We start from the raw sequence: 144,179 nt of genomic DNA on the forward strand, positions 1-144,179 counted from the left end.
CAAGATAGACGAAATAAATGCAGACATGAAAACAAGTGCATTTGTTTGAAGGAGGAGAGAATCAGATAAGGTGAGGCTGAAGGAAAGAAGGTTGTAGATGGAAAGCAGGAGGGCCAAGTAAGTAAAATAAGTTTTTTGACAGCAGTGACAGAGGGTTACTTAATTGGAATGTTAATACGAGAGCAGGTAGTTGAAAAGATAGGCAATAAGAAAGCCAGGCAGCAAAGGTGTCCAGGAATTGGGAAACTGTACCTGGGGACTGATAAATGACTGCAACATGAAAGTGGATAGAGAGAGAATAGATGAATGGTGTGTATTGCAGAGGAATATAAGAATAGGGAGGGTTCTGGGGGTAGGACTTGAAAGGTGTTGCTTGGATAAAGTAGGATGTCTACTCTACCACCATGTCTATTTCTTGGTCTGGTAGTGTAGCTGAGGAAGAGTTCCTTGTATGGCAGAGCTTCTGTCCTAGGTTTCTGTTATGAGAAGGGGGTTATTGGATTTTGAAAAGAATATTTCGTAATTGGATGCAAGTTTGTTACAAACAGTGTAACTTGTGTTCCAGATTTCATAACAAAAGGGGACAGATGTGGATAAGATTGTTAGGATTTGAATTATTATATGGATGGGAAGTTTAGGAGTGGAACAAGGAATGTGAGCAGATATTGGGGATTGCACCGGGACCCATGGTTGGATTAGATGTCGCCAGCAGCCATGAGATGGAGCAGGACAAGAAACAGTGCATGCTGTTATGAACCCCACAATCAACAAATGACAACACCTAAGCAGAACCTATGGTGTAGGATGTTTTTCACCACTCGCAGCCGCCCTTCCCAGAACCACATTGTTCACTGGTAGACTTGCAGCTTTGGAGCAACATGCAGACAAAACAAGACAAACAGGACACGAAAGAGAATTGTCAATTGGCAAGCCGGGTCAGAGGAAAGGAGAGGTGCACAAAGTCAATAAACAGAGTTCAAGGGCAAGCAGAGATCCACCATCATCATCAGCTATTTATATAGCGCTACTAATTCCGATGCGCTCTACAGAGAACTCACTAACATTAGTCTCTTACAGTCTAAATTCCCTAACACACACACACACACACACACACACACACAGAGACTTTGGCCAATTTGATAGCAACGAATTAACTTACTAGTATGTTTTTGGACTGTGGTAGAAAACCGGAGCACCCGAATGTAGCCCACACAAGCACGGGGAGAACATACGAACTAGAACATCTACACAAATAAGGCCGTGGTCAGGAATCAAACTCATGACCCCAGTGCTGTGAGGCAGAAGTGCTAAACACAAAGCTACTGTGCTGCCCATGCTGATCCAACAGAAAGATCCAGTAAACAAAGCCAAGGTCAAACACAGTAATCCAACAGCATAAGATATACCATGCTATACAGGATAAAGATACAGGAACTAGCCTAGGTAAACCAAACACTAGCAAGGCAATAATGACAATGAGTATATTTATGTAGGTCCTGACCATTCAGCTTCTGGGAAGAAATCATGTGAGCAGTGTGTTGACTGCTCAGCTGCTAGTTAATGAGCAGTGATGTGTCTAGCAAATAGTTGGTAATCAGCTGCAATGTGGAACCCTTATTAGCAGCTCAGGAAGCAGGGCAAGAAAGCTTGCTAAGTAACAGACGCACAAAACTCTGATAGTCAGCAAAATCTGAAATGGATTTGAGACAACGGAACAATAAAACAAAACGCAGAGAGACTAAACCATAAGATTACCCCCCTGCCCTTGAGGAATGATCATAGAACCCTCAATAGATTGGCTTCCTTAACCTCTCGGCTTAAAGATCCTTGCAAGGATGATTTGTGAGGTTTTTTTCTACATTTTTAGGTCTGTAAGTGAGGAGGTGGTGCTGGAAACAAAACAGTTTATGGGTGCAGACTAATGAACAAAGATGTCGTGAGGGGGAAATAATGAGGGAAAAGGGAAAAATTGGATGTTGGAAATCGAGAGGCAGTTTGGAGAGAAGTGTAAATGAAGAGAGTTGGATAATAAGAGAAGGTAGTTTATTGGTTCATGTGCATGGTGAGAGGATGTAATTTATGTGGATGAATATGGATTATGTGTGTAACATATAATAATTGAAAAGTGCTATTGATCCCGATAGGGCACTGAAGTGGAGGTTGCGGAGGCTCATTTGTCTTGGCTGGGATAATGCAGTAGATAGCTACTGCAGCCTGGACACAAGATCCAGGACATTGACAGCTGTGCTCAGTTGGTCCAGCAGCCAAACAGAGATGACAATGCAATCACAATTCAGGTTAGCTGGTCAAGCAGCTGGACAGAGAAAGCAGCAGCAGTGACAATTGAGCCTTATTTTGGTATAATGACACTTATCAGCACTTCTACTTCTACTTCTTCACTTTCCATATTTTTTTATGGTTTATATTTGTAAGAATAAGATAATGTGGGAGGTAGGGCATAGAGCTGAATTAATGTGCAGTTATATCTAACTGCCAACCAATGCATCACAACATAGTTTGTTCAGGTTCAAATATGCACCCTTTGGCTTCATTACCTTCTAACTTTAAACAAGGGCCTTAAAGTGCACACAATTTGTAGGTTGGGAGGTGGGATATTAGCGTGCATGACTTCCTCACCTGAAAACATAACCACAAACATGGTCTGCTAATAAATTTGGCCTGCCCTCAATTCATTTAAAAAAAAATGCATTAAAACATTGCTTGTTTCGTCCCCATTCATTTTTAAGTACAGAGCTGACTTTATTGATTTTAACAGTTCCATTTTTTTATTTAAAAATCATTGAGGCATTTATAACATATATATATATGGTGAATCTTACTTGTGGCTGTTAGGCTGACGGTCTGATCACCAACTTTGAGAACAAGATGGCGGAGGTCTTCCCCTATAGCAGCCGCCTTTCCCTTAGAGCTTTATATGCTCACCGGTACTCAGATGCCCCCAGGACTTAACTCCAGGCGTAGTGTGAGTTGGTAATACAGGCCCGCAGCGACAGGCCAGGGGGCTCAATAGGAGGCAGTGGATAGTCAGACAGTAGCCGAGGTCAAGGGTCACAAGCAAGCAGAGTGGTCAGTAAACACTCCAAGGGTCAGGGTCACAGGCAAAGTAGCGGAGTCCAAGGTACAGGCTAAAGGGTCTATATCTTGGACTCTGCTAAGGTACAGACCAAAGTCCAAGCAGAAGGTCACAGCAGGAAATCAAACAGGCAGAGTATCCATAGGATTGGATCCAACAAACAGACAGGAGCAGGTCAGCAAACTGGGTTGGTAAGCACTATAACCGGCAGGGAGACTAAGCCCTCCCTGCCTTAAATACTAATACTGCCCAATCAGGGCTTGCCCTGATAATAACAATCAGGAAGAGACTAACTAATAGTGCCAAACCTAATTAGCCCACAGGCTTGCAGAGGAGCGCCCGGCTGCTCTCACCTATAGCAGCCACCTTTTCCTTACAGCTTTATATGCTCACCAGTACTCAGATGCCCCCGGGACTTAACTCCAGGCATAGTGTGAGTTGGTAATACAGGCCCGCAGTGACAGGCCAGGGGCCTCAATAGGAGGCAGCGGATAGTCAGACAGTAGCCGAGGTCAAGGGTCACAAGCAACCAGAGTGGTCAGTAAACAATCCAAGGGTCAGGGTCACAGGCAAAGTAGCGGAGTCCAAGGTACAGGTCAAAGGGTCAGGGTCACGGGCAAACAGGCAGAGTCCAAAGTCCAGGCAGAAGGTCACAACAGAAAATCCAACAGGCAGAGTATCCACAGGAAAGGGTCCAACAGACAGACAGGAGCAGGTCAGCAAACTGGATCAGTAAGTGCTATAACTGGCAGGGAGGCTTGCCATGTTAAACACACTCAGGAGTGAACTAACTAATGGTGGCTAAATTAATCAGCCCATAGGCTTGCAGCCCATAGGCTTGCAGAGGCGCGCCCGGCTGCCCCATATAGCCAGGGTGCAAGCGCTGTTATTTAGGCGTCCGGCCGTTGCCCTGGCAACAGTCGGACCAACTACAGGAAGTGGCGTCTCGGTCATCAAGGAGACGGCCGGGACGCCAGGCGGAGTAAGAGAAGAGTCGCGACAGTGCCCGTGGCCGCCGCGGCTCCTAACAGTGGCCCACTTACTGCTTGATGCAAGTTACTTAATTCATTTCCCTAAAACAGATGAGATTCGGATAAAGTTTCAGACCATTGAGCACCTAGCCTCAATCAACAAATAATAAATACCCCCCCCACAATTTCTCACAACACCAAAACGCGTAAGTTTTTGTTTTTTTGGAACAGCCGCTATTGTATAAATGTATGAATGGACAGACCTTTATATTTAGGTGCACAGCCCTTAACTGATGAATCATGATGCCAAAACATATTTGCGGTCTAATGTGCTTTAATCTTGTAAATGACTTCCACATAGTCTGGAGTTATAAATGGATGGGTTACTTACTTGAAGCAAATGGAGCTGCAGCAACCGTATGTTCATTTCACCATGCCCTATACATTATTTCTCGGTGAAATGAGATTTAGACAACCATAGCCTGCCTAACAGTTTGTGTATGCCCTAGATGTAAATATAAAATTAAATATACTTTGGGGTTTATTTAATAACATGACTTAAAGTACACACATGGGGCTTGATTCATATTCTGATGTATGTCAGGTTGTGCATAATATCTCTGTGCATTTTAAGAAACAAACCTTACAGGAATGTATGCAATTGCATGCAGTTCATGTCTGAACACAAATAACACTTACTACTGCCTGCAACTGGACAGGGCAGAACAGAGGAGGAAAGGGGCGGATTAAAGTAGGCCATGTACAGCAAGAGGTACCGTGGGCATAAGCTGCAGATGTGACTGATTCAAATCTCGGGTTTCTCATAAGTACTCTTGGTTTCACCCATTTCATTTGCACCAAATACAGGGCTGGTGTAAGAGCTGACTAAGCATGATCAATGACGAGGTATAGTCTTTGTTTTAAGAGTTGTTCATTTATTTTATAATGTAATTTTTTATGCGTTCCGATGTGACGTTATATTGCACACATGCTTGTGTATATACTGCAGTCTATTCTTTCTGTCTAGGTAAAGCAAGTACAGTGTAGGCAGAATGTACTGACACCCAGATTCAAATGGAAATGTATCTTGAGATAAGTTTGGAATTTAGTAGGGTTGGAACTAGAGATGAGCGGGCTCGGATTCCGCTAATCCGAGCCCACCCGAACAGTGCGGATCCGAACGGGATCCGAGCACTGTTCGGATATTTCCGGCGAGCAAAAAATTGAAAACGAGGCTCTGTCGTCCAAGTCTCGCGTCGAATCTCGCGAGGGGTGGGAGGGAGGGCCCAGAACAATTCCATCTTGTACCTCTTTTTTTGGCATTATGTGCTCAAGCTACCTCGGTGCAACCTTTTGGCCTAAAAACAATATTGTGAGGTGTTCAGAATAGACTGGAAATTAGTGGAAATGATTGTTATTGAATGTTATTGAGGTTAATAATAGCGTAGGAGTGAAAAAAAAAACCACAAAACTGGTTTTTAGCACTTTTTATGTTTTTTTCAAAATAAATCCTAATCCAAAACCTTAAATCCGAACCAAAACCTTTCGTCAGGTGTTTTGCTAAACAAATCCGAACCCAAAACCTCAAGCAAAACCGAATCCAAAACACAAAACACGAGACACCAAAAGTGGCCTGTGCACATCCCTAGTTAGAACTATGCTCAAGTTCCGTCCTCTTTTTTAGAAACGAAACTTATGCGCAAGTTGCATTCAGACATAAATCAGGTCTATGAACTGTAAACCAATCAGGTATTAGATCTCTATTTCTAAATTGTGTTCCATCACATTTCAGCATGATATTCCAAATGATCAAACAACCCTCTTTGTGTATCATCAGCTGGATGAATTATACCCAAGTCTTACCTGTAGTATATGTGGCTTTTGTAGTACTGGCGCATCGGTAGAAAGTTTTAATGATGGTTTCATTTTCACGGCATATCAAAGTGAAGCAGTTTTCAAAATCATCTCTTTTATCCACAATAATTTGGTTGTATTTGTAAATCCGCCCTTCGTACAGGCATGTGCAGTCTATAATACAAATAAAAAAAACCAAATTTAGACACTAGAATAATGGGAGAACTCAAAAAAATTATTAAAAATATCCGATCATTTGTTGTAACATTTACAAATATTCGTGAACAGTCGTTCAAGACTATGAGATTTGAAGTAACAAATGTTAGTAATTGGGGCGAAGAATGCAGAAACAAATTCATGCATGTATCTTAAATACGGTATTTTCTACATTTTACAAACATAGTTGTGTGAGTTATACTATATCTTTTCATGTTAGATAACTGTGATTTTTTTTTTAAAGTGATATTGTGAACTCAAAATAAGACTACCGTTCTGTGGATTTAATATTTAGTCTACCCATTCACTAGGAACTAATGGCATCCCTTTGTACCTTATACCTTAGTGATATCACCAATTCCTATTGCAGGCACGCACGCAGAGAAGGGGGGGGGTTCCAGTTGCCTGGAAACACCCCCTCTGTGACCTGAATCCCATCTAACAGCAAGTGCTGCGGCAGACGCTGCAGTGATTCTTGGAGAAGCAGAGCAACTGGCTCCCTCCTCCTCACTGACAGACTTTCGGGCGTGACGTCATCATCACATCCCAACGCTGGAGGTGTGATAAGGGGGAACAGAGGTGTATTGAGGAGACAAAGGTGTGATGAGGGGGGACAGATGTGTGTTAAGGGGGACAGAAGTTTTTTGTGGGGGAACAGATGTGATAAGGAGGAACAGCGGTGTGATGAGGGGGTACAGAGGTGTGATGAGGGGGTACAGAGGTGTGATGAGGGGGTACAGAGGTGTAATGAGGGGGACAGAGGTGTAATGAGGGGGACAGAGGTGCAGTGAGGAGGATCAGAGGTGCAATGAGGGGGAACAGAGGTGTGAGGAGGTGATGAGGGGAATAGAGGTGTAATGAGGGTGGCAGAGGTGCAATGAGGAGGAACAGAGGTGCAATGAGGGGGAACAGAGGTGTGAGGAGGTGATGGAGGGGAACACAGGTGTCATTAGGGGGAAACAGAGGTGTGATGAGGAGGAACAGAGGTTTAATGAGGGTGGCAGAGATGCAATGAGGAGGAACAGAGGTGCAATGAGGGGGAACAGAGGTGTGAGGAGGTGATGAGGGGGAACACAGGTGTCATTAGGGGGGAACATAGGTGTGATGAAGGGGGGACAGAGGTGTGATAGAGGGAACAGAGGTGTGATTGGAGAAACAGAGATGTGATAGGGAGAACAGATGTGTAATGAGGGGAACAGAGGTTTGAAGAAGGGGGACTGAGGTGTGTTAATTTTGGACAGAGGTGTGATAAGGTGAAAGAGAGATGTGATAAGGGGGGATTTGATTTGTAACGAGGGGGAACAGAGGTGTAATAAGGGAGAACAGAGGTGTAATGATGGGGAACAGAGGTGTGATAAGGATGAACAGAGGTGTTATGAGGGCAAACAGGGGTGTGATGAAGGGGAAAAGAGGTGTGATGAAGGGGACATAGGTGCAATGAGGGAGAACAAAGGTGTGAGGAGGTAATGAGGGGGACAGAGGTGTGAAGGGGGAACAAAGGTGTAATGAGTGGGGACAGATGTGTGATAGGGGGAACAGAAGGGTAATGAGGTGTAATGAGGGGGGACAGATGTGTGTTGAGGGGGCAGAGGTGTGATGAGGAGGAACAGAAGTGTGATGAGGGGAGACAGAGATGTGATGATGGTGGACTGAGGTGTTTTTATGGGAACAGAGGTGTAATGAGGGAGACCAGAGGTGTGATAATGGGGAAAAGAGGTGTGATGAGGGGGGACAGAGTTGTGATGAGGGGGGACAGAGGTGTGATGAGGGGGGCAGAGATGCAATGAGGAGGAACAGAGGTGCAATGAGGGGGGACAGAGGTGTGAGGAGGTGATGAGGGGGAACAGGGGTGTAATGAGGGGGGCAGAGGTGCAATGAGGAGGAACAGAGATGCAATGAGGGAGCACAAAGGTGTGAGGAGGTGATGAGGGGAAAAGAGGTGTGATAATGAGGACAGAGGTGTGATGAAAGGAACAGAGGTGCAATGATGGGGAACAGAGGTGTATTGAGTGGGACAGAAGTGTGTTGAGGAGGAACAGAGGTGTGATAAGGGGGGACAGAGGTGTGATAAGGGGGAACAGGGGTGTGATAAGGGTGAACAGAGGTGTAATGATGGTGAATAGAGGTGTAATGTGGGGTACACAAGTGTGATAATGGTTACAGAGGTGTGATGAGGGGGATAGAGGTGTAATAAGGAGGAACAGTGGAGTATTAAGGAGCAACAGGGGTGTGATGAGGGGGACAGAGGTGTGATGAGAGGGACAGATGTGTGATGAGGGGGACAGAGGTGTGGTGAAGGGACCAGAAGTGCAATGAAGGGGAACAAAGGTGTGATAAGGGGGAACAAAGGTGTTACACACATGTGCAAAGTCAAAGTTACCTCATTTTTTTGGTAAAATTTTGAACCCCCCCTTTAAATTCCAGAGTTTGCCCCTGTAATGAATGTCAGTAATTCTTAATGAATTGATAGGCTGAATGTTGATTAACTCCATACAATGGCTGGTTTCAGAGGTGAATTTCATTTGCACTCCATTTATGTAAATTATTAAAACCAACACTTCTGGTTAAAAATGGCAGTGCTGTTTGATTTACTATTCTAAGATGCCTCTGAAAAGGGGCTTTCTATTGGCCTGCATTGTCACATATTCCTCTGCATCTTTCAGCCGAGAGTGTGAGACAAACACCGGAGAAGCATGGAGGAATGCATGAAATGAAGCCAATACGGCTCCTTTAATTAGAAAATAATAATAGTAATAACCTGTATAATCTATAAGATACTAACAGTATAACGTGAAACATACTAGGGCTCAGATGAAGGGGAGGAGAGTATGAAATGAAGCTTCACATTCTTTCATTGACATTTCCAAATGGGCTAAAGCAGGAAATTCGATTTAAATGTTAAATGGGTAAACAAACAGATGTATGTGTTTAAAAATATTTTATAATGAAAATGGGACTTTTCCATTTATAAATAAGTGTCAGAACACTGTCCTCTCTTGTGTATATAACACTTTATTACTTTTATGTATTGTGTACAAATTAGGTAAAGTGATTTTAGCATTACTACTATCTCTGTCAAGCCACATATTCACTCTATCCTTAGCAGTCACTATACACACTTATCTGACCGAATGTGTGAGGAGGGGGAACACAGGTGTAATGAGGGAGACAGAGGTGTCATTAGGGGGGAACAGAGGTGTCATTTGGTGGGGAAAGAGGTGTCATTAGGGGGTGGCAGAGGTGTCATTAGTGGGGAACAGAGGTGTGATAGGAGGAACATAGGTGTGATGAGGGGGAACACAGGTGTAATGAGGTGTAATCAGGGAGACAGATGTGTTATGAGGGGGGACAGAGGTGTCATTAGGGGGGAACAGAGATGTGTGATGAGGGGGAACAGAGGTATTATGAGGGGAAACAGAGGTGTGATAGGAGGAACAGAGGTGTAATGAGGGGAAACAAAGGTTTGAAGAAGGGGGACTGAGGTGTGTTAATTTGGGACAGAGGTGTGATAAGGGGGAAGAGAGATGTGATAAGGGGGAATTGAGTTGTAATGAGAGCAAACAGAGGTGTGATGAGGGAAAACAGAGGTGTGATGAAGGGGAAAATAGGTGTGATGATGATGAGGTGCAATGATGGAGAACAAATTTGTGAGGAGGTTATGAGGGGGACAGAGGTGTGATGGGTGGGAACAAATGTGTAATGAGGGAGACAGAGTTGTGATGAAGGGGACAGAGGTGTGACGAAGAGGAACAGAGATCTGAGGAGATGAGGGGGACGGTGGTGTAATAAGGGGAAACAGGTGTGATATATGTCTGGAGCAGCTTCTACTGTTTTTTAGATGGATGCATCTTCAGATACCTCCAACCCAAAATATCTATGTAAGTACTTACTTTTGCTTTAATTGTTTTCTGCACAAATGTGTCCAACTCTATATAGGCCCCATTATTTCCAGTAGAATTGGTAGTGGCAGCAATGTTGTTACTGCACTCGGACACTGCAGACACAGTAGGTCTGCATTGATTGTCTTGATATTGCAAAGTTTATCTTCTAATACTTTCTGCTACAATTACAAAACAGTTCAGGACTCATATGTGATAATAACCGGCTGGCACCCTCTGGACACAATGCCCCCACCCCTTCCCCCATTGCATCACTTCTATTTTCTGCTTCTAGTATGTCAAACTGTTCTTCATTGCAAAGTCACTAACACTGCAATCTTCAGGTAGAGAGAGATGCCTGGGGAATTTACAGAGGATATAGATGGTCTTAGTTAGACAGAAGAAATGATATGTCTAACAAAGCACGCAAATTCAATGTCTGTAAAGAAGTTGGATTTAACTGTACATGGAAGAAGTGGTGATGTTCTGGTGTCACATGTTCCTCTCCTTATGAGCATGATACAAAAATATTAAAAGAAAAAATATATTTGCTATAAATTATATTTCACCTTGTGTAATATATTCTACAAACTTACATTCAACTTTTTCCATGCACTGTATGCCATCCTTGGTACAATTACTGTGAAGAGAAATGAAAACAGGTTTTCACTATGCATATATAATAAACTTGTTCTATAAACTGAAAACTTAACAGAATATTGAAATAAATAAATAAGCACTAGACATGTGTTTAAAGAGCATATTTCATGTTCATATTTGCATTTTTATGTATAGAGGAACTGACAGCTTCATCTATATAAATTAAAGAGGCTTTTATAAGTGGCAGATAATTCAGGAGATTGTCCAGACACGTTGTTATCTTAAACATATTTTTATTACAGAACAAACACACTTGACAGCAGTTGTCCCTTACTTGTTTGCTGTCTCCTTTTTTAACCTTTGCTACGTCACAGACCACATACGGTAAAGCATTGTTCATGATTAGAATATATATAAACATTATTTGTACACCTCCACCTGATTGCTATTTATAATGTGAGTTCCATCTTCATTCTAATTTCCCAGGTTTAGAGATGGTTGACAGTTTTAATCTACTATTATTTTTTGTGGATATGCAGTTTTTGCAACTCTTTCCATGACTCTAGTTATGGTGTTGTTTGAACAATGGAGCATAGATTGTTGGCTGGAATGCTCTTCTATTTTGTGGATACTCAAACTGAAGGTAGAGATATTTTCGCTCTGTCTTTGATAGGTGGATCACCTAATTTGATACAGATTCAATGTTCTTTTTCCTATGTTTCTGATTGAGCTTCTTGCTCTGGCTAAACTGTTTGTGAAAAATTTAAAGAAGTTTGAAAGACACAAGATTTTTTGTCAACCACCAAACTTCTGCCAATTGCTACTGTTTTGGTATCTTGATGCAAAATGTCTTCCTTTGCATGAGCTTCCCATTTGGGAATGATTTCCATATGGCCTTTATTCCAAATAGAGCTTCTTAATAGAAACTCAGAGTTCTATCTGTTCCACTGTCGTATAGAAGGCTGTCATGATATCAAGTATCTAGTATAATTTACTGGTGTTACAACTTTTACAACAGATCAACGACTATGCATAAAGTGACGTTACAATTCTCTCTATCTCTTGCCCAAAATAATAAATTGGTTCTCTCAGAATCCCAAGCCATAACAAACCAATTTTGCAAAGCAGTGACAATGTACGCCATACAAGAATAAAATGGGTAAAGAGCATGTGATTTTCTGCAGTCATACAGAAATTTGACTCTAATTCTGTTGACCTTCTGTGGGAAAGCAATGTGGTCCAGGCTATTATGCTCGTAGCACCCTTTAGCCTTCCACACCAACATTTTTCTTTTAGACAGGGAGAAATGATCACTCAACTCCAAAAACTCAAGAAAGGATTACTGCGGAGCAAGATCTACCATAAATTTTAAGTTGTGCTTAGTCCAAAGTGGAAGTGGTAACATTAGGGAAGTCTTGCTAATAGTTTGAGCGTGTGTAAACACCGATTTCAAATTAATAATGAAAAAGCTGTCCAGCGAAGTTGCTTCACTACAGGCGCTCTCAGTTGAGATCTAACCCAGGGAAGTGTACGATAGAGTGCAGGTTAGCTAGACTGAATTCAACAGAAGTTCACACACCACTTTGCAAACTTGAAGTGTACCACAGAATACTCTGTCACAAAGAGGAAACATTCCAACTGCACCAAGTTTTCAACATTCCTAGGAAATACTATGTATCCACCCATAGTATTTATCATATATGTACCTGGAAGGTGCACCAATACATATTTTTATATCTATTAAACACAAAGAGAGAAAGACAGGGATATGTTTCTAGAGGGGCACTCTGAGATGTAAAACATTGATAAAAATAGCTCATATTTTTATTAACTCGTTAAAAATAGATTAATCTCCTGATTACTTGGATAGTAGCAAAATATTAAAAGTATCTAAAAGAGTAATTCTGTATTAACTGTGCAAACGTAAATTAAAAGTTGCAGCAAGAACTACTGTGCTCTATTTTCTGTATTAGTATTATTCCCCAATGAATAGTTCCCAATTACTTACAATAATAAAGTTCCAAATATTTCATCACATATAGAATGAATCAGAACTTCAGAAAGATAGAAATTGTCTCTCCAAACTATAATCTATGTATGAGATCTTATTGTTCACAACTCTTTTCCTACTCATCTATGGAGGGGGTGGGGGCAAATAAATGCTGTACTGGTACCCCAAATTCCTCTTGGAGGCCCTGATTATATTCTGGGAAATCTACCGGACCAGATGAACTTAGAAATCATTTGTTGAAGGTTACGAAGTACTGTCATGGGGACACATAGCCAAGATTTGAAACAGATACTGTAGAATAATCTTGGAAGATTAATTTTAATCAGCATTATTTGTCCTATCCATGAAATGCATCGGTTAATCCAATCCAATGTCATTGTACAACTTGACCACTGAGCCAAAATACAGATAATGACTGAAATTGTAAATTAGAAAATTTCAGAGCTCATGCAATCTGACTGGACTCATGACAGCTCAGGTTGCGCATCTCAAGAAGGAGATCCCAACAGAGGAGCTTAATATGGTTTTTAACAATATGTGTAAATCAGCAGCATGGAGGCAGATGGGTTCACAGCATTATATTATTAAAAAAAAAAGTTGCTACAGCACTCTCATCCAGCCTGTTAATTCTGTTGAATTCTATTTTTCAAGGTGCCAAGTTAGACATGGCCATCACCAGAGTGGAGATTGTGGTAATCCTGAAACCATGATAGGCTAGTAATGTATCCAGATCCCCTGTTTCAGGTACCTGTTTTATTCTTAGGTTATTGTGCAAACTTCTACTTTCAGTGTATTTTTACTAGTCTATCAGGTCCATAAGTTATTTCTCATAATTTCCTATAATTAAGCAAGTCTTTTATAGCTGCGGGGTAAATCTCCCACTATCACACCTGTTCTATCTTTTAGCTTTTAGACTCTAGTGCCAATTTGGGTGATGTCCACCCTGATTTCTCTTCTAACCTCTTTCAAAGTAGAATCAAATCGTATCTGCTATGGATAGCTTAAGGTATTATTTAACTTTCTTTTTAGTGTCCCAAATAGAGTCATATGAGTTTTCTGACTAGCATGGTCACTGAGCCTGAAACAACATTGATTGTATAGCCAGTATGAGCTCTGGGATAGTGGTAGAACTGCAGTACATTAGGGGTCTTCTTACTTTTCAACATCCTAAGTAAGAGTGCTTTCTCAGGTTTGCCCCAACAACTGGTAATATGGTTTCTGGTTATTATGTATAATTTAATGCAATCCAAGTAGTTTTTTTTTTTAAAGAAGTATAGCACAGCATACTGAAATTCAAGTGTTAATACAAAGGGAAGGACAGCAAAGTAAAGTAAAGACTTTTGTCTTGGATCAGTAGAACCCATACTTTTGGACAGCCCCCATTAATATAGTTGTGAGGAAAGTAGGATGCTAAGAACACAATATTGTAATCATAATGCAACTGCTATGAATATTATGCTGTGTAAGTTATGCATATTACCATCCACTCCCGACCTCTCTATCACTGTTGACAATACCCCTGTCTCCTCTTTTCTCCAACTCCACTGCCTGGGTGTCAGTCTTGACTGTTCCCTCTCCTTCGCCCCTCACAGTAAATCTCTTGCCCAATCCTGTTGTTTCCAGCTCTGCAAAAATGCTTGAGTGAGACCCTTCCTCTCCCAGGATGCCATTAAAACTTGAGAAGTCAACCATCTCAACTACTGCTACCTTATCTTTACTGGCCTCCCCCGCTCCCATCTCGCTCCTCTTCGATCCATACTTAATGCTGCAGCTAGACTTATCTTCCTCTCTCACCGCTCCACATCTGCTTCCCCTCTCTGCCAAACCGTACACTAGCTCCCTTTCCCCTACAGAATCCTCTTCAAAATCCTCACCCTCACAAACAAGGCCCTTTCCAATTATACTCCCTATATCTCCAACCTCATCATCATACATACTCCCTGTCGCACTCTCCGGATGTCCAAAGACTTTCCTCCCCTCTGGCAACCACATCTTACTCCCTTATCCAATATTTCTCCCATGATGCCCCCCCCCACCACTGGAATGATCTTCCTCATTCTATCACACTATCCCCTGGGCTGTATAGCTTCAAAGGGTCATTGAAAACTCACCTGTTTAGAAAAGTCTACCAGTCCTCCACTTAACCATTTCACCATGTAGTATATCTCCCCCTCTTTCATCCTCCATCTCTCCCATTTTTGCTTTTTGCCCTCAGATCCCCTTATAATGACTTGCTTACATGTGTCAACCATTTGTCTGCCCCATTTCCCTTTAGATTGTAAGCTCTAGTGAGCAGGACCCTCTTCCCTCCTGTTCTTATTACCTATAACTTTTGCTCACCAGCGGCACTGTGCACCTCCTCCTTGGGATCTTTGCCCATTGACTCCACTCTTTTATTGTCTTTGCCCCTCTTTCAGTGGCTCTAAACCTGTTAGTTTGGCCCATGCTAATGGGCGCCTGTTTCAACCTACGATGAATATACCCCTTGCAACCCAGCAGCAATGTTGAGAGTTGTAGTGTTATTTGTTTACTGTATTGTACTGTTATATCATGTATGACAGTACAATACAATTGTGCTTGCTCTCTGTACAGCGCATCAGGCCTTATGTGGTGCCCCTTTAAATAATAATAATACTAACCTAGCTACAATCCCTAGGTTAGTATGCAATTAGGTTAATACTCTGTGAGACTATTTGCAAGCAGCCTTATATGTTAATAAAATTATTCAGACGGGCTTTGGTCGACATTTTATTTTACAGTCTTAAGCCTGGTTATTGTTTGCACAGTAGACATAACAATTGGAGGTCCTACTAGTCCTGATAACAATTGAATGGCAAACTCTCTGGCTCAATGTGATTAATAACAAACTGTATTGAAAGCCAAGAGGGTACTATGTTGTGCTGTGTATAGAAGAGACATTAAATTGCATGACTGTAATGCCAGCATATCTAACAGAACTTTACTACCGGTAATTGAAAATTGAATAGGTTAAGTCAAAGCGTGAGTCCTTGACAGGGTAAAAGGAGTTTAATCCGTTTATCAATATACACATATTTATAGTAAAAGTAGGTCTAGAGCAGTGATGGGCAAACTACGGCCCGCGGGCCAGATGCGGCCCACTTAGAGGTTCTATCCGGCCCACCAATATTTTAAAAAATTTCATTAAAGTATGCATACAATTATTAGGGCCAACCCTGTGTGTCAGAACCTTCATTTTTATGCCTCCCCAGCTATTTCCTCCATTACACTTCATCCTCCTTCCTAAAAGGACACTTCGTATATCAATCACTAAAACACCTGCCTGCCCCCTAATGGCTGAAAGTCATGTGAGAAGAGATGGGCTGGGCCATATACTAAGGCGGATTTCGATTGGCTGCTGTGTTGTCAGTGAGTGGCTCACCAGAAAGACGGATCTGCAAAAACCTGCTGAAATAAGTTCTGTGTCTGTACGATCGCTGCACTTATAGAGGTAACACTGCTATATAACACCCTCCCGTCCCATTCAAAAAATTTGTATTATATATTTTGATATTTTAGTTTTTTAATAAATTATATTGGCCCGCCTAAAGTTTTTCTTTTTTATTTTATCCGCTCCTGAAAAAGTTTGCCCATCACTAGTCTAGAGTATAGAAGTGTTGCATTACTCAGATAAGAGAAGGCTATTTCTGGTCTTATAAAAATGTGCAGACCAGAACATGAGGGCTGTCAGTGTGTGTGATCTAGTGATGAGACTGGAAGTTTAAGGATTCACCTCCAAAGCCCCCAAATCCAGTGAGGTGCTAGTTTGGAGTGATGGATTGAAGAGGTCATAGTCTAGTCTCAACATCTGTCACTGTCACTGTAGTCTTTCCACGGCGCTCAGTAATCTCCTTACTGAGAAGATCTCGTGAGTCTCACTCTCACGAGATCTCCTCATAAGGAGCTTACAGCGCACTGCGGAAAGACTAGAGTGACAGGACAACAGAAATAGGTAAGCGCTTGGGGTGAGGGGCGGAGGGTGGCCCATGAAGGGGGGGGGTGGCTCACAGGGGAGGGGCCTCACGGGGGAATGGGGGCCCCATTAGTCCAGGGGCCTCCATTCCTTTAATCCGGCCCTGCTTGCTGGACTATTGTTACACACCTGGTACAGAGAACATTGCCTGTTAAAGACTGTTGCCATTTCATTGCCATACATTGCAACTAAATAAAATACAGTATCTTTATCTGTCATCAGCTTCAGAGATCCATGAAACACATATCCTCACAATAGTCTACTAACCAAAACCCTCTTATCTATAACCAGGATGCAGGATTGCTCGTAGCTCACAGCAATGGAGGACTCCATCCATCCAGCTCTCCAATAGGGAACTGTGCACTACTGTGGTGGTGCAGCAAATGAGATAATATAAATGTATTTATATACATAAAATAAATATATACATATTATATATACAAATTATATACATAAAAGAAAAGAAATTGGGGCGTGGCCAAGACGCCATCTCGTATGGACTGAAAGAACGGCAAGAGCAAGTATTTTCCCCTGCCCCCCCCCCCCCCCCCCCACTACCACTTACAACACCAGGGGTTTACTTGGGAGACACCTCTGCCGCACTCCTTTGTTGCAGCTATGGGAGTTTCGGGCAGAGTTCTCAGACTACCAACATTACAGCCCCCCTCCATCTTATCCTATCCATCTGCTGCCACCAGTGGACAGTGTGATTTCCCCCCTGTTAAGACAGGAGCACCAGCCAATACATTGGGATCTCCAACTGTTTGTGCACGCTGGCGAGGATTGAAAGCCTGCCGATCTGACCACCTCCCGTGGTTTGTTTTAAAGAGAGTCAAATCAAAACTCCTCTGAGGGCTGGGCAAGCTATCGCACTGAAGAGCCTCTCTCTGTTGGTCTTACTGGATACAGGTTGTTGTGCTTTCGTTGTACTGTGATACCTTGCTTCATTGAGCTCGCTGGTTGCAGCCTCACAGGGTGGTACCGAGAGGAGTTGAAGCATCTCTCTCAGCATTACGGGATACCTGAGCTGACAGTGGTGCGGATAGCACCCTCAGCAACAACAGCAATAGTTGACATTGATGCCGTTGAGACACCTAGATTATCTATCATGTTCAACTGCTGTCTTGCAACTGTAAGTTGTAAAGTAATGTCACGTTGACTTTTAACTTAGTGGGTGCGGGATATATCACATGCTTTTGATGTCGCATATTTTTCTACAATGATACTTGATCTTTCAAAAGACCTACTTAATCTAGACAAGGCACACAGAGCTCTACGCCTGAAACCAAGTCCAGAACAGCCACCCCGAGACATAATTATACAATTTCATTACTTCAAAACTAAAGTGAGAATAATGGCGTCCGCTAGAAACATACAATCAATCTCTTATGCTGGATCGCACCTGCATTTGTATCAGGACCTGGCTCCTTCTACTTTGAAAAAACGTAGAGACCTCATTAACGTAACAAAAGTTCTACGCAACCATTCGATAAAGTAGAAGTGGGGCTTCCCGCTCCAATTAATTTTCTCCAAAGATGGTCGGAACCATTCGGTGAAAACCCCGGATCAAGGTCTTGATTTGCTCAAGCGTTTTCATCTTATCCAGGACTCCAGCCTTCCACCTCAACTTCTTCATCACAGCAGAAAACTCTTGTTTCCGCACCATCTTGGCAACAAGCATGATACATGTATATAATTTAACTCCAGTCTCCTCTCTTTTCTGGCTGACTCATTTATGAGGTTTGAGTAATCATATTGTCTTAACTATGACTTTCATTGTTTATACGGTTCAATGTATCAAATAGGTTCTTTGTGTCTGCTTTCATACTCAAAACCTACGGAAAGCTAGGTTATAGGCCGTTGCCAATTTCTTAGATTATGTAACTTCTTGTTTTATTGCAATATCTAGTATTAAGTTCAATAGCTCTCCCCCACCCCCCCACCCCTTTTTTTTGTCTTTTTTTCTTTCCCTTTCCACCTAATAGGGCGTTGACCTATCCTAATCCAGAATACCTCAAAATAGACCTGGAGTTTCTTTTTGCTTGTTTGTTCTCTTTTCTGTTTTTTTTTCTGGAGCCCATATAGAATAGTTCCCAATTTTATTTCAAACTTTAAAATGTTTATGTTTCAATTGTTTGGGTTCTTATCTACTTGTAGTTTATATTGTGTTATTTATATCACTTTGATTTGTTATTTGCTCGTGCTGTTCCCTTACACTTGCGCTTTTCTCAACCGCACCTATGTGCTCTAAAAGTGCGCCAAGCGCAGACTTTGACAATTATTTTCTATATTCCTCCTACAATTGCCCCCACTAATTCTTCCACTACCAAAGAGATGGTGTTACGCAACTCGCCTCATCTCTTTTTTTCTAGGTACTGTAGCTCACACCGAGATCAGGACTGCTGTACCTTTCCTCCCCCTTATTCCTTAGGTGTCTTCCCTCCTCCACATCCAGTTACTATACTCATATAAAGGCTACAACCTCATTGATAGAGCTGAGCTCCATCCGCACTTTTACCCACCATGAATCTCAAAATAATATCTCTTAATGTCAACGGTCTTAACTCTCCAAACAAGCGCCCAATGGCTTTACAATATTTTAAGCGTAAAAACCCAGTCCTGATTTTTTTGCAAGAAACACATTTTAAAGATCCCCACCCCTCATTGGCTTCCAAATCATATCCACATGCCTTTTACTCTTCTGCAAATGCAAAGCCTAGAGGTACAGCCATATTGATACACAGTAGAGTTCCACTGACTATTGACTCACAGATATCTGACTCTCTTGGTAGATATATTATTCTTAGAGGCACCTTGAACCAGAATGCCTTAACTTTAGCTTTAATATATGCCCCAAACATGCAGCAAGGGAGCCTTTTACGCAAATTTCTTTCAGCAACTTTCATTATATGCAGGTGGTATGACTATTATAGGAGGGGACTTTAATACTATCCTAGACCCAATATTAGATAGATTTACCCAAACTCACATTTCTGTGGGACATTCCCAGGAGTCTAGTAAGTTGAGGGCCCAACTAAAGTCATTAAATTTATATGACGCCATTACGAGTGTTATATCCCTTTTCCAGAGCCTACACATTATACAACCCCTCATGACCTATACTCAAGAATAAATAGCTTTTTAGTTGACCACTTGACAACCCAGAGCTTGGATGATGTCCAGATCCTCCCAGTGTTCTGGTCTGACCATGATGCGGTTGAGCTGACTCTGCACTTATCCCAACTCCTTCAATCATGCCCTAGATGGCGACTTGACAAGACTTTACTCCTTAAGAAAGAGCATATATCCCAGACATATCAAGCTTTTACTGATTACATTTCCCAAAATGCATCCCAGAGATTTCCCAACCTATTCCCTGGGAGGCCCATAAGGCCACTATTCGGGTATTCTTATCAAAATGACAGCGCAGCAAAGAAGGAAAGAAAGAGAGCTTATACAGGAGCTTGAGCAACAGATACAGCAAGTTGCATCTCGCCACCAAACTAACCCTAAATATTGTTTGTATTTCAAACTTCTCTCTCTTTAAAGACAATTAAACCAAATATTATCAAAAGCAAGCAGCTAAGACCCTCTTATGGGTTCAGCAAAAGTATTATGAAAAAGGCGATAAAGCTGACACTATCTTGGAGCATAAACTCTCTGTCCTTCGTACTCGTAACAGAATAATGTCATTGAAAGATTCCACGGGTTCTCTTCTCTACGACCCTCAAAAGATTGTGCAACGGTTTCGAGACTACTACGCCTCACTTTACAACTTGCGTCCAACAATGGGCGACTCATCCCAGCTTAATGCAAGTATTAAGAACTACCTCCGTTCTTGCCAACTACCTAAACTTACTAGAGATCAATTAGCAACTCTCAATGCAGAGATCACTTCAGAAGAAATTATTGAAGCCATCAACACCCTGAAGCGCCAATCTGCCCCAGGCCCACATGAATTTCCCGCTATATATTACAAAAAATGTGCCCGCCAATTGGTCCCCATGCTCACAGGGTGTTTTAGCTCAGTTCTTGAAGGAGGCAAATTTGATGGAACCACCACCGGAGCAGGGATTGTAGTGAAATCTAAACCTGACAGAGATCTAACTGAAGTGAGTAGTTACAGACCCATTTGTCTTCTTTATGTTTATTTAAAGCTTATTTCTGGCTAATAGATTGGGAACTGTTCTCCCCTCGCTAGTGCACCCCGACCAAGTCGGATTTGTTCCAAGAAGGCAAGCTTCAGATAACACCAGAAGAATAATAGACTTAATTCAAGTAGCTAACAGCACATCTCTCCCTGGTTTGGTGGTTGCATTAGATGCTGAGAAAGCTTTGATAGAGTGGCCTGGCCCTTTATGCAGCAGACACTAGTGAGCATGGGGATCCAGGGAGCTTTTTGCAAAGGGATTTCTGCACTTTATCACAACCCAACAGCCTCAATTTTAGCTAATGGTCTTACATCCTCTCCCTTCAAAATAAATAATGGCACCCACCAGGGATACCCCTTATCTCCCCTACCTTTCACCCTTATTATGGAACCCTTAGCAGCTATGATTAGAAACAATCCGGACATCACGGGTATCCCCACGATTTTTAGAGATAATAAAATAGCTCTGTATGCTGATGATCTTATACTTACGTTATCTAGCCTGCATATTTCTCTATCCAATCTGTTTAAAGAAAATTCGACCTATAGTTCCCTTTCGAACTACAAAATTAATGCGGACAAATCTGAAATTTTAGACCTTATCCACTGTGGAACAATAAAATTTTTAATCCAGGCTAAGATTATAAAACGTTTCAACACTGAGCTTCTCACAACCTGCTCTTTCTTTGGGATCTGGTCCCAGCTACGGTTTCCCATACATTTTCGGACTTACAGAAAAGCTTAGATTTGCCCCACAATTTTTTTACCAATATCTTCAGCTTAGACACCTTTATCGATCACTAAAAGCTCCTCTCCCTTCAGATCAATGCTCCACCTTGGAATCTCTGTATATTCCCCACTACTAGAGGTTTGATATCCTCCTTGTACCAACTGATTAATGATTTTAACCAGCCAGACAAAGACCCACATGAGCTCACCTGGGAACGGGACACTGGGGAGACCCTGAATTCTAAAGAATGGTCAAAGATTAGAGTTCATATAACTAAGACATCAATTTCAGTTAGAATAAAAGAAAATTCTTGTAAGATTTACTACAGGTGGTATTGGGACCCCTCTCGTCTCCACACTATCTTTCCTACTTCTAGCGACCGATGTCTGAGGGGTTGCAGTTTGCGAGGTATCCTGTTGCACGTTTGGTGGAATTGCCCTAAACTACAACCTTACTGGCAGTAAATTCATGAACTCATTGACTTCATTACACAGGTTAAAATGCCTGACTCCCCTCTATATTCCCTTCTCCCTAGACGGCTCCATGATACTACTCGTCCCACACAAAAACTCATCAATCATATTTTCAATGCATCTAAATGTCTAATTGCTGCTCTCTGGGAAAAATACCTCTCCCCCCTCGCTCTCAGCCACTAATAATAAAGTCTGGTCAATTTATAGAATGGAAATCATCACTGCTTTCCTCAAAGACAAACCAGTGAATTTCTAAAACACGTGGTCTTCTTGGACAAATTACTACAATGCTGAACCTCCATTAACAACCTTTTGAAATCCTTCTGTTGTTTTGGCCCCTACAGGCTTTGAAGGTGTTTATATACTTAAATCATAGAATTGTATAATCTAGTTTCACCTCCTGACAACTATAAATGTTACCGCTTCTTCATTACCTGATTCATGGAACAATGAGTAGCAAACCCCTTTCTTCCTCCCTCCCCTCCCCTAATCCTTTATTTATCCCCTTCCCTCTCCTAGAAATGAAAATAAGGATAGCAACATTCTTGCTCCTTAGTCATAGCATACCTATTCTCCTTTCATTACTTTGTGTCCATTTCAATGTTTGTACACATTTTCTGTTTTATATGTATACTTTCTTTGGTATGTTTTACCCAAGTTGTTTTGTAAAAACCTTAATAAAAATTATTTTTTAAAAAAATAAATAAATAAATCCTTATTTCTCTTAATTTCATGAGGTCATAAAAGTGCAGGAAAACAGGGTAATAAAAGATGATATTGCTGTTTGGGTTGCTGCACATGAAAATGTCCATGTTCTGTTAACTAATCTTTTCTGGAGTTGTGCACAATTCAGCACATGAATACAGAAAGGTACTTGCACTTTTTTAAAATTAAGGCCCGGTTGTCCAAATGTAGACAGCTAGAGCACAATTGTTCGACAAGGAAATCAAACAGCCCCTTATGTATGACCATGTAAGTTTTAGGCTGAACTGATTAAATCGAATTCAACAATTTTTACACTTTGAAAGACACTATTCACATATTCTAGACTTAATTGCATTTTAACATGACCTAACCTGTAAAAGCAGTAATTTAATGTACAGAAATAAGAAAAAGTGATTTTACCAGACAGAGCAATTCTTATGACTGGGGACATTTGCCCCCAATTTGTAGTGCTTTCTGTCCTTATCATAGCAGCCACATACGGCAATACACTTCATTTCATCCTCATCAAAATAAGGCTCGTTCTTCGGGCACTTTGGGTAGCATCCTATTTAAAGGACATTAATAGATAATGTTTTATCTTTGGGAGCAAAGTAAAAAAGGTAACATGCATGGACACATGTGGATTATACTGTAGTTATATATAATTAGTAATATTGCATTTACCTTCTAAGCCTCTAATCTCATAATGACATTTCCCAGTTGGGTTCCTGCAGGTCTTCATACATGGAACACCACAAGCTCTGTAGTACCATTGACAGCCTATTTTCTTATTGTAGTAATCACAGAAGAGAGCTGGGGGCATAAAATAAACCCATATATATTTAAAAGAGACAAAAATAAAGAGAGACAGGGACAGTATTGTTGTAACGTGCTTAAAAATAGCAACCTTTGTATGTAGCTAAACTGTGAATTACTTTTTATGAATGAAAAAGTCTAATCAAAATATTGTTTTTATTCAGACAAGTGTGTACAGAGCATTTACTCATACCACATTCCAAATGGAATGCTATGCAAACCACAAAAATATTGTGCATTATCGTTCCTGTTGCCTGCACAACTATTCGGTGCTTTGCTCAGAGCCATGACTTAAACAGCTGCCCCATGTGAACAGCAGATGTATGCAAGCACTGGGATCGATGATCCCAATACCTCAAGTATTTTCAGAGAGGTTTGTTTGCGATTTGTTCCATTTGGAACTTGAATGAATTTAAACTCTGTAAATAGAAAAATCTATCTACTAAGTAAAATGTGTGAGTATATTAACTTAAACATTGCGGGTTATTTACCAGAGTCAAAAAATAAATAAAGAATTATGTATTGCCTTTGTGCTATTGCATCTATTTGTTAATAATGCACATACTTATGTACATCTTTGGAATATGGCAGATGGGATAATGTGTAAAAAATAGATACCGTATATACTCGAGTATAAGTTGACCCGAATATAAGCCGAGGCACCTAATTTTACCACAAAAAAATGGGAAAACGTATTGACTCAAGTATAAGCCTAGGGTGGGAAATGCAGCAGTTACTGGCTCTGACATACCGTGCTTTGACTTGTTACAGGTCCATTAGTTTATATAAAAATCCAGACACCAAACTTATTCTATAGGTGGAATAAATTCTAAGCAGATTATATCCCAGTTACTGATTCCAATCGTGACATGAATAACAATTTATGTTCTTAGACGTTCTGCCTCCATGGGGGAGACATTTGGCATTTGTGCAGTTATTTTATGTTCTATTCAAAGCTGTCATTTCACACTGCAAAGTACAGTATAGCGCACAGGACGAATCAATTGTAATGTGGCAATAGACACAAATTTGAGTTAAGTACCATAAAAGCCATGCAGTCGTAATTCACATGAATACCACTTTTTCCGGATTACTGTGATACGGGAACATTTTAAAGCATTCTACACAAGAGAAATAATTATTTCAGAGTCCAGTTACAATGTATAAGTTTGCCGCTGGCTGTAGCATATTATAACGGCCATTGTACACAAATCACACAGCCCGATTAAGGGAACCGTAGGTTAGGGAGAGAAAATTTCTACACCCAGAGGAAATAAAACCAAAAGACAACCGTTAAATTACATATCTGAGCACAATACTCACGTGCAATGAAATGCGGGCGCCGCTCACCCAGAAGCATACAGAGCAGAGCAGGTCACCAGCGCAGTGGAATCAGACAGGGCAGACAGGATATCTCACACTGCTTCCACCGGCCACCTTAAACAGGTACTTTTCATTGTGGTCCTGGAGCATCACTCGAGTATAAGCCGAGGGGGGGCTTTTCCAGCACAAAAAAATGTGCTGAAAAACTCGGCTTATACTCGAGTATATACGGCAATTATTATTTACATTTATGAAGTTATATTTCTCAGCAGCTATTAACTACTTGAACATTTTGGCACTTGTAGAACTACAGGCACCAGTTTGCCCAGGCAGTCAGGGCCATTGGAACATGTAGTTCCATAAACCTAACTAATAGTGCATACAGTGTATACACGCACAATTGTAAAAATCCTTTATTAGAAATACTCACCCAAATCTCTCATATTTACATATAATGTTGCACATTTTATTGCAGGTCAACTACCTTAGGGAACTCCACCCTATACTCACTCCCACTGTGCAGGTCTCTTTTACAGTGCGATAAGTCGTTCCTAGCATAGCCTGTTATTGGTTTCGCTTTTACAAGGGGACCCACACTTTTTGTTCCTCCTCCATTAGTGGTGCCCAACCCAGGTTTTAAGCACTAATACTGGTTACACTTTGGCGGAAACATCAATTTTTAACCACTACAACCGGCTTATGTTAAAAACACCTAATGCCTTACTTTGACCGAATTGAAACTGTGTTGTAATCTTAACAATGGTATATATGTTGTAATTTGAGTTTATTACTCACGACAGATGTCTGGACTTCTCCAGGAGATGCATATTGTAAATTCTCCACAGGCCTGGGCATAGGCAGCGACTGCTGAACAGAAACATTCACAGTCCCCTCCAGTGTTACAAGCACATGAATCCATAACACAAGCATCAAAATACTGGGTTGGATCAACCTACAGGAAAAAGACAACCTTATCAGAACTGCCCATACACCCCTGCTTCTTCTTGTGTACAGTATATAGAATATAGCAGAATATAAAGCAGTATATATATATATATATATATCTCTAATATATAAATGTCTAGTGGCGTGTGTTAGTCTGTCTGTCTGTGTGTGTGTGTGGAAAAAATAAAACCAAGCTGCAGCGCCACCTGCTGGGCGGAGTTATACACTGACCTACTAAATTCTTAGTGTGTGTGGAAAAAAAAATAATTCAGAAAGGGCTGAAATTTGGTATACTAAGATGTTTTTAATTTGTTAATTTAATTTGTTAATTGTTAAAAGTGTTTATAAAGATTTAAAAAATATATATATATATTTCTTGAAGGAGAAGTGACAGTTGGGAGTGGTTGGTGGTTGCCGGGGGTGACAGTGGGGAGTGGTTGGTGGTTGAGGCCTGGGCTATGGCCCAAATGCATGACAAGAACCTTTTTAACACCTTAAGTACCTTGATTTGACTAGAATGCATGAGTTTCATGCACGGGTTAACTTGTATATATATATATATATATATGTGTGTGTATTTATTTTATATTTTTTTTACACTTTCCGTATTTATCTACCCCACATTTACCTGTACTTCCTGCATTTAAAAATGTCTTGGTGTGTCTGATTATCTTTATCCTATGATTTAGACTCTTGAAAGTCTGATGAACTTATGTTGTTTGAAACAAGTTGGATGAGTTACCTTTGACACAGTTTTTCTGCACCAGTTTGACAGAAGTCTCACATGACCACTTTTGCTGTAGGAGGGCCCTGTTTCTTCCACTGTGAAATGTGGAATCTGTGTCTACCTGGTTGTCTCCATTTCCCTGCCAACATCACAACACTGCACCTACCATATGCAGCCCTGTTCTAACTTATATAACCTCATGAGTGGACAGGTCGCTACCTCCCACAAGATCAGCTCGTCTTGTAAAATAATCCATGTAATGTAAACATGTCATTGATCTGACTGGCTTTAGTTTGTTCTACCTATGCCCTCTTCAACAGTGGAGGAACACATGCAAAAGGGTCCCCCTCTTTTAAAATGGTGTTCCCATTGCACCATTTTGTATGTTTATTTGCATGTGTATCCGGTTTACTTATGTATATATTCGATGTCTGTATATCCCTGGTGATTCAGTTGGGTAAAATTGTTTGTATGAGTATCATGGCAAATAGAGTGACCTATAGATTGTAAACTTGCGAGCAGGGTTCTCTTACCTCTCTGTCTGTATGTATTATCCAGTATTGTCTTATTAATGTTTGTTCCCAATTGTTAAGTGCTACGGAATTTGCTGGCACTATATAAATGTTGATGATGATGATGACCATGACAGCCTAATCCCCTCTTAAATGCTGCATTTCAACTCTCTGCACTGCTTCTTCTCCAATCAAATCCGGGTATACTGCGAGGAGGAGGAATATATATAAAAGGGCATAATCGTTGGCAGCAGGGGGACTTTACTGTGTGTGGGGGTAGTATTAGTGCTAGGTAGCAAGGAGATGATGGGTTAGGTTACGCTCTATGGGAAGCTGCAAGGAAGAGACAGGTTAGAAATTCATTTTCTAACGCTTGTCCTCAATCTTGATGGTGAGCAACTGTTCTAGAACCATTAGGATGTGCATTACTCTGCACTCTGATGCAATATACTATACTGATTCTACGTACATGTGGGTGGCATGCAAGGAAGACTTTGCTGTTTATGATACTGCAATGCTTTTGAGCCCAGGATAATCTGTATGGGTTTAAAGAACAAGGATCCCTGTTAGCTTTGGCATCTGGACAAGTTGACGATAATTTCCAGCTGTTTCCAAATTCTTCAATGTTTCCAACAATCGCATTGCTATGGGTAGTGAAGTCATTATTCCTATTTCCATCGTAATTTCCGCACAATCCACAAAGCTTCCCCTATAGAAATAAAAAGGAGAAAAAAATGTGGATCCTTGGTGTGGCTGTTACACATACGCATTTAATATTCCTGTCTAGGTCAGTAACAATAATGCAATTCAATTAGTAGTACTCTGCCAGTAAGACATTCAACTGTTGCCTCCCCAAGCAAAGAACATGAATTTAATAACATGAAGCAAAGTCCATTCTACTGAAATAAAAGCAGTACTATAAGTCAGATTTGATGCCCATTTTTTTAAGAAATAGCGTTTGTTTTCTGAAGGATTTATAATTAATTGCTTTACAAGGATAATAATACAAAACATAATAATAAAAAAAACAAACATTCCATAGCACACTTTCCTGTGCCCAGAGGGCCTGTGGGTTCAAGAGAAGGGGGAATTTTCTTGGTACATAACATGCTATAAGATACAAATTTAATAGCATGTAATAATTAACCTGATCAAAATCACTTATATATTGAAAAAGCAATGTGTAAACAATAATAGTCTCTATTAAATGTGAAGGAAATTTGTATGTATTAACTTGATAATGGGGCTGAGTAGCGAAAATATGCATTTTTAATAAATGGTAATGATATTAATTTAATGTTGGGGGTGGTGAGAGGGGAGACAGGTCTACTTATTAAACGAGAATGCTTTTAGTTTAATGCTGGGTCTTGTTGGGGAAAAGCGGGTTATTTTCTAGATATAAACACTTAATATAATGTCAGACTAGTTGGGGAGAAGGAGGCTTAGTTATTAAACATGGGTACTATTAATTTAATGTTGTGGCTGAGTGGGATGGAATAGGCATTTATTAAACAAAAATGCTATTAACTTAATGTCAGGCTGGTTTGGGGTGCGGTGGGTTAGGTTGGCCTAGAGTGTTAAGTTATTGCTCTGCCTTCCAAGAGGTGAATAGTAACTATCTCTTTTCCAAACAGGGCCCCAACATTTCAGGACCCCGGTCAAGCAGCAACTGAGCGTAAGACATCAATAGCAGGCCCAGGTAGTCAAAGCTGCAAAAACAGGTAGGAAATCTAGTATTTGTAAAGGGCTAGGTGCTGTCACTGGTAGGCAGCATCTACTCACACTAAGATATAGTGTTTTTTTCCGGCCAAGGCATTAAAATGTCTAGTTACAGCTCTGTGTAATGGGAATGTAAAGAATACCTACTGTATATGAAGAATCAATAACATATAAAGAATAAACATTTTGAAAGCTGCCCCATTACATTTTGAAGCAAAAATTTAAAATGTTATCCCTACAATGCATAGATTACAAATATGTTGTAAGTTTTCACAGTAAGATTTAGACGCACCTTAAATGTGCTAGTGATTTTGATGAAGATGCTGGTCTTTTTATCCCATAAAAGTATCAAGCCATTTTCAGCCTCAACGACTAAGTAGATGCCGACCAATCGCACTCTGTATGGAACATTGCTACCAAGACCTCTTTGTGCTACATTGAGATGACTATCGCCAAGGATTAGTTCATAGCTCTGTGAAGAGAATTTAATAACTTTCAAGTAACATCAAAGCATAAATTTCGGTCTAGCAACACTATATAGCTTCTTTCTGGTTAAGAGTTTCTATGTTTTGCTCACCCCCAGAAAAACTTTGATAGATTTTGAGCAGGTCGTTCCTGTGGTACCACAAGGGATATTTTCTGTAATGACCCTAAAGGTGCTGTTATTGTCATGCAGCGAACAGTGGTCCTTGGTTATGGAAGTAAGAAATACATTTGTATAAGTTATATGATAAAGTTAAATTTTGCAACTTAAGAAATGAGAATACAAAAAAGAAAATATTCCTGAATTAATCTAAAAAAATATAATATGAAATTCATATATATTACCCTCCTGGAAAATATAGAACAAAGAAAAAAGAAAATTCATAGAAATGAGCACAACTATACATTAATATTTTAGAAATTTTAGAACAATATGTAAAAGGTTGTTAGAAAATATACACAGGAAAAACATTGGTGATAAAAACACGAGAAAAACATTGCTGATAAAAACACGTCTAAAGAACAAGTCACAGCAAAAAAGTTTGCCACCTGGAAAAGCGGTAAAACATATATGAATTAAATATATGTATGAAAACTTACATTTTGCCTCTATTATATTACAGTATAAACTACTTGTTTGCACAACTATTAGAACATATATGACACACAAGAGAATGTGATATTTATCTAGAGTCCAGTTTCAATATACACTCTACCTGTGCAAGAACATATTGGCATTCTCCATTAAAGTTATAGCGTTTTCCATCAAAGGTGATATAATGTCCATCTCCATAAACAGTACAAGTTGCCAGGCAGCTATTGGTAGTACATTCCCATTTTCTCTTCTTGCAAACACTGTAAATGGATATGAATGATGCATCATTAGTAACTACTAGTATGTACTCTATTCTTATCTTCCTACTCTACCACCTGTCCTCTTGATCCTATACCCTCACAAATAGGTAGATCCTTACATTCTGTGCCCATCCAACCCCTAGCTAAAATCTGTAATCTCTTTCTCTCCACTGGTATCTTTCCATCATTATTCAAACACAAAGGCGATTACTCCTACTCTGAATAAACAAAATTTTGACCCAATCCCTCTCACAAATTTTATGTCCCATATCTCATCTCTGCCACTTATCCAAGCTTTTCAAGAGAATTTCCTACACTTGCCTCATACGCTTTCTTTCCTCACACAACCTATAGGATCCTCTTCAGTCAGGCTTTCGCACTCAATACTTCACAGATACTCATTGAAATCATTGACTAAGGTCAATGATTTGATCACAGCTAAATCTAAAGGCCATTTCTCACTTCTAATTCTCCTGGATCTCTCTGCTGCATTTGACACTGCTGACAACTCTCTTCTCATACAAACACTACAATCCCTAAGACACTGTCCTATCCTAGTTCTCATCCTACCTATCTAATTGCTCTTTCAATTTTAGATTGTCTGGATCTACCTTTGCTCCACTTCCTTTACCAGTTGGCGTACCAGAAGCCTCAGTCCTTGGTCCTCTACTCTTATCTATCTATATCATTTCTCTTGGAAATCTATTAAACTCATTTGGATTTCAGTATCATCTCTATGCAGATGATATCTAAATTTATCTATCCTCTCCTGATCGCTCACCATCTGTGTTGGCCCGTGTTACTGAATCTCTGTCTGCTATTTCATCATGGATGTCGTCTTGGAAACTCAAACACAATGTTCAAAACACAGAGCTAATAATATTTCCACCCGCCAACAGAAATTACCCACCTTATATTTCTATTTCTGTTAACATGACAATAAATGATGCATCATTAGTAACTACTAGAATGTACTCTCTTCTTATCTTGCTACTCTACCACCTGTCCTCCTGATCCTATACACTCACAAATTGGTAAATCCTTACATTCTGTGCTCATCCAACCCCTAGTTAAAATCTGTAATCTCTTTCTCTCCACTGGTATCTTTCCATCATTATTCAAACATGAGGCGATTACTCCTACTCTGAATAAACAAAATCATAATCACAATAATCATAAATCCCACACCACAAGCTCATTGCTTAGGTGTAATCCTTGACTGAGAAGTGTCCTTTGTTCCCCCACATTAACCCTATTTCTAAATCATGTTATATATTTAAAAAACATTTTCAGCACATGTCTCACAAAGACACTGTAAAAACTTTAATTAATGCACTCATCATCTTCCTCATTGACTAGTGCAATTACCTCCTTTAAGTTATTTAAACTAAAGTAATCACACCACATAGATCAATGTTATTTGACCAGTAAGGTCTTCCCCAAATCAGATTCTCACAATCTATTTTGCATACAGCAGCTAGATTGATCCAATACAAGATACTTCTACTAAAATACAAGGCCAACAACTAAATTGCACTAACGTACATCTTCTGACTGTCTAAAAATATCTCCCAACTCAACACCTCCATTCTGCCCAAGATGTGCGACTCTCAACCACACTTATTACCTGCTCCCATTCCCGCTTACAGGACTTTATTCAGGCTGCACCCAGGTTGTGGAATTCCCTCCCTTGCACAATAAGTCATTCATCTAGTCTTCAAGCCTTCTTTGAATACCCACCTCTGCTGGCAAGCTTATAATATTCCTCAACCACCCTCTTAACCTTCTTAGGTTACATTATTACCACCCTCTACACAATTCACACAAGGCAACAACCCTTTGACCAACATTTCTGTTTGACTGGATCAAATAGCCAACTAAGTCGTTTTTACCTTCGAAATCTGTCTGGACCAATATGCAATATGTAGCACTTAACCTCATGTATAAAACTTGCATTTCCCATTGATTGTGAGCGTGTGGGCAGGGTCTTCTAACCTCTGTGCCTGTCTGTATTACCCTGTATTGTTTTATTACTGTATTTGTTACCTATTGCAAAGCACTATGGTATTTGCTGGTGCTATATAAATAAATGTTGATCATCAGTTAGATATCATTGTGAGATGATTGACAGGTGTAGATATACATACCAAGTGTTGCATCTGATTTGGATCACCTCTCCTGGCTCATACGTGGCTTCATTGTGGACACATGGGCATCTATTTTCAGGAATGCAGCTCCCTTGGTCATCAGACAACAGTCCAGGTGGACAGACACATCCTGGGACACATCTTTTGGAATACTAGAAGAATCAGAGGATAAATCTTAATTTGATCTGAAAATATGAATCTAAGAATAGATAAGAGAAGAGGGTGCATTTAACAGATGCACATGCAACAGAAGTAGTATTTAGAGGCGTATCACAACCATACGGCTGTACAGTATAAATATCCTTTTCGCTCCTCAGACTTGTAAAATTAGACACAGATCAGATATAATTTCAACCACTCGATTGAAGACACACCCCCAGCATATTTTGTTGTCCAATGAAAAGTTACATGAAAACCTCATTCCTTGGCCTCTGTAATACATTTATTCAAAATTTCAAGGTGTTTTTCAGACCATATATTTATGCAAATGCAGTTGCCTTGTATACCCTTGCTGGTCATAAAGATACTGAACGTCTGAAAAAGCTTACTGTCCTTAAAAGTCAGTTGTACATTGTCCTGGATACTCAAATTGTATTCATATTTTACAAATAGTTGGATGGTAGCTTTTCAGTAAATTTAGACATATCCTTGATGGAATAGAAGGTTTTCCCACAGTGGCACATAGTAAAAAAAAAAGTATTTAGTTACAGGAAAACTACAAAAAAATCTGTGACTCAACTTCTCACATAACGGCATAAAGAATTATCTTAACCCACCACTGAGTTTCACTGATCTGAAAATATATAATGAACCAGAGGCGAAGTTCTGAGCCTTTTTAAAGGTAATCACATAATAAACATTAATGTTGACTTCTTGCAAGTACCATTTACATGGTAGCCCTTTGAATCAGGGCTAACAGTTCCAGCCTTATTTGGACTCATAAATGAAAGACATGACTATGTGAAGCAATATAGAAACAGTCTCACTATAACATTGAAAAGAGTTAAGGAAATTTAGGATCTAATACTTAGGGGCAAACAATTTTATTGAGTTTATTTGGGTAGATCATGAAATCAGGTTGATCCAATAAACCTCAAACTATCTCCCATCTGGAAGTAGGATTTGGCCCTTTGCAATCCAGTAATTTGATACTACACTTCAATTACTTGATCTGTGCAATTTGTTACCGCAAATATTTAGTAAACCCACTTACAGATTTGCCCTAATTGAGTTATCTGAGGACACCATTAGAAATAGCATTCCTGCAGGTTAAAGCCAAACATATTATTCTGTATCCTTTTGCCCTAAAAAGCTTCTTATCCAGATAATCCATAGCTGTTAGAAGTCAAACACATGCCAATTTTGCTTTGTAAATACAAAAGTGTTATTTATTTGATATTGAGAAAAAAGACTACCTATTGTTACTGGCGTTTAATCATGTATAAAAAGTAACTATTATTATTTTTATCTTATATTTATAAGGCGCCACAAAATGTATGCCGCACCGTACATGACATAAACAGAGAGCAATGATGCATAACACATTACATAATAATTATATAAGCATTGTAAAAATACAATACAAAGACCAGACTGAGTAAACAAGAAAATACACAGATAACATAGTAATGCAGATCAAATTATTTATGGTATCAGTGAGTGGAAGTGACAGTAATGTTGAACATGAAGTAGGCATAAGCTCAAGAAAACAGGGCTAAGGAAGCAGACCTAGAGGTACAGATGGTCATGGAATGGTAGAAGTAAAACACGATGAAAGAAGGACCTGCTCATGAGAGCTTATATCCTTACTTTATTTACTCTGCTCTGCAAATCAGTTACAGTAAAAATCCACTATTGTGCTTCCTAGTCGAGTCTATCTAGCAAAATCTTCATCTTCGGTGAGTCGGACATATGCTGATCCCAGTCTATACAACACCACCGGCGTCAGTAACATAAACAGTTTGAACTGTCAAGCAAAAAAATAAAAAAAGTCTTTACTTGTCAGTCCAATCCCAAGCATTTTAGGTATGTAAGACACAGGTGGAGGCGTATACAGGACACAGCATATGTATGGTCCATCAAACAATTAAAGATAGGGGATCTCATTTATCAAGGAACGCGTAACAAAAAAATTGCGCATTTTATAAAAAAACACAAATCCATATTCAACAAGGAGCGGATGTAAAGTTATGTCTGTTGATGAATACAGGTTTAGGTCCACTCTGTTCTAACAGACATTACACTGTAGGATACGTCTAATACATGTGTGGAATATAAAGTCACAAAAGAACACACAGAAAAAAATATATTTAATTAATGTAACCTGTTAATAATACAGTCATAAAAAAAACTTAAAATACATGTATTACTATATACTATTACTATTAATATCTACTGTATTGCTCATGATTGAAAACACATGTTCGAGCATGGATAAGTGACTGTCATCACTAGTAATTGGCTCTTACACCAAACCCGTAGTTGGTGCAAATGATACTACTGAAAAACATGTACCTTTGAGATGCCTTAAGCTTGAATCGTGCACTTGAGCTTGGCACGCCCTTACTGTACATTGATTACGTGCATACACCCATTCCCTTTACCGTTCTGCCTCATAGGCTGTGGTAAGGGTCCGTTGCACTCAATAAGAAATTGGGCATTGCTGTGTTCACTGGCGCATGTTCCAGTTCTGGGCATGCATATACCAATTTTACTCGAAATACGGCACATATCAGCATTACCGCTCCTTGATGATTGAGGCCTACATAGACCTTTTTGATCTATTTTGCACATATAGCAAAAAAAAAGTCTACAACGGTGTCATGTCCTTTAAGTGGAATTTTCATCTATGAAATAACATTGCAATAAAGTTTATTTTTCTAAATACTCACACAATGCAAGTCCAAAGTTCGACAACTTTTAGAACACTCTGCTCCATTGATTAATTCATTTACTTTATTGCAATCAACAAATGTCATCGGATATTTACAATCTGCAAAGAGTGAGGGATGAAAATGAAGTTTTATTAGAAAAATATCAGAAGGTAATAAGGAGGGGCCTGATTCATTAAGGATCTTAACTTGAGAAACTTCTTATTTTAGTCTCCTGGACAAAACCATGTTACAATGCAAGGGGTGCAAATTAGCATTCTGTTTTGCACATAAGTTAAATACTGACTGTTTTTTCATGTAGCACACAAATATCAACTTTGAATTTCAGTGTACAAATAAGCTATCAAGTATTTGTGTGCTACATGAAAAAACTGTCAGTATTTAACTTATGTGCAAAACAGAATTCTAGCCATTTTCGACATTCAGCAACCTTTTGTAGAACATTGCAGTGGCTGCAAAGAAAATATAATTTGCCTTGTCACCTGACAAACTGAATCAAGAGGTAGTAACAAGATTAAATTCCACACTTTATATGCCTCAGTGATTAGAGGGCCAGCAACAAACCATCAAGACCTTCACATCAAGCCATGTTATCTTAATCCAGCACATTGGAAAATACCTGCTATTTAAGCAAACTACAAATACTAGTAGAAATTTTGACAAATGAAGTGAGTTTAAACATTGCCAGCCTTAGTCAAGTCATATCTCTAATCAAACTACTAAAAAAGCAGATCGAGAAGCTGAAGGAGGAGAAGAAACTTAGCCATTCTGCTAAGAATGATAGCCTTGTAGATCAAGTACTTTATTCACTTTGCCAGGAACCAAGGGTTTGCAGCATCTTGAAATTGGATCACTACATTTTGGCAACCATGCTTGATCCTAAGTTTAAGTCATATGTATGTCTTTCTTTCCAACTGACACAAATCGTTACAGATGCTCAAGTTGCACATAACACGTTTCTTGCTTCAGCTTCTCCTACAAATGCTACTGCCCAAAAATATAAATTTCTTTTTTAAAAGTCACACTGATGATGAGTCAACACAGCACACCAATTTGACATCTGGTCAGGCTTAAAAGAAATGCACCCAAAAATTGACACCTCTACCATGTCTCAATCTCATACACCTTGTTTTAGTAGAATGGTGGAGGATTGCTGTAATGCTAAGGTAGAAATGAGCATCTCAGACAGTCCCCAGAGCCCATTGTACAAATTAGCAGTTATGTCTCCCACTGGAAACTAAATAAGCTCTTAGAAAAAAGCAACTAGGGGACTTCACCTAAAGCAAGCCGCCTTTGCCGTAGAGAGTGATGTTCTCACAGGTAGTCGAATTAAACCCAGGTCTTGCTCTCAGAGTAGTAAGCTTATCAGGTAGTGATGAAATATGGAGGCTGGGAGTAGTAGCACACTAGGTGGTATGCACAAGATAACCAGAACCAATGTAAATAATTGAGGGCAGGCAGCGGACATAAATGTCAAGAGTAAGTCAGACGGTCAGGACAAGCAGCAAGCAAGAGCGGACCAATAACAAACCCCAGGGGTTGAAACGGGCAGCAAGCAAGGACAATGCAGGAACAAGCAGGGTCAGGCAATGAAAGATAAACAGCAGATGCAGAATGAAGAAACACAGCTGACTTCATTTAATTGCAGGGCAAAGACGCTTTAACAGGCAGGGAGGCTAAGCCCTCCCTGCCATTGAAACAAGTGAGAGCCAATCAGTGTGATTTTCTGTGGGCAAGCCCCCTTCACAATGATTGGTGATTACAGTCACGCCACCGCCATCACGATAGAGGGCATCCCATGTGCCTAACACACAGGCAGGGCAGATGAGGCGGCACAGTCTCCCACCCCATTGCTACACAACAGCCAGGACAGAAATGTAGAACAGCGTCCCAGCTGCTTAGCAACTGCCTGGACAGAAGAGACAGTGTGAGCCTCCACAACAGTGCAACAGCTCAGGGAAGGTAAGCACCCCAGTCGGTAAAGAAAATTAATTAGTGTGACCTGTCATGATTACCATGGTAGCTCATAACACTAGCTATGGTGTACTTATATTAGTATCTACCATTGTTAGATTTTTTGGTATAGTTCCCTAATATCTATACACATATTGTTTGTATGTGATTTTATATTAACTAGTATATTTGTTACTATGTTCGTAATAAATTTTGTATGACCAGGAGCTTAGTTATATCACTTTTCTATTAATATTCTAATATTTTTTTTTCTGTTATATGTACTACTTATAAGTGTGTTGATTTAAGGGATTGTGATCTGAAGTTAAGCCAGATTGGCGCGCTTTATATTTTTTTTCTCTATATTTCTCTGTCGCTGAAGTGCTTGCTTTCTTAAACATTGTGCATGTCCTTTTTAACATATGGTTTGGTGGGACCAAGGTCAATTCCATTTTGCACTATTTTACATTATGGCCTTGACCTATCATCTTGTATAAAATGCTATGAGGTCAACAGCTAGACATTCATTTGGTCGACATTCATAAAGACAACATTAGGTCTACAATTCAGGTGTCAAGAGTATTATTAGCTCGACAATTCACATGCTAAACAGAATTATTAGATCTAAAATTCAAATTTCGACAGACTTATATGGTTAGAGTTAGGGTTAGAGTTTGGCATATGGTTAGGGATAGGGTTAAGGAAAAGTTTAGGGATAGGGATAGGAATAGGGTTAGGGAGAGGGATAGGACCAGGGATAAGACTATAAGGGGGGTATTCAATTGTTAGCGTTAACGGGGAAAAACGAGCGTTTAAAAAATCTTAGCGTTAATACGGTAATTACTCGCTCAATTTCAGCTCGCAGCCCCATGTCTACTAATGCTGCCGCTGTCCATTTAATGAGTCTGATGTTGCAGCTGCTCTCCATCTCCAATGTATCACTGCTATCAGTGTCCAAAATATCGCTGCTGTCCCTCTTCAATGTGTCACAAATGCTGCCTTACCTACTTGGTGTATCTTCTTTTCCAAAATGAAAATGTAATTGATCTACTGTCATGGCCAAAAGTTTTGAGAATGACACAAGTATTGGTTTTCACAAAGTTTGCTGCTTCAGTGTTCTAGACCTTTTTGTCAGATGTTGCTATGGTATACTGAAGTAAAATTACAAGCATTTCATAAGTTTCAAAGGCTTTCATTGACAATTACATTAAGTGTATGCAAAGATTCAATATTTGCAGTGTTGACCCTTCTTTTTGAAGACTTCTGCAATTCGCCCTGGCATGCTGTCAATCAACTTCTGGGACGCATACTGACTGATGGCTGCCCATTTTTGCCTAATAAATGTTTGGAGTTCAGAGTGTCAGAATTTATCAGTTTTTGTTTGTCCACCTGCCTCTTGAGGATTGACCACAAGTTCTCAGTGGGATTAAGGTCTGGGGAGTTTCTTGGCCATGGACCCAAAATTTTGATATTTTGATACCCGAGCCACTTAGTTATCACTTTGCCTTATGGCAAGGTTTTCCATCATGCTGGAACAGGCATTGTTCATCTCCAAACTGTTTTTGAATGGTAGTGAAAATTTGCTCTTGGAGGAAGTTTGGGTACCATTCTTTATTCATGGCTGTGTTTTTAGGCAAAATTGTGATTGAGCCCACTCCCTTGGCTGAAAAGCAACCCCACACATGAATCGTCTCAGGATGCTTTACTGTTGCATGACACAGGACTGATGGTAGCGCTCACCGTTTTTTCCAGATGCCCCAAAAAATCTGAAAGGGGATTCATCAGAGAAAATGACTTTACCTCAGTCATCAGCAGTCCAAACCCTGTACCTTTTTTGCGTAATATCAGTCTGTCCCTGATGTTTTTCCTGGAGAGAAGTGGCTTTTTTGCTGGCCTTCTTGACACCAGGCCACCCTCCAAAAGTCTTCGCCTCACTGTGCTTGCAGATACACTCACACCTGCCTGCTGCCATTCCTGAGCAAGCTCTTACTGGTGGTGCCCCTATCCTACAGCTTAATCAACTTTAGGAGACAGTCCTGGCGCTTGCTGGACATTCTTGGCTGCTCTGAAGCCTTCTTCACAACTATTAAACCTCTCTCCTTGAAGTTCTTGATGATCTGATAAATCGTTGATTTAGGTGCAATCTTACTAGCCGCAATATCCTTGCCTGTGAAGCCCTTTTTGTGCAAAGCAATGATAACTGCACGATTTTCCTTGCAGAAAACCATGGTTAATAGAGGAATAACAATGATTTCAAGCACCATCCTCTTTTTAAAGCTTCCAGTCTGTTATTCTAACTCAATCAGCATGACAGAGTATTCTGCAGCCTTGTCCTCGTCAACACTCTCACCTGTGTTAACTGACCTGATGTCAGCTGATCCTTTTGTGGCAGGGCTGAAATGCAGTGGAAATGTTGTTTTTGGGATAAAGTTCATTGTCATGGCAAAGAGGGAAATTAATTGCAATTTATCTTATCACTCTTCATGACATTCTGGAGTATATGCAAATTGCCATCATAAAAACTGAGGCAGCAGAGTTTGTGAAAAATAATATTTGTGTCATTCTCAAAACTTTTGCCCATGACTGTAGACATCTTGGATGAGGACGATGATGTGGGTAATGACATTATCACAATTGAAGATGATGTCCACAGTTAGCCAATTACCCATTAGTAATATGCTAAAATCCCTATCTATTCTCTAGTTCAACAAACAACAACTGAAATGTTCGCTTTCTGGGAGTCCAAACAAATCAAGCACTTCTGCCACAAAAATTGCAGTCCCTGTCACTGAAGTGCTTGGTTGTTAAACTATGTTCATGTTCTTTTTACCATATGGGTGGGTGGGCCCAAATACAATTCCATCTTGCACTATTTTACATTATGGCCTTGGTCTATCATCTTGTGTAAAATTGTCTACTGCTGCCGCCTCTGTCTATATATTGTGCTCTGATTGCTGCCTCTTCACTTTATATGACATGCTGTCTAACATTGAAAATATAGTGTGCATGGTCTTTCACCATTTGTCTTCTGTGTGCAACCCACCTTCATCTATCTAATTGTCTAAAATGACCATCCTATCAGCAAAACTTGGTTATTCAACATCCTCTCCTTCAACCTTTCAGCATAGTAGTACTAGCACTCAATGCCAGGTCATTCACAGGCAAGCTACTCTTCGTATCGGTGGTTTCACTAAGAAACATACCGGTGTCAACCTGTTTGAAAAACTCAGGAATCTCATTTTCGGCATTCAGCGACTGCATGAGGATATTTTATTCATACTGCTGTTACACTATGTTTCATAGGGATTGTATCTTTTATTAAACCGCCATATATGTGCCGCTGCTCTGTCACTAATTTTAGGCCTTGCAGCCTTTTTCCAAAACTGGTGAAAATTTTGACAGTTGTGAAGAGGTCATTAAAAAATATACTGTAAATGCATGTTAATGTTATAAATAATAATGTAGGAACAAAAACAGCTCAAGCTGACAAGATTTTGAATATATTTCACAATTTTTAATTAAATCCAGATCTAAACCCAAAACATGAGGATTTTTGAACAAAACCAGAACCAAAGCCAAAACACAAAGATGGTTTTATAACCAAAACACAGGGGTCTGCACCTTTCTCTATTATATATAGAGTGGCCTAATTGTGCTTACATATGGTGGTATGCCACCCTTCTCCTACAGCTTTGATAGTAAAACTTTCAAATTCCATTAACTTACATTTTTCATTCCGACACTTTGTGTGTATGTGTGTGTATGTGTGTGTTGTCTGTGTGTGTGTATATATAGAGTATTTTTACACTGGTCAGCCTCAACATTACAACCTTACTATATATAGAGGTACAAGTGCAAGCATCTCGCTTAATGGCAGTTTAGTTCTGAGATAGGCAACATACTGATCTGTATACTCCATGATTCTCAGTCAGTTTGGACTGGTAATCATTTCTATAATATGACCATACCTGGTAGACGGTAAAGATGTCTACACACTTGCTATGCATATTCTATGCAGCCAGGGCAGCATGTTGTCCTGGAAACGTAGTGTGAAATAGAGGTCAGCTCTGGTAGTGAGTCTGAGCTAGGAGGAGAGACGGGAAGGAAGAGGTTCTGGGAGCCTGTGTGTCATAGCAGCAAGGGAAGGCGTGAGGTCTGAGGGCAGAGAATGCTGGAAAGACAGAGTGTGCCAGCAGAGATTGCAGAACTATAAAAGAAGCTGCTGGGTGTAATGTGGCAGAGGAACTTCTTGTAGCAAGGGAGACTCCAGCTATTAGCGAATGGCGTGTTAGCAGAGAGGGACAGCTAGCAAGATCAGGCTTGCAGGTGGTCCACGACCCAAAAGTGGCTGAGACCTTCATCTTCATCCAGAGGGAGAAAGATAAGCAATAACACACCAAACCCTGTGACAGCACTACCGCTGCATTAAGAAAAGAACACTATGGGCCTGAGTCATTAAGGAGAGCAAAGCATCAAAAAGGAGTAACTTTGAATCTGAGCAAAACCTTGTTACATTGGAGGGGGAGGTAAATTTAAAATGTAGGGACAGATTTATAGTTGGGATATGATATGTCCTAGATCAATTTTAAATTTCAGTGTAAAAATAAAGCTATCAAGTATTTGTGTGCTAGATGAAAAAACAGCCAGTATTTAACTTATATGCAAAATAATAAACTAATTTGCACCCCTTGCATTGTAACATGGTTTGTCCCGGAGAATATTTATTCCCTCTTTTTGCCTTACTTTCCTTATTGACTCAGACCCTATAACTCTAATTTCACAAGTTAGACATTCTAACATTGCTCTGTACATATACCAGAGATTGTGTTACCTGTCAGAGATATAGAGACATTGCAAGTATCAGAGATCTAATGCAAGTTACCAACCTTTCTACAAGTACACCAACGTTAAGTAGTTAATCATACAAACTATTCAATATTGTCAGGACTGTGATTATTGTGTTAAATCATTGTTGATTTATATTTTTCACACAGTGTGTGAATACATTGTGGGAGAGTTTGAGCGCCTGCAAATGCACATGTGGTGGCCATTTTGCTTGTTTGCCATTGCTGTTAACCATATTGTTGCCCATTATTATTCAGAAGGTTAGTGTGGTCGGGTACAAGGAACTTTCCAAGACAACCCCTAGCCGATTCAGTTACAGTCTTCATTCAACCGTACTGTGTAGAAGACTCAGGTGGAGGCACTGAAGAGAGAGAGACATCATTTTCCCACCCCTGGAGAGCTAGGGAAAGGGGTGCTACTTTGTAGGCACTGCTGAGAAATTGAGTGTCAGATTTAAAGGTACATAGCGACAGCTGCCATGGCAATAATTACTGGGGAAGAAACATTCACATGGTGTGAGGCCAGAGGGACAGCCCCTGAGCGCAGTCTGTGTCTGTATGGAGATGTTTTGTTAAAGTCATACTCTGAGCACTGCAGTGGGGGCCTGAGGTGTTGAGGCCATTTGTGACTGAGATGCATGAAGCAAAAGGAGACTGCACCCATCATCAACATGTCTCAGGGAGAGTGCATAAAGGCCATCAGTTTAGACAGCCACCAACCACCTTCCACAGACCCCTGGGAGGGAGGCAATACTGCTTATTATTCAGAGGGTTAGTATGGTTGGGTATAAGGGGCTTTCCGAGTCAACCCTTGACTGATTCAGTTACAGTCCGCATTCCACCATACTGTGTAGAAGACTTGGGTGGCGGCACTGAAGAAAGAGAGACAATATTTCACCACCCCTTTCAGAGTGCTAAGGAAAGGGGTGTTACATAAAAGACCCAAGAGAATGCACTGCCTATAACTATTGTCACTTTTCTTTCTAATTTTTAAATGGGTTAACTGATTTTTATTCACATAATGTATTTTTTGCATATATTACATCCTTGCAAGCAAAATTGAAATTAACACTCTATGGAATACCACAAATTAAAACATGAATGTGGAGATGCAAAATGGAGGGCGTGATTTGGAGTGTTTTTCTGTAATTTCTTATATGGCTAACCATTTCAAGACTGTATATATGCACTGTAGAGCATAACAAAGCATATCAACAATAACCACTATAGTACACATAGCAATGATCAGCATGCAGTAAACAGTATAAAACAGAGTATAATATCTAACCAACATATCAGTATATCATTCTCAGAAATGAACAGCATATCCCAACCTTTCAAAAAACATCATGCCAAACCTGGCAATGACCACCATATCATGTCCAGCAATGACCAAAAACCATACCCACCAATGACTATCATAGAACATACCCTAAGATTACATAGCCAAACATAACCCCATAAGAAAATACAAGATGACTAAGTCCCTGGCGCAAGAAAATATAACAAATCTGAGAGGCAGCTTGCAGCAAAAACAATAGGTAACACCAACACCTATACAATATATATAAAACCAGATAAGATGTTTGCAGGCAGGCGCCAGTCAGGAGATACAATAAAGTCAGAAAGTTCAAAGAAAGTTCAAAAAGTCCTATATCCAAGGAACGAATGAGTCTTCTAATAGCCTCCACGGAGCTTCACGGAGCTTCACAAATCCTCATAAGTCAGACATACAAAAAAGGAAAAGAGGACAAAACATAGTGCAACAATGTAAACAAGAGTCAAAGGGGCAAAAAAACAAGACTGGATCACCATGTGGATAAGAGGGTTAAAGCTTAACCCCTGAGGGGTACGCACTCACCATAAAAAGATCCTCCAAACATGTAATCTCACTCATTCATAAAAAGATCCAAGGAGAGAAAAAGACTTCATAGTGTAAAACCGTACATAAAACATTTATTACAATCACAATAAAACAAAAAAAACGGCAGCGTCGGGCGGATCCTGACATTGGGGAAAAGATGGACCCTTACCGTCCTCAGGATGGTTAGAAGCGTGTTCAGAGTTGAGCAAATTCCCGGGAAGCTCACACTAACGATCACCGTTTCACCAACAAAAATCTACCAGAGTCCGATAATGGAAGGAAATCCCTGCTGTTCAGTATCGAAAGCGTCTGACGTCACACAACTCCCATCAGCCAACGCATTTCGGCTCATCAAGAGCCTTTCTCAAGGCATATTCCTTGTTTTATGTACGGTTTTACACTATGAAGTCTTTTTCTCTCCTTGGATCTTTTTATGAATGAGTGGGATTACATGTTTGGAGGATCTTTTTATGGAAGGAGCGACATTCATATTAAAGGCTTGTAGTTATACACCTTTTGGTGAGTGCGTACCCCTTAGGGGTTAAGCTTTAACCCTCTTATCCACATGGTGATCCAGTCTTGTTATTTAATACACGGAGATTGTAAGGGTGTTTTTTTGCCCCTTTGACTCTTGTTTACATTGTTGCACTATGTTTTGTCCTCTTTTCCTTTTTTGTATGTCTGACTTATGAGGATTTGTGAAGCTCCGTGAAGCTCCGTGGAGGCTATTAGAAGACTCATTCGTTCCTTGGATATAGGACTTTTTGAACTCTCTTTGAACTTTCTGACTTTATTGTATCTCCTGACTGGCGCCTGCCTGCAAACATCTTATCTGGTTTTATAACCCCATAAGAGTTGAACTATGAGGGATGAGTGAAAAGTTATTAGGGATGAGTGATGACCAACGAGAATTAAAGGAAAATTAATGAGGCACTCCCAAGAAGTCAGATTGATAAGTGATATATGTTGCTGTGTAGTTTACCACACATAACTTTAATTTTTATGTCAGCTTATTAGCTTCAGTATAAAGGGTTAGAACTGCATCCTGCATAGTGGAAAAATCATCAGCTTCCAGAAATATCCTGTCTTTAAATTAAAAACAAACTGATGTGTGATGTATCATGTGGTAATTACACAGCATCCTATATCATTCATAATTTTCCCATTTCTTGGGAGTATCCCATGGGTCATACATCATCACTTATGAAGCATTGACAATTCCCGTTAATCATCCCTAATAACTTGCCACTTATCATTGGTTTCTTATAATGCTTTCTTCATTGTTTGTCATTTATGCTTCGAACAGGTCAATTCTTATACTCACTGTTCATACATCATCCAGGGCCTCATTTAGAGTTGGGTATATACCAAATGTTTTAGCATAAGACACAAATGTTCATAAATTGTATACACACCAAAAATGTGTTCATATGCATCCATTCCACAGCTACATTTTTGCATATTGTAGACATTCATCCCTCTACGATTGGAAAGTTGAAACAGAAGTGGGCGGGGCATAACCTGAGCACCGTAGTGGCATGTTCATGTAAGTGTGACATACGGTGGATATATAAAGTTAACACACACCTATTGAAATTGCAGGTGTTTGTGATGTAACCAAGAGAATTGTAAGGAAATCCTACAGAAACAGCTGATCTTTATTTGAGGTTAATTACAATCATTTTCATTGCTGGAGGATGTGTGCTAATTGCCTTTGAAAATTATTTTGAATATTTGAGATTGGTTATGGCTGGGTACACAAAAAAGGTTTTTCTGCCAACTATTGGGTCAATCAAGTGATAAACGACTGTTCGGGTCAATATTTCATTAGTGTGCATAATTAAACGATGAACGTTAGTAGTTCCAAAGTACCGATCGTCATTTCATTTCATTGTACAGCAGATCTATAAATCTCATTCCAATGTCATTTCAATCCTGCAGTGTGTATGCACTCACGGTCAGGATCTCCATAGAGTTTACATATTCAAGATCGTTTCAGCTGACGGTTATATTATTAAAACATGTATAGTGTGTACACATGAATCGGCATGCTGATCATTACTTTTTTTCAGTCATTGGTACAATTGTTGCAGATAACACATTGGTCGGATAATTCTGTAATGTCTACCCAGCCTTACTCAGGGTTTTTTTATAGTTTTTTTTGTTTTCACTTCTTTTTCCTAAAACTGTAAATTTGTTTTTACTTGCTTTCAGGGTTTACATTACGTACACCTATAATTTCAATAAGGGTTTGTAGACCTTTTATATCCACTCTAGTTGCAACATAATTAGACTTGTATGCATCCCCGACTATGCTACTTAAGGGGCTTATCTCTTGTGGGTTCTGATAGGCGATGATGATAATGATGATATGACCATCAATTGCACTCATGTTTGAATACTTGTGTATTGACTTCTTCAGCTGATATTTTTTAATTAAGCAGCTTTGTGACCAGTTCTGCCATCATGGGGGAACAGGCAGTACAGCTGTAAGGGGCCTGGACAGACTAAGGGTCCCAGGCAGACCCCTCCATCTTTCTTGGCCACCTGGACTGTCCGGGCTTCCTAGTCTTACTGCCGTGACTCTGCATCCCTCCGCGATGCCGCAGCTTCCAGTCACTGATAAGTGATATCAGTGTCTGGGAGCCACCACAACACATCAAGAATAAGGTACGTTAATTGGAGGCATGTACTGTGATGGGGGAGGGGTGGCATGTACTGTAATGAAAGACGAGGGCATTTACTTTGAAAAGGGAGGGGACATGTATGGTGAAGAAGGAGGGGGGGTTGGCCCTGACAAAATAATTTGTACTGGGCCCCACAGTTTCTAATGCCAGGCCTTTTTGTGACTATAATATATCAAGTCCTGTCCATCTTTTTGCATGGTTTTTTTTTTAACAATTTCCATTTGGACTACTGCAGGAAAAAGATGTCTTTGGATTTTTAATGGGGTAAACAATGAATGTAGTGGTGTTTCATAATATTTCATATGGAAAATGTGGAACACTGTCAAGATACTATTCTATTATGTATGTAACAATTACATTACTATCTTGTGTACAAATAAGGTAATGTGACTTTAATATTTACCACTTATACTATCAAGAAGAATCTTGACCCTATTTTTTAACTGCATTAATTCTCAAAAAAAACCTCAACTGGCTTAGAAAGAGTAGTTCACCTATCTGAAGCTCTGCATTTACTTACAAAATCCCTTTTATTTATTAACAGCTATTAACAGAGCTTGGGAATGAATGAGTGCCATCTACTTCAAAACATGAAACAAAGTCAAATAAAGAACCCTAAAATGCAATTTTCTTGCTTAAAACTTATTCTAGATTATTTAATCTGTGATATATGTTTTTGCTCCTGAATTTTTTGATGACTTGATGTAACTTGCAGCCCGGGCAGCCCCCCTTCACTGGAATGACCTCCCTCGTTCCATCCGTCTCTCTCCTACTTTGTGCTGCTTCAAACGTGCACTAAAAACTCACCTCTTCCGCATAGCCTACCAACCATCTACTTAACCCCTCACCTCCGCTACTCGCTCTCCCTTCTCTCTTCTGGCTCCCCTTGTGCCTGATTCTATCTACCCTCCTTTAGGATGTAAGATTGCATGAGCAGGGCCCTTTTCCTTCCTGTCTCCTCACCTGTTCTTCTGCTCCGTGCTTATTGCAGCAGCCTGCCTGGAGTTTCTAAAGTATTGGTATTTTTGTTTATTGTTCTGTACTGTTTCACCCTGTATAGTCTACTGTTTGTACTGTGTACGGCGCTGCGGAAATCTTGTGGCGCCTAACAAATAAATGATAATAATAATAGTAATAACTTGCTAGTTTTATATCAGTCAATTGCCTACACCCAAATTATTTCAGTAAGTACCAAATTTAGGAACAGACAAACAGCTTGTGAATGAAATGGGCCAAGTTGACTTGTCTACTATAGTGTGACAGGGCATTCATAAGAAGGCTTCAAAAAATGTCTGCAAATAAGTACATTTTCAATGTAAATAATGAAAAAGAGGAAACAATACATTTGACCTGGTATTAGCTAATTTCCAAATTCTGAAACATACATATGTATCGCTACTAATTGATCCACTATGGCTTAACAGCACTTGAAATAGTAAAGCACTGACATTTGGCACTAAATTTGTGCCTGGTTTTTATTCAAGGGCTAGCAGGTCTAGTAAGTAATGTGCACTGTTATATATTTGAATACAGTGTCATAAAAAGTAAAACAAAGATAGTTTAAAGTTTTTTAAAAAAATAGTTACCTTTTGAAGTTGGAGTCAAACAGTTTAATTTTCCTTTGTTACACGTGCTGTGGATTTTAAAGATAATTGTCAGTGTTGTGAAATGATCCAAATGTTGACTCATTTTTATTCATTCATAGCCCAAAGTTACAACAAGATGTTTGGCAAATATTTTAATTCATTTTTTCCAATGTTTTACAATTGGTAAACAAACTTAGTTTCTCTATGGCACTAAGGTTTAACTACTTGGCAGTGAGTGGGGCATGGCGATGCTGGTCCAACTGATTCTGAGGTGCACTCTCTGCTCTTCTGAGCATGCACTGGCCCCGTACAAACTCAGATTAGCAGAGCAGGGGGCCTAGTGGATTTAATGGTAAGATAATAGTTTGGACTTATATATACACTGTATTCACAGCCGTAGAAATTGAAAGACAATAAAGTTGCTTCACTCTGCAAATTAATTAATCATGGAGTCACTCATTGCAAATTTGTTTGAGGGTGGGCAGAAATTTACTGTGGCTAACTATTTTACAGTAAATGTAGTCACCTACAAATTTCTACTGTGGGAAATGTATATGAATTCATTCTAAAACTGAATTTATCTGTGCATGTCATATTCAATATATTTCTATGTCCACATACAAAGTCATCCTAGCTGATAAAGACCCATATGTTTCACATAACCCTTAATTACTGATAGGTGACAAGATGTTATTTCCCAAGCATCTAGTAATAAGCTAAATGTTCTTTATATTTTATAGAAATAAATATCTTGGTTAAACATGTCTGAACAGTGACAAAATGGCTGCTGTTAAGTCTATTGATTTCCCACAGTAAAAGGCTATAGTTTGAAAGCTTTTATACAGGTCTCTGAGGTGATGTCTAATGTCAATTATGATATACAGTAGGGGGTGCTTAATTACTTATAATTAGTTATTATTATTGCAGATAATAAGTGTTGAGATTAGTTTATACAGATATTATTTACAGGAGCTTTTACATATATTAGCATCACTTGTATAATATAATACAATAACTTTATATATCTTTGCGATAAAGAAACGGGACACATTCCTACCTTATTACTATTATTAAAAATCTTTTTTTATATAGCTTCAATATATTCCACTGCGCTATACACTCTCCTCATAAACTGACTCTATATCAGAACAGCTCATACTCTAATCTCCCTGTATGGTTTGAGTCATCATAACATGTCTCTGGCCACCTTGCAGGCAGGTAACTCCCTTCCGGGAGAAATAACAGCGTTTACTCACTATATATAAAACACAAGCAGATTGAGGGGTTAATTTATGAAAACTGGTGGAAAGAAAAATGCTATTGTCTATATTAGTCCATCAGATGCTACATTTCATTTTCCATTGCGGTTTAGAAAATGAAAAGTAAAGTAATTGCGCTCAATATTGTCTTGACAGTTAATTACAATATAATTGGAACAAATTGGGTTATAGCATTACAGTGATAGCATAGAGTTAAAAACAAATACATTTAATATTGCATATAAATGATAATACAATGAATGATTACTGTAGTGATAAATTCCATAAAAACAATGCAAACCGATGGTAAGTAGTCAAGCATCTATGGTCTGAGAGTCCAAATGTATACGGGCAGTGGAGGCTACTGCAATGAGCCCTGATGCAGGGATGGTATGTCCTTATAAAGCCCAAACCTTGGTCCTTAATGACATAGACAAAATCAAACAACATGAACCAAATAAAGTGAACCTAACCCCCACGGAAATGTATGCATTAAAAGAATTGCAAAACAACAAGAAAATTACGATCAAACCAGCAGATAAAGGTGGGGGAATTGTCATTCTCAATACCACTGATTACAACGCAGAAATGCACAGACTTCTGTCTGATACATCCACTTATGGACGTCTAAAAACAAATCCTACAAATACATACTCCGAACAACTTAAAACAATACTTACAGAAGGGAGAGATTTGGGAATCATAACCCTCAACGAATTCAATTACATACATAATACCCATCCTACTATTTCTGTTATCTACTACCTACCCAAAATCCATAAAAATTCTACGCATCCCCTAGGAAGACCGATAATCTCAGGAATCGGATCCATCACTGCCAATCTCTCCCATTATCTAGATACAAATTTGCAGCCACATGTAAGACAGCAGAAAGCCTTCCTGAAGGACACCACACACATTTTACAGCTACTAGATACCATAACATGGGAACCAGACTATTGGCTGGTTACATGCGATGTGACATCTTTATACACAATGATTAAACATGATTTAGGTATAATGAGCATTCAGCACTTTCTTGAACAAGACCCTGATCTAAACCAGAAACAGGTTGAATTCATTCTTACAAACATAGAGTTCATTTTAAAGCATAACTACTTTTGGTTCGATGACGAGTTTTACCTACAACTGCAAGGAACAGCCATGGGCACTAGGTTTGCCCCAGCTATGCAAATTAATAGCAATAGTAATAGCTGCTCTTGACTTTAAATAAGACTTGAGTGCTACCTATACCTATTTCTATTAGAAAATGAAAACCAATATTTGGCTGTGTGTTACAGCACATTTTCCCTCTCAGTTTTTTTTTTTTTCTATAAATGTGACCCACTGCTGACTGCTTTAATAGGGATCACAAAACTCCACCATGGGTATTTCTCATATCCTTTTCATTTACATTAGATGTTACATTATTTCTTATAATGCAATCTATTTGCTATCAATACAAATGGACAGAACATCGGAGGAGACCTTGAATAACATGTCTCATTGTTGTTGCCAACCAGCACAAGTATTCAGATGGAAAAATGTTATGAGGCTCCTGGAGTTGGACAGTGCAGTTGAAGATGCTTTAGAGATTTTAAGATGATAACATTCTGCAAGCATAGGCATACTGACAAGACACAAGACTTAAAATAAGCACTGTTGGCAAACAGCTCCAAAGATGTTTCTGGAATTCCTTACATTGTTTTGAATCAAACAATGTTAATTTATGGCAACATGCTATATTTAAATGCCACTCACTGGCCATTTGGAAGAAATAAAGCTATTTAATGTCCTTATGGTTTTTTTCACCATTCCCTAAAATGCGATGTATGTAGGGATAAAGATCACAAGAAGTAAACTTGAATTGCTTGTTAGGTTTGTCAATACTCACCAAATAATGCCATTGTCATTTATAGTTTTATCTGCATGTATCTCAAGGCCTCCATAGTAACATGAGCAGGCAGAAGCCATTACGCATGTGCCATCATCATTCAAATAATAGCCTTGTCTACATGTACAGCCAGGCAGTGGATCAAAGTGAATTTTGCAGGTAATATCAGGCTCACTAAGTGAGCGGCAAGTGGGTCGACATGAGCTTATTGTGTAGCTAAAGATCTCGTTTTTCTCACATACTGGTATATACTTGGCTGTAAAAACAAAGAAAATTTGCAAGAAATTTTTAGCTATGTTAAAAAGATGTATGAGAGCAAAGTTGTATGCAGTTTCTATTTCTTCTAGTAATAATTTTTTATTTTTCAGTTTTACGGGTGTAAGGTTGGGGTAAAAAGTATCCATCAAGAATTTAATTAAAATGTATAATTTGTTTGTAATTCCTACAAATTTCTTTTTATTCCTTTACATTCATACAGATATATTTTTTGCAATGCATTAATAACAGCAGAAGCACTAAGGGCCTGATTCATTAAGGATCTTAACTTAAGAAACTTCTTATTTCAGTCTCCTGGACAAAACCATGTTACAATGCAAGGGGTGCAAATTAGTATTCTGTTTTGCACATAAATTAAATACTGTCTGTTTTTTCATGGAGCACACAAATGCTTGATAGCTTATTTGTACACTAAAATTTAAAGTTGATATTTGTGTGCTACATGAAAAAACAGTCAGTATTTAACTTATGTGCAAAACAGAATACTAATTTGCACCCCTTGCATTGTAACATGGTTTTGTCCAGGAGACTGAAATAAGAAGTTTCTTAAGTTAAGATCCTTAATGAATCACGCCTTAAAAGTTTCTATTCTTTTTCAGTGTTATTTATTTGAATAGGGTTTTGTTTAAATACTACCTTTAAAGGAAATCTTTAATTTTGTGGGCATGACAGAGGATAAAAGACTGACATAAATAAATGCTCTCTTGTATGGTTTTGTCCTTTTATTTTTCTGCAGGCCTAATGCCACACCAGACATAAATTGCAAAATATTCTCAGCTACTTCAATCCTCATACACAACATTAAAATCAGGTGTTTAATGAGCATTCTTAAAAATAAATATTTAATGCACTTTGACACTGAAAGTACAAAAAGAATTTAAGCAAATGGTCCAGTACATGCACACTTTTAGGGGAGAGTCTGCTTTGTTTGACATTTTGCGCAGGTTTTAAAGGTATTGAATACTTGGTAAAAATACAATGGAGATCTATAGGAAAGCTGACTTAGCATGTCTCAGTGTTTCTACAAGCATATAATTGAGGGATAAATGAGTTCTAGAGGTTGGAGAGGAGGGTGATTTACAGCATACTTGCCAACTCTCCCAGAATGTCAGGGAGACTCCCGCATTTTTCGAGAGTCTCCTGGACTCCCGGGTGAGTGTGGCAATCTCCTGAATACTGCCCACTTCACTAGGAAGGGCCCCTAGTGAATCACAGCGTTTGGCGCAAATTTGGCCACCCCGCCCCCTCACGCCCACCTCCATTGGCTAGCTCCCGGAAGAGAGCTGAAGAAAGTTGGTAAGTATGATTTACAGGGAGGTGGAGAGTGGGAATAAATTACTGGGAAGGTCGAGACAGGGGAACATGATTTACAGTGAAGCACTAGAAAGGGGGCAATGAATTACTAGGAGAGAAGGATGTGTGGGAGAAATGAATTACAGGTGAAGGATACAGAATACATGACAAGTGAGAGGGCTTTGGTGGAGAAACTAATTGAGGGGGTTGATATTGGAGAATTAAATTTCAGGAAGGAATTGTTGGGGATTGTCTCATGCAGTCAGGACTTTACCTTGACAGCAGTGACAGTTGTAAATTATATCACAATTCATGTATGAAGAGAGAAGCTCGTACTTAACACTGGGGCACACAGATTTGGGGTAAGACATTGGACAGTGGACCATGTGACCATGACACCCACCTGACCGTGCAAGAGGGCAAAGTGTGCAGCTTCTCTCAGAGTGCATAGTGCCCTAGCAGTATTAATCCAGTATGTAGAGAAGAATCCAGCATTGTATGACTTGTCCACACATGACTACATTGACTTTTTTGAATGTAGTGAAAAACAATACTTCTTTATCAATGTTTACATTTAATGTGACAAGATATGTTAAATCCAGATTGCATTTAATTTATTACAATAATAAAATATTAGTGTAGACATAATGGAGTCTCTGATGACTCTCAAAGGCATTTTCTGGTTTCAAAAAAGCTACAAAAAATAGCCTTGTTTCTTTTGCCTGGTTGATGGTAGTGGAAAACACTCTCATGTAGCATAGAATAAATAGAATATACCATAAATGTCACAGTTGGATTCATATCTGATGACTGAGAAGACATAACATGTGTATAACATCAGTGTCATGCTCATCAAACCATTTATCAGAAAAGAAATACTGCAACATGAGGTGAAGATGATCACTTAGTACCATTAAGTAGCAATAAACATTGACCGTGACTTCTAAGAGAGTGACTGTATCCAACGATACCACAAAAAAGTGACAAATTTAGGGAACCCCCAGAAACCTTAACTTTTGAAAATAAGCACTTGGGGCTGTACAGTTCTTTTGGTTGGTGCCACAAATGCACTTGTTCTTTTGTAGAAAGCATAGTGATGGATGATTCATCTGACTATATAATTTTCCCCATTACTTAATAACTCATTGCCTGTGCTCTTTGCACCACTGAACTCTCAAATGTAAATTGCCATGTGTGATGAGATTAGACGTCAATTTCTTGCCTTTTTGTATTGCATTGGTGCATGGCTCTTGCAACCTCAAGTATGTGCTTTTGCCTATTGTTGCCCATAGCAGAAGATGTTTTGATGACCGTAGACCTCTCTTTGGTATACAAAGTTATGTAGGAATCATGAGCTTGTATGACCATACAATACGGGAAGAAGTTTTATGGCATTACAAAAAATGTGAACGGTTCAGCACCTAGATGAATTCATGCCATGAAGAATTGAAGTTGTTTTGGGGGCAAAGGAGAGTCCTACATAATACTAGAAATGTGTACCTAATAAAGTCTTGCCCTAAACCATATTTACTCAGTTGTCCAAGTTGAAGGCCCTGTGCACATATGGGGCAACTGAGGAGTATGAGAGAACATTTTTGCCAGTCACACTTAAAAGCCAAACAGTTATGGTGGTGCATGCCATAGCACCTAAACTGCTGTTTCCACTTATTCTGGAGCGAGACTTCCCACTCTTTAAAGAGGTCTTTGGTAAGCAAGTCTGGCTGGATATGCTGGCAACTGATATAACGGTCAGAAGCCCAGTCTTAAAGGACCTGCCTAAGAAGCCACAACATCTGGACCTCGATCTTTTGTAATGGCTAAACCGGAATGTTATCCTGGAGGTCACAGCAGGACTTCCACAAAAGTAAACTGTGCTGGGAAGCATGGACACTCCAAAGCAGCACTGGCTGGTGATGTCGCAGATGAGCCCTGCATGCCTGTCAGTGAGGATACGGACTGATCTACAATACCAATTTTGTCTCCTTTCATCATCACCATCATCAACATTTATTTATATAGTGCTAGCAAATTCCGTAGCGCTTTACAATTGGGGAGAAACACAGTAATAAACAATACTGGTAAAGTAGATAAAGAGGTAAGAGGGCTCTGCACACAATCTTACAATATATTCCTTTGCAGGACGTTGCACGTGACCAGCTTAACAATGCAACATTAGAACATGCATTTAAATGTGTAACTGAGGTGAACAGTGTAGCGAAAGCTGCCTAGCCTGCAGAAGGTATACCATATTTTATTGTTAAAGATAATTATCTGTACAGAGTTGGTATTGTAATGGGGAAAATGTAGAACAGTTAATAGTTCCTCAGGGTCATGTACCCCTAGTATTAAAAGCAGCACATACACATGTCTGTGGGGAACACCTTGGGGAAGCTAAAACAAGAGAACAAGTTCTGCTCAGGTTTTACTGGCCTAGTGTACACATGGCAGTGAAAATATACTGCCAGTCATGTCCCATTTGTCAGGAACCTGTCCCAAACCCATGTACAGGGCACCTCTTATATTAATACCGATAGTTTGAGCTTTCTTTTGATTGCATAGGTATGAACCTTGTGGGGCCACTGGATAAATCCGCTCATGGGCACCAGTTCCCCTACGGAATATAAAGTCCAGCACCAAAGCTAAGGAGCTTGTATTGATGTTTACATGCTTGGGAATTCCCAAAGAAATTCTCACATACCAGGGCACCCTGTTCTTGTCCAAGCTGAGAAAGGACATGTGCCAGTTATTAGGGGTGATGGCTCTTCACACCTCCATATACCATCCACAAACAGATGACTTGGTGGAGCATTTTAACTGAACATTAAAGCCCAAGTTAAATAAAGCCATGGTGAAGGAAAAAAAAGACTGGGACACTCTTTTACCATATTTGATGTTTGCCATCCTTGAGGTACCTTAAGCCTCAACAGGGTTTAGTCCCTGGGAAGGGTGGGAGCAGTAAGGCCCCAAGGAGCCAAACCTGGTACAGTTTGTGTCCCAAATGTATGCAAGGCTGGGAAAGATAGGGCCCATTGTACAAAAACATGTAAAAAGGCTCAGGAACGGCAAAAGAGACGTTATGATAAAAGTGCTGTAGTGCAAATTTTCAGGTCTGGGAACAAGGTCCCAGTCCTGGCCATTACCCAGGAAAGCAAACTTCTTTCCCTCTATCAATTACAGGGTCCGTCAATTGGGGAGGAGAAGGGAAGAACAAATATATCATGTCTATCTCATTAAACCTTGGTATGATGAGGACACCTCTGCTCGGGTAGTGAGTACAGTCATTGAAAAGGCTGAAGTGCTCATAGAACTAGTTTTATTTGTTAGGCAGAAACAACAGACTGAGAAAATTATAAACCAGAACAGGGATGTCTTCTCTTCCATTCCTGGGCCACTACTTTAATTGAAAACAATATTGTCACTCCACCAGAAATTGTCATAAAGCAGAAGCCATACCACATTCCCAAAGCCAGATGGGCTAACATGAGAAAGAAAATTGAGAAAATAGTCTGACTGGACCTGAATGAGGAATCCTCTAGTGAGTGGAACATCCCTATTATGTTTGTCCCGAAACCCATTGGGAGTATTAGGTTCTGCACTGACTTTAAGCATCTAAACACCGTATCCAGGTTCGATGCCTACCCAAAGCCACATGTGGATGAACTAGTAGAAAATCTAGCTGTTAGTAACTATCTGACTTCTCTTGACTTAACCAAGGGGAAATGGCAAGTTCCCCTTACCGCATCAATCAAGCCAAATATTCTATTTTCTACTCCTGATTGTCTCTTCCAATATAAAGTCCTACCCTTTGGGATGCATTGGGCCCCTGCCACCTTTCAAAGGGTCATGAATACATTGCTACAAACCCATACAGCTTATGCAACTGCTTATTTAGATGATATAGCGATTTATACCCCAGACTTGAAGTCACATCTGACAAGTCGAGGCAGTCTTAGCTTCATTGAGGTCTGCGGGATTAACAGCTAATCTAGAGTGCCATAGCCAAATATTTGGGGTACATTGTCAGGCGAGGGCAAGTAAACCCCCAAAGGTGGAAGCAGTCAAAAACCGTCCAGGACCAGAAAAGAAATCGCAGTTAAGAAACTTCCTAGGCTTATTAGGTAACTACATGCGATTCATAAGCCATTTCATCACTAGAGCTGCTCCACTTACGGACATGTTAAAGAAAAGTTGTCCAGAGAGATTAGCCTAGTCTGACTCTGCAGGGGCTACTTGGTCATATATTTGCTTAGACCTCTGTTCCTCTCCAGTTCTATAAACACCTGACTTTACCTGGAGGTTCTTCCTCAAAACAGATGCCTCCGGTGGCTTAGGTGCAGGAGTCGGAATATGCTTCTACAGGAACAAAAGTAGTTAACCGTGGAGAAGGAATGTTTTACCATAAAGTAGGCTACAGAAGCTCTGCGCTATTATTTCCTAGGCAGAGATTTCTCATTTCAATAATTTCTCACTGATAACGGATCATGCACAATTCTGGTGGATGCAGAACAACCAGGAGGTAAATGTCAATGTAATTCACTGGTTTTGGCACTGCAACCTCTCAGAAACATAGTGGAACATAGACCGGGGATTTTGCATAAAAATGCAGATGCGTTGTCACACAAATTTGTGCATCCTTGTGAAGTCATCGCGCCCCTACTTGGTGATGCTGAGGGGAGGAATATGAGACAAAGGGAGGTGTTTGCCACAGGCTTCTAAAGAGGAGATAGCTATTTAGCTGGCAGTCTACAGAGAAAGGGTGCAAATAGAGTTTACACATTTGTATAGTAGTTCACCTAATTTAAAGAAATACACGTGGAGGACATATGTGTGACAAAGTAATAATAAAGAGTCTGTTTTAGCTTACATATTTTGAAGTGGTTTGAAGGGCATCCTTTCCACAGCAAGCTGCAGGCTGACATGGTGTGTCTGCAATTAATCACAACACCTGCAGAAAACTCCCTTTTAAAGGCAAGGTGGGAGTGTCATCTGTAAAACAAGTTAGGGCTGTGGGAGGAGTGTAAACTATTCAATCCTGACTTTTTCTTTTATGTGTGTGACTGATGCCAGACAGTGGTCGGTGTCTTGGAAGCTGGTCTCTGTTATTTTAGCGCCAGTGTCACAACAAAAGTGTGTGCAAACTTTATAATATGAATTACTTTGCTATCCTGACAATAAAAAGCAAAGTAAAAGCAACAAGATGTTCCCCTAATGAGTCACCATTATCAGCTCCAAATGGATGCAATTATGCCCATTATGGATCTCCCCAGTGTCAAAGTGGAAATTTGGAAGTGGAGGTACGGAAAAGTAGAAGTGGTGGTATGGAAAATGTAATTGAATGGAAACTGATAGCTTTACAATAAAGGCAGTAGGAGAAGTGGCGGCATGGCATACTACAGTATACCATCCCAATTTCAACCACTGAATCTCCCATACAGAGGCCACTGCACTAAACTTACTATAGTGAATGTGGCTGTTCAACATGCTTCCGCATTTAGAATACAATCTTCAACTGGATGTTGTATTAGGATTCCAATAACTGATTTACTTTGATGTGGCCCCACATGCTTTGCCTTTAGCCTGTGTTGTGACACTTGCAAATAAGTTGTTTATAAGCATATCAAATTTGTATATAGAAAGTAATGTACTTACTGCAAGCTTTGGTTTCCCAGTTTTTTAGTATAATTCCTTTAGCAGCACATATTTTAATATACGAGAAAATAGCAGCGCACATACAATCTTCACTTTTCTCACAGCTACATGTGTCCAATAAACAGTTCTGAAAGTAAATTACACATTTGATACGTTTAGTAAATGCTGATGTGTGATTATACAACAATTCTGCCTATCCTGGATGTAAACATCTTCCCTTTTTGCATGCTATTTTACCAGTAATTAACAATAATAATTCTTTGCTAATCTGGCCATCACAAATAAGAAAAAAATGATGTAAGATAATAAAACAAAAAGCAACCTCTCTTACTTAAATTTGTGCCCACTTTGGTCTGACCCTATGCAGCCTTTTCATAAATCCGGGTTTTGGCCATGCAATAATAGCATTAACCACTTCTTTTCACCTACTCCACCTAATGTGTAAATTATCAGCTTATGTCTAGTATAATTTTTAAGGAATTCGGTTCTTAAAAAATTAGGACATATCAGCACTTCTTGAAAAATAAACTTCTCACACCGAACCTTATTTAGAGCTGGGAACAAATACAGCTAAAGGGCACCTGGACAAAACATGATGCAAATGCAATTTTTTTTGTGCATGGTTTTAATACAACACTGCAATTTGATGCTCTGTCATGGTGCTGGTAGCTTCCAATAATGACCAACTCGACTTGGGCAACTGTCAGAGACACTATACATCCAGACAAGCCAGTTAGTCCTAAGAGGACTGGTCATAAAGTACAAGCTGGCGTCAAAGGATTGTTGAAAGTAGAATAGTGATAGATGAAGCTAAAATCATGGGATTGGTCAAGGTAGAATAATGGGGGGTGAAGCTGAGGTCGAAGGACTGAAGAAGGTAGAATGGTAATGTACAGTTAAACAGACCAATCCAAAATGAAACTTTGCTCTTGCAAACATTTGGTAGAACTGAGGGACAATATCTACTCTTACAGCTACATACATCCCGGTAAATAAAATATTAACACAACTTATCTATATTTTAGTATTTTAGATAAAAAATACTGGCATTAACCGGACCGCTTTTATAAATTAGAAGGAAAAGTACCTTGTAGTAAATGTTCGGATCCACTATATTGTGACACGGACTCAACAACCCGGTAGTATCAATAATGAGTGCACACCAGTGCTTGGCATAATCCTCTGAATGGGGAAGCAAATATATGGTTGAAATGGCATATGATGCAATACATTAATTTGCCCATAAACTAGACAAACAAAAATAAATATATGCGGTATACTGTGATGTGATCTAGTGGTGGGTGTGTGGGTGGTAATAGGAATGGCAGGTCAATTTTAATTGTTTACTTTTACTGATTCCAGTTCATTCAATAAGAGGAAAACCTATAACAAGTAAGTAATGGTGGTTAAATCATCTCTTTGACATGTGACTCAAAGGTACCATTACAGTGGCTTACATAAACAAAGTATATGAACTAGTTTTATAAATACTAGATGATTATTGTGGGTTGTTACACTGATATTTCTGCTATCTCCTCTTCCCCCAATTTCAGTAGTTTCAGATGGGTATGGGACGGTTGTAGAGATGAGCAAATGTTCAGTAGTTTGATTCACAGGACATATAGTGGTATGGGACCAATAGTTCTGTTTTCGGCTACTCGATTCACAAATTTTTTAGAACAGGCCTGGCCAACCTGTCACTCTCCTGTTGTTGTGAAACTACAAGCATGTGGGAACTTGTAATTTGATAACACCTGGAGACCTTGTAAATGTTTAATGAACAGTGGTTAATGCGAACATGTGTGGGAATGCAATGAAATTTCATGGTAATCTGATAACATTACTTGGAATTACCAAACTTCTGGGGAGCCCTATAGAAGTGCAAGGGAGTTCCAGATCATGTAATATGAATATAATAGCCATTTACACGTAACCTGTTATAAGGTATGGATGGACCAAATATTGTTAGGGGTAAATTTAAAAAGGATTGAAGTTGTGATTCTGCACACTTTTTTTCAATTGCTAATTTAAAAAGCATATTAGTGAATTTTGCAAACATTGACATTTTTTTGTACAGCTTTTCATTGCTGCCAAAATTGAAGTCAATTATTAAGATTTACTTTGCCCATTTTGAACTATTTAGAAAGCATTAATGTACCTTTAACAACACTTTATATTTTTTGCCAGATAAATTCTGTTTGCATTGACAATGCATTGTCCATCACTTTCTATGGGGAAATTGCTATTATTGAAGGATTAAAGAGATGTAGTTGAAGTCAATGGAGTAACTTTAAAAGTTGAATAAAAAAAATACATCTTTTTGTTGTTGAAAGAAAATAATTTTATAAAACAGGCAGCTCTAAATGGTATAACCAGCCCCATCACTAGCCAGCTTGAACTGAATATACCTACGGCAAAATAAGGAAATTAGCAGTATAGAGTTTCCCCTGTTATAGTGACAACCAGTTCCCAGATTATTGATTGCAGGGCTTTATAAATCATTATACCTCTATCTTTATACCTCTAATAAATCATATTTCTTAAAAAAAACAACTAATTGTACTGAGCTTTTCCCACCCAGTGAAGCCCTTGTCATAATTCTGCTGTTTTGTCTCATAATATGAATAGGGAGTTAAAATAAAAATACTAAAAAAAATGCTGAAATTTACATTTCCCAGCCCACATTATAGAGCTAATTTGGTACAAAATAAAGAAAGATAAGAGTTTCCTTGTATGATAGGACTGGGATATTGGGCCATTTCAATATAGGTTAAGCCTGCCTGGAACCCCCTATCACTGACATTTTCACAGTGTTCTTAAATGTTGCCATGTGGCATTACTTTAAGTAATTTTCATATGTTGTTTAAAGTTGCACATGTATCACTGACAGAGTTATAGCCATCTAGGACACTAATATCCTCTATGGCTGCACTGTGTCCCTTTTTATCCTAACACAGTAGAACCAAAGTAATGGGGGATTGGATCCTTGTATTTGCCAAAAGTAACTCCAAGGGTTAAACTGGACTGTGGCATCACCTTTATCAAAGCGATTTGTGTTCAATAGTTTTGCCTATTTTGCTGATTTGTTATTATTATTACTATAATTTATTTATATATTGCCAGGGATTTCTGCAGCACTTTACAATTGGGAACAAACATAGTAATAAAACAAGATGGGGTATGTGCTTTAACAGACAAAGAGGTAAAAGTGTCCTGCTCGCAAGATTACAATCTATTATCTAGAGACTTTATGGAGCCATCCATAGAAGGTGGTCTTCGAAGATTTGATTAATGCCTCACCCCTTGTCAAGCCCATAAGTAAAGAGTTACCAATAACAGAAGTTATTTCACATGCTTCCAAGGAGCTTGAGGCTGTCAGCACTGACTGGGGGCTATGGTTCCCATTGGTCTGTACAGATGGAGCATATCAGATACAAGACTACTACAGGGAGCATACTCACAAGAAGCTGACTGATAAGCTCTGCAAATCCATAGCTCAACACAAGCCAAATAAAAAATATAGCAGAGCTTATCAGCCAGCTTCTTTTTTTCATAAGAGCTATATAGTCTTTGGATGAGTTTGTAAATAAACTATGTTATGCTTTTGAAGATACTTGCCTAGATTATGTTCTGTACCCATGAGTAACGGTGCCCGATAAGGTTTAAAGCTGTATGAGAATCCCAGTGGCATCAATCGTTTGCTAGAATTGCAGTTAATTCATTGAGATCTCTTTGGTTGTTGACACGAGAAAATGGGCCAGTAGTGTACCCGGTGTTATGGCTCCTATGCCAAAGCCTGCTATACAATTAGTTATTACTTAGCAATCAGAAGCATTGAAAAGTTAATTTATTTAGTTGGGGGCGGGGGGTGATTGGGAAAAGCACAATCGATGCTTAGATCACATTGCATCACAGAATCACACAGGGGACGATGGGATTCTTTCCAATCTGCCTGGTTTAGGAGCTGCTGAATAGGAACAAATACAGGATACCAGGATAACCAGATTTACAGTAGCCAAACCATCCAGCAGCTAGCAGGTTAACAGGACATGAGAATCTGGCTCTATATTGCCAGATCAGGGGCCTTAAATAGTCTGGAGGATGAGGGGGAGTGAAAACTAATCAGTCAATAGTTGAATAGGGAAAATTATAAGGGACGGGTCTGTGCATGTGCGCCCCTGTAATCCAAGATGGCGGCAGCCATCGGAAGATTGCATTGGATAGAGGACCAATGGAGGAGACCAATCCTGCTCCCAGACTCCGGTAAGTCAGCTGGAAGGTCTGGCGCATGACACATTGGATGAAAGAAAATATTTATTTTTATTTTTATGGACTTTTTCAAATACTTTTTTAACATTTATTTTTTTTTTTTGAATGGTGGGGATTGTTTGTAGATATAGTTTGCTTTTTTGTTTGTTTCTTTTACATGTTTTAGGTAAAAAAAATTTGTGTGAATTCAGGAGTTACATCTAAAAACATTGCTTACCCAAGTTGCTACCAAAACTCTTATCCATTCTCTTATCACTTCCCGCCTTGACCATTATACATAAATCACAGGGTTGGCACAGTTGGCAATCCTGGATTTAACATTCACTATCCAGACCTCCACCACCCAGGAGGGTCTGGAAGGAGACTTTTCAGTGTGGGAGGCCAGTAGCCTTTAGGAGGTATGGCAACACCTTTTCTTGATCCTAATAGAGATTTTTAGCTCTGTTACACAGCCAGTGATTTGGTTATCTCTATAATGTGAATAACCTACACCTCTGATGTCCTCATTGCTGTATTGTCAGTCTAGCCTATGAACTGAAAACGAATTAGCACAGACTGTATAAAATCTATGGAAAAATATTTAAAAGTATTACTAAATTGCGCTAAAATGTCAACCTCTATACCTACAATCTACAATGTCAGAAATTTCTAAAAAGTACAACACTCAAGAGAACTAACTAACTTAAGTTTTAGGTAAATATCTGAAGGGAATTAATTGTGTAGAAGCAATTATGGGAAGAAAGGAAATTTGAGTTTTTTTCAATTTTATTCTCTTACTCCCTTATGACGAAAAGTATAAAACAGTTATTGCCTGTGAAATTGACATATCTCTGAAACTTTCAAATTAGTATTCTTATAAAGTGGTTATAAAATATATTTGAAAAGACCTTTTTAGAAAACAACTTTTCACGCAACCTGTGCAAAGTGATTCACTGGATAAAAAACACTAATATCGTAGAACTTTAAACTAACAAATCATGTCAGTTTTTGGAATGTAGATGATTCTTGTTATAACTTTAATTGGTCGTTGCATTGTACTGTTATGTATGTGCAATATACAGGTCAGTTGACCCTAACAAAATATGGCACCATGAAATGGTAGCACTAATTAATAATGTATAATGAGCCATAGGTGTAGAGGTTAAGAATTACTATGCAGGACATTTTATAAGCATTGCAGATACCTACCATTTTCCACACTAAGACTGCATGGGTCATCCAAGATGTTTTGGATATCTGGACAAACAGCTAATGTTTTCCATGTATTAACAAAAGCAGCAGCAGTGCCTTCAATCACACCACTTATGGTCTTTAAGTCATCGCTCTGTATGCTGTTGAAATTTCCACAAAGACCTGGAAAATTGAATTATATCCACACTTATTGTTAATGCAAATCACGTCTATCAAAGTATTTTTATGAATAAGGCCACAGGAGTATATGTTACTATAATGGTTTCTTTAAATTAGCTAATGTGGGCATACTCTACCACTTGAGTAGAGTTGTATATTGAATTTTGTCTTAATTGACAAATCTGTAGGCAGTGGTCGAAGTGGAAATTTAGAAGTTCCGATATGGAAATTTAGAAGTGGCAGAATAAAAAATGTAAGGAGAATGTAAGTGAGTGGAATTGGATAGTTTTACAAAGAAGGCAGTAGGAGAAATGGAGGTATGGCATTCCATCTTATACTCTCCCCACTTCGACCATTGTCTTTACCATAACATCTTACTCATTTGCCTACTTTAATCAACAGTTAAAAGTCTGCTTTTCATTGATATGTGTGTGATTGCATATCACATTTTTCTATTGCAATTGTTTATGTTGACATAGCTACCAGACTCCCTAACTACCAGGCTCATATGATATTTTAAAATTTTTATAAACCCTGTTGCATACAGCCTTATTTTCAATAGTTGTCATCTTATCATTTCCACCATTTTACGTGTACTCAGGAGCCACAAAAAACTTTGTCATGCTACAGCTCACAATATAACTGTCACTGTGTTGGCTGTAGCCAGAAAAAAACGCTTGCCTGGGGTTGCTATCAGAGATACACCAAGACTGGTCAGGCTGCTTCAACCTGAGAGGATGTGTTGTGTGTGAAAAACATTATTTTGATTGGTTGGAGAAGGTTTAATCATGAGGGATGAAGCCGAACCGATTAAATAGGCAAACAAATCATGAAATCAGCAGAGAAACGGAATTCCACTTTGGTAATGAAAAGATTGTTAGGAGTGAGGGCCCTATAAAGGCTACCTATATGTGAGGTCATTTAGTCCTAATTAACTTGACATTTAGGAAGGTGTTGTTTGCAGTAAGTGAAAACGAATGTGCAGTTGTCAGTATTGACAGGACACTGCCACCTGTTGTCTGTAACTGGTTGTCATGAAGTGTGTTCTGGAGGTAACAGATTCCCTGCTATCATCCAAAGTTTGTGCTGTCATATTAGGGATGCAGACCCTAAAGAAACCCCTGGTCTGATGTCTACAGTAGGTCTCTGAAGAGCAAATTCACATATGCTTGAAAAGCGGGTGGAGCACTGCACAAACTGAACAACATGATTTTATACGTAGTGGCCATCCTCTGTGTTGAAGGCCATTTTCCATCCTTCTCCCTCCCAGACCTGGATAATGTTATAGACCCCTTCAGGTCTATTTAGGTGAAGATCGTGGCTTGAATGAGCCATTCAAAGAGGTCAGAGATCAATGGGATAGGGTATAGATTCTTGACTTTGATATAGTTAAACCACCAATAGTCAATGCATGGTCTAAGAGAACTGTTTTTCTTCACCATGAAAAAGATCCCTTCTCCATATCTAGGATATGGACTCCATGAAAAACCCTAGCTCCAAGTTCTCCTGCATGTAGGTGTTCATGGCCCTTGTCTCAGGCTTAGGCAGCAGGTATTTCCTGTAGCTTGGTGTTATGGTGTCATGTAGCACTTTGATGGGCAGTCACATTCTCTGTGGGGTAGTAGGATCTCTGTCTGCTTTTTGTCAAAGAAGTTGCTGAAACCTTGGTACACTTTGGGCAGTCTTTCTGGTCCGCCGTTATTTTCCTCTCTTTGAATATTAAAAGAAAAATGATAGAAGGAGCTAAAAAAGTCAATCTGGGATCAATAAGTATTAATAAAATAGAAACCGGGATGCAGCAGTTCATTATGGGAATGCTGGGACCTAATAATTAAACACCAAACACCCAACAGATGAACAGCACAGAAAGGGAATCCAGAAACATTCAGTGTTATATAGTCATGGTAATGGCAGAAACTTTTCAAAAGGAAAACCAATTAACTTAAAAGCAAACACTTTAATAAAAACAATAAGTCAAAATATATCTATATATAAATATAGACTAAATTCATAAATATGCATTAAAAATTCAGGATAAGACCAAGGTTGTCAGTTGAAAACATTAGTCTGATAATGTTAAATATATAAAACTTATGTCGAATAAATCGAAAAATTAGACAAACAAGATGCCACTAAATATTACATTTAGGGACTAGACAATATTTAGGAGACATGAGATAATCTTATGATCACCAGTTCCAAAATAAACAGTTAGCGATAAGCACTTTTGATGGTGGTTGATCCTGAGTGGTAACTCTGTAAACTTTCTTAGGAGATAATTTTCCCCCACATCATAGTGTAGGTCAGAGTGATGATATGATTAAAAAGCATATATGTCCACTTAGATGAAATCAAATGTCAATCATGAATTCTAAACAGTCTTATTAGTTCCAATAAGAGCCAGAATAGCTCTAAATAAACACTTTTGCTTCCTTCGTTAAGCAACGTGCCGGCACTGTGCTGTCAGCCAGCTAAGCTGTCCAAATACAAACAGATAGTTGGTTAGATTTATTCCGCTTTAGATGTAACACAGACTCTGTCCACTGAATAAAGGTTTCATCCAAAAATGTATCCAGATGACACGTATCGACTGCTAAGCGTAGACATTATCAAAGCCAGCTCTCTTTGAATAGCATCACATATCATTGCCACCTCCATTTGTAGGTAATCGTGCTGGCATAACTCATCCCATGCCTGTATCTTTTAAGCTCTGAAATTATTGGGTTGTGCATATAGAAACAGGACTAACACAGGCTCTTCAGGGGTGGTGTGGATGTTACTGACTGAGATCAGCTTATAGTGACTGGAATTAACACACATTAGCCCTGGATAGTTTAGTTGGTTATCGATGCTGGTTTTATGGTTTGTCCACCGATGGCTTATACGACCATTGGCCTGATCTTCAGAACCAAGAGTAGTTCTGCTGCTTTGCATGCCCTACCTGAGTACAACCACATGCTCATAAAAATCATGAGGGTCAGATTCAATTTCCTTGCCCCCTACATCACTTTTATAGTGCCCTTGCCCTTTCTAACAATTATATTATTTTCTAGTTTGCAGGTCTCTATATGTGTATGTTGGGCCTGATTTAGAGTTATGACTAAATCCAGCTAGAAGGAAGACATTTGCACCTTAGCATAGCCAACCCTTGCAACTAGGGTGGCAGAATTAAAATGTGAAGACATATTAAGATTTGGGAGGGGATGGGTCCAAGTTCAACTCAAGTCTCAGTGCTAAAATACAACTGTCCAATACTTTTATGCTACATGCAAAAGTGATATTATTATTACATGAAAAATAAAAATGCATCCTTTACATTGAAATTTGATTTGTCAAGATACAAATTTCAATGCGGTTGATCCAGCGCTAAAGATCCATACTATGCATCTACAATACTACTATGTGAGACTACCTGTATAAAAAAGGAGGTGAACCTGATTATAGGTAACTATTTATTACTAAGAAGGCTATATGCCTTAAAATAAAATACAATAGATAAAACAGGTAAAAATAAAACCATAAATAATAGTATAAACAGATAATGTACTCAGTATAGGTATAGTGTTCATAAAAAACCTGACATCAGTTGCTGCTAGTAAGAAAAGGCAACTGTGGAGTTCAAAGCAGATTATTGATGAACAGATCCAATTGCGTCCAAAGTACAAATGTCTGACAAATCCCAAAAGATGTTGTCACATAAGTCTCATGGGTATAAGGTATGTCTCACAATACTTTCTGTTATGTAGTCCTTCCTATCCCTTGTAATTCGGAGCATCGTTGGCCAGCTTCTTGTTAGTAGCAGACTCCTGATTCTTCGTGGTGCTGTCATGTGAGATGGCACCGTTTCCTGTAGGTCCTGGTCTAGTAATTAGTGAGGGGAGTTAACCAAACGCGTTTCGTCACTGTTGTGACTTTCTCAATGGGAAAAACACCAGTGACAAAGCGCGTTTGGGTAACTACCCTCACTAATTACTATATAATAGGAGCAGTCAGGTCAAAGGGAGATCTAGGAGCAGAACCAGAGGAAGCCAGGTTGCTACACAGGAGGTCACTCAGAGAGCACGGAAGCAGGGGGGAATGCTGGAGCGTAGGGAAACCTAGATACCGTAATGGTGCTAGAGCCTCCCTCAAATAGATAGAGTACTGCTCTGATTGGTGGACAGTGGATTCAGCGGTCAGAACAGCTGAACGCCGACAGGAGCCGCAAGCAACGAGAACGTGATAGGCCGCGCATGTGCCCAGACGTCTGGCCCGACAGGAAGGAGACGTCCTGTTGCCTAGCAACGGGATGTGTGGTTCAAGGAAGGCCATCGTTCCTGGCTGTCAGGGAGAGAGTGGAGACAGTGCCTGACATTGGCCCAATCAATTATCCTTTTGCTCATTTAAAATATAAAAAGTAGTTTCGCTTCTTTTGTTATCCAGGCACATAAAATGTTCCTCTCTGGCAACCCATATGGCAGTTTATAACCACAATTCAATCTGCACACATATAGTTGCCAACACTCTAAAACATTGTGCATGGATACTACGTGAGTACATTGAGCACATGTGTGGTGTCTCAGTAAAAGGGGGCCGCAGTTTGTTACAACACTCATCAAGTAGTTTGGAGGTAAAGAGGAGGAGAGCAATAGGATGTTGATTGCAGATAGTGTTTAGGGTAAGAGATGGTGTCTTTAAGAAAGAGAATGGGAATGTGCAGTAGAAAGATACAGGTTGAAGAGGTGAGCTAGAAGCTGGCAAGCAGTTGGGCAGAAGAAGCTGAGAAGTTGGTAGTGTCAAGGAGGTAGGTTGTAAGGTGAGATGATAAGATGAGTGTAGTTTTGGTTGCTGAGGTAAATTAATTAGGGTGGATTGCGGGGTGTAGGAGAAAGTGAGTGGAGCATGTGGGGTCTAGCATGAGGCGATACCTTGTTGAAATTTTTACACATGTGGCAAATTCATGGGCCATGAGTAAGGATGGGGTAGGTGCTGCAAGTCGGCAGAGAAATTAGTTTATGGTGACAAGAAGGCATCGGGATTTAGAAGACTTAATTCATATTGGAGAAGTAAAGTAGGTTTGTTCGGCTGTTTGAAAGGATGCATTTTATAGTGAAGTAAGGAGTGAGATTTCCTCTAACGGCAGTGGAAAGCACTTTTGTATGAATCTGGTGTGTTTGGTGTGCCATAGTTTATTCTATACACACATAAGGTGTTTTTTTACAGTTTCACATTTATACTGTATAGTTACAAATGATATACAGAGTCATTCTTACCACAAGTCAGAGTTTTAAATGATGGTTCCAGGACCAGATAGAGTTGCATGATAGGTTTGATTTGAATCACTGCCAGAGGCCCCAGTTTGTTTGTATAGACAATAATATAGGAAGATGAAGCCTGAAAGATGGTGTATTTTTCTGAAAGAAAAAACATATATAGAAAACATAATTAGTGCATTGGATCCATTTTTATGTTCTAAGACACTGTACTTTGTATATTTTCCTCATAGCAAAGCTTTAAAATGGAAGTAAGATATAAATAGTAATTTTAAATTTCATTGCATATGGGCCAGATGTAACAAGCAGTGTTTCTTCTGTTATTTTTTTATGTTTGGGGAAATAGATATTTTGTGAGCTGTAGTGGGGGTAAAGAGGTGGTGTAGATTTAATTCAGTAGGTTAGGCTCTGCCATTTTTAGTATCCATCATGAATTGGACTGGTCAACATTGGGGCTATGTTGTTCAAGCGTATTATGAGAACAACCTTTCTGTGATAACGATGCAGATGTTTCGTACATGCTTCGCTCTAGATATAAATGCATCTGTGCCAGATCAGAAAACAATTTTGCTATGGATTTCTAATCTATGGGCAACTGGATCCACACTGACAAGAAAATCACCTGGCAGAACTATGACCGTTAGAACCCCAGAAAATGTGGAAGCAGTGAAAGCATCCATTCAGCAATAACCAAGACGTTCCGCTTATAAGCATGCCATGGTACTGGGGATATCAAGTCAGAGTTTGAGCAGAATTTTACGTGCCGATTTAAAATTACATCCTTACAAAATGGTGTTGGTTCAAGAATTAAGTGATAGAGAGTATGCCAAGCGCAGAGCAGTATGTGAGAAAATTCTTGAACAGGTTCCTGCTGCAGCCGTTCTTCAGCAATGTATTGCCAAGGACGGCCGCCATTTGTCTGATATGATTTTTAAAACAAAAACTGTTTTTTATGTTCTTTTCAAAAATAAATACAATGTTTTCCTAAATTGTTTTGTTTTGTTCAATTTTTATACCCTTTCACAATGTGGGAGACCTTTATGCCCCCCCCCCCCCCGTATGACACAGGTAATAATAGTGCAAGCTGTAGCCATACACAAGCACCTTTGCAAAATGTGTCCACCACACAGTCAGAGTTATCCCAAAGAAATATCTCAGGTTATCCTAGATATTTATGTCAGGGACCACTTGCCAAGCTGAATTCCTAGGTGTAGTTTCAGTAAGATGAATTAAAATAAGCTGAATTATCTTTGAGATAACTATAGTTCAATGTGTGTATCATATCTTTCCTTTTATACTGCACTAAAGTGCACTATTTAGAGTTTGACACATTATACATATGCATAAAAATTCTGTTGCAAATATTGCAGACCTACGTGTGTATCCTGAGGCACATGGGCAACACAGTGGCTTAGTGCTTGGCACTTCTGCCTCACAGCACTAGGGTCATGAGTTCGATTCCCGATCATGGCCTTATCTGTGTGAAGTTTGTATGTTCTCTCCATGTTTGCATGGGTTTCCTCCGGGTGCTCCTGTTTCCTTCCACACTTCAAAAACATACTGGTAGCTTAATTGTCTTCTATTAAATTGACCTTAGTCTCTCTCTGTCTTTGTGTGTATATTTTTGGGAATTTAGATTGTAAGGTCCAATAGGGGCACTTCCTGCAGTTACTCCAGCCGTTGCCGCTACTTTGCCTTTGACCCTGACCTTTGGCGTGTTTACTGACTACTTTGCTTGCTTGTGACCCTTAACCTCGGCTACCGTCTGACTATCCGCTGCCTTCTATTCAGCCTCCTGGCCTGCCGCTACGGGCCTGTATTACCAACTCACACTACGCCTAGAGCTAAGTCCTGGGGTCTGAGTACCGGTGAGCATATAAAGCTCTAAGGGAAAGGCGGCTGCTATAGGTGAAGGCCTTCGCCATCTTGTTCTGTGAGTTGGTGATCAAACCATCAGCCTAACACCTATCCAAATAATTTTTCTAGGGATAGTAAGCAACATGGGACACTTTTGCAGCAATGCAGTAACCATTTTTCTGCACATCCAGAAGACATTTATTTTTATGATAAAGTGATAGGCTACTCCACTCATGGAAAATAATATCCCTTTGCCACATGATTTTATGGATGTTACGTAGGCTGTCATTGATTTTAACCTTGGTGATCTTCTTTCTCAAAACAAGGCTCCCTGTAGAGTCTGAGCAACACTCTGTTTCATTGCCTTTGTATACTGGCGGTGACTCTGCACAAATTGTGAATTTTCTTTACCAGTGTGGCCAGCTAATTTCTGCTAACTTTAATCTGGCACTGCCTGAAACTGCCAGTCCCATTATTATGTCTTATCTGTGTGCATTATCTCGGCTTTCCATTGCCCAGTTCCAGGCTTGTTCCAGTGCTGCTGGTGAATTCTCTTGTCTTGTGCCTGCCTACACATATTAAGCAAGTACTACTAAAAATCAGTGCTGTACTCTATGGGGCTCATTGAAAATAGGTGAAGAGGCAACTGTTCAAAAATATGTTTGTGTGTACTAGAAGAAGTAGATTGTAATTGTTTGTCATGGTGAATTGAACATTTTTTTTACACAGTCACCTCTCTGCACCAGTTATCATAAATGACCCAGCCTAGTTCCTTACTTGAAGACACAGGTAGTTTATTAAGGATCTCATTCACGTAAACAGAGCCAGAAGGTTTAATCTCCAAAGTCTAAAAAAGCAATGAGAGGATTATAAACAGAACAATGGAAATTATAACATGTACCTGTAGAAATCACTTAGAAATGTCTATGGTGTCACAAAAATTCTTTAGATCAAAAATAAAAATATAAACTTACATAACTGTTTTATTTGACAGGTGTCAGGAAAGTATCATTATATACAATGAACCACAGGACACGATATGCAAGACTCCTAAGGTTATATTTAGTAAACTGCATGTTTGAAAAAGTGCAGATGTTGCCTATTGCAACCAATCAGATTCTAGCTGTCATTTTGTAGAATGTACTAAATAAATGATAACTAGAATCTGATTGGTTGCTATAGGCAACATCTCCACTTTTTCAAACCCGCAGTTTAGTAAATATACCTCAAACTTTCTATAACTGTAAGATCAGCTTTATATGAAAATCTCCCACATATACTTTAAGGCAAATTCTACACATTGCAGCAAACCATCTACACAAAAAATGTTCATATTACCCTGTCACGCTTCTAATATAATGGAATTGCTGTAGTCCTCCCTCAATAAAACACATGCCCTGGAGAATGTACAGCTCTGTCCACTATCTCTCCCACATACTTACATACAGTTCCTACATACTCATGAAAAAAACTAAAATATGGAGAATTTTTCCTCACAAGAACAGGACAGGCCCATGTCTGCAAAATATCTCAACTGAGCTCTGCAATCTGTTATATCAGCTTGCCTATCTATCTGAATATTTCCACTTTCTCACCTTTCTTGGCATAAAGATGACTGCCATAGGAAAAGAATGGCAAGTATTAATTCTCCAACTATGTACAGCACCTCAATTACAATGTGCTTATCATAACCTTGTATACTTAAAACTATTTCAATGAGGTACACTTAAATTATACAAAACTGTCCAACAAAAAAAAATAGAAAACACAAAATAGTAAAATAGACTTTAATCATAGTTGCCTACTCTCCCGGAATTTCCAGGAGAAACCGAATTTCTGAGAGTCCTTCCGGACTCCCAGGAGAGTGGGGCAACCTCCCGATTCCTAAATACCTCTATATTAAATTGGCAGAGACTGGGATTATGATGTGAATCCTGTGTCATTGTGTCTCTGCCCCCTGCTTTGATTGGATAGAAACTGTGATGGACGTTTATGGGGCAGGCCAAATACTACTTTTATACAAAACACACTAAAACATTCTTCCATGCTTAACAGAACTGTATTCAGACCAGATAGGGCCTTAGGTAGGATCACAGTTTTGGGCCTACATCCCTGATAACCACAGTGCTCAGCACACATTATACCAGCTGTATCTCATACAAACTTATATGAGCAGTTTAACTACATCATTTAACCAGCCCACTTATATTTATATTAGCAGTGTACACTTAGTATACTAGTAGTATGCCCATTTTAATTATATCCATTGTAGTCCCCATGTTTATTATAATAGCAGGACCCCCATATTAATTATACAATAAGGTCTCTATATTGGTTATAGAAACAGGGGCCACATGTTGATTATACCAAATAGGACCAATTTGGTATAATCAATATTTATCATATTTATTACAGCAAAAAATGTCCTCCTAGTATGCCAAAATGTCCCCATATTTCTTTTCTACCTCCCTTTGGAATTTGACCAGAATGATTCACTGCCTTTAACAGACCACCTCCCAGTAGTATAAATGGAGTGTCAAAGCATAATCAACATAACCAGGGAATATACCATGTGTTGTGATGGGGTTAAGAAACACCCTAGTGCAGTACAGATAAAGCCCACTGGGAGAACAACAGGATAAAGAGGGCATTGTGTTGTCTTGTGGGACAGCAATCAGTTCCACCAGTGTGGATTTCTGACCACCTTATTAACAGCAAAAACAGAAGTCAACTGCACTTCAATGCCGTGGGGGTGTATGCTAAATAGAGGCCAAGCAGTCAGAGTACACAGGACAGTTTAAAGCTTAAATGGATCTGATAGATATGCTTCGGGGATGTCACAATATTTCAGCAAGTTTGCATGGCACAAAGGGTGAGATGGTCTGGATCGTTGTGGGATCACTACAAAGATGAAGTCTGAGATTATGGAGAAATGCAAACAGGAAATAATACATAGGATATTTCTTTGACGGAGCAGTGCTCACACATGCTGCTAATCCTAGGCTCTCTTAAATGTACTAGGTTCTATTAAAGAGCCCAGGTTGTCTTGTTGGTAATCTGGTCTTGATGCTTACTTGCATTATTTACAATTATATGTATATAAATAAACTGACACGTTTGGTACTCATTAACAGGGACAGGCACACTTATATTCAGAAAGCTTACACACAAACACAGAGGGCCCATCAAAGTCCTTTGCATTATTCATAACTCTTTCTTTAATGACATCTCACAGGACAATACCTATATAATTTTTGTGAGCTATAAATACAATTTATTAGATAAATTCCAAGCATGTTATCTTATACTAGGCAGTTTACCCACCGTCTCGCCGCCATCATCTAGTATGATGGTGATTCCTTTAAGACATTTGTCGGTTTCTCTTATTCCACACTTTATCAGATCACCCAAGACGGTAAAGCTGTTTTTCAGACAGTCCTATGAAAAAAGTACATTGGATTATCATAAGTATTATAGACATCAGACTTGACTGAATTAAAGTGTTCATTCATTTTTTTCCAGCTTTCTGTGTATGTTATGTTAATATTTTTTCTTTAAAAAAAGTATTTTCCTTCCATAATATGTATAACATCCAAGCTTATGTTAGAGCATGTACACACATTCTCTAACACTAGGGGGGTTGGGAAATAAGTTTGGGAACATACAAGATTAGGTGATCACATCAGTGGGGGTTTTTTATAAGCCTGTGACAGAAATCTGTGAGATCTTTTTTTTTTTGTTCATGTGACCAGGAAGCAATCATATGTCAACAGCCAAAGCTAAGAATGCAGTGGGAGTGAAGTTCAGCTGACCTATTTTATTGAAATGTCCTTCTATGTGTGGGTCAGCTATTTGCTTAAATACTTAAATTGAAGTCTCTTTTTAAATTTGCTCCATTAACCCTTCTTCCTTCAAGTTGTAGATCCACAGGGATACCATACTTGTCCAAGAGACTGAGGATACTTATAAAGTCTCATCATACAACCCATTTGTACACCAAAAACTAGTCTAGCTTCACATATAATAATCCCCTTTCTCTTAAAGTTTGATGTGCTTAGTGGTATTTAGTTGTTTACAAATCCAAAATATTCACTACGTGGGTGGTAGAGCACTAAGCTGGAGTCACTAAACTGGAATGCACAGGAGCTAGCAATGTATATAAAGTCCATCTCAGAGCAGAGTTCAAGAAAAGGAAACAATAATATACTGAGAAATTATAATATAGAAATCATTTAATAATGTGTATTGTGCCTTTAAGATTGCTTTAAATATAATGTAGCAATGAACAAGAAAAAATAATGAGTACATGGCAATGTTCCAGGAGATGTGTGAAACTTAATAAATAGAAGATAAGACAAGTGCTGGTAAGAAATAGTTTATTTTAGATAACATTGTAATTTGTAGTGTTTTGAAATTTACTTTGCAAGGCTAAAATCATGACAGATTTATTGCTCCAATTATTTTAGACATATGATGCCAGATGTTATATCTTTTTGCATGCTAGAAAAAGTTTCTGAGGGCTATACGAATGTGTAAGCTTGATTGTAATAAACAGAACAGTTTCTATACACACAAGAGATGGTGTTCTCTCTGTTCTCTAATTGATTAATTGATCGATAAATGCTTTTTAACAATCACCCCATGAAAAATAATGGACAAAGGGATGTTGGATAGAGAAGCATAAGCTGTGAAGTGTACAATTGCTCATATTGGGCATATTCACTCAAAAATCCTAGAACAGCACCGACTTTAAATACAGCCCTGGATATGGTGCAGAATGGCACTATTATTAAAAAGAGACACATAAAAAGGGCCTGATTATCATTATTATTGAGAAAGTCACTATAGTGCCGATTTCTATGGTGATGATTTCTTCTACAAATAATCGGATAAATGGAGTTATAGTAGGATGTTATCCTATTAAAATATTTGTTAGAAATATCAGAGTGGTGCTGCATTCTGATTGCAAACAAGGGATGAGACATTCCTAAAGAGTATTTTTTTCTACAAATCGCTGCTGAAGCAAGATTGGTAGAGGGTAAGGTGAGCTGGCCACTGACCCCCCCTCTTTATTCCACTACTATACCTATTACTTTGTGAGACTTAGACAATTAGATCTCACTAACAGATACTGTATATTCCTAAAAGATCTGGGACAGAATCACCAGTTACGAACAATCTTTAAGGAAGGCAACTGACAAGGTTTATTTCATTTTTTTAAGACAATGTAAATACTGCAACTGAATGCACTTCTGAAAACACTGATCACATTTAAAAATGTGCAAACATAACATAAGATTACCATATATGTACATGTGAAGAAAAATATACTTATACATCCAGTTTTATAATAGCTGAAATGACAGACTAATAAAAAGTAAAGCTGGACCACTACTGTCTTACCTTGGAAATTACATAAGTACAGTCTCCATATACAGTATACTGTAATTGATCGAAGGTGGTTATGTGTGAGCCTCCCTCTATGGAGCAGGTCATCGCACAAGGAATGGTTTCGCACGTCCATATTCCACTGTTGCATGAGCTGTAACAGAGATTTGTATAAAGAGCGAAATTTCTCATGAACCATTACACAAACAACCAGGTTCAGATTCATCATTAGACATAATAGGCCTGTGCCTAGTGTAAGGAAAGTCTTAGAGGTATCTTTTCGTCTGCACATTACATATGTCAAACAATTAGAATAATAAACTGCTTTGCGTGTTACTGGGACAAGGAAAGTTAAATTAACTGGGTTTGGCATAGTTTACATGAGGAATGTGATTTATCTGAGGACTGGTTGAATTATTCAGGGTAGTGTCACCAGAGGCGGAGCTTGTGAGCTGTGGGCCTGGTGCAGGGAAGCGGGGAGGAGGAAACCAGGGCTCACAGCTTGCTAGTTCCCTGTGCAGTGGACCCCATTATCTCCATGGGCCACGATGTACCGCACCTGTTGCACCAATAACAGTTTTGCCACTGAGTGTCACTATATTTTGCTCTAAAACAAAGACTGACAAGGTTACATAATATTCTTCATAATGGTTTGGCTAGTAAATAGGACAATCATGAAGATGCCAAAGGTTACTGGCCTGAAGGGGCCTATGATGTGAGCCTGGCCCTGCAAATGTTAATATTTTTACTCACCAATTCCTACATGAAGTAGAATATGTTTCTCCTGGGGCATATGAATTACCATTGTAGAAACAAGGGCATTCCTCAATCAGTATACAGTCATTGCTCTCAATGTCATCAAATATTAAGCCTTGAAAAAAAATATTGTTACATAAATATTAAATTTTATGATGGTTGAACAAATTAGAAACAGCTGTTTTTTTGATTTTCAAAACAGTCTTTAGTCATTGTAGATATGTAATGTGTATAAAAGTAGATAATACTTCATGTGGACAAGAAAACATGCTTGTACTATGCTTTTAAATATAGAATTGTGTCCTGCTCTATAACATAAAATAAAAAAAAAAGATTTTGTCTCATTTATATTGATGAGTCATGCAAATCAGTCAGTCTTATTTTCCAGTTTCAGCCTCTCTGAACAATAGATAACACTGTTAGCTAATTAATTGTCTACATATCTTCTTAATTTCCATTTACTACTCATCCGTGTCAATCCTGACTATAACTTCATCTGAATCATTCACCCAGGTCTCCATATCTCTATTCTACTCCTATTCCACTTATGTTTCTGATATTACCCATAAATACACTGCCAGGCACACTCGCATGCCTCCAATGCTGTAAAAATCTCTCGTACCACCATCCCTTGTGCAGGGCCGGATAAGGGGAATGGAGGCCCCTGGGCTAAGGGGGCCTCCATTCCCCTGTGAGGGACCCCCCCCCCATGATCCGAGCTGCCCGCTCCCCCACCCCGGCACTTACCTCCTTCTCCGGCGTGCTGTACGCTCTTTACTGAGGAGATCTCGTGAGAGTGAGACTCACGAGATCTCCTCAGTAAGGAGACTACAGCGCGCCGGAGAAGGACCGCAGTGAAAGTGCTCAGCAGCACTGATCGCGCCGGGGCGCCCCCGACCCCGACTGATCAATACTGCTGCTGAGCACTTTTAAGGGCCCCCTGGATGCCATAGGCCCCTGGGCTGTAGCCCAGTTAGCCCTATGGTTTTAATCTGGCCCTGCCCTTGTGTGGTTGTAAGACTCCTCCACACCTTATAGCCAGGGCATCCTTAGCTTTTTTTTTTTTTTTTTAATGTTGAATGTACTTTGCAACATGATCCTCTAAATGTACAGCACTATGTATTATGCTGATGCTTTGTAAATAAATAAATGAATAATAATACTGCTCTAAGCATAATTTTCTTTAGATGCATGTATAAACAAAAATTATCCTTAAAAGGGCTGCTTATGATCTTGATTATGGCATTTAAGACGGGGGTTGAAATGTTAAATATATATATATATATATATATATATATATATATTTAACATTTCAACCCCTGTATACACTCGCGTATATCTATATATATATATATATATATATATATATATACAAGCTATATATGTAGATATATATACATATATAAAGATATATATAAATATATATATATCTACTATATAAATGCCTAGTGGCGTGTGTGGAAAAAAAAAACAAGCTGCAGCGCCACCTGCTGGGCAGAGTTATACACTGACCTATATATTTCTTGAAGGAGAAGTGACAGTTGGGAGTGGTTGGTGGCTGCCGGGGGTGACAGTGGGGAGTGGTTGGTGGTTGCCGGGGGTGACAAAGCGAGAGGAGTGTGATACTCAGGACCGCTGAGAGAGATCCCTGTGTCTGGATAGACATCTGGATAGATGTGGCGATAAAGATGAAGGATGAGGTGATGGAGAAAAATGATGAGGTGGTGACATGTGGACAAAACCACGTTAAAAAAGGGCGCTTGCGTCGGGAAGTAACGCTCTTCCCCTGAGGAGGCCTGGGCTAGGCCCAAATGCATGACAAGAACCTTTTTAACACCTTGAGTAGCTTGATTTGACTAGAATGCATGAGTATCATGCACGGGTTAACTTGTGTGTATATATATATATATATATATATATATATATAGATATATATATATATATATAGATATATATATATGTAGATATATATATATATATATATATATATATTCATATCACTCACACTCAGGGACAGGCTGGACTGGGGGACAGGGGGGCATCTGTCCCACTGGGCAAGTCCCATAGTGGGCTACCTTGGGCTGGGTCACTGGGCCATCTGCATTTTCTTTCCTTTAAAATGTTCCTAATAGGCTGCTGAGTCGAGTCTTGCACCACGGGCTAAAGTTTGCCAGTCCTCTCCTGCTCCCACTTTTTCCTCCAGTTGACATGTCAGCCCTCATCATATATTTACTGTATATCACTCGCACTCTTTGGCCCACTTAACATTTCTGCTCTTATTATAAACAGTTTGGTATAGCCCTTAACAGGATTGAAAAGGTGTGTGACCACAGCCAAATTCTGCTTAGTAGAGTGCTCAGTAGGGAACTTGGGTGTGTCCTGCTGGAGGCAGGAGAGTTTAGAGCTAGAACCAGATGGAAGCAGACAAGGGGGTAAATGTATCAAGCTGAGAGTTTTCCGGCGGGTTTGAAAAACCAATCAGATTCTAGATATCGTTTATTTAGAACATACTACAAAATGACAGTTAGAATCTGATTGGTTGCTATAGGCAACATCTCCACTTTTCAAACTCGCCGGAAAACTCTCAGCTTGATACATTTACCCCAAGGAGTCTGTCCCGTGAGAGCCGAATTCTGACACACAGGAGTTCAGGAAAGCCCTATACTACAGAGAGAGGTTGCAGGCACAGACATGTTGGAACCACACCATATGACCATAGTGACTGGCTGAGGAAGGCACCTTAAGAGGACTGTGTATTTGGGAGTTATGGCACTACAGAGAAAGTGGAAAGTGCCTTGCTGACCAGTTAATAGGAGAGGGGAGAAGGAGTGTGTTAGAATGCCAATGCCATCTGAAAGCTAGGCTTGCTGTTTTCTTCTAGCTAGTATTATTTTGCTTCACATTTTTTTTATAATTAAAGATCATTCATAATGCAAACTTTGAATAACCTGTTTTGCTTCTAAGCACAAGTCTTCACAAACCCAATGGCTATTTAATTTAAGACTAGTTATGCCACAAAATATATAATTAAGTACTTTAGGGGAACCCACTAACCTTCAGGACAGAAACAGCCTTCTACACAATGCTCATCACACAAAAGTTCTCTTTCTGAGTTAGAACAGCTGTTAGCACAGGATGAGCTGCACTCTCTGTATTCCATATTGGGTGGGCAAGATTTAGCTAAAAGGAAAAAAGAAAGTATACATTATGATAATAGATTTTTGATTTAAAACCATACTTGCCAACTCTCCCGGAATGTCCGGCAGACTCCCGCATTTTGCGAGAGTCTCCCGGACTCCCGGGAGAGTGTGGCAATCCCCTGCATCTGGCATAATTCTGCCCACTTCCTAGTGCTATTTGCATCATTACGTCATGGGGCGGGGCCAAAATGACGCGAATTTTGGAGCCCAGCCCCCATCACGCCCACCTCCCCTGGCAGGCTCCCGGAGCAAGACTTCAAGAAGTTGGTAAGTATGTTTAAAACTGAATCCTCAAAAACTCTAGTAAAAATCTCAGCAACTATATACTAACTAAACAGCAACTATATACTAACTAAAATCTGCCTGTCTATTGGAGACAATAGACAGGCAGATCTAGACAGCTATCATGCATGTTTGTTGCCTCAACAGGATTCAAAAATATTGTAGTGGTGACATATTTATGACAATGTAATAAGATATGGATATGGATATGTACAAGTTCATTCCTATTCTGATATTGAATCGCCCATTAGCTAGTGGTGGTCACATTTTCACTGCAGGTCTCTAACGTGTAATTTCTGTCTGCAAATTTCAGTTTGTTAGTTTGCAAGTTTTCCTGTTGTTTTGTCTCTTGTCTACCATTGACTGGCTAAGCCTAATGATGCTCTATCTGCCTTGTTATTTTGTACTGTTTTTACTGTTTTATTTTATCAAGGGGAAAAGATTTCACTACAGACAGAATACCAAATGTCATATATCCTTTAAATCCAGAAGAGTATGCTGATTGCAGGTGGCCATCATACTTACAAGATACCCCATTATTTGGAGGTCATTCATAAAGCAGTGATAACTGTTTTAGTAAATAGCCTGAACATTCTTGAAGTGACTTACTGATGGGTTTAATAGGATACATTAAAGTTCAGTTTATATAATAGAGTGTACCAGAATAACTGTCTTATTTACTAATGCAGATAAAATTTTGTAAACCTACGGCAAAAGTCCGGAGTTCTCCAGTCTTCTGGCTCTCCTCTGTGCAGAATACACTCGTGAGAGTACTGAGCGACAGTTGTACAAGTACAGGAATACAGATCAGCCTCTTTACATAAGCATAAATCTTGATTGCAGGCATCAATATATTGATCAACTGCAGCAATTTCATTACAGCTTGCAAAACTTGGGCTTGTTAGTATGGACTCGCATATTGTCTAAATATATAAAAATAAGATAGCAAATCACAATTAATTCCATGTAAGGCTTTGGTACAGCTTAAGCACTTGAGATAAAATTAATTTAAGGGTAATTCCACTCAAAAATAGAAAAGGGGAAACTGCAGCATCATTAAGTTTTGTATTTTCAGGGACTAAATGTGCAAAACAGACATCTGTCCTATCTGTAAATGATTTTTAGCAGCATTAGCTCATTACTAATTAGTACAAATAGATTTTTGCATTACACTGTTCAAATGAAATGGTGCAGGTAGATGGTAGCCGTCACAGACGGCAGAGCTTCAGGACAGGCATGGGCTATATACATTCTAAAGACAATAGAAATTATTATATGTAGGATAGGGTAATATTTGCAATAGAAAGAATATGGATAGATAAAACTATGGCTTTGTATGGGGTCTTAAAACCGCCTTAAATCAAATAGAAATCACATTATTGATTTGTTAATTGTGTACAATCATACTTGGATGAATATAGACTTGACCTAGAGCAGATGCAAACCTTACGTCTGAAAAATTGCATACTTCTGCATGAGCTGGACCTTGAATCGCATGTATCTGCAGGGGAACTTTGACTACCCTTCCCCATCCTGTTCCACCCCTGAAATTATAAGCTGTCGTAAATTCCTTTGCAGTCGAAGATGAATTGGAAGCTGCTGCATTCACTGACTTATGGTCCGGTTGCAGAGAATAGTTGTGTGCAAAATGCACAGCATATTGCCTTTACGCATGAATGAATCAGGACCTGAATGTTTTTGTATGTCACTAGTGCCATCACAATTATGGCATAGTCCCAAATTAATAAAATATAATATGCATTTATTGATGATTATTGACAATTGTTGTTTTTATCATGTGAAGTCACTGTGTGCACGCCAAGGGTTTTGATGATATTTCCTTTAGTAACCTGATTAGTGTCTGGTCTGGGTCCTATATAATATAACTGTTTGCCTGATAGGAAACATAGTGAAATAAAATAACGTTCTAAACATTAATATTTTAGTAATGGTGACGTTTCTGTATTGGTGCAGAAAATTGTGCATGCTGTAGTAGATTGATCATTATATTTCTATGAAATACAAAACCATGTTACAATGCAAGGGGTGCAATTAGTATTCTGTTTTGCACATAAGTTAAATACTGACTGTTTTTTCATGCAGCACACAAATACTTGATAGCTTATTTGTACACTGAAATTTTAAGTTGATATTTGTGTCCTACATGAAAAAACTGTAAAATCTACCCTTTTAGTTTTTTTTCCATATAATTGGGTCACAACAAGCTTGATGCATTAACTGCATGAAAGATAATATGCAACCAAGTACAAATTTGTTTCAGAATACTTTCATTTAAATGAATTAGACCCAATGCTCTCCTACATGGAGATGGATCACTATGGCTGCACTTATCCTAAATTGTAAAAACATCTATGTATATAAATGCCTAAAAATGGTGGTAACATTCTGCAATTATCTCCTTTATGTTCATCTTTTTATTTGAAATGTAAGTTACCTGAGCATATGGGAAAAAAATGTCATATAGCTGAAGATTTTCATTCTTTTGGTGCAAAAGGTTGATGACCATATACAACTAGCGGACTAAATAATTCAGCCAGAACATTATAAAATGCTACATGGCTTAATATTTTCATTGATCTAATAATAAAATGCATTTCATTGCTTTAAACATTGAATTTAAGATAAGTATAAAGTATAGTTACATTATTATGTTCACAGTTACTCCACACTGGAGGTGCTACATCTGGACAGTCTTCAGTTGGGCCATCCAATTTTTGAAGGTTTCCAAACTCTGTCTCTGTGAGTGTAACTGCTGGGGAGGAAAAATATATTTTAATACATATCTTGATTCCAAATCAGAGAAATTAATATAAGGTTAAAAAAAGATACAAGATCTGTGTGAGAATGACACTAGTAATATATTAGAAAGGAGATACAGTAAATGTCTTCTAGCATTTGTCATTTTACATCTTAGTTTTACAATTGTTGATGCTTGTTGTGACCGATAATACCACAGAAAATATTCTGATTCATCTATAGTTTTCCAAGTCCATACCCCAATACTCACCTGGCATTGGTGTTGGGAAGAACGCTAGTGCTTTTAGCATGGTGCTGTTATTTTCTAGAGGGGGGCATATTTTTTGCGTGCCTGCTCTCTTACGGAAATCAGCCCTGTGCTGAACAGGCTAGAGCTAAGTGACACTATTATTGTTATTATAATATATTTATTTATTATTACTAATTTATATGGTGCAACAGTTTCCATAACGTCCTAAGGAGCATAAATAAGTGCTAGTAAAAAAATATAAGGACACAGAATGTAGCAAAAGACATGACAAGGACATATGAGAAAGACAGACAGCAGACAGACTTGAGACAATAGGGAGAGAGAACCCGGCCCATGAGCTTACATTCTAGAGGGAGAGGAGGTGAAAGGCAGTAGTAGCAACTGGAATAAAATGGTGATATGGGCAAAGAAAGAGGAGGTGGTAGACAAGATGGTCAAGAAGGGATTGGATATGTAAGCTCGAAGAGGTGAGTTTTGAGGGAACATTTCAAGGATTGTAGGTTCAGGGAGAGTCAGGTGGGTAACGAGCTCCCATTAACACAAGGGGATCGGTGCGGGTTTCCCTGTTATATTGTCACCAGCCCAACCGGTCATATTCTAGTGCTGGTAGTGGCCTTTTGGGAGGACCCCATGCTGTTAGCCTTTCAAAATTGCTGCTACAAGCACATGCGCTTGTGCTGCTACCACTTTTTGTTAGACTTGCTGTCCGATGTATCTGCGATTGTCTCGACCTCCAAATAAACAGCAAGGGCATAAATACACCTTTTCTGTACTTTTCCTATGTTGTAACACCTCTTCCTTCCCTGATCTGCCTCTCTAGATGTAAGATGGAGTAAATCAAAATTCTGTGAAATGCAAAATTCTTGATATGGACATAGGGATATGCATTTTTCGTGTACATACACAGTAACATAAAAGCATATTCCCGTAAAAAGGGCATTGTGTACAATTCTAAATAAACCCTTGTTTATTTTGATGCCAGCTTGAGCTATTGGTTTCAGTGAGATACATTTTTCCAATCTCTGACACATAAGATAAACGAAATATGTAGTTTGGTGCAAGCAAATAATATAATTTATATTGCAAATTCTACAAATATTAAACTTGAAGTATGGATACATCACTGTCCCATTGTCCTCTTAATTTCCCAATTTAATGGACTAATTCAACTAAAAGTAAGGAATTAAAATTGGGAAGTAGGCCATGCTGTGACCTAACTTTGCACAAGAGGAACAGCAGTGCAAAAAACATAAGGAGCATGTTAAACCTTCTGGGCACATGGACAATTTATCTCATGGGGCATCACAGACTCATTTATGCATTTGGAAAAAATTTGACCCTGCGACACATTTAAATTTGTGCAGATGTACCTATTTAACTATCTCAAGCATGCAAAATTACATGACAAAATTTAGGTTTTGGGTACTGCCCCCGAGAAGATCTCTCTGAGCATAGATATGTGGAAGTATGGGTCCAGGTTAAAATGCATATAATAGACAAAGTAAAAGCATCACTTTAAAGTCCTACATACTACCACTTTAGAGCAAACCTCATCATTAATATCATCTTTTCCTTTTATTTGTAAAAATGCTATGGCTGAGCCTCATATATTTCTCATAAAAGTCATAACAATGATAACATGGCGACTAACTTTATTACATGTGTTACTATTGTACATTTGAATATTTGTTATTAAATTGGTCAAAATGCACCGAAAAATCTGTACATCATATGTCACAAATTGCCTTAGGCTGCAGTTCAGTACCTCCCCTTTAGATGCTGCACTGCCTTCATGAGATGCTGACTGCAAGGGGTTTAGCCTTCATTATTACTCCTAGAACCTAATCACCATTGTCTGGCATTTAAGAGACTGCCTTCCCCAGCAACATGGGCCAGTACATCAATTGTCAATGCTGCTGATCTCCCTGTGTAAACTCCTGTGAACTGTTCCTGACTTCTTCTCTGGTATTTGATTCCTGCTTGTTCCTATGTTGTGCACCTCCTCTTGTGACACAGACCATGGCTTTGTTTGACCTTGCTCCTGCTTAATCCCTGGTATTATTGTGGAACTCATACGTTCTGACTGCTTGCTTGCCTGACTCTCATTTTTTCTGATTCTCCTGTGGTTTATCCGATGCCTTCAGACATCCAATATCTGCAATCCACTGTCTAATTTGAAAAACCAGTCTCCAGCTTCTCAGCCTCATCTGGCAATCCAGACATCCAATATCTGCAGTCCACTGTCTAACTTACAAAACCAAAGTCTCCAGATTTTCAGCCTTATCTGGAAGTCCAGTCACCCAGTACCTGTAGTCCACTGTCTAACTTGGAACACCAGAGTCTGCAGCTTCTCAGCCTTATCTGGGAATCTAGACATCCAATATCTGCAGTCCACTGTCTACAGTAACTTGGAAAACCAGAGTATCCAGCTTCCCAGCTTAACCTTGCAATTCAGACTCCCCATACCTGCAGTCACCTGATAAACTTTGAAAACCAGAGTCACCAGCTATAACTTAACCAGCTAAACCAGACACCCAGCATCTACAATCACCTGTCATACTTGGAAAATCTGGGTCTCCAGCTTCCCAGGTAATCTGGTTACCTTAACAACCTGCACTCACAGTCATCCTGGTGTCTGGTTTTCAGCTTCCCAGCCAAGCCTTCCCAGCTGCCTGCGTATCCTGTGATCTTGGTTCACAGTTTCTATGGACTTGTGGTAGCTGCTTTATCATTTACCACACCTTATTTTTACCTGTGTGACCTATGTTCCAAATAACCACTTCATTTCATTCACATTTCTCTCTGTGGTGTTCATACTAGGAATCCTGACAATAAACTGTGATTGGAAGATGTAAAATGTGTCTGAAGGAAAGTTTAGGCTGAGGCCCTATCTTTGTTATCTCTGATGACATGTAAAAATCAAGTATTTTTGAAAGGAGAAAATGGCTTTATTGCCCTCAAAATATAAAATAATAATTGTTCTCCAAAGCTGAAATAAAACATGAAAGAAAAAATGTAGTAAGGTTTTAATCTTGACATATTCCCATGGTATGAAGTTAATGACTCATTCTCAGGCAGGAGCTTAAGGATAGGTGAGTAGGAGAGTGTAGGACTGTAACAGCCCCCCCCTCCACCCTCACGTTTTCACCCTCAGTATCAATTTTTTGCACTTCTGTTCTGCTATACAGTTTTGATTTTAATGAAAATGCACAAATATAAATATTGTTTGTGTGGGGGGTAAAATAAGACAGATTTTAATTTAAGGACAATTTCTTTTACCTACCGTTTATTAACCCGAATTGGAAGGTGAAAAGGTGCAACAAGAGTATTATCCTAGGGCAGCCTGGACCCTAAATCCGGCTCTGCTTGAATCTCATTAAAATATCTTGGCTCGCAAACTGAAATAACTTTGTGCATAAGAGAGCAAAAATGAATCTCTACAGGCATGTCTAGCAGGCTGTCAGCAAGGAACACCAAGTTCTTCCAATTAGAAAATACAAAGAATTGCAGCCCCCCTCCCCCTAACCTTTGCCACCATCTTGACATACAGAAACATAGGGAAAAATTAGGTGCATGATACCACAAAACCTCATTTGCAGTGGTGCAGCTTTGTAAATGTGCCTTTCTGTATTTATAATATTAGATGCATAAACTTGACAGTTGGGTAGGTGTATGGCCCAGGAAAATAAGCAAAAAGGATTTAAACAATTCAAGCATGACTAAGTCCACTCCGTTTTTCTGTGTTTTGGGATTAAAGCTAAGTAAATAACTTCACTTGTCTAGAAGAAAGTCTTAGGGGTATATTTACTAAACTGCGGGTTGGAAAAATTGGAGATGTTGCCTACGGCAACCAATCAGATTCTAGCTGTTATTCTGTAAAATGTACTAAATAAATGATAACTAATGATATCACTCTCAGAATTCAGCTCAGTTCATGGTACCTGCTACACACACTCTACTAGAGGGTCTATTGGATTTATTTCTGAACAAATAAAAGAAAGTTCACAAAGGTGGACTATTTACATAGCAGAGGTAACCATTTTGTGGGCTAATCCAATATAAATGAAAGCTCTTTTAAAAAGTTAGCCTCTGTGTTGACAAAATGCATCAGTTAGATATGTTCTTATGGAACATATATACACTTGAACAAAACAGATTATTTGGATTGACTGTTATTTTCAATACCGGTTTTCACCTTCTATAAGCGGACCCCACTCTCTACTTGCATAAGGATCAGCATGTCAGACCGAGACTTGCCATATATTCGGCATTTTGAAGACACACACTTGGCTGTCTAAATCTAAAGGGGAATTGTTCCCTAACAGCTTGGACGTCTTCCCTTTTACAACAGTAATTTTGGAGCCTAGGACGCTTAGGGCTAGATTTACTAAGCTACGGGTTTGAAAAAGTGGGGATGTTGCCTATAGCAACCAATCAGATTCTAGCTGTCATTTTGTAGAAGGTACTAAATAAATGAAAGCTAGAATCTGATTGGTTGCTATAGGCAACATCTCTACTTTTTCAAAACCGCAGCTTAGTAAATCTAGCCCTTAGTGTCTTATTCACCCTCTTTTGATCCTCTGGAAGCATCATCTGTGAAGGTGCATATTCAGATTTTCAATTGGAGTTCAACTAGTGGGTGAGACTGTTTTATACACTTTTAATATTCCGCTATTTGTGAAGTTTTGGATCAAGAAGTCATCCATCTGTTGCATATACATATCAGGATCCTAGATGATTCAATTAATGTGCACTCGCCAGACACTGTTTTTTCTCCATGTTATGAGGACAACTATATCTGAACTCTAAGTGTATTTCCTAATGCTTTTTATTTTTTAATTCCACTACATTATATTAATACATTTCTTCAACTCCTATAGACACACTAGTGTGTATACATTTGTGGTTGCTTGTTTATATGTTTATTTACTGTTTTTATTGTTCATTCCACATTGTCTAAATAAATCTTTTTTAACAAGGTCCGCCATCCCGTACACGTTTTTTCCTTTAGGATCCTCCTCTTGGCGCAACCTACCATGTTGTTTTCAGTTCAGTTCACGGTATCTGTTACACGCACACTACTAGAGGGTCTATTGGATTTATTTCTGCACAAATAAAAGAAAGTTCACAAAGGTGGACTATTTACCTAGTGGAGGTGACCATTTTTGTGGGCTGATCCAATATAAATGAAAGTGTGACCTATAAATTCACAAAGAATCAGGAGTTTGTGCCTAACACTTCAGTGATGTCAAGTGTTTAATTAATAGTCTGATTTCTCATGAATATTGTTTCAGCTCAAAAAGTTCCTGCCTGCAATTTGTAGGCTGCACATACCAGCGTTGTCTGCTCTAGAATATTTTATATAATCTTCATATAAATAAAAATAGATGGAATCCTCACCATCTTTTCCAAAACTGCTTTGAGCGTCAAGATTTCCACAAAGCCCACATGTCTGGTTGACATATCTGCCATCAAGCTGGAGCTAAATTTAAGAAAAGAGAAGAAGTATAGCCAAAAGACACATAGAATTATTTCTTATTTAAAGGGATCTTGTGTTTGATTTCTCACATGTTGTTTAGATTTTTTTGAGCACAATGAACAGTCCCATGTCCTATTACCTCTAAAATGATATAAGGGGTTGAATAAAATTAATATAAATTATTTTAAATCCACAAAAGTAAATCTGAGTGAGAATTGTATGAATATCAGTTCTGGGCATTTTTTTTTATAAATATTTGTGAGTTAATCGTATACAAAGTTCTGTGAGCTTATCTGGGGAGGCTTCTAGATGTAATTTAATTTTATCTGGTTATATATGACTCTTTAGTATACTTTACGTTAGCGTAGTGTACCATTGTGTTTTTTCACACTGAACATGCTCAAAAAATGAACATGCGCAGCTATGGGTATGCAGACCTGAAACTTCTTGGCACTTACGACTCCTTATGCCTTAAGAGGCATGTCTGGCAAGGGAATGGGGTGTTGTAACATAGGCAATATACAATATGTGTGTCCGAACAATTGCGTATGGACTGGAATGTAATTGTAATGGAATGTAATTGGAATGTAACTGGAATGTAACTGCAGATACGAGTGAAAATTAGGTTTTATTAACGGGTATTCACAGGCAGTTGTAAGTAGAGGATGATGATGTTGACAAATACCCTAACTAGCAAACTGCTTGTAATTAGAGGTTTGCGAAAAATTTGCAGACACTTTCTGAGACTATAGTCGCCGCTTGGCCATAGATTGGGATATGCGTGTTGAAGCAAATATATATGAAAAATAAATTGTGCGCATGTCAGGAAGTTGTTCCTGCTGTACTAGCTAGGTTATTCAAGTTTCAATGATGCTTCATAGCAATTGCAATCGTAACATATAAAATTAAAGGTTATTGTACATTTTTGCAAGTTGGACTTAAGTGTCTAAGGGGCAAGTCGTTTGTGAAATGGACAAACCTGCTACTTATTCAGACTTGGATACATCTTCCACTCTGAATACGGTGTACATACGCATTCATTTGTGTGCAACTTTTTCACACAAGTTACACTTACCCTTGCATTCTGCTCTGAATCAGCCCCAGTGTAAATAAAGTGTAACAGCATCTATTCACATGGGTATGTACTGGAATTTTGTAACTTTCATTAGAAGATTTATAGAGAGTGCCAAGATTTCAGTTTCATTATAGTAACTTATTTTAAGGACTGGGTTTTTCCTAAATATCTTTTTATTGTATTTACATGAACACAGAATCGAGTAAATTAAATTGATTTTGGATATATATTCATGAAATGTATGTATGTATAAAATAAACAAAAACAAACACTTCAACCTGTATTTTGTTCAAAATAAGGGATTATCAAATAATAAATCGAACAGTGCCTCGAAAATTCTTGTGCTACTAAAAAAAAAGGGGATGAAAGAAAACGGAGGTGTCTATTGTGTCTTATACAAGAGTGTGCATTTTGTGATTTGGTTTTTTTTTTGTTTTTTTTTACCTCAAAGTTGCCATCATCATTCTTCATAAACACCAATCCAATTGACGAGGTGACTCTTGTGTTTGATCCTATTTTCAGAATCATAACTTTTGATTTACTATAAGGTAGCTCCACACTGAAGAAGAAAAGAAAAAAAAATGACTATTTTTTTTGTCGCTAGTAAACATGTTTAAAACATTTTTGAGCATAACTAGATTAGTTTTGATTCCAAAAGTCATACGCAGAGATAGATAGAGATCCTTACCCCTCTGGACTGTGGTGGCCAGTTTGAGTAACAAATCTGGGGTACTGGAATGACAAGTTTGCTGCTCCAGTGGTTCCAGTATAATGGACAGAGGCCTCTAAGACCCCTGCCCATTACTCCAAAAGAGTAAAACAGCACATTTGAACTAAGCCACTAAATAATCAAAGCCAATCATAAGCGTTTTCCCATACTGGCCACTTGGGATTAGCTGCCGGAGAAGAGAAATCTCGGCTTTGATAATTTTGTGTTGGTATTTTTTAGGGTGTTGGGGTCATTTTTTATGGGGATTTTTCAGGGTTGTTTTGGATTATGGTGGATCAAGTAGCAAGAATATAAATATACTTTTTTAATAGATTCAACAAAAAAGTGAACAAGGGTTTGAGATCTCAGAAAGAGCTCTATTGCTTTTCATAGAAGGATTGGTAACCTGAGTGTATGAACTGCCACCCCCCTCCACCTCCACCATAGGCTGGTCTTAACTAAGACCAGATGAACTCATGCTCACGATGAGGATGACCCAGATTGTCTAATCTAGTCTGGTTCAGCATTTGCAGGAGGCGACTTATTGACAATTTTTAAGTTTTTTTGTATTTGATTTCACCTTTCCTTGCACAGTGAAGTGTACATGGGGTACTCAGATTGGATTGAGATTGGTCTAGCTCTATGAGTATTATAATGCCCTGATTAACTGCAGGGTGATCTAGTCCTGTCAACATTCTTGTGCACTGGATATTGGCTGGCACTAAACTCACCCAGTTCAAAGACACTTACATATATAAAAAAAATCCTAAAATAATAGTCTTTCTCACCCTAGTTAAGCACTCCTAAAAACAAAAAACTAACTTCCCCTCACCTTCGCTTCATCGTACATTACACCTTTAATTTGTGGACAAAATCTTCAATATCATTGATAATAAAGTTATGTGATCTTTACCTGCAATCAATAATTTATAGTTCTGCAATCTCTGATTTCAAATGTCTGTTAATAGTGCTACAAATTTTAAATCTAATTTGGCTAACTTCTTAACCTCATTCAGTACCAGCTATCTGCAGTTTGGATGTGCACTTCATGGGGAGGAATGACACAAACAGTATTCATAATATTCAATCACAACTGGATGCATTATGGATTGGGTCTATGTCTATTTATCTTTGAATAAACGACTGTTTATCATATTTTCATAATCATGTTTTTAGCTCTGATTTGTAAATAAGTACAAGGATCTATCACTCTGTCAATTAACTATGCCTGTTTTTAGTTATGACTAATTTTTTTTATTATGCAGGAGTGGTGTAATACATTGTTTTATTATATGGAACCGTGATTTTTATATGTGATGTTAGTTTAATATGTACAATCCATGTATCACTGAAGTAAGCAGTGTGAGTACAATCAGCTAAACTGATGACTTAATTAATTTGCGATCGCAGATGTTACTAGTGAAAGCTACTATATTTTAATCAATTGATACATCTAGCTAAATGAATCTAACATACTGTGCCCTGTTGTATTATTAATGAAGATTGTATGAGTGTATAAATATGCTTTGTAACATTAATCATGTTTGCAATTAGGTTACACCTGATATATTTAGGGAGGTTTTTGTTTTTTTTATCAGGCTGTTTTGTAACTCGCCAGACCACCCCTCTTGAGGAAGTCCTGATGATGAAAGAAGTTACAGGCTTGGCTTGGTGAGGCTCCCGAATCCATGTTCTTGTGTTGTGCCTAGTGTGTATGCATACATAAGCAAACACGTTTCTACCATCTCATGTGTGGTTGTAATTACGTTTTAGGCTATAAAAAAAATAACGTTTTACACCATAGACACACCCCCCTGTTTCTTTTTCATTTTTAGTTGCTGATTTGTCCCTTGGAGATTGGTTAATTAAGAAGGGAAAGCTGCAGACGGCATATACACACCTTGGCATTTAAAAAGTCCAAACTTACAGCAGAAACATCATACCTAAACTGGTCTTCATGATTTTTTTAATGATTTTAGGTGATTAGCGTGCAATAAATTTCTTAACTACTTAACTGTTTCTAATTTTTTTCGATTGATAATCTTTGTGTCACTCATACAGAAAAGGGAAGTTGATGGTAGTATCGATTAGTAAATGAAAATGCTTTTTGACCTTTTTAACCCCTTTACTAGTATATTAGAGCAGTTCCCTCATCTGGGTCCTTCACCACACGCACATCACACCCTAGTAATTAGAATGATTGGGGGCCATTGATGGACATCCTTTTTATATAATTTCTGAGGTTGTTAGATATTGACACCAGAATGTAATGTCTCCTTTCCCATCAGCTTCGGTGAGGTTATTTAACATCAGGGTTGAAGGCAACTTTAAGGTGTGATCAATTTCTGTAAGATCAGTTATCCAATGTCTAATTTGATAACTTTATAGACTTTATACAATTGCTTTGTAGAGAAGTTCCTGTAATTGAGTAAAATATATGAGACGCATTATGTTGAATACATTGTTAAAGGAGGTTTGTAAAGCGATAGGGAATATGTTGGCGCTATATAAATAAATGATGATGATGATGATGAAGGAGGTAACACCCTTTGCATTATAAATAAAATGGTTGAGGTCTGGGATCAATTTGTCTTAATGATAGGTTAATCAACTTTTTTAACATTGTAGAGTGCAAAAGGGTAGAAATACCAGATAACTCTTGATTGCGTGGATATGGTACTCATCAACTTAGGAAAATGATGTTAATTTGGTCAATGCGTCAAATCCCTCCCTCCTACGGCTCTCACGCATCATTATCTATGTTGTCCAACACATATCATCTGTCATAGTAGCAGTACCTGCTGTAATGGAAACAGTGGCGGATCCAGGGGGGGGGGGCGATCGGGGCGATTGCCCCCCCTAGCAGGGTCTTGCTGCCGGCGGCTGCACACTGTGCAGGTCCGTTCAGCAGTGACAGTGTGCTGCCCGGCTGCTCTGATTGTGTTTTAAACACAATCAGAGCAGCGGGGCAACACACTGTCACTGCCGAGCGGACCTGCACATACTGTGCAGCCGCCGGCAGCCTTAGAAATGAGAAAGGGGGCGGGGCCTTAATCGCCCCCCCTAAAATCGCCCGGGGTATAGCAATAGTCTGGATCCGCCCCTGAATGGAAACAGGTAGTTATTTGGGGGACTCGAACAATTTTCAAGTGGGGATTAGGGATTGTTACAAAACCACTCAAAATATTGAAAGCTCTTTAACCTGCCCGTGATGGCCTGAAAAATAGAGTCATCTTTTTTCATCAACTTTTAACCTTTTTTTCCTGGAATATATCTAAAATAGGCCATCTAGATGATTTCATTTCCATTTATATATGTTTTCCATTTTCACAGATATTGATGTATTTCTCTTCGTTGGCGTGTAAAGTGTGATCTGATATTTTTACAAGAATATACTCACAGTTCCCCATCAACCAACACCGTACCATTAACAAGTTCCACTTTTACATCATCAATTTTGAAGATGATTTTGGTATCTGTGACATAATCATTTAACATTGTGTGTCTGATGAGCACAACAAAGTCTTCATAGTTGGTTTTACAATGCGAAGAAAATATGTAGGTGCAAGTCCCAGGGAAGTAGAACACTTCATCATTGAAAGTCTTGTAGTGAAATGTGTTCCAGTAACTGCAGACTTTATCAAAATTGATGGCTCTTGCTGAAGAATAGAGAAGTTAGAGTCAATGTAAATATAAATGAAAAAAAAGCTAAAAATACTTATTACTTTTAACGGCCATCTAATGTATACCTGTTAGATTTAAAGAAATGTGACATATATGAATCTTTGTGTAGCCTGCAAATTACTTTACAATAGAATATGTATAGTAAATGTGCAATTTAAATAGAGAGATATCTACATTGGCATCTAGTGGCATTGCATTATTTTGTTTTGTGCTTTTAAATTAAAAGCTGCGCTATCACCAACTGTGATATTCACATGCCGTGCTCCTCAACCTAGCCAGAGATCCAGGAGGCTCCATGCAGTAGTTTCTCACAGGGCTCTGAAAGTTCTGTAATATACAAATGCCTAATCTATTCCACTCACCACTTTAGAAAGGCAACAGTGGCGTGCCGAGCAGGAGGACCAAACACAAACCACATTATCCTGATTGCAGCTAGTGATTGGTCCTCCCACTCACACCCCTCGCAGATCAGAAGACACCATGTATATACTTGACAAGATGGAAAGGAGATGCAAAAATTCTGAAGTGCCCGGGCATTTTAAGTGGGATTACAAGTGCCTAGGAGCCATAAACAAAAAAGTGTAAAGAAAAGATTAACACTGCATTATCACCTACTGAATTTTTTTTACTAATGTGTTTCTCCCCCTCCTTGAGCCCAGCGGTCTGCTCCACTCAGCCTTTTTACTTGAGCTCAGTTGTTCATCTAGAAGCCCTGATTAAAAGTTGGGCATATGCGATGTTGTGGAGGATGAGGGGGTCTGAATGGAAAGACCAATACTAAGATGCTGCAGTCACTGACATTGCGTATTCTGTTTCATCCTCCCGCTCAAACACCTATTCTGCCGCCATTTTTAAAGTGGTGAATGATAGAGGCATATCAATACTACACCCCAATATTTTTCGCACACCATCATGTGTCATGTTGTGCGGCTTGCCTCAAATAAATTATTTTATTAGTATAATAAAGAAGACTGGGGGGGAGGTATCATGTAAATCTGAAAAAAATGTTTTCTTTTAAACCTTACATGAACTAATATTGGCCTTCAATGGTCGAGACTGAACACAGCTGTATTGCATTAGAAATGTGTATCTATAACATTTATTTCCACAACTCCTTGTAGGCTCTAAATGAATCTATATTCTATTTTGATTGCTGAACAGTGTTACAAAACAACAAATCAATTAAACTTACATATACTATTCTGAAAGTTGTCAGTTATGTCTGGGTTATCTGTTAAAGCTGACATGCCCACAAAACCTGCAATAGATTTAAATATCAAGTCATTGTAGCAGTTTGAAAATGAAGAACAACAGATTATTTTCGAAGCCTAGATAGATAGATTAGAATTGCATTTATAAATGTGTTCCTTTTATAGCACTTAACTATAGTTCCTGCTCCATTTTTATTGTTTCCAATATTTTGCAATGAAAACAAAGCTAAAAAAAAGTAACGTGGCGCTCAATCTATCACCGTTAATACGATAATTTTAACCCTGATTTCTACTCGCGGCTCCCTTAACTGCATGCAAAAACCAGCGTTAAAGATTATCATATTAACGATAATAATGCACACTGTGACCGTAATATCTGTAATAGTGCGCAGGCCACGCTCTTTTCAGCAGTAACGAGACCATTTAAATTCCCTCCTTAAAATATTTTCACATTTCCAGGATACTTGGTTGGCAAGTATCTATGCAGAATAAAATGTACTGCTGCAACACCACAAAACTTTATCATTTAGAGTAGTTATCGTCATTAAATGTTTACTTATAAACCTTAAGAACAGATTCTGAAAATGTGTTCTATTGTACAGTTGACCAATAATAAGCAAAGTGGAATTCAGCTGTTAAAACTTTCAAAAATGGTTTGTAAAAATATAACTGTTTAGAAAAGGATGTATATTTGCTGGGACAGTTGAGTTGCAAAGTTATTTTTCCAGTAGCATTTAGTATATAATATTCAGCATTTTTCAATAATTTTCAACAGCAAGAGGCTACATGCAACATAGTTTATGTGAAATAGTTTTGGCCGATGAAACACATAAGGGTGAATACATTATATTATACTACATAATTGCAGCGGGCATTCAAGTTAAATTTCAAAGATTGCTGTTTAAAATTAGTGAATCGGTAAAAATAACACTGACAGGGTTACTTTTTTTCAAGATTAAAGAATTGTGTTCGCAATTTTTTGATAAATGCTTCTTATTAAGTCAGGTGCTAGACCCTGTGGGAAGTTATTGATGGCATATGATATCTGTGCAAGTATACACTGCTAATTCTGTATTCGTTTTCCATACTACCCAGGCTCTGACTGCACTATATGTTGATTTTCTTTTGGAATGATTTGTTCCTTGTTAGACTTTGTGAACTATGTAGAACAATTCAAAGAGCTACCATTTAAAGAGACATATACCGATTTCACCATTTGAAGAAACCATTACTGCTCTCTAATGAAATAGATATATTTGTGCCATCATTTAGAACATATCTATTGATTTTTTTTTTATTTGAACATTTGTTGAGTTCAACTTATTGATTGTTTGATTTTACAGTAATTAATATACATTAATTATATTCGCAAGTGCAATTTTCCAATTGAATATAATATTGATTTCATAAGTTCGACTATTAAGCACTGTTATTTATGTATATATTGTTTATTTGCTAAATCAGGAGGGTGCAGTATTCTGCAACAGCTGCTTTAGCCTACCATTTTTTTATTCAATGCCTGATATAGGGTCATTTCTGCTTTTTAAGTTTGCAATCAATCACTTTGAACCCTATTGCACTTATATGAGGCACTTGGTACAAAAACTAGTTGTAAGTATTCTATTAGTTGCTAAATGGATTAATGTTAAGGAGCTGGTATAAATATTATATTTCCATAATCATATAGTTAATGATTAACAATATGATAAGGGGAAGACGCAGATATATTTTAGCAGATTCTTTCCCTAAGTTGCTATTATATGAGATATCTTGCTAGATCTGCTATATTTAATATAGTTATGCATTAGTTAAGATCTGTTATGGTCTGGTGGTACCTGGGTTTTAATTATTGACTGCTGTTAACATTTTAATTTCTAGTGGATATAGTGTTCTGTTCACATATCCTCCAAAACCACCTTACTTTTTGATTCTGTATCCCTACCCTACTTACCCTCTAGTTAGGTGATTTGGTACTATGTTGTAAACCTTTAAGTAAATAAATATAAAACAAATTAGGTCTGTTATAGAAAGCTAGGGCAATTGGCAACCTTGATTTTATACATGTTCATCATAGTTATTACCTGCACCAAAATACTAAGGGCTAGATTTACTAAGCTGCGGGTTTGAAAAAGTGGGGATGTTGCCTATAGCAACCAATCAGATTCTAGCTGTCATTTTGTAGAAGGTACTAAATAAATGAAAGCTAGAATCTGATTGGTTGCCATAGGCAACATCCCCACTTTTTCAAACCCGCAGCTTAGTAAATCTAGCCCTAAGAGTTTTCCATAAGAAAATAATGATGCTCATTCAGTCGTAAATTATGGCTGCAGTAGCTTTCAAGGCAATGACAAATGGATAGCTTAATAAATTGTTTGTGACACTTTATTTTTCTTCTTCATTGTGACAGCAGTTTTCACTACTGAAGATTGAGACCGCTGTGTGTCTATAACTCTCAGTCAAGAGTCACTGGTTAAGCTTACATATTCCACTTCCATAGTATCAGTATTGATGGAACAACATAGTATCGGTGTCAATGGGATCGTTTGACAGTACTGTTTTGCTGTTGTAGCCAATACTATAATTCCTAAACATTTTGTATTTCTACACAGAATACAGACATGGTTATCATTGATGCACAAATAAAGAAAAATATAATTACCACGCAACTGGTGATACATATACTGATCATCAGAAGAAACCACTAGTTCTGCGAAATGAGCTGCAAATAAAAATGAAAATTTCATTAGCATTTTTTTATGAAGCTATAACATTTTCTAGATCATTATATAATACATTAGCAGTTAAAAAGTTACATCAATATCCAACATCAGAATTTTTAAGAAACTGATCCAGTGTCAGGGGCATGTATACTATGTCTGCAGCGGTTGCATATTTCTACTTATGGCAAGCAGAAATTAGAGTGTTTTGCTGCATAAAAATGCAAATATTCTGTTGAAAAGCTGCAATGCTTAAAACCAGTCAGGTGTTTGCATTTGAACCAGTTGTGGACTTGTCACATGTGTTTGAATTACAATATAATGAACCATATCTGCTTTGTGTAATGCAATATAGGAAATCTGCACAATTACATCCGTTTCTTGCTCAGAGTGTATTGCAATAATCTATCCAAGCAGGCTTTGCCCAAGTATTTCCCCGTATTTTACTGTCAAAGCTGTGCTGCTTTTTTTTTTCCATTTACAATTCAGTTTTAATAGTAGTTATGTCATCTATGGATATGTGGTTTAAATAGCATTCTGCAAAATAATTTGTAGAAGCTTGAAGAGTATGCATAAGTGTACCCATCTACATAGGGTGTGCCAAACAGCGGGTCCGGTGTTTATGTCCAGCTCTGTGCTGGTCAGTTCTGCAGTATTGGTGCCTTTTGTAGACAAAACCTCTTTGGGATAGATTTTGAGGGTGTACTTTTTCTAGACTTTTTTTTTTTTTTTAAATCATGCTGAGCGGTGGATGTGCTACTCAGCACTTCTTCAGCATGCTGTGTACACAGCCTGGTATTCTGAGGAACCTCATTTAATTTTTCTCAGCAGGATGCCTATCAGATCATCTCTGATCAAGCAGAAGCTTGGCAGTGGCACACAATTATTGAGAGGGGAAATGATGTATCATCAATTTCCATCTGTGTGATTGTGAAGGACCAACACATCAGCCTGGGTGAGTGAGGAGAAGGGTTGATGATATTATGAAAGGGTGTTAAGGATGGAATATGAGGAGTTAATGGTGAAGGGTTATTGATGGAGAATAAGGGGCTAATGATTTCTTAATGGGGAGGCAGAACAGTGGAGAGTAAATGTAGGAGGCAAAGGGATTAATCAATGATACATTAAAACAGTCATCGTCCCAGTTGGATAGGAGGGCCTCAAAATATATAGGTAGCACAGGTTCAGCCCTGCAACCACCTCTACCAGCTGCTACATAAAAATATTATTTCTTTACTGTCCTCCTTCTCTATTCATCAAATGTGTCATGCTAATGGCCTCACCATGATAATTAGGAAATGTATATATTAATGTGGTCATGATAACTCCTAAAACATAAAGTTGCTAAATAAACTGGGTTTCAACAAATCGCTATGTAAGCAAACCAGGGGTTAATGTATGTTCATGTATGCTTCAGAGACCTTTCCTTTTGTGATCTGGCTTTAATTGTTTAATGATAGATATCCATTGTCATAGTTGGCCGGTTAACTAAGTGTTTATTGCCCAGCCGACAGATGTTTGTGGTCACTACAAGTGCAGATATATTTGCTTAAAGAAAAGCACTACTTTCCATAATCCATGTTTGGGAAGATTTCTGAATAAATTTGTAACTTGTGGAACCAGCAATGTCATCAATATATAACAGCCCATAAGGAAGCTTTAGAGATAATGTATCTCACCAAGGAAACAATATAACAGAATATTTTTTCCAACAGATATGTGTGGAAAATCATACCATTCTTAGTGATCTGAGGGAGGAATTCAATTGGCCGCGTTACTCTCAAAAGTAACGGGGCCTGCACACTATTAATGGTCGCACAGTAATTTTAACCCGGATTTCAGCTTGTGACACCCTGAACCCCAAGCAAAAATCAGTGTTAAAAATTGCTGGACTAATGGTAATAATATGTACTATTACCATAGTAATGGTAATGGTGTGCAGGCAGTATTACTTTCGAGAGTAACGCGGACAATTGAATTTCCCCCCATAATGTCATATCTCTTCTAGAAGAGAGAGATAATATTAATAGAATTCATCACTATAACTATTTTTTTTTTAACAAAGGGCAATAAAACAGTGATAAAACTGATTTGTATGCCAGCAGACCTCTTGCCATGAAGTCACAAAAATGAAGGGTTTGGGCAAGAAAAAATAAGATTGAAAAAGTGCTGAAATTACTTAAAAATTTTTAGTTTTGGGGTGTCAAGTCTTCTACTGATCTATTGTCCATGCCTGTAAGTTTTCCCCAGATGGCAGATTATTTAGGAGTGTGTTATGACAATTGATTATGTTTTATTTCTGTGCTATTTTGAGAAAACAGTTTGGCATATATATTTCTGTATGTCAATTTGTTATCACCAATTTTATTTAATAAGCATTGTAATTTTCTGTAATATTAAATCCCATTCTAAAATGTTCTGTCTTTGTGCTCTTAAATAATTCACATGTCTGAAAGGCTTGATTTTTATAACATTACATTTATGTAAGTAAATGTTTAGTTTGCAGTAAGTATGATTAAATTACTTTGTGATTTCATTATGCAATTAGTCAGGAAGTAAATTTACTAAGAGTGCCCACCCCTGACCTAGTGGCGACAGAGCTGAGTCCTTAATAGTAAGTCTGAAATATATTTTGGGGGATTTTAATAATTTTTAGACAGACCAGGTGGTTTTATTTTGCTAAACCCTTTCACTTCTACATGCCACTCATGCCCAGGTGGGTCTTGTTATGACAATGGGCAATTCGCCAACATGTGGTAAGTGGAAGAAGAGCAAGTGCATGTGTGGTAGCAAAAGTCTTCCATGCTATACAATAAAGTAAGTTATATCGTCTATCTGCTCCCTGCCCTTTGCTCTGTTTGCCTAGGTCAGGAGGTATGGTTGCAGTGCAGAGAACAATATGGGGGAACCCTTATTGACTGTTGTTGGAGCTATGGATATCAAACAAATGACATGCTGTCTGCAATACAGTCTGCTAGTGAAAGACTTAGCAAAGTACTCATGGGAAGATGAGAGCATGTGGTTAGCATTGCTGCCTCACAGCATTGGAGTCATGGGTTCGATACTGACCAGGCCCTGGAGTTTTTATGTTATCCCCGTATTTGCATGGGTTTCCTGTAGGTGCTCTGGTTTCCTCCACACGCCGAAAGCTAATTGATAGGATAAATGGCTTCTGATTAAATTGATAATATTGTGTGTGTATCTGTGTGGTAGGCAATACAGATTGTAAACCTCACTGGAACAGACACTAATGAGAATGATTAAATATTCTCTGTTTAATATAGGCACTCTACAAATAACTGTTAATAGATAAATAACAAACCCTATTTAAATGTGTTGTTCTCACCTATGAGATTATGCAAAGGATTTTTTTTATTTTACTTACTACTGACAATAGTATAATCTAGAATAATTAAGAGGACCTGTATGTCTTTAAATTACAGGGCTCTGTGACAAAATTTCGAAAAGCAATATTGGGTCAAGGTAAAAACAATTCCAATTGTCTTCATGGACTGAGGTTACAGAACAGGTGATAGGGGCATTGTGTTTTAAAAGATTAAGTGCCACTGTGACAGGTCAGACAATGTCCTTGTGTCCTTCGAATGCTTGTTTTCCATCTATTAATTTCTCATAGATTACAAACGCTTTGCTAACTTTAAGACTTTACAAGCCAATATATACCTACACTTTTTTTTATTATTATTATTATTAGCTATTTGTATAGTGCCTACATATTACAACTCTGTGAACAATAATCTGCCAGCTCCTTCTATGGAAGTTTGTAGTACATCTATATCTTTCAATGAGAACTTTACTATCTCACCACACATGTGCAATGTCAGTTAAACTAGCCAAATTACACTAGCTTACAATTTTTCTTTTTTTTTTGAAGCCCGAGGTGCGGGACTCCAACAAGCTTACAATTTAATATTCTATTTAGAGAAATATAAAAGTGTAATTTTTTTTCCCATACTGCACATACGTACCACAAATGAATACCCATATGTCTGTATAGGTTGAGTACAGTAAGGGCGTGTTCATATAATTGGGACATGACTAGATGCATCCCCAGATATGCTTTTTAGAAGGTGTATCTCATGCAGGTACTGGAGGGCTGGTGCAATGAGATGCAATTACGTCCATGACTATGAGATGCTCTATCTAGCCACTTCTAACTCATTAGCATTGTGGCTCTATTTTATCAAGTTCCAGCCATCTATTTGCATTACTTAACTGACATTTTTAATTTAAAGAAGATTCCAATTTGATTTAATAGGGGAAAACAACATATTTGGAGTTGTTTGTATTTTATTACATTTACATTTTAAAATGTTATTTTTACATTTATTAATAACTGTCAATACAATATTCTCTTTCTATATGACAGTTATTACATTATTATATTGTATGCAAATAGGGTAATGCATCTTTAGCATTTATTACTAACACTGTCAAGACACATCTCTACATTATTATCAGGCGTTAAGTATAATGACTTCTATCCACTTATCCATCTGATGGCCATTTGGCACAAATGCAACTGTTTTTGAGCTGGGGGTATTTATCACATAGTTGGTTTTAACAATAGACACCAATATTACTTAATTTACCATCATTATATGATAATTGATTAAATTATGTCTTAAGGAGAGCTCTTACTAGCTAGAGATGTGTGCAGAACCCCCGTGTTTTGGTATTAGCTTTGGTTCTAAAACCATCTTTGTGTTTTGGTTTTGGTTTTGGCCAAAAAGCCTCCTGTGTTTTTGTTTTGCTTTTGGATCTGGATTTAATTAAAGAATTGAGAAAAATGGGTGTAATCATGTGATTTTGAGCTTTTTTGTCCCTACATTACTAATATATTTCCCTACATTACATTTATTTACAGTCTATTTTCTAATGCTCTTTTCATAATTGCAATTTTGGACAAAGACTGCTGCGAGGTGGCTGTCTAAAATTAGTGACATAGCAGTCACACAAGTATATGGCAGTTTAATAAAAGATACAATACCTATGAAACATAGTGGCACAGCAGTGTGCATAAAGTGTGGAATTCCACCTCGTTACTACCTCTTACTTCAGTTAGTGGCATGGAACATAATTTTTTTATAAGCTGCTGCAGTGATCTGCCTGCGGTCACTGAATGCCGTAAATACAGAGAAATGTTATGGGCCACAGACATCATCTACTGCACTGACATCTCATTTTTAAAGAAATTCTGAACAGCCAAATTTTGCGTGAAAAGCATGCTACAATCCCTATGAAACAGTGGCAGAGCTGGTAGGATGGAATTTTAAGCAAGTAGATAGACGAAGGTGGGCTGCACCCAGAAGATAGATGGTGAGAGAAAGCCTGCAGACACAATATTTTTAAAATTAGACAACATGCATCATGGAAAGTAAAAAGGCAATAATCAGAGCTCATTAAACAGACAGCAACGGTATCAGTAGACATTTTACACAAGATGATAGACCAAGGCATAATATTAAATAATGAAGATGGAATTGTCCTTTGGCCCTCCCACCCACCTATTTGTTAAAAAGGATATGCACATAGTTTAACAAACCAAGCATTTCAGCGACAGGGAATGCCACTTTTGTGGCTGAAGTGCATAATTTGTTTCTGCTAAAAAAAAGGGAACAATTTGGTTGTTGGCTGTTGAACTGGAGAATAAATAGGGATTGTTAATATGTACTAATGGGCATTTGGATAACAGTGGTCATCTTCCACAATAGCTGTTAATGTCATAACCCTTATCATCATCCGCATCTTAAACATCTAGATCAATAAAAAAAAAATATTTTAGAAAAGAAGATAAACCAAGTAGCCAACCATTAGGCATGATGTGTGCCACATTGGAGATGGACAGTAGCGGCATCAATAAAAAATGTTGCACAATATGATAGACCGGAACCACAATGTAAAATAGAACAAGTTGGGATTACATTTGGGCCCTCCCTCCCGGGTGTAATACATATGTTCAACAGCAACATAATTGATATTTATATCATGGACACCATAAAATAGACACGGTTGGAAATTCGACAACAATGACATTGACAGTATTTATCAGGTATTTATCTCTTTCTACTGGTATTTTTCCATCACTATTCAAGCATGCAGTGATTACTCCCATTTTAAAAAACAAAATTCTGACCCTAACTCTCTCGTAAATTACTACCCCATCTCCCAGCTCCCATGCCCCTCCAAGCTTCTCGAGAGAATTGCCTACACTCGCCTCACACACTTTCTTACAGCAAACAACCTATTAGATCTTCTTCAGTCAGGCTTTCGCTCTCAACACTCCACAGAGACTGCACTGACCAAGGTTGTCAATGACTTGATAACAGCAAAAAATAATAATCATTACTCTCTTCTAATTTTCCTGGATCTCTCTGCTGCATTTGACACTGTTGACCATTCTCTCCTCATACAAATGCTACAATCCCTAGGTCTTGAAAGCACTGTCCTATCCTGGTTCTCATCCTACCTATCTAATCGCTCTTTCAGTGTTAATTTCTCTGGATCCACCTCTGCTCCGCTTCCTTTATCAGTTGGAGTACCGCAAGGCTCAGTCCTAGGTCCTCTGCTATTCTCTATCAACAACCACTTCTCTTGGAAAACTAATGAGCTCCTTTGGATTTCAGTATCATCTCTATGCAGATGATACACAAATCTATCTATCCTCTCCTGATCTTTCACCATCTGTGTTGTCTCGCGTTACTGACTGTCTCTCTGCCATTTCATCTTGGATGTCTTCTCGCCAACTCAAACTCAATCTTTCAAAAATTGAATTAATAATATTCCCACCCAAAAACAGAAGTTTCCTGCGTGACATTTCTATTTCTGTTGATAACATGACCATAAATCCCACCCCGCAAGCTCGTTGCCTAGGTGTAATCCTTGACTCACAACTGTCGTTTATTCCCCAAATCAACTCTATGGGCTAGATTTACTAAACTGCGGGTTTGAAAAAGTGGGGATGTTGCCTATAGCAGCCAATTAGATTCTAGCTGTCATTTTGTAGAAGGTTCTAAATAAATGAAAGCTAGAATCTGATTGGTTGCTATAGGCAACATCCCCACTTTTTCAAACCCGCAGCTTAGTAAATCTAGCCCTATATCTAAATCATGTTACATACACCTAAAGAACATTTCCAGAATATGCACATATTTGACACAAGACATCGCAAAAACATTAATTCATGCAATCATCATCTCCCGCATCGACTATTGCAATTCCCTCCTTACTGGTCTTCCCAAAGTCAGACTTGAACCCCTACAATCTATTTTGCACACAGCGGCTAGATTGATTTTCCTTGAAAACCGTTATTCCTCTGCTGAGCCACTCTGTCAGTCTCTACATTGGCTGCCTGTATTTCAATGAATCCAATATAAAATTCTTATACTAACATATAAGGCCATCAACAAAATTGCACCGACATACATTTCCTCACTTGTCTCAAAATATCTCCCTACTCGACACCTCCATTCTGCACAAGATCTATGTCTCTCTTCCACTCTCATCACATCCTCCCATTCTCGGTTACAGGATTTTTTCCAGGCTGCACCCACTTTGTGGAATTCCCTCCCTCGCACAGTAAGACTTTCCTCTAGTCTTCAAATCTTCAAGCGTTCACTGAAAACCCACCTCTTCAGACAAGGTTATGATATTCCTCAACCGCCATCTTAATTCTCTAGATTACCCTATTGCCATCCTCTACACCGGCGGTTCCCAAACTGTGCGCCGCGGCTCCCTGGGGTGCCGCGGCGCTGTCACAGGGGTGCCGCAATCGCCCTAGAAAAAAAAAAAGAAAAGAAAAAAAAAACTTACCCATCATCCAGCGCCAGATCTTCCTCCTCACTGACTGCCGGGCGTGAAGTCATCATGTCCGGCAGCCTCAGTGAGGAGCAGCAGCAGAGAAGACGTCAGGGAAGAAGGTAAGTAAAGGAAGTGAAGGAGAGCACAGAGAGACACGCTGAAGGGGACAGAAAGACACTGAAGGGAGACACAGACAGGCTGAAGGGGACAGAAAGACACTGAAGGGAGACACAGACAGGCTGAAGGGGACAGAGAGGCACTGAAGGGAGACACAGACAGGCTGAAGGGGACAGAGAGACACTGAAGGGAGACACAGACAGGCTGAAGGGGACAGAGAGGCACTGAAGGGGACAGAGAGGCACTGAAGGGAGACACAGACAGGCTGAAGGGGACAGAGAGGCACTGAAGGGAGACACAGACAGGTTGAAGGGGGATAGAGAGACACTGAAGGGAGACACAGACAGGCTGAAGGGGACAGAGAGGCACTGAAGGGAGATACAGACAGGTTGAAGGGGACAGAGAGACACTGAAGGGAGACACAGACAGGCTGAAGGGGACAGAGAGGAACTGAAGGGAGACACAGACAGGCTGAAGGGGACAGAGAGACACTGAAGGGAGACACAGACAGGCTGAAGGGGACAGAGAGACACTGAAGGGAGACACAGACAGGTTGAAGGGGGATAGAGAGACACTGAAGGGAGACACAGACAGGCTGAAGGGGACAGAGAGGCACTGAAGGGGACAGAGAGGCACTGAAGGGAGACACAGACAGGCTGAAGGGGACAGAGAGGCACTGAAGGGGACAGAGAGGCACTGAAGGGAGACACAGACAGGCTGAAGGGGACAGAGAGGCACTGAAGGGAGACACAGACAGGTTGAAGGGGGATAGAGAGACACTGAAGGGAGACACAGACAGGCTGAAGGGGACAGAGAGGCACTGAAGGGAGACACAGACAGGCTGAAGGGGACAGAGAGACACTGAAGGGAGACACAGACAGATTGAAGGGGAATAGAGAGACACTGAAGGGAGACACAGACAGGCTGAAGGAGACAGAGAGACACTGAAGGGAGACACAGAGACTCTGAAGGGGACAGAGAGACACTGAAGGGGACAGACAGACACTGAAGGTGACAGAGAGACACTGAAGGGAGACACAGAGATTCTGAAGGGGACAGAGAGACACTGAAGGGGACAGAGAGACACTGAAGGGGGACACAGAGATGCTGAAGGGGGACACAGAGATGCTGAAGGGGACAGAGAGACACTGAAGGGGGACACAGAGACACTGAAGGGTGGCACTGAGAGACACTGAAGGGGGCACAGAGAGGCTGAAGGGGGACACAGAGAGGCTGAAGGGGGACACAGAGAGGCTGAAGAGGAACACAGAGACGCTAAAGGGGGGCACTGAGAGACGCTGAAGGGGGGCACTGAGAGACGCTGAAGGGGGGCACTGAGAGACACTGAACGGGGACACAGAGGGGCTGAAGGGGGACACAGACACTGAAGGGGGACACAGAGGCTGAAGGGGACAGAGAGAGGCTGAAGGGGGACAGAGAGAGGCTGAAGGGGGACAGAGAGAGGCTGAAGGGGGACTCAGAGAGGCTGAATGGGGACAGAAAGAGACGCTGAAGGGGGGGGACAGAGAGAGACACTGAAGGAGGGGGACAGAGAGAGACGCTGAAGGGGGGGACAGAGAGAGACGCTGAAGGAGGGGGACAGAGAGAGACGCTGAAGGAGGGTCAGAGTGTGAGCTGATGAAGAGGGACACAGAGTGTGAGATGGCAAAGAGGGGGACACAGGGTGTGAGATGGCGAAGGGGATACAGAGTGATATGATAAAGGGGCACAATGTGATGGTGAAAGGGTCTAAATACATCTTACGTCATTTTGACCCAACTACTTAAAAAACGGGACTAACCGATAACTATTTTTGCTTAGGGGTGCCTTGGAAAAATTATGGTGACCCTAAGGGTGCCTCGAGCTGAGAAAGTTTGGGAACCACTGCTCTACACAGCTAATGCAAGACAACAACCCTCTGACTAACATTGCCACACACACAGCCCATGCAATACTTTTACCTTTGCATTCTAGCTGGTCCATTGTGCAATATGATGTAACACCTGCCCTTGTGTTTCAAACTCTTATTGTCTTATAGATTGTAAGCTTGCGAGCAGGGTTTTCTTACCTCTCTGTCTGTATGCATTACCCAGTATAGTCTTATTAATGTTTGTTCCAATTGTAAAGCGCTACGGAATCTGTTGGCGCTATATAAATAAATGTTGATGATGCTGAAGGTTGTCAAATGAAATGTAGACAGCATTATTAGGTCAGCAATAATATCCCTAACCCTAACCCTATCCCTAACACTAACCATGTAATACTGTCCACATTTGAATTATTGACCTATTAATTCTTTCCACCATGTGATTTGTCGACCTAGTAATATTATCAACCCCAAAATTATCGACCTAATGTTGACTTTCTGAATGTCAACCAAATGAATGTCAAGCTGTCGACATCATAGCATTTGACACAAGATGATATACCAAGGTCATAATGTTAAATAATGAAAGATGGATTTATCCTTGGGCCCACTCACCCGTATCTAAAAAAAGGACATAAATATAGTTTAACAAAGCAAGCACTTAAGAGACAGGGAATGCCATTTATGTGGCTGAAGTGCTTGATTGATTTGTGTCCCCACAAAAGAGAACATTTTGGTTGTTGGTTGATGAAATGGAGAATAGATAGGGATTTTATCAAAATATTAAAGGGTATTTGGCTAATAGTGGTTATCTTGCTCTATGTTGACAATGTTATCATCCTCATCATCATCCACATCGCTGCCAAGATCATCATCACACTATATTAGTTCATCCCCACTGGAATCTAGCTCTAGAGATTCTGTTTGTAATTGTGAGCAACAAGAATGTGAAAATTGGATGTTGGACTATGTACTAATGAGGAGGAGGTTAATGATGACAGTGATCACAGTGAAGATCGCATGACGAGCCCATACATTCTTACTGTGGCATCACAAAGACTGCAGATACCTTGACAAATGTTTTCTGGGTTGGGATAAAAATATTTCCAAACAGTTCGTAGGTCCTGGCACGACAATGTGCTTATCATGGGTATCTGCCTTACTTTGAGACAATCATCATCCTCCTCTCATTATCTTGTTCAAGTTCAACACATTCATCATTTTTAGATCCACAATTTTTATCCTCATCATCTTGCACATTAACAAGTTCCAAAGTAGCATCCTCAATTTCCATGTCTAAATAATCATCATTACTACTTATTCTCACATTTCCAAACTGGAGAATTTTTTAAAGAAATCTGCTCTATAATTACAGTGTAAGAATTTAAACATCAGACTCACATACTGCACTCATGAATACCTTTAGATTCAATTCTGTGACTGCCCTGTTCTTCAGCCACAGTGTTCCTTTCATCCACTGATGTGGCTATTTTGGAGGTTACAGACCTACACTCTGAATGAGAAGGTGGTGCATGGGAAATTAAGGAAGATGCATGACCACGTTGGGCCTCTCTTTTGCAATGGGCATTCTAGTACATGTAACAACAGTAGCAGGGCCCCTACTTGGATAAAGTAGGCAAGGTCTGAGCCTTTCTTGCCACTGAGGGTGGGGTATAGAAAGCTAGCTGTTTTCATTTTTTGGACAAATCACCACATTTTTCAGAAACTTTTCCTTAATCCTTACATCAAGAGCTGATCTTTTCTGTGAGATTGACAGTGTTTGGATTTTGAGCATGCTTTATTACACTTTCTTCCTCACCATTTTTACTATTAGAGGGTGAAAAAGTTCTACTACTGCCAGTTCTGGTAATGGCATGCTCCCGATCTGTAGTTGACAAGAGGAGTAAAGCTTGAAGCTGGAGCTACATGTAGCTACCACCACATGAGGTGAATGCACAATTAGACAATTCTTCTGACACTTCCCCACAATATAAGTCAAGTTTAAACAATTAGTCAAAGAAAACCCTTTTTTTGGTCACCTATACAGTTGTGACTGATACTGTCCCTCATACAATTGCTTTCACATTGAAACACTTTGGTTTTTAAAAGCAAGAAATATATTTGGGGGGTGGGGCTTTGCTGCTCACATTCAAAGAGCACCCTGTTTTTTGTCCATTAGATAGATCAGATGTCACTGATAAGGCCCTTACCCAACACCTTCAAATTGAAAGACTTCAGAATTTAAAAGCAAATAATATGTATATATTTTGGGGGTGTGCTGCTCACAGTCAAAGAGCCCCCTGTTTATTGGCCATTTGTACAAATGTCTCTGATACTGCACATCACACAATTACTTTCATAATTGAAACACTTGGGATTTTAAATGCACAAAATAATTTTGGGGGTATGCTGCTAATAGTCCTAGCAAAACCTGTTTTTTGGATGTTCACTAAAGATGTCACTGATACTACCTCTCACACAGTTGCTTTCAGATTGTTGTGTCTAGAACAGACCAGCACCAATCATGAAAAAAATAGGGGTGTGCACCGGGCACTTTTAGTGTTTTGTGTTTTGGGTTCTGATTAGCTTGAGGTTTTGGATTCTGATTTGTTTTGCCAAAACACCTGACGAAAGGTTTTGGTTCTGATTTCGGGTTTTGGGTTCTGATTTATTTTTTAAAAAGCATAAAAGCACTAAAATCCTGTTTTTTGGTTGTTTTCCACTCCTACGCTATTATTAACCTCAATAACATTCAATAACAATCATTTCCACTAATTTCCAGTCTATTCTGAACACCTCACACCTCACAATATTCTTTTTAGTCCAAAACGTTGCACCGAGTTAGCTTTCGGGACTGCGTAATGGAGTGGGCCCGGTACCCAATTTGGTACCGGGGTCACAATACCTCCGCCTTCAAATGGTCTCAATTCCACTGCACAGCTGCCTTCTCCTACATCCTCTGCAGCATATACAGGGTGTAGTTCGAGCGTGTCAATGCCTCTTGTTTTTGACAATGACAGGTCATTTTCATTAATTTTGGATTTGGACCCAACACTGAATGGAGTTGATACGCATCTATCTGGACTGCGTAGTGGAGTGGCCCCGGTACCCAATTTGGTACCGGGGCCACAATATATCACCCTCAACTGGTCTGAATTCCACTGCACAGATAAAAACAAAGAACATAGTATTAAAAATGGCAGTTCCCCTTTTTTGGAACTACAGAAAAAAAGAACGTAGTAATAGAAATGGCAGTTCCTCTTTTATGGAACTATAAAAACAAAGAACAGTAATAGAAATGGCAGTTCCCCTTTTTTGGAACTACAGAAAAAAAGAACGTAGTAATAGAAATGGCAGTTCCTCTTTTATGGAACTATAAAAACAAAGAACATAGTAATAGAAATGGCAGTTCCCCTTTTTTGGAACTACACAAACAATGACGGTAGTAATAGAACTGGCAGTTCCTATTTTTTGGAACTACACAAACAATGACCGTAGTAATAGAACTGGCAGTTCCTATTTTTTGGAACTACACAAACAATGACCGTAGTAATAGAACTGGCAGTTCCTAATTTTTTGGACTGCAAGAATATATTGCTCTATAATATTTTTTATACTTATTCAATTATTTTTTTATATTTTTTTTTATATTTTTTAGAGATTTTTATTTTTTGTTTTAAAAGATTTTTGGCTGCTTAACAAATTGCTATGGATTTATCAGAAACAAATACAGGACAAAAGCATCACTGGACTCAGCAGCACAGACACTGGCCAAAGCACCACTGGAATCAGCAGGACAGAGCAATGGAAAAAGTACCATTGCACTCAGCAGGACAAAGCACCACTTGACTAAATAAATCAGCAGGACAGAGCACTGGACAAAGTACTAATGCACTCAGCAGGACAAAGCACCCCTTTAGTAAAGTTATCAGCAGGACAGAGCACATCAACCTCCCTCTTCACTAACCACAGGGAGAATGAAGATGGCGGCCACGAGCGGGGCATTTATGAGATCCGAGTCTCGCGAGATCCGACGCGAGACTTGGATGTCATAGGCTCGGTTTGGCTTCATTTGGCGCCCGGAAGTTCCCGAACAGTGCTCGGATCCCGTCGGATCCGCACTGTTCGGGTGGGCTCGGATTAGCGAAATCCGAGCCCGCTCATCTCTAGAAAAAAAACATCATGCCCTGGCCAGCCATCGTTTCAGTACATCATGCTTCCATCAAGGGCATGATGAAAAAGTTTGGTTCACTAGGCCAACATTGATAGATATGTTCCATGTATGGAGTCATGTATGGTGGATCAGAAAAAAAGGCCAAATCGGCCCTTCCTTATTTTCAAACTACACAAATTCTAACAATGAAATGTTTTTAAAAGCTCTGATGAAAGCATTATGTACTGATACAATTGTTGAGCAGGGCATGATATTGCAATGTATTTTCACCTATATATATATATATATATATTTTGTTTTTTGGGGGCGTCCTGCTCACCATCAAAAAGCCCACAATAGCAGTCAGATTGAGACACTTTTAAGAGCAAGAAATATACTGCAATAATCTTAAAACAGAGGCGTGGACTATATAAAAGATATTAATCCTAAACTAGTGAGATCCGACATTTTTCCAGAAGCTTTATTTCGATTTCTGATCAGAATTTGGTGCTAGAAACCGAGTCATGATCTGTCGGATTTGTCCAGCTTCGAACTGCTCATCTCTACTTAAACCACCAGCTGCTTAGCATTGTCAGAAGTGCTGCCACATTTCCTACAGATGGAGTAATATGAAACACATAGCAGAGGAGAACACAAGGTTTTGTCCTTTCAATTATTGATTTGCCATTTCCTATTCAAGTGGTGTAAGTTGAATTACTATACTAATAAAGGTGTTAAACTTGATCTGTATTGCTATATACAAATACAGTGATTCCTGTTAGAGTGGCAGCAAACTTGTGGTGGTACTTGCTTAGAGGGGAAGGTAACTCTGGAATTCTCTTTTTGTTTGTGCAGAAGCACAGATAGTGCACAATGGAGCTGCAATCAGTCAAAGCAGGAGGACATGGTTTCTCAGTAATGAAGTAAGTGGAGTGCCTCTGAGTGATATGCTGAGCGGGTAAGTTTATATGTGAAGGGGGGGGGTTGTTTGTATTATGGGGGTATAAAAGTAGTATGGGTTTGCTGTAGGCTGTTAATATATTGTATGGCTATAAATGGGGTCTACGAAGCATTTTTGCCTGGCACTTGCAGAAGTACAAGTTTCAGCAGGCCTTGGAATCCAAGGCCTGCTGGGACCTGTAGTGCACAATGAAATCATGCTGTAAAAAAACACAAACATTGTCCTAAGCGACGTTCATTATAAATCAAAACATCATCACACAAAAATGTCTGGTTTTGCCATAGAAAGTTACTTGCATCACTTCACCCTATTTATTAAAACAGTTACCTCCAGAGAAATCACTGACCTTGTTTTTGCTGACTGTCTCCATTCCCATAGAGTTCTATGGGAATGGTGAAAGTACCAGTTTATAAAGCAGCAAAAAGCTTAGATTGGCCAGTTTTCTATTGTAAAGTTATCGCTATCTGTGTATTCGATAACCTGCTAGCTGCTTGCTTTCAACCCCAGAAGAGAGGAGCATCAGTGAAGAGATAGCTCTTCCTGATCCCACAATGTATCTAATATCCTTGGAGGGCCACATCCAGCAAGTTCATTCCAAAGACATGATTTAGTTTATTTGAGATAAGCCTACTATTATTTCAATAAAATAATGTTTTTATTGCAATGTTCAATTTTAATAATATCTGTTTATGCTCCAATGATTCAACCTAGATACTAAGGGTACGGTAATCATGGTTTTTTGATAAAATTATATTTACTACAACAGGTACTGGTCAACTCAATTTGATCAAGTACATGTTAAATTCAATTTTGATATCCAGATCAAGCTAACACGATAACTTCCAGTAATTTATATATCATTCAGCCACAACATTAAAACCTCCTGCGTAATACTGTGTAAATTTGTCTTGCTGCCAAAACAGCCCTCACCCCTCGAAGCATGGATTACACAAGATCTCTGAAGGTTTCTTGTGGTATTGGGCACCAATACATCAGCAGCAGATCCTTTAAGTACTGTAAGTTAGAAGGTGGGGTATTTATGGCTCGGACTTGTTATTTCAGCTATTCCACAGATACTCAATCAGAGTGAGATCAGGGGAGGCCAAGTCAACACCTTGAACTCTTGGTCATGTTCCTCAAACTATTCTTGAACAATTTTTACAGTGTGGCCGGGTGCATTATCCTGGTGAAAGAGGGGTCTGCCATCAGGGATTACCGTTGCCATGAAGGGGTGTACTTGGTCTGCAACAATGTTTAGGTAGGTGGTACATGCCAAAGTAACAACCACATGAATGCCAGGACCCAAGGTTTACTAGCAGGATATTGCATAGCGCATCACAATGCCTCGACCGGTCTGCCTTTTTCCCATAGTGCATCCGTGTGCCTTCTTTTCCCCAGGTAAATGACGCACATGCACCAGGCTGTCCACATGATGTAAAAAAAAACCTGCGATTCATCATACCAGGCTATATTCTTCCATTGCTCTATGGTCCAGTTCTGCTGTTACATACCTATTGTAGGCGGTTTTTTTGCAGTGGACGGGGGTCAGTATTGTCTGCGGCTATATAGCTCCTTGAAATGCAATGCACTGTGCGTTCTGACACCTTTCTATTATAGTCAGCATTCATTTTTTCACAGTAGCTCTTCTGTGGGATTGGACCAGTTGGACTAGCCATCGCTCATGTGCATCAATGTGTCTTTGGTGTCCATAAGCCTGCTGCTGGTTCACTGATTGTCCTTTCTTGTACCACTTTGGTAGGTACTAACCACTGTATATTGGGAACACCCCACAAAACCTGGCCTTTTGGAGATGCTCTGACCCAGTTGTCTAGCCATCACAATTTGGCTGCTTAGATCCTTATGCTTGCCCATTTTTTCTGCTTCCAACACAGAACTGACTGTTCACTTGCTGTCTAATATAGCCCACCCCTTGACAGGTGCTGTTGTAATGATATTATATGTTATTCACTTCACTTGTCAGTGGTTTTAATGTTGTGGTTGTTTTCGGTGTAATGGTGTGTCATTGACAGTGCAACCATAACTGGCAGTAAACAGATTGCCAGGAACAGAGCCATACCTAGACATTTTAGTGCCCTGGGTGACGGAGAACACTGGTGTTACACCCTCCCTCATATCTTGGTGTGAATAGTTGCTACCTGCCTGCAGCACTGCCTATCCCTTTACAAGCGTTAAACCATACTCCAACCCTGTGCTGCACTCTCTGACCTGCCCTTGCAGTTTGTCTACCTTGCACTGCCATTGGCATCCTCAGCTCAGGTTCTGATTGTAGAGATACTGGAATGTGGGTCCCTGACTGGAAAATAGATAGGTACTATTCGCCTCTTGCAAAGCAGAGCAATGAGTAAACACTAGACCTGCTACTGCCCAACCAGTCCTAACATTTAATTAATAGCATTCCTATTTCTCACAACCAGTTCCAAATGTGTTACAGATTTGGAACCAGAATAGTCATGTTAACCCCTTCCAATATGTTTAAGAGATTAGATGCAGAATAATAATTAAACACCCCCTACATTTTTTTGGGCACCAGAATAGTTATTTCAACCCTTCTCTCTCATATTATTTATAGCTTAGTAGCCTGAATACCTATGTAAAATCCACCCCTAGATTTTTAAAGATATGGTGCCATGCTTTCTAAGACACTCTTCCCCGGTTATATTATAGCCCTGCGGTAGTTAACTTACAGGACTCTCTTAACTTGATTCTTTCTTCTCCCCTCCGCTTCTGATTTTCTTCTTCTTACTCACTGGTGTAAAAAAAATCACACTTTCTATAGAATATTTAGCGCTAGTAAAAGCATCTTAATTGGTATGGAAATGGAATCTATTGATTCCAATATCCACTTTTTTGGGGTGTTTGGAGTGGTACTGGCATGGCAGCTTTTCTGGAAGCGGTAGGCTCTATCTATTTAATTTCTCTGTAATTGAACACATTGGGGTCATTTGATTGTCTTCTGGTAGCTACCTTGAACGCAAGTGCAACCACTGGTATGAACTCATGTCAATTTCAATCTAATTTTAAATGCGGTGTCAATGGCGTTTTACTAAAACCAGAGGGTAACCAGCCTAAACGTTTAATTTTTTTTTTGAATGAGCCATATTTCATGTTTATATTCATTTGTTACGTGAGACTCATCAATGAAAACATCCATAGTCTTTACAAACTGTGCAACTAACTGTGTCTAATTTTTAGACTGCATATAGTATATGTATGTGACTTATGGCAAGTTTGGCTATTTTTAAACATAAGTTGAGTTGAATGAATAAGGGCCTTCTTAGCTAAATGTAGATTTGGTGCACTGATGCGTCTCCTATTGTGCCCAGTTCAAATTAAGAATTCTTGTTGCACTACAATATATTTAAATGAACCTCACAATGTGGAGATAATGGCTTAGACAGTGGTTTAGAGAGGGGATTCTGCAGAGTTTCATTGAAACTGAATCTCATGGGCTGATTGTATTCTCAACTATGTGCTGCAGGACATCTCACGGATATGACCCAGGACATCTTTGCGATGTTCAGCTGCACTCATTTACTACAGTGTATGGAAACATTGCTGATTTTCCCGCACACGTCTATGGGGTAAAAAAAAAAATTGGTTCAGATACATCAACGCAGAATAGCTTTATAACTTTATAACTGTTTTCTATGGCACATCGCTGAGAATTAAACTGGTCCCTTGTTGTTAATAAAAAATATTGTAACCTTCTATTATTTAGAAGAATACTTTACGCGAGTCTCATTCAATTTTTCAAAAAAGCAGTATTTTTTTGGAAGATTAACTCACAGGAAGTACATTACTTAAATTTCAATAACTGACAGAACTGTAATGTAAGATGCCTTCAATGAAGTGCCATTTATTGAGAAAAGCACCAACATTACTGACATAAATAAATAAGCATCATGAGAGCACATTATTCACATGTAATAGTTAGAAAACTTTTGATGAGTATGGAATGCTTTTTATATCCTCTTCTGTAACTTTTTATGGATTCATAGGGGTATATTTACTAAACTGTGGGTTTGAAAAAAATGGCGATGTTGCCTATAGCAACCAGACTCTAGTTATCATTTATTTAGTACATTCTACAAAATGACAACTAGAAACTGATTGGTTGGCTATAAACACCATCTCCACTTTTTCAAATACACAGTATAGTAAATATACCCATAATCTTTTTTTACAAGACACAACAAACATTGGATTGCACATTTTATAACTCCTTGAATTGTAGCCTGCAAATGCCTTAAATATTGGTATAATATTTTTTTGGGCTATTCTGTATATCTTGAACTCACATTGATGCTATATATTTTATGCTTCAAAAAATAAAAATAGTTAAGAAGCGCAGATGGGGTTTACTTTGGAGATCACAGGCACAATACCTTTATAGTATACTTTCCCATACCACTTTTATTTCCCACAAAACCCAAGTGTTGAGTAGTTATGTTTGAAAAACATTGTCTTCAGTTTTTCTATAGATTAATATCTTAATAGATATAGTATATAATTCACGTTCTAATGATTGCCAAATTCAATGAACTGTAACATCAGGCAATCAAGAGATAGATTTAAGGTAATGCAAACAAAGAAGGCTGTCAGTGAAAGGTTGGAAAAAAGGTCTGGAAAAATACAAAAGCATGACTGAAATAAGAGGAATTTTACAATTCAATCAATAATTTAAACATTTAATGTTGTTTTTAATATAAATTGTGCCATGCATTTTCAGCTCAAAGAATAAGTTTATTTTTCAAGATACAACCAATTAATTGTAACTATAAATTCTTGTAAGATTAGCACCTACCTTTTACCTGGCCCACACTTAGAATTAAGACCCATAACGGGAGCCCGGCAAAGAGTCCCATGGCGTACACTGCTCAGACAGGGGTGAACCATCAATGAGCATAATGCTCTTTCTCAAAGCCAAGCTTTTATACTGTGTCAGTGTAAGTTTGGCATGATATTTCTGTCAGGCGTGGCCTGGTTGACTGTTCCTAAGGAATGATGACCTGCATGCTCTCTTGCATGAACAAAGGAAGGTTATTTAAATAAAATCACTAATAAGGAACTATAATCCTACAACATCCTGTTTCACCATTATTTTCGTTTCATTCATAATAGAATTTTGCAAATATTAATTTTTTAGAGAGAAAGCAGTGGAGTAGTGAAGTTCACACATATCTACCTAAAGTGAAAGTAAAAAATATATATATTTTATTCAAGCAGCCGTATAAAATCCATTATTGTTCAACTACGCTATTTAGACTACATTTTGATGAAATCTTTATCACACAATAACTTATAAGGGTAGCCTAAACAATATTCAGACAATTGCCCATTGTCTACTAGCTATGACTTCAGCCATACCCAGTAGCACCAACATACAATAGATTTTTACACTGTGATGGTAGTCAGTCAATGAAATTCCTAAGTATGGGATGTAGTGAAAGCAAATTCACTAAATGGATTTAACAATGGATTGGATGCATTCCTTATAGCTATGCATTCATAAAATTAGTAAATAGTAAAATTGGTGTGATTGATACAGGTAATTAATCTATTTTCCAAACATGAGGTCAGACAGGAACTTATGATTCCCTGTGCGTCCAAACTCGGTGCTGCCGCACCGGGTTTGTTTTGCCGTCCTCTAGTACAACATAAGTGGAATATATAAAAAGCTAAACTTCATTGACTTGTGTCATTTTCAACCTAAATATGGAGCTGAGAACTCTGTAGCAATAATTTATGTTCCAAAGGCTACATACAAATCCATACTCTTGATAAAATTAACTTGGCTTACTAATTAAAGGGAGTCCTTATCAAAAATCACATAAAAAAACTGTACAACTTAAAATTTCTAAAGAACATTGCTGCCCAGAAGAAGAAGGATAACCACATCTAAATGTACGTGTGTATTCAAAAATTACAATGGTGTTGGTCAAGAAAGAGAGCACTTAATAGTCTGTCACTGCTCCCGAAAGTCATCATACCTCACATCTTATCATTATATGTGAAGAACCTCATGCTTTAAATTAACTCTAAAGTAAGGAGGCATCCTGATGTCACATCTATAATTCTGTTATTGGTGTGCTGGCAATTTAAAATTAGTATTGGCTATTGTTCATATACACATTCCATATATTATAATTGGTAACGGTTGCATTTTTAAAAACAAAAAAGTGCCCCTCTCAACTTGTAACCCCAATGACATTATACGTAATACGGTATTGGCGGTACACGCCGGAGACAGTATCCCCATGTGTAATTAAGATATTGAGTATTTGCACTCAAGGTATTACTTCGGAAGTATGCTGTACCTCTGAATTGATTATTGAATATTAGAGACGCTTAGGTGAGATAAGGAATATGCCGGTAGAGAGGGTATTATTACGAACGAAGACTGCCAATCTAGGGTGATATCTGACGTTACATATCACCTGAGTCCTGTTAGTAAGATTTTATTTATTTTTTTTACTTGTTATTAGAAACATCTTTTTCCAGTAGAAAAGGCATTACAGAATCTCAAGAGGTTAATCAGTGACAGATAGCACATGTTTACATACAACAGAACACTTAAACACTCTCATGATACCCTCATAATCAGGAGATAATTGCGTATTTAATTAGTACTGTAAAGATGTTGTTTTAACATTTCAGGGTTATAGGGTATAGAGGGGGAAGGGGGGTAATGAATGGAAGGGGGACATGTAGGGACCAGAGGAAGGGATGGGGGGTTAAGGATTCACACATCAAGTCAGAGAAAAAATAAACTTTTCAGAAATATCATTCCATGCTCAGATTACACTAAAACTGGAGTGGAGGTTGGTTATGATATAAGGCCCATGAGGACCAGACTTTGTAGAAGGAGACGGTGGAGCCTCTAAGCACACTAGTAATGTGCTCCATTTGGTAAGTATGCCAGATCCGACTGCAGACCATCTGAAGTGTTGGTGGTGTGGAGTTTTTCCAAGAGGCCGCTATTTGACATGTGGCAGCGCTGATGATGTACCTGAAGAATTTATGCTCAGATTTGGTAAGGTCTGGGAGGGGCAGCAGTAGTAAAATATGCTTAGGGTCAGGTGGTGTATGAGTATTTAGGATTGTTGAGGCTAATACGAGAACTGCTGTCCAGTAAGGGTGGATCCCGAGACAGTCCCACCATACATGCATGAATGTTCCAGTCTGACCACAGTTTCACCAGCAGTCAGCACTAGTCTGCGGGTATATTTTTTGTAATCTCGAGGGAACATAATACCATCTATGTAACAGTTTGTTAGCATTTTCTTTGATGCAGACATTTATAGAGCAGCGAGCTGTACAATCAAATATATCCAACCACTCTTCCTGATCTAGCTCGGTCCCCAGGTCCGCCTCCCACTGCGTCTGAAAACGATCCTTAACAGGTGGAGTGGCAGGAAGTAAGCTATTATAAAGAATAGATATAAGACCTTTGGAGACCGGGCCCGAGAGGCACAGGTTCTCAAATGTGGTGGGTGGTCTAGAAAAGAGTTGAGCATTAACTGTTTGGTGGTAGTGCCTAATCTGAAGAAACTGATGGAACTGTCCCGGAACAAAACCACACCGTTCTACCAGCTCAGAAAATTGTGGAAATATTGCTGTTTTAGTTATATGATTAAGTAACAGCAGCTTACCTTTACCTGCCCATTTTGTATACATGGAACGAGATAACCCAGGCATAAAGGCTGGATTAGACCATAAGGGTACCAGAATTGAAGGTGTAGGTGAGAGGGATGCTATACGATTACATCTAGACCAGATTGATAGAGACAGGGATAGGACTGGATGTGCTCAAAGACCGGATGCTGTGCGGCTGGAAGCCATAGGACTGAGCAAATTGGTGAGCCACCCTATATGTCCTACTCTATGTCCACCCATATCCTAGTTCCAGGGGGAGAATGCCATTTTACACACTGGGCCAGCCTCGCAGCATAATAGTAGTTGCAGATGCTAGGGGATGCCAAGACCACCCGCCGCGGGGGAGCGCTGTAAGATGCGAGCAGAGATCCTGGGCCTCTTGTTTGACCATATGAAGTGCAATATTGAAATAGCACATAATTACACTATGGAAGAACTAGAGAACTGATGTGGCTACTTGAAAAAGCTTATATAATAGACTCATATAATAGATTCAGGTGATTAAGTTACAATTTAGAAATAACTCTAAGCCTTGAATGAGATATTGAAAACCTGAGACATATAGGTGAGATTAAAAACACACCAGCAGAACGAGTATTACCATGGATAATTTTAGTTAATCTCAGGTGTTATTTGAAACTATGCATCAGGCAATTCTTGGAAGTTGAATACTATATTGTTGATAGTTATATATATAGCATTTATTAAAACTCAGTATTTAATATTCATCACTGATACACTAAGATAAGAATAAATGTCATAAGGCAGTTTATATGTGAAGTATAACTGAGAACACATGAGTATAACTCAGCTCAACACGCAATCAGGTCATAGGATTACTCTTGATATGGACTGTACTATATTTAGATATTGAATACTCTATTTTGAAGTAAGGACTGATAAATTAAAGATACATCTAACTATACCCCCGCCACCCCTCACCAACATATGCAATTCAACATTTTTATATACGTTATTTGGGATTCTGTCTATAAATAATTGATGAGCAAACAATGAACTCAATATTCTGTATTCTGTATTTGAAACAGACATTTATCTAGGACCAACTATTTGTTGGAATCCGATATATTTGAGCTCTGCTCTTATAATAAATATTTATTGCACTGTAGGGTTCCTGTTTATTGATTTTAATACATGACACACACACAACATTTTTAATGTTTATTTCGCTTGTTTGGTAGTTCATATTTTAACAAATAATAATAAAATTAGATTTTTTTACATTGTCATCAATTACTCTCTTGGGGACTGGAGTGCCTCTTTTCTTCTTTTTCTTTTGTTTTCGTAATGTGGTTATTAACATAGAGGAGTGCACCTCATCTGTGTATAAAGATGGTATTATTCTGTTACTAACAGATGGTAGTCCTATACCTTTGTGTGACCACACCTTTGTGTTTACTGTGGTATTGATATATAGAGAGCTTCATGATAAGGATGTCCACTTCAATTAATAGTATGGTCATATAAGAAGCTCTTGATCATCTGATTGTCAAAGTACTCACCAGATCCAAGGAAATAAAATATAATATAATGTAGGATGTCATTTCCGCCTGTAGAACAGGACTATCTAATATCTTTCCTGTTACTGGAAGACATATATAACAGTTCCATTTATAATGTGTAGGGAGGCTCATAAAGCCAAACGTCCTTAAACTTATCCACATGTTCAGAAGCATAGCACTTACCCATTGAGGGTTAAGTTGTTGATTATCTCCAGCCAATAGTATCCTGTGGGAGTGTTTAGGTTTGTGTGCCCATATATTCTCACGCAAAGGATGCTGGGTCTCTTCCGTCGCAGAAATCCCCTCCCACTCACCCTGTGTTTATTTTGTTACAAGGTTTGGTAGTCACAGAGTAAGTAAGGTTAAGCAGGAGAGCCCTTGCAGTTGGCAACTGGGGCGTACGGTGCTATCGCTGATTGGCTAATGCCACCACATACTTCAAGCATCTTGGTTCGTGGTTACCCGGTATGGGGACCCTGTGTTCTGCATTGTACGGCAATTCATCCGTGAGCCCTGAAGTGATGTGGTCACTATTACGCCAGATTTAGCACCGGCCAATCGTAAGGGACTAGGTCCCGGTATCAGTGGTAGGCCGGATGGCCGTACACTGTTTGGTTTAGCTTTTATTAGTTAGCTAAAGGCAAGTGCTCTCGCTCCCACCAGTTTTATACATTTTAATAAACTGTGACCTTTTTTAAGCCAAAGCTGAAGTTGTCGTGTCTTTATTTATTAGTTGGTAAGAGATATGGTTATACCTGAGGAGAGGGTGTGCGTGGAAGAAGGAATCTGTGGTATGAAGTTTATATAAAATACAACATCACATTGGCAATAAATATTTTAAAGTTAGAAAACAAATATGCAATTGCACACAACAAAAGCATTATTTAATTGAATACAAAATGTGCAGCACATGTTTTCCAAGGGTATGTAGATAAAAGAATTGGAGCCATTTTACCAAATATAAAATATACGACACCATCTAAACAATGACATACAACTTAGTCTCATTCATGACTGAGATTACCATTTTTAAATATGTACATTACTAATGATGTAGTCTGTGACCTGTTCTCCAGACTTGTCCTCCTTAAGACTGATAGTCCAATTTGTTTTTGATATTCCACTAAATTGCCCAGAAGAAAAAGGTTTGTTGGTTGCATCATTTATAGCAAAAAGCAGACTGAATTTACATCTATTGGAGTCTGTGTTTATATCGCTATTGGTTTTGCATGTCGGCTGAATTTCAACAAGCATTTATGTTCTATTTACCAGCTTTATGAGAGTCCATACGGCACTTTAAATATCTGTGTTTTTTTTAATCTACATTAAAGGAGAATATTACATTATAAAGTGCTTATATAAACATACACTTTTTGGGGTATTTAACTACTTGATTTTTTTCCAATTGTTATTTTCAGTGCACTGATAAGGGTATTAGTATACGAAGTCTGATTTTTTTTTAGATTAGTTACTGTTGTGTTTATTGGCGGGATACATTGTTTATATATGTTTTTATTTTATTAACGTTATATATATATTTTAATATATTCATTTTTATATGAATTTATGATTAGTGGAATTGGAATGAAAGACACTTCAGAGCGGTAGTTTATCGCATTTTTATACTATTCAATAGGAGCACACATACTCTTTTCTACGGCTGCAGAGGGCTTTCATTCCTAACCCATTTAATTAATTGTCCTTGCTTGCATATATCCAGCGCCCAGGGATTTATTAGGGGCCCTTAAAGCAGTCTGTGCTCCACTGTAGGAAGCGCTTCTCAGTTATAAAAACTGGGTGAGTAGAGAAGGGTTGTAGCAGGCATAGGTGGTGGTCCACCTGTTCGTGTGGCGTTCATTTCATATGAAGAGGAGCTGCGTGAAATCCTTATCCTTGAAATGATTGAGGGAGTGAATGTGCAGGACACTGATGCCCATCCAGTACAACAGCAATCTGGTGAGTGTTGCTTAAATATATATTTAATGTAAAATGCAAATACAATGTACAATGTTTTTTTTTCATTTTATTGACACCCACATTCTTAAAGGCTGCTATATATATATATATATATATATATATATATATATATATGAAGAAAGTTTCTTCACTGCTGACAGATAAGTACTGCTCATTAATTCAGGCATGCTGCCCTCGAAGAGCAAGCTAGTGAGTGTAACCTGGTGATAGAGAATATAATGCTTAGGATGTGTTCAAGAAGCCCTTTTTCTGTTCATCTGCATTTGCGCATAGCCAATAAATGAAAATTTTTCATATTGCGTCGTATGGTTGACTTCTGACTTACACAGAAAATCATATACTGTTGTCCAGTTTCACACCACTCCACTCACTTTCAAATATGTTTTTCTCACCTAACATTATTAAATCTGTAGGTTGTTGTTTGCAATGTGTGACATCCATTCTGTCTGTTATTGTTAACATCTTCACTCCTCTTCTAAGAGGCAAATGTGGATGTGTATTACCTAGCCATCAATATGATTTACATTACTGTACTACATGTTTACTGGTGATGATTTAAGACATTTGAAATTGTTCATTGACCATAGCAAAATTAGTTATGTATTTACAATGTCACAGATTAAGGAAGCTAATATGTAACTTACAAAATACTTAAGGTTTTATTTTCTCTACAGAAACATCCAAACACCAAAAAGATGTTTAGCTTCAAAACGCACAGATGTCACTTGCTGGAAGACAACACGTTAGTGACACTAATACTAGTTGAGGTACAATCTGCAAGCTTTCAGGAATAACCCCCTGGACCAGCTGAGGCATCACAGAAGCAGCCAGCACAATTGATTCACGAAGGGAAGCAACATTGCTTTAAATAGAATTAATTCAGCTATTGAGCAAACAAATGTAAACCATATCCAGACGACTGGCACAGTTGAAGCATTACACACCACGGTGAGGGAGGTCAATGCAAATGTGCTACGGATGAGTGTGTCAGATGCCATCCCTGCTTTTCTCCACTCATGCAGGGAGGGCCACCTGATTCCTGCTCTGACACATCTGGTTGCCTAGCAAGCAGACGCACTTCTTCTGGCCGGAGTGCCAGAGCTTCTAACCTGGCTTACCTGACTTCTCTTTTGGACTCCGTTTTGGCTCTGAACATTTCTTAGGTACCCGATTTCTGGCTATTCTCTGACCAACCATCTGGATCTCCCTTCTGTACTGTGCTTCTCCATTGTCTTGGACTCGGGCTGTTTGACTACTCTCATGTACTTCCTACTTTGCTGGAAGCTGTCTTGGAGAACTGCGACCTGCGACCTGCACGTCCCTTGCAGCAAAGTCCAAACCTTCTTGCTGGGTCCGTGGTGGAGACCAGAGATGTGTTAGACTTCATGCCTCCAAGCTCAGTAGTGTCAATCCCAGCAAATAGGCACCATTCATTGTGTGCCTTGTGACAGAGTGCACAAATTCATGAGGACATAATTACCAGGTTACCTGCTCCATATTCCTCTGGAGAGACTAGTATGGCAAGTATGCCTCTTTGGTCCACACCAAATACTCTGCCAGGCAAAGAGTTCACACTATGGGTGGCAAAGGAAGAGGAGAGTGTTTCTTAAGAAGTCCACATCTATCTGCAAAAAGAAGAGAGTAACACATATATTATAATAAACATTAATATATTCTCACTTATTTAATTGCCAAGCAACACAGTTTTAGTGTTCGTGGGTCATTAATATGTTTATACTTTTTTATGTTTAAACCCTTTAAGTTAGGCTATCGTTTATCATTTATGTCTCTAAGGAAATCCCAGAAGAAGAGAAAGGAGAAGAAGAGAAATGCCTGAAAGAGACTTTTTATGGAGCATCTGGAATCTGCTCCTAAAAGGGAGGGGATAATGTTATGATCTGCCATGTATCTTTGTGTGCATTTTACCCTGTGTTATGATTTGCCTTGTTTCCCTGTGTGCATATTACCTTGCAGTACCTGTGATCCTCCAGAGGTGCTGCTGTTCGGCCTTTCCTACTATCAGGGTTTAACTAGCACTGCTAGTTCATCATCCACACCTGTCTGTGGCCTATATATGCCTGCCTATTCCAGAATCCTTTACTGGTCATTGAAGTATCTAGCCTGCTCATGTTTCTTTACTCCTGGATTACCTGCATATTTCTGGCTACTACTGCGAACTGGTTTCAGTTAAGTTATTTGCTGTATTTCATTATTATTTACCTGTTGTTTGGCAAGATCTGGAAGTTCATTGTTTTATTCAGCCTGAACTGTTTACTTTTATTTGCATACACTTCTTGGGCCCTTTTTAATGACATCATGATTAACTGCAGGCCAATTGATTTTTATTTCTTCAATCTCACCTCTCACAACCACCACTTTTATTTTGGCTGTTTGGATGGCGGTTTTGCAAAACCCCAGCTTAGTAAACTGGGCTGTTTGTATGTTCATCTTTGTTAAAATCGGGAAGGCGATCTGTAAAGTTGTAGTTTTTAAAAATGCTCATTCTGGCCGTTTTAATGTCGGTTTCACCTTTAGTAAGTGCGGTGGCTTTTAAACCGTTGAATTCCAGCAGTTTCATCAAACCACCCTTTAATAAATCTAGCCCCAAATCTTGATTTAATCTCTCAGTTTTACCATTAGATTGGGGATGGTAAGCCATGGAAAATTGAGACAGATATTAAGATATTTGCAAAGTGATCTCCAAAATAAAGAAATTAATTGAACTAAATGGTCCAAGACAACCTCATAGGGGCATCCACATAGATGGAAAATTTATTTCTTTTAGTCAGGGTGAGGCAGAAGATAAGGCAGAAGATAAACCAGTTAGAGGAATAAAATGGGCCATTTTAGACAAACGATCCACAACTACACTGATTGTGTTACATTTTTTACTCTGAGGCAGATCAGTGATGAATTGCATGGCAATGTGGATCCATGGTCTGAGAGGAATTTGCCAAAGGAGAAGAGGAATGAAAGGTGCTTAACAAGGGATCTTGTGTTGAGCACAAGTCGCACATGCAGAAACAAATTCTCTTATATCCAGACAAAGAGTTGACCACCAAAATTTCCTTGAAGAACCAACATAATCAGAGAAGCAAGAAGAATGTGTTCCTTGTAGTTGCTTCTCCTGAAATTTGGGAGGAACAAAGATCTTGCTAGAGGAGAAGTTATTGGGAGATCCACAGAGGAGGAGAGGAGGAATTTGGGTCCAGAATAGGATGATATTCCAGGTTTTTCAAGATTCTGACAGCCTTCAAACGCCCAAGAAAGAGTGTCAGCTTTCTTGTTCCAGTCCCGATCTAAACATAATAATCAAGAAAAATACAGGGACAGCACACTTGGCGAGGGTTCAAACATTGAGCAGATTGGAGAAACAGTAGATTTTTAGGATCAGTAAAAATGGTTACATGAAAGTGGGAACCTTAAAGAAGATATCTTCTTTCAGCAAGGGCGAGTTTAATGGGCAGAAGTTCCTTATCTCCAATTGTATCATTTCTTTCAGCTGGAAAGAATATTTGAGAAAAGAGATCACATGGGTGCAACTTCCCTGTGAAAAATATATGAGAAAATATTTCTCCTACATTGACTGAAGAGGCATCAACATTCAAGAAGAAAGGTATAGTAATGTCAGATTTCTTGAGGACAGTAACTGTAGAGAATGCACCTTTGAGGCATTTAACATGCTCTCCACTCTTTCAGATACAAATCAAATTGTAGGCACCACAAAGATCGCGTCTAGTGAAGATTTGGGCTCCTTTAATGTGATCAAATAACTCTATAATGAGAGGAATAGGGTAGTGATTTTTTGGCAGTATATACTTTATTATTTTTTAGACATGCTGACATACAATTATGTATTTTTTATCTGCACTTCTGATTGGCCGCTTGACATATAAAAACCTGCGTCAGATGTACGGATCACTCTTAACCTTCATAAAGACCTAAGGACTCGGGTTGAAACGCATTGGTTGAATAGAACTTTTGCTGACAAGTTGTTCCTGATGTGAGAGGAAGAGAAGGTCCGTTTTATTTGAATCTGGATTTTAACCTTTTTTATGCTGACCTCTACATACCGCTCTGGTAGGAGTGAACTTGCTCATAATGAGGATTTTATATGGTTGGTTTTACTTTGTTAAATTGTATTGAAGATATTATGCCAGATTTTAGCATTTGTTCTTTTTTCTTCACATATCCATGATATTTGGTAATTCTGAGAAGAGATTGTGATATCTGTGATCTTCACTGATGTTTCAATAAGAAATATCTTTAGGTTTTTATACGTATGTACAGCCCAAGGAGCGTATATCCCGTAAATTAACCCTTACATCTCTTGTTTAAGTACATCATGTGGTGGCTTACAGTTACTTAATTACTCCACCTTACCCTTTGGATTCATCCTTAAGGTGATGGTATACAGTTAAACAAGCAACACCAGTGTTTGAATTTATTATATATGTGCTCCTTTTTTCCTCCTTTTTTATGATTCTTGTCTGGATACATATGGGCAGGGTCGAACTGGCCCACCGGGGGATCGGGCTATCCACCGGTAGGCCCCGACCCTGAATCGCTCCCCTCTTCATTGGTAGGGGGAGCAAGAAACTTTTAAAAAAAACAAAAAAACTCGCATGACCACAGCGGCGGCTCCGGTCGCACTAAATGTCGGGTGTGACGTCATCACGCCTGATGTTCAGTGAGGAGCGCCGACAAGACAGAAGACAAGAAAATGAAGAAGCAGTTAGAAAAGGTAAGTGGCAGAGTGAAGGGGGGAGTATGGCAGAGAAGGGGGAGTATGGCAGAGAAGAGGAAGCATGGCACAGAGAGAAAGGAGTATGGCACAGAAGGGGGAGCATGGCACAGAGAAGGGGGAGCATGGCACAGAGAAGGGGGAGCATGGCACAGAAGGAGGAGCATGGCACAGAGAAGGGGGTACATGGCACACAGAAGGGGGAGCATGGCACGGAGAAGGGGAAGCATGGCAGAGAAGGGGGAGCATGGCACAGAGAAGAGGGCACATGGCACAGAGAAGGGGGCACATGGCAGAGAAGAGGGAGCATGGCAGAGAAGGGGGAGCATGGCAGAGAGAAGGGGGAGCATGGCAGAGTGAAGGGGGAGCACAGACAGCATGGCAGAGTGTGAAGAAGGGCCAGGAGAAAGGGGGAGCAAAAGCAGCAAGGCACAGGGTGATGAAGGGGGGCCAGGAGAAGGGGGGAGCAAAAGCAGCATGGAGGGCGCAGTGTGATCATAAGGAGGCACAGCATGGTGATGAAGGGGCACAGTATATGTGTGTGATGGCACAACGGGCTTGTGGCAATGTAATGTGTGTGTGGTAGGTGGTGGCTAAATAATGGGTGCTATTTTCTTTGTAGGGTAAAGATGGGGCAATTTAATTTTATAGTGGGGACTATTCATTTAAGATGGGGTGGTTTGGGCGCTATTAATTGAATGTGGGGCTGAGTTTGAGGAGCATGAGGTCTATTTATTAAATGTGAATATGAATTATTTAACGGCAGTGATGGTTGCTGGAAATAGGTATATTTATGATACGTAAATGTGATTAATTTATTGCGGGGCTGTCTGGAGGGAGGGAAATAGATTTATTAAATGGGAATACTATTACTTTTTTGTTGGGGCTGGAGGAAGGCCTAAGTATTATTTGTGGGTCCTATTGATTTAACGCCGGGGCTGGTTGAAATTTTCTAAATGTACCCATTATTTTTTCCAAATAGGGCCCTCAACAGGATCCAGACAAGCCGAACTAAAGAAACCAGCGGCCACAGGTGGTAAAAGTGACAAGAACAGGTAGGACAGTCTGTCAAATGTTCTATGTCTAGTGCAGGCTTGGCTAACCTGTGGCACCTGTGGCACAGGTTTTGTGAAGCTAAAAGTCCCAGCATACCCTTCAAGTAATAGGCTGCTATATATTGGCAAAGAAGACTGAGGCTTGTAGTTTCACAACACCTGGAGTGCCACAGGTTAGCCAAGCCTGGTCTAGTGGGATAATCCCGATTTATGGTGACTGTTCTGCCCAATATACGGTGCAGGTCAAGACTGTGTACATAAAGAGTACTCACACTGCATTCTTTATATACTACACTATGGTGTTAGCTGTCCTTTGTGGCCTGACCACTCCCACTCTAGTGTCTGGTCTCGCCTCTGTGATGGTTGGCCACACCCCCTATGGTGGGCCCCTAGCATTGCAGTCCCCCTGTGGGCCCTTCATGCCCCAGTCCGACACTGCATATGGGAACACGTTGTTGAAAGAGCATGTAAAAAAGACATTTGGAATCTGTCCGTGACTTTGCAAAAGGATTTGAGTATTCAATTACTTAGAACTTCTGTATGAACTTTTGTCTTTACCTCGATGTGCGCCGTTTATATGTATTTTGTCTGTGTATGATTAGGATTTGGTGGTATCCTTTGCATATAGTGGCAGCAACTGAGGGAGAGCACTGTGAAGGAGCTATTTCTTCGATTTTGTTTGGGTCTCTTTTCTTTGTTTAGCTGTGTGTCTGTGTGTGCTAGCATAGGAAATATATCAACAGATAGATGATTACATTAAAAAATTAAATGTAATGTTTCTGGATTGTGACCTCACTTTTTTAAACAACTTCTGCTGTATAGTCACAGAACAATACCTGTCCCTAGTTATATCTAGAGTGGCTCATCTGCTCTCCCTTTGTCTGCATGTTTACCTGTAAAAAAGTAAACACAGAAGAAGACCAATGGGGCAGGTCCTGAAACACCTGAGAAGGTAATTTCAGTATTTAAAAGACAGATCCCCACAACAGCAAACTGACATTCACCAGTGATAGCTGAAGTCAGGCTGGACAATTGGTCCCTGGAGTGCTTCCTTTGTCCTGATCTATCTCTACATGTCTTAGTTAGCTGTGTGTTTGACCAAAGGAGGTGTGACAGTGATCCAGGACCGCTACCTTGCTGGTATCCTCAAAGGAGACAGGGGGATAAGCTTGGGTGGATAGACAGCAACCTATGAAAGTGATTAGGATAGTGCTGAGGTGTTTTCAATATACTTTGTATGTTGTCTATGTCAGACTGTAGGACTATTTATTCTGGGTTATTATTTATATATTATTATCGCTGTTTGGTGATACAAGTTTGTTAAATAAACCTATTTATTTTATTTTGGATATTTGCCTTGGTGATTCTTGAACCTTTGATAGGTACCAGGTAAGCCAGCTGTGCGGCACAGAATGATACACTAAGCCCAGTATACTCACAGATGTCAAGATTGTTTAAATTTACAAAGAGCTGTACTAGACATGCAGAGCACAATATATTAATTTTGGTCACACAAATTAATCTCCACCATTTTTTGACCTCAGTCACCGTATGTCTAGTTAGAACCATAGCATTGACCTGCATCATGATCTCCTGCCAGATTGGGCCTTTTGCTGGGGGGAAGAGTTGCTGGCTGGCAGAGTGCAGCCTCTTTGCCACCATCTGGAACAACACTTCCACCTCCCGATTATTGTAATTTGTTTGCCTCCGTTTTGAGTAGAGATGGTCACTGACCCCCGTGTTTTGGTTTTGGATTCGGTTTTGGATCTGGATTACCGTTGTGTTTTGGTTTTGCAAAACCGCCAATGCGTGTTTTGGTTTTGGTTTTGTTTGGTTTTGTTTTGTAATTTGTTATAAAAATTACATTTATTGGTGCTAAAATAACATAATTTAGGTATTATTTTGTAGCTACATTATTATTAACCTCAGTAACACTAATTTCCAGTCATTTTTTTATTCAATTTTGAACACCTCCTATGTCACAATATGATTTTCATACACTTGAAAATATAAATTGCTGCAGTTCTTGCCAGTGATAACAAAAAGGCCATTGTCATGCCTGGGCATAAGACCAAAAATCCACCTCTTAAGTGTGGAATTATTTTTACACGAATCCTGGCAAGAGTTGTCTATCCATTTGTAGCATTTTGAAAGCCACACTCAGTAGAGGTAGGGACCTTAACCATCTGGGATCCTCATCCATGTTTCGTCATTTTTCAGTGAGTTATTGGAAAACTGTTGGGAAAATCAGAAACTTCGGTTAATAAAAAAATAACAACAAGCATTCCAGCATAATCTACCTCTCTTCTCTCATCTACATCCCAGCACCTGCAATCTCCCCCCCCCCCAACAATTGGCAGTTAAACAATCCTCTGCAAGAGGAAACAAGATTGAAACCTGTCACCCAGTCGCAAAGCGGATCACAGACGCCCTGGGTACTATGCTAGTGTTAGATCTGTGTCCAATGTCCACTATTAATACAGTTGGTTTAAGACATTTAATTAAGGTGTTATGTCCCTGTTAGTAAATTTTATCACTATACCATTTTACTAGAAAAGCTTATTCTCTCCTGTACCGGAAAGTTCCTAAAAATGTCATTATTGGGTGACAAAATGGTATTCTACCCTCTGTACACTTAACCACAGATATGTGTACAAGCGTAACTGGGCAAACAAAAGATTATATAACTGTGAAAGCCCACTGGGTTGTCTTTCGCCTTCCCCAGCATGGACAGCAGCAGCATGTACCCAGGTACATCACATTTTTTAGAAGTAGGCTACTCTGTGTATCAGCAGCTTCACTAAGAGGCAAACAGCTGACAAACTGTTCCAAAAACTAAGGGATGTCATTGAAAGATGGCTAATCATTCTTGGAGTCTCCTGAGGATATGTCATTTCTGATTACGACCCCAATATTGGTCCAGCATTACAGCGGGGTTGAATTCCATCACATTTCCTGTTTTGCACACACTATCAACTTGGTGTTACAGAACTTTTGAAAAATGACATGCAAGAGATGCTGTTTGTGTCCATAAACATTTAGGGTCAATTTGTGGTTTCTGCAACAGCATGTAGGAGAATGCAGCAGCTGCAAGAAGACAAGCATTTGAGGGGAATATACTTTAGTCCAGCGAAGTAGTTACCTGTGAAGAAAGTGCAGACACGGTTAGCTTGAGTCAAGTGATTGCCTTAATAATAGATTTTGAAAAGGTGCTACATAAAATTATAGTGTGCAATAAAACAAAGTAAATGTGCTAACTATATTTTAATTGTAGATTAAATACTTTGTTTTCTTTGCAAGGATCCCAGACTTATCAACATCTTGTTGGGACGTCTTCTCCTTCAGTTTCTCTGGCAACTGCTTGTTGTGAAAGAAATTGCTTTCCCAAGACACCCATTGGTGATGCAGATGAGTCCGCTCAACATTTTGATATTTACTGTGCTGTAAAAGTATTGCCCAAAAATCGTGACAGCTCTGCCCTAAAATCAACTAGTCATTCCCTTTGGAAGGCCATTATCAGCAATTACATCATACTACACAGACTTCTATGATATTGGGATGAATTAGTATTGTTGGAGGAAGATTATCACTAAACCCTGCCACCTCTCCAGTTTCGCAGTGAGCTATGGTACAATAAAATGAAACTGCAGATTTAGACCAAGACTGTCAGCCCTATTATTTCTATTTCAGCAATTACAATTAGCAATGGAGCAATGGAGCTCTTCTCTTTGGGTGTTACCTATATAACGCAGCACAATTTGCCTGCAAATTCTACAGACAAGCCTGCTTGTCTTCCTCTCCATCAATGACTCTTAGCAATTGAGCACTCGTCTTTGGGTGTATATTACACCCAAACATTATTAGTGAAAATTATGAAAAATACAGTTTAATCCCTGATAGGCCCTCCACCATCCTTTGCATGACAGATATGACTTTTGACAGCCAGAAATATTAATGCACAATTAGGGAGGAAACCCCAAAAGCACTGAGGAGTGCTAAAAATTATTTAGTAGATACTGCTGACAGATATGACTTTTGACAGCCAGAAATATTAATGCACAATTAGGGAGGACACCCCAAAAGCACTGAGGAGTGCTAAAAATTATTTAGTAGATACTGCTGACAGATATGACTTTTGACAGCCAGAAATATTATTGCACAATTAGGGAGGACACCACAAAAGCACTGAGGAGTGCTAAAAATTATTTGGTAGATACTGCTGACAGATATGACTTTTGACAGCCAGAAATATTTATGCACAATTAGCGCTGGGGAGTGCCAAATATTAAGAAAAAATAATAAACCTCTATCCTCCTCTCTGCACTAGCGATTTTGGTTAGAGCAATTGCAAGAACAATATTGTATTCTCTGTCCCTGCTCTAATTAGCCTATGACTACACCCTACTCTCTCCCTCTGTCAAATGGCGATGGATTGCTGTGGAGGCGTGTATTTATAAAGTTGAAGTATCGCGAGAACTGAGCCCCGAGATCCGACGACGTCACGATGACGTTCGGCCTCGATTTGGATTCGGAACGGGCGGGAGAGTACCGAGCTGCTCAGCTCGGTACTCGGATACCCAAAGTTCGGGTGGGTTCGGTTCTCGGAGAACCGGACCCGCCCATCTCTAGTTTTGAGGCTGAAACGGAGAAGCCAGAGGCCTGACTTTAGGCTGGTTGGTCTTTGTCAGCCATGTTATCCAAAGACACTCATTAGCAACAATAGTTACTCACTATTGTCTCACATAGGGCCTTGTACGCAACAAGAGTAATGAATTATTTGCGCAAAGGTAGAAGTAGTAGTACTCTGGTAACCAAGTGGAAATTGAATCTTTATTTGCTCGATTCTAATGAAGATTCTTTGGAAAGCTTGGAGCAAGAAGATTTTTTTAGATTACAGTTGTTCTTAAAAATTATCTTTGGTTTCTCTGAAAGTATCGATCTCAAAGTAGGATCTTGCAATAAGATTGGATAATGTTCTGAAATAATCTTTTTGACTTTATGAGATGCATTATTAAACTTGGAGATAAAGCTATCTCCCCAGATGGTAGTTTGGCAGACAGATCTTTAGAACTACATGTAAGTAGATTCATTCTATCTATTTGTCTCACTTCCTCTAATGTGGTAGACAAGTCTTGTGCGGGATAGCCTCTCTCTCTAAAAGAAACAAGCATATCTTGTGCTTGTTGTTCAAAATTATTGGTGGTTGAACAATTACGTTTGAGTCGCAAAAATTGACTCTTGGGAATATTGTGTTTCCATGGCTTGTAGTGAGCACTATCAAAGTGTAAAAAATTGTTGGTGTCTACTTTTTTCTTATAGTTACGTGAAGCAATTTTAGATCCATCTACAAATAGTGTTAGATCCAAAAAGTCTACAGAAACCCTACTGAGGGTATGAGTGAATTTTAAATTATAATTATTTGTATTAAGTTGTGATACAAAGTCAATAGCTGATTGATCAGTACCCTGCCAAATAATCAACAAGTCATCTATATAACGGCCATAGAAGACCATGCTCACCCCCAGATTGCAAAGTTGCTAATTTTTTTGCTTTACTTTCCTTAATGAATCAGCCCATAATATCCAACAGTCCTTCTCCCTCACTTGATATTTCTCAAAATGGATGTAGAAACTGGTGAAACAAAATGGTGGCTGCTCCCTCCTATTAGCTATAATGATGAAATGTCACCGCTGTGACACTTTTTACTTGCAGTTTACTTGCGGAAATGCTTCTCATTTGCATCTAACAGGTTATTTATATTAGATATCACAGTCCCAGAACCCCTGGCTGTGTCTCCCTGTATTATTACCCTTGAAATGTATTCACAGTCCTGCAAAAGGATTTTGAATAAATATCTTCAGGCCTCTCCACCAATTCCCCATCTGACTAAGCTTTAGCCACAAATCTCAGTCCAGCAAATAGATGGTTCAATAAATAATGAATACTTATCTGACAGTTCTCAAGCTGTCGCTTTCAGCATGGCTCCTCTCAGCAATGGATCCTGTCAATCTGAACCACTCTTCTCCAAACGACCTTCTCCTCACAGTCCTAAAAATTCTTCTCTGGTCCCTTCCTCTCCTTGACTGGAACTCTTAGTCCCTCTCTCAATAGCTCTGGCTCCTGGCTCTTAACTTCTCTCACACAACCTCCTCTCAGCCCTATCAGCTCTCTAGCTCCTCCTCTTCCTGCTTTTCCCAGCTTCACACACAGTTTTCACGCCCCTGCCAGCTTCTCTCTCTATTCTGTCCCACCAAAAGGCAGTCTGCAGGATTTAGTTTCCAAGATGGTTAGCAACTTTTCTTGTTTTAATTGTTTTACTGTGACTTGACCAGTCAACTACAGTCTATGTATTATTGTCATCCAGAGCTGTTAGCTTTGTGTCTATTGCCGACTTTCACTCTTCCCACTCACTGCTTGATTTCGCTTCTTGGATGTTTTGCAGCTCACAGAAGGCTTTGTTAGTGCATTCTTCAAGATATCTCCTTGGGGTGGACTCCTCTGATGCTCCTCATGGTACTTATGCTTTTCATTTGAACGTTCGCATTAATGCTCTCAACTTCAGACACGCTTCCTGCTTCCTGTTTAAATATCTTTACAATTTTTTTCTCTAATTCTTGTTCCACCGTCCTGCTAGATGTTGCTGTTTCATGAAACCCCATATCTCTGGATTTTAATCTCCAGGCAATATCCAAACATGATACATTCTACTGACTTGGGATCCAGTTTCTTTCTCCTTTCTTTGGGTATGTGAATATGCCTTACAGCCATAGACACCGAGATGACTGAGACTTGGCTTTTCCCAGATCATGCCTCCAGCTACATTTTTCCTTTCACAGCTACTGTGGGCACAATGGTTAGGAGTCATACTGTGGAGGACACTGCTCCCACCGAAAAAAAAAATTCCAGGCCTACGTCACTTAACATAGTTCTTGCTCTTTCAACAATTTTATGGTTTGCTTGCTCAATCACACCATGTTGTTCTGGCGTGTAGGCGATTGTTAGTTGATGCTGTATGCCATTTTTCTTCAGGAATGCAGCTAAAGTCCTGTTCTCTTACTCTACACCATTGTCAAATCTCAAAACTCTCAATTTCAGACCAGTTTTAGTCTCCATAAGGCTCTAGTATTCCGCAATTTTGTTAACAACTTTACTTTTGGCTTTCATGAAGTATACGTGCATCATCCTTGTGCCTCATCAATGAGTATCATGAAATATTTGTAGCCACTAATTGATTCCACCTCCATTGGACAACACACTTCTGTGTGCACTAGAGTTAGCAGTACTTCAGCTCTATATAAAAAATTGTGGTTATTGGTTCTATCAGGCGCTTCACTAAGGCATGCAGCTATGTATGTAACTTAGAATCTCCACTAATATTCAAAAACTTCCATACTGTAATCAAAATAATACATACACTTGCGCTTCCGTCTCTGCAAACTAGGGTGATCACATACATAGAGCCCTTCTCCACAGAGAGATTTTCTCTTCTACCTGGATCTGACTTCACTTTCAAACAGGGTTCATATGTACATGCAGAAAATATATAATGGCAAGCATAACGTAATATGTAAAAAGAAGGGTAAATAAAAATGTCCACCACCACTATATGGAACTTGATTGTTCTCAATTTGTGATATCTAGACAACAAACTTCAAAAATCCAGCCATGTTCTTCTCACTTTAAAAGTGAGAAGTCCATGTAGCAGCAGCCCTTCTTGTGGCTGCCTGCCACATTCAATGCCGAGTTGTTTGGTTTGTCACGCTTCTTCTGCGCACCACTTAAATCCTTCAGCCTGTGTTCAGATGCCTTGTGCCCCATCTTGTGATATACAAAGCACTTGTACTTGGGCTTTTTGGAGTTGGTACTTTTAGTGAGCAAAGCAGAACCCTCAGCATTTGTCTGGATAGAAATGCGTTCTTGGCACTTAAACAGTTTGACCCTCACGATTTCTGTCATCAGCTTGGTATCATTGGACTCCCAAGCTACCACCAGGAAATTGAACTCTGCCATCAGATTTTGCAGCATTGTCATCGCAACTTTCTCATTGTCCACCTCTGCTCATACAGATGCCAATTGCTGAGCTATTGACAATATTTTGACAATGTCCTCGTTCATGTTCTTGCAGGCACTTAACTTGCAGTGTATGTCTTTATTCTCCTCATCCGACCTTTGTCTTCATACGCCTTTTGCAGGGCTGTCCGCATGTCTTGTGCTGTTCCACAGCCAAGCCCACGGTCCCTATGGCTCTATTGACATCATCAGCATTTGGACCTGCTCCTAGATCAATTGTGACCTTACATAACTTTTCCAACTTCAGCTGCATTTCCATGACAAATTTCCATATTGCACAATTCTCTGAGCCTTTTAGCTTTGCAAACCTAAAACTTTGTATTCCCTTGAAGACTCAACTTCCTTTTATTTTTGTGTATCTCTGCTACCTTTCTTTCGTTTAGAGCTTTTTTCCATTGCGCAGTGTTGGGCCTATAACTTATTGGCAGAACCTTTTGGTGTCTGTAAGGTGTCAGCAGTGTTGGATAGGGATGTTTGTCCACATATTGTTAAACTTAACCAAGTTGTTGGGTTATTTGAGATCAGAAATAACAGCAGTGATGCATGTACACACAGGTTTAATTTCTGCAGCAGTTGTAATAGTTATAGAATGCAGTTAGGGTCATAGGGTCATTCAGTAGGGTCATATGTTCATACAGCAACAGGATACTGATGTCATTAATCACCTCTGCTTGCACCAGTTGGCACTAGAGTACCAACAGAGAGAGTGTGAGAGAGTAGATAGCATACAGCACGTACTGCTCTCAACACCTTTTACAGACACCAGCACCACATGTAGAGGGTCCTTTGCTAATTGTGAGTAGTTTTTATTCAGAAAAGATGACATACACTGCATTCTGCATCAGCAGCACATGCTTGAGATGCTTCTGTCTCAGCCTATGGGTGTAAATTCTCTACTCTTCATTGTGCCTTTTCTTAGCATAAATTGCACTAAATTTGCTTACAACTCAGCATCAAGGCTTATGTCTCACAGCTATGCTCAGATTTTTTTTTACTAAAGTTCCAGTTATGGATATAAAGATATGAGCAGTGAAACTTGTTTCAATAAGTTCCATAAAGTAGAGGTTAAATTTACTGTACCTAATTGTTGTTGTTGTTTTCCTTACTTGCAAAAGTACAAGGAGCATATAAACTTGATTAGTTAGATAGAATACCCAAGCATTTCTCTAAAATTACGTGTATTTATTGAAATATTTGAAGCCAGTTTTTCTTTATGTGCCCCATGCTTTGCTAATTCCTTATGAATTGATATGCCAAAAAAATTACTACATCCACTGTATGCAAATAATGGAACCACTAGAAAATGTTATGAAAGGTCAATTTGTGTTTAATCTACTGAAAATAGTTTAAATAATATTGATATGTGCATAAGTAGAAACTATGCAGTGCATTGCAGTGTATATCTCTTGAGCTAAATCCAACTACTGTACTGGGATGTGTGTCACACCTTATGCACAAAACTTTGATCAAGACTAGTTTGAATGGATTCTTTCCAAAGGTCACACTATAATTTTTACATGAATTATCTTACTTTGCCAAGAACATATTAAAACACTGAAAACTCACTTATCATTTCCACATGAACACTTTTTTTGAATATATGTCTGATTTCCAGAGGTGTTCCCTTCAGCACATAGTTCCTTCAAGAGCTGACTTTGATAAATGATGATGGGATACAAGGTTACCTACACCTTAGTGTAATGAGCATCGTGATTGAATGTTAGAACTGACTGATTTATTATTTGAATAAATACATATAAAATAGAGCCAGTCACTGCAAGAATTAGCAGAAAATTGCTGTTCAGTGACCGAGGCAGAAAAGAATTCCAGGGCAGAAACAGACAGAAATAAATAGAATGAGTAGCTATGGAGATTCTGCATAGAGGGATTATGTCTTATAAATATAACAATGGTATTGAATGGATTACTTAAACCAACAAATGACACTAAATATGTTTAGATCCTCAATGTACTAATAGATAAAGTATAAATTTCTAATAGATAAATTTCTAATAGATAAAGTATAAACCAAATCTACTAAATTCTTATCTTATGAAAAGATGTGAAAAAACAAACGCCTTGGCAGTATTCAGTATCTGTGAGAGTTAACCAATGCTTAATTATAATAAAAAATATATGTATTATTTTTATTCATTGCTTTCTTTAAAATCACTTCAGATCTTTCAAAATTTATTGAATTTGTCATGTTTTGTGCATGTTTAAGCAATTTTTTTCATGTAAGACATATTGGAATGGTTATTAACATGGGCGTAAGTGTATGAGAAATAGGCCTGATGTCCCTGATGTAAAGTGGTCGCATAAGCTACTGGTGCAGACCTGAATGTATCTTGCAATAAAATTCTTAACAGTTGAGAACATAACATAGACCTTTTGCCATGGGCTAGGCTCGAAAACACTATGGGGAGGAACAAAAAACACAAATATCAGCGCTGGAATGTTGGATATCACCTACTAATTACTGAATCTGCAATATTGATATGTAAAAACCACAATATTTATTGTATGATAAAAAACAAATAATACATCTGAAATCAGTGCACTGATTATACATACCACATGAAAATAAATAAGGGATAAGAACCCTCGCAATATAATAGCTTCAAAGTAACATCTGTGATAGTACAGACAATAGAGTATGTTTGTGTAGACATTTGGTATAAAGGAACATTCCTGTCATGCAGTTCCTGATTGAAAAAATAGCGTGTGGTCTTAGTTCTGAAATACGATACATGTATAGAAATCAATGGTTAATGACAAAACCTCAGGATGTCAAAAACTGTTGGCATATGTAACTGTCAATAGTGGATATCCTGTTGGATATGATAGACAGAGAATACTAGCAACAGTCACAATGCCTTCTCCTAACTCCGTAGTGTTAAGGATACGACCAAGGATCAAGTCCTATCTTTCATACCATGGGCTAAACATTCGTGATGTGTCCAATGAATTAGCAAATAGAATCAAATGCAGCAAAAGGTGAAATAAATAGTGATACTTTCCTGGTCCGTTGGTTAAGCCCAGATGGTAATAATCTGGGGAGAAGCAGTGATCAGTCTGTATATCTTCGGGCTGATAGATACAGCACTTGGCTGTTCCGGAAGCTGTAGTACATCTGAGGACATAGGACTGGTTGTTAGATCCAATCCGATCGTATTCTACTATGACCTGACACTGAAAAGTCATAGATCTCAATCAACTCTTACACGGCATGTGGTATAATGATCGTGTCTATTCCTTTCTGACGCGTTTCATCACACACAGGTGATTTCATTAGAGGACTTATGAGGTCACATTAGAGGTTGGTCTTATTTTAGAGACGGACATAATAATTCGCTGTTAATTAGGAAACCAAATGTCTACACACAATCAACTTGATTACATACTGATTATTCCTTCACCGTTATTTTTGTAACAAGTATCAAATATTAAAAAATACTTTTGTATATATGTGCACAGAGAATATATACATAACCAATCACATATTTCAATATTCAAATATAACCAACTCTTATCTTAATATAACCTATCAATCAATATATGCGGATTGACAAAAAATATCTACTATATAAAAAAAAACAAGCTGCAGCGCCACCTGCTGGGCAGAGTTATACACTGACCTATAAATTTCTTGAAGGAGAAGTGACAGTTGGGAGTGGTTGGTGGTTGCCGGGGGTGACAGTGGGGAGTTTTTAACACCTTAAGTAGCTTGATTAAGGATGTGGCGATGAAGATGAAGGCTGAGGTGATGGAGAAAAATGATGAGGTGGTGACATGTGGACAAAACCACGTTAAAAAAGGGCGCTTGCGTTGGGAAGTAACGCTCTTCCCCTGAGGAGGCCTGGGCTAGGCCCAAATGCATGACAAGAACCTTTTTAACACCTTAAGTAGCTTGATTTGACTAGAATGCATGAGTATCATGCACGGGTTAACTTGTAAATACATATAATCCATAAAATGATTTGATAATTAAAATTAATATATCCTCCAAAATATTTTATTTTATTTTATTCTGATCTATCTCCAATTGGAGATGAATATCTCTTCTAAACCAAATAGTTAGTGTTAGTTTGACCAATATCATACGTTAACAATTCTGAAACCAATTCACTTGTTAGACAAATTATTAATATTATTAGGGGATCAAATCCCCAACTGGAACCTATAAAAGTAAGTATACACCTATAAACACCTAATTACATATTATTATATATGCAGGTATCTATGAATATCCACACACATCCATTAATATAATTATATTTCAAAAGGAGAATCAAGCAACAATTGACACTAAATATGTTTAGATCCCCAATGTACCATAAATTTCTAATAGATAAAGTATAAACCAAATCTACTAAATTCTTATCTTATGAAAAGATGTCGTTTAGTTCCACCACTTAATTTAATCCTGTTGGATTCAGTGTGTTTAATTGTTGAATCCAAAACACTTCTTGTGTACATAACCTTCTATACCGATCCCCACCTCTCAAAGTATTTTTGATATGTTCTACTCCACACACCGATAGATCTTTAATATCTCTATTATGAACCAAATTAAAATGTCTAGCAACACTATGATTCATTTTCTTATTCAGAATATTTCTTCTGTGTTCCAAAAATCTAATTTTTAAGGGTCTTGTAGTTCTCCCTACATAAATCATACTACAGCTGCATCTTAATATATATATATATATATATATATAAATATAACTTAGCAAGTGTTACAATCAATAAACCCTTTGATCCTATATTTTCTGTGTGCAAACTCTATCGATCTATTAGCCAAATCTGTACGCGTAGTACATCTATTTTTTCCACATTTGTAACAACCTTCTGTTCTATTGGGAATCTAATTTAACATTGGGGTGTGTCCTAAGGTTTCTGATGGTTCTTTCTTTAAAAGACTAGGGGCTAGAATATATTTTAGATTTATATTTCTTTTCAATATCACTTTAGGATTATCAGGTAGTATTTTCCTAAGCACATTGTCGTGTCGTAAAATGGGGTAGTTCTTTTTGATGATTTTTTTATCGCCATAGATTTTTTTTATTATACTTTGAGATAAAAGCAATTGAAGATAGAGCTTCTTTATTTTCTTTTTCTATAGTTTTTTGTTCCAATGATGTTTTAGCTTTCACCATAATACCTCTGTCCATAACATTAACCTCCTTCAGAGATTTCATAAGTAGATCCTCAGAGTAACCTCTCTCCCTAAAATTATCCAACATGTAAAAGACATGTAAAAAACATGTAAAAAACAATCTTTGAAGTGCAATTCAGTTTTAGGCGCATTAATTGCCATTTTGGTATGTTGCACTTCCACCTACTATAATGTGCACTTTTATAATGGATGTAGTTGGCCACGTCCACTCTTTTTTTAAAAGTAGACATTTCTAACCTACCCTCCCGAAATGTAAACTGCAAATCCAAAAAATCCATGTCTGTCCTATTGAAATGACTAACAAACTTTAGATTAAATTCATTAACATTTCATTAAACTATGGGGAAACAGCCATACAATGTGCAAGTGGGCGCTGGGCCCTCGT

At 38.9% G+C, this 144,179-nt stretch overlaps 1 protein-coding gene across 1 annotated transcript; it reads right to left on the reverse strand.

The window, feature by feature from the left end:
- Window positions 1–23,089: 23,089 nt before the first annotated feature.
- LOC142104097 (mucin-5AC-like) lies at window positions 23,090–113,939 on the reverse strand. The gene is made up of 26 exons (XM_075188584.1): window positions 113,897–113,939; window positions 109,071–109,076; window positions 98,596–98,655; window positions 95,918–95,983; window positions 94,442–94,700; window positions 90,777–90,891; window positions 89,113–89,260; window positions 83,414–83,523; window positions 81,460–81,673; window positions 80,323–80,448; window positions 77,266–77,383; window positions 76,528–76,666; window positions 74,449–74,562; window positions 71,902–71,971; window positions 69,268–69,408; window positions 63,854–64,018; window positions 51,306–51,434; window positions 35,092–35,192; window positions 32,201–32,352; window positions 29,915–30,053; window positions 29,293–29,403; window positions 29,008–29,187; window positions 27,466–27,705; window positions 25,608–25,764; window positions 23,358–23,486; window positions 23,090–23,238 (listed from the first exon to the last, which is right to left on the reverse strand). Exons 1-26 carry the CDS (start codon window positions 113,937–113,939, stop codon window positions 23,090–23,092), a joined length of 3,381 nt encoding a protein of 1,126 aa, XP_075044685.1.
- Window positions 113,940–144,179: the final 30,240 nt, after the last annotated feature.

This window comes from Mixophyes fleayi, chromosome 10 (genome assembly GCF_038048845.1).
Source record: "Mixophyes fleayi isolate aMixFle1 chromosome 10, aMixFle1.hap1, whole genome shotgun sequence".
NCBI lineage: Eukaryota > Metazoa > Chordata > Amphibia > Anura > Limnodynastidae > Mixophyes > Mixophyes fleayi.

Excerpts from the sequence above, each read along its gene's own strand:
- LOC142104097 (XM_075188584.1), bottom strand. The coding sequence starts at position 113,939 with ATGGAGACAGTCAGCAAAAACAAGGTCAGTGATTTCTCTGGAG. Across the intron at positions 90,892-94,441 it reads GTGTTGGTTGATGGGGAACT|TGTGGAGCTACCTTATAGTA; the intron begins GTGAGTATATTC and ends TTTCTTCTTCAG. Across the intron at positions 77,384-80,322 it reads AGGCTGTTTCTGTCCTGAAG|GCTTAATATTTGATGACATT; the intron begins GTTAGTGGGTTC and ends TTTTTTTTCAAG.